The sequence below is a fragment of the Dipteris shenzhenensis genome, chromosome 29 (genome assembly GCF_047967505.1).
Source record: "Dipteris shenzhenensis isolate YYH24624 ecotype China chromosome 29, Dip_SZ_1.0, whole genome shotgun sequence".
NCBI lineage: Eukaryota > Viridiplantae > Streptophyta > Polypodiopsida > Gleicheniales > Dipteridaceae > Dipteris > Dipteris shenzhenensis.
Genome location: NC_141624.1, coordinates 31,041,083 through 31,185,261, shown reverse-complemented (window position 1 = coordinate 31,185,261; position 144,179 = coordinate 31,041,083). Strand labels below are relative to the sequence as shown.

At 40.9% G+C, this 144,179-nt stretch overlaps 3 protein-coding genes and 2 pseudogenes across 6 annotated transcripts; 1 reads left to right on the top strand and 4 right to left on the bottom strand.

Moving 5' to 3' along the window:
* Window positions 1-985: 985 nt before the first annotated feature.
* Window positions 986-1,809, bottom strand: LOC147882703 (indole-3-acetic acid-amido synthetase GH3.2-like; annotated as a pseudogene).
* Window positions 1,810-12,473: 10,664 nt separating this feature from the next.
* Window positions 12,474-15,453, bottom strand: LOC147882702 (beta-glucosidase 25-like). Of its 2 annotated transcripts, XM_087400281.1 has the most exons (11): window positions 15,395-15,453; window positions 15,222-15,297; window positions 15,027-15,098; window positions 14,769-14,862; window positions 14,391-14,652; window positions 14,146-14,261; window positions 13,835-14,052; window positions 13,695-13,732; window positions 13,459-13,582; window positions 13,236-13,341; window positions 12,474-13,028 (listed from the first exon to the last, which is right to left on the bottom strand). In XM_087400281.1, the coding sequence occupies exons 2-11, from the start codon at window positions 15,280-15,282 to the stop codon at window positions 12,629-12,631; spliced, it is 1,491 nt and encodes a 496-aa protein (XP_087256407.1). In that variant the 5' UTR covers window positions 15,283-15,297; window positions 15,395-15,453; the 3' UTR covers window positions 12,474-12,628. The 2 variants fall into 2 exon arrangements, with proteins under 2 accessions (XP_087256407.1, XP_087256406.1); XM_087400280.1 differs by lacking the exon at window positions 13,236-13,341 and having other exon boundaries at window positions 12,626-13,028; window positions 15,395-15,419.
* Window positions 15,454-15,530: 77 nt separating this feature from the next.
* On the bottom strand, window positions 15,531-16,074 carry LOC147882701 (beta-glucosidase 40-like). The gene is made up of 2 exons (XM_087400480.1): window positions 15,834-16,074; window positions 15,531-15,644 (listed from the first exon to the last, which is right to left on the bottom strand). The coding sequence occupies exons 1-2, from the start codon at window positions 15,984-15,986 to the stop codon at window positions 15,531-15,533; spliced, it is 267 nt and encodes an 88-aa protein (XP_087256606.1). The 5' UTR covers window positions 15,987-16,074.
* Window positions 16,075-82,222: 66,148 nt separating this feature from the next.
* On the bottom strand, window positions 82,223-121,967 carry SPY (Tetratricopeptide repeat (TPR)-like superfamily protein). Of its 3 annotated transcripts, XM_087400310.1 has the most exons (19): window positions 121,782-121,967; window positions 121,526-121,569; window positions 120,443-120,960; window positions 111,936-112,097; window positions 111,521-111,696; window positions 111,352-111,427; window positions 110,587-110,715; window positions 109,319-109,438; window positions 108,951-109,019; window positions 108,720-108,801; window positions 86,122-86,216; window positions 85,768-85,832; window positions 85,087-85,285; window positions 84,514-84,708; window positions 84,313-84,407; window positions 84,006-84,141; window positions 83,655-83,872; window positions 83,325-83,452; window positions 82,223-83,227 (listed from the first exon to the last, which is right to left on the bottom strand). In XM_087400310.1, the coding sequence occupies exons 3-19, from the start codon at window positions 120,923-120,925 to the stop codon at window positions 82,782-82,784; spliced, it is 2,874 nt and encodes a 957-aa protein (XP_087256436.1). In that variant the 5' UTR covers window positions 120,926-120,960; window positions 121,526-121,569; window positions 121,782-121,967; the 3' UTR covers window positions 82,223-82,781. The 3 variants fall into 3 exon arrangements, with proteins under 3 accessions (XP_087256436.1, XP_087256437.1, XP_087256435.1); XM_087400311.1 differs by lacking the exon at window positions 121,526-121,569 and having other exon boundaries at window positions 120,443-120,972; XM_087400309.1 differs by lacking the exon at window positions 121,526-121,569.
* A 20,030-nt stretch (window positions 121,968-141,997) lies between these two features.
* On the top strand, window positions 141,998-143,064 carry LOC147882699 (uncharacterized; annotated as a pseudogene).
* The last annotated feature ends 1,115 nt before the right edge of the window (window positions 143,065-144,179 follow it).

The following is a 144,179-nucleotide window of genomic DNA, read 5'->3' as shown; positions in this document are numbered from 1 at the left end:
TCCACAAATTCTTTATATAACCTAATCCTATAATGTCAAACACTACATCACTCATATGTTCGAGAACGCCTAGCACATGAACACAACTTTTTATATAACATAGTCACTTATATGTGCCAATAATTTCTAACACCAAATCACTTATTTGTGTCAAGAATTTCAACACTAGAGCTTCCCTAAAAAGTTGATGCCTTTGATCATACCATTTATAATCACGACAAATAGGGCTATGCAAGTATTGCATGGGTGACATTGTAAAGGTAACATGGTTTTACAATATGGAGGCACATAGTGCATTGTCTTGTCCTATTGTTGGATAATCATGATGTGAGATTAAGCTCTAAGTTGGGGGCAACCTGTGGTTGGCTGGTGATAGTGAGTGGAAATAGTAGTGCCCAATGATGTTAACAGTGAGACATGCTTGGTTAACTTAGAGTCAAGATAGAACATGGGTAGGAGGATGAGAGGGGTGGGGTTGGGGGGTGACAAGTTATGGGGGCATGGGCAGGCTAGTGAAACGATCGAGGGTGCCGGCATGGAGGACAACTAGGAGAGGTAGTGATACCACCATCTTGGGTGTCTTTTACTGTAGAAGGTATGCACCATTGTGCATTGCCTCCTCTACCATCCTTGCAAATGTGCCCTCTCTCACCACACACACCTCCAATGGTCCTATCATCCCCTCCATCTTTCCCTTCCTATAAAAGTACCCTAGCCCCCTATCCATTGTTGTGCAACATCTCTCCAGTAGCCGGCTTGCCCTCTCTGCCTCCACCTCCCCGCCCTTCACTTCCTAGTATATCTCATACTTACCCGCTACCTCCCCTTCTCCACCTTTTGATGCATAGCTGCTGTACTCCACTAGCTCGAGGCCTGCTTCCTTGAGTATCTCCGCCCCTTTCTCCACCACCTCTCACAACTCTTTCTCATCCATCTTGTCATCACACACACTTAGGAGGCTGTTCCTCCTCGCCATGTATGCAAACTATGGAGCCGTGTTGTAGAGCCCCATTACCTTTACAATGTCGCCCACTCAATGCCTACATAGCCCTGTGATCACCGCCGAACACAAATTTAAGTTCAATTTGCACTCTAGATGCTACGATCACACTCATCACCTTGTTATGGAATTAGGCATTCTTGGCACACATATTAAGCCGATTAATACAGTATTAGTTATGTAAAAAATCGTGTATATATGTGCATACATGAGTGATTCATTGTTTGAAATTATGAATTCATGCCTACAAAATAATTTCACAAGTTGTGCAATGTTGAAGCTAGCATGCAGTGTAATAGGAAAAAGTACTACCTGCATACGTCGTCAAAACGATCTCGTACTCTTGTCCCACTTCCACTTGCTCCATTCCAACGAGACTTTTCTATTCAATGCGGTTCCATGTAACAGGCAAAAACTCCACATATGCAAGATGTGGCACCAGTGTGAACGAAACAACCTCTGGTGTGGACGTCGAGTCCATGTTAATGCTAAGCCAAGCACATTCAGAGCACCCGTAGTCTCCACATACTAATGGTAACTATCCACAGTAGTATCTTAGCAAGGGCAAATAGGATGCCATCAGACCACAGTTAGAATGCAGTGCACATACTTCAACATTGGCCACAATCACTCGACGATGCCGGACCAAGATGACTTTTCACATTCCTTTCGAACAAACCTCGCAAGCTATGATTAGGCCAATATAGGACTTCGCGCATGGCTGCTCTTAAAATTGGGCTCGTGATCCTTGTGCTCAAGGTCCCTCTCTCAATATCATCGCAGATATATGGCCAGACTTTCTCGAACATCTTGAAAGCCTAGATGATGCTAAAAGGGAGTAGAGATGAACACAATTCCAACTCTGTAGAGCGCACCAGTACATAAACAAGGTGACAGTGGATAGATTGTTAAGCATCAGGATCGAAGAGCACTTCGTCTGGGCTCACAAAATCGACCATTGGAGGGTGCCTTTGGGTCTTATGTCTAAACGCATCACTCTAAAAGTAGTTGGCAGTCACGCCGCCTACCTTGATCCCACAGTTTGTGTCGAAACGTTTTGGCGCATGGACAAAAGCTAGGCATTTTCCTCCATCTGAGATCGGGTAAATCCTGCCAACACATACAAGTGTTTCAATCTTAAATACTAGGTAGGACGAAGCACATGGATCTCTCATAAAAGTTCGCTTTTGCAGGGTGGCATCCTCTGTGTTGTGTCAAAACTCAGAGTTGCCCAGTTACGAGAAACAAAATTCATCCATTGGTGAGACGAGGTACGTATTTCGAGGAACAGTTAGAGGTGATGCAAACCTGTTTTTGAATGCCGTGCTCAGCCACATGGTGTCGATAGGGTGCTGGGTTGTGAGTTGAGTGGCAGGAAACCTTTTAGGCTTTTTTGAGGATGTTCCAGAGTTGCATTACTTAGTGTACAACCACAACGAATTAGGCACCAATTATATCTCTTGGCTTGCTTTGAAGCTTTAACAATGCCATGCGTCACGTTCGTTCTTAGATCGGATTGCAAATGCAGTGACTTACATACCTCATGTTCAAGTGTAGTTCAAGTGTATCACAGGATCACCGCATAGTAAAGAGGAGTCTTTGCTGTCAGCAATGCCCTTTACATGAGACTCAATATCTTGATATGTCGACAGAGGTGCTGCTGCTCGAAACCTCTCCTCTAGTGCACGATCGTTTGTGGGCCGTTGCAATCCATTCGCCTTCATCTACAAGTTGAGCTGTTGTTGCCAGTACACCATCTTCCCATTGCGCTGCAGGATTTTCTACAAAACTAGGCATTGCACTTGCATGGAATCTCGAGTTAGATTGTCGAATCTGGAGACCAATGCCGCATCGTTTCCACAAGCCTGTTCCGAGGGGGATTGGAGTATCATCTAGGTAGCTTGAATTGCAGCCATATCTGGAGATCCTTGTAGATGGGTTATTCTTGAAGAGGCAAAAGAGAGGACATTGAAGGTACTGGCGGTGAGTTCTTAGAGATTGCAAGAATCATGTACCCCTTTTATATGATTGCCCAAACACTTGACCCTTGTCTTGTTGCCTCTCCTCCTCTTACGTACGCATATGCAAGTCACTTTCGTCGGTTTTTGAAATAGGCTTCAAAACAAATACGCTTGCTTTTGTCTCCAAAGAAATACGCTTGTCTTTTCACACTACATGATCAATCAGATTATGAGGTATGCTTACTATACATTGCCTTATATTCTATTTAATTATGAATGAGTAGCAAAATTTAAATCTTATCTTGGCATGTGAAATAGATGGATCCCTCTTGAAAAGAGATCTCCTCATTGAGCATCGATAAGGCTAGGATGGACTTCATCAAACCTATAATGTGCTTGCTTTGAGAAGAACTTTCCCTCAAGCATTATAATAACACAAGTGCAATTGCTTATACACACATTAAAGGAGGTTGCCATTGCAAGAACCATTTAGTCATTGGATTTTTTTCCTTGAACAATTTATGAAAACTTTGCACAAAATTGTAAGGCAAAAAGCAAGACCAGAGGGAAGCATGGTAGAGGGCTAGAGTATGCAAAAGTCATTGGTATATACCAATGAGTTTCTTGCATCCATGGATCTTAATATGCCACTTCATTGTCATAACAAGGAGATAATCGTATCATATTTGAGGTTGCTTAAGTGAAAGATATTGAAAGAAAGATAAGCGAATTATTGAGGGAGAAAATCATCAAGTTGTATCCTCAATAGCAACAACATGCAAAAGTGGATACAGAGATATGAAGAGGCCTAAACAGAAAGAGCGAATGCAAGGAGAAGTTTTAGAGCAAGGTAGAGGATTGAACCATATCCTACAAACCTTGTGCTTCTCTCTTAACACATGTCATGGCTACAACAAACTCTTCATCATGTCAAAGATGTTAGAGAGATAGTAACTGAGTGAGAGTGGGACTTTGTATGAGGATGTGATCGATACATCATTTTCTTACTTTTTGATTTGCTTAACTTAAGTAAATCATGGTCATAATCACTATAAAATGCATCCTCAGTGCCTTTATGATTTTTCTTTAAAGTCAATAGATTATAGTGCATTACGGTCATATGGATGAGATATTTGTGAGGAATGCATCAATTCCAAGAGAGCCCCATTTAATTTTGGAGTTGTGGCTAACTTTATACAAAGATAGCCAAGCAAGAACATCTAATACCAATCTCCTTTCCTATCAATTATTTTATTGTGGGACCATACGTGATATCTTAGAAGTTGATTTAGAGAATTTAGTATTCTTATTATTGATGTAACAAGGTCTCTATAGCTATCCACAACCATCCCAATGCTACATGAGGAAAGATGGTGGTGGTTTTTTTAAAATAGAATCTACCAAACTCTATACCAATGAAATGATACTTTTGTACTTATTGAACATTGTGAATAGATACATAGCTAATGAGTTATTAATTTAACTCCATAAAAAACCACTTTCAAAATAAAGACTTATTAACATAATTTAATCCAAAAGAATGCACTTAAAATTTGATGTAGAAAAATATAACACTCTTGAAGTCCCAAAAAATTTAAAGGTTAAAGTAGACAAGAGACATGGAAGACTCTTTAAATGTGCTCCAAAAATACTAATAGCTATGCTTGCAATTTTACATTGTCATATGTTTATTACAAGAAATATTGCTCTCCATGAGTCTTTGTACAAAGGAGTCTGACATGCAACCTTTTCAATAACTCAATTCTACCTTGACAAATATGAGTAGAAATGAGAAACTTGCTTGTTTGAATTTCCGATTCATCGTCAATTGTTGCTTGGATGCCATCCTCATTCAATCTCATCATTTGGAGTCTTTATTGATGCTTGAATGGTATTCTCATGGGCATTCTTCATTTTCTCTATCTCCTTCTACTTCCTCCTTAGCGAGCATCTTCAAAAACTCTATAATATGCAAAATAATGGGTATCGGTATTCTTATTTTTTCTTCTACATCATATCCCATGTGCTTCCTTGTTTTCTCATCGATTTCTAGGATACTATGACTATCTTTGTGGAAAGCTCCGAACTGCTTCATGGTTTGGGACCCATTCCTTTTTCAAATAGCCAATATACAGTGTATTGTTATTCAACACTTTTGATGCCTTTGCCTTTCTCAATATGCAAGAATTCATCCACTCGAGAGCAGGCATTGCTTCTAAATTCTTTCTCTTTCTCGGTATCAATGAACTCATCCAGTCCTGATAAGATGTCACTTCTATACTTGAGTCCATTGAAATCATCCATGTCTGAAGGGACAAAGCTTGGCTTGTAGGCATATTCATTAAGTCCTTTGAAATTATAGTATACCTTATCTTTATCATTGAAAACCACATGTCCCTTAAGTCCTTTGAAATTATAGTATACCTTATCTTTATCATTGAAAAGCACATATCCCTTTTTAATCTTTAAAAATTGTATGCTCCATCTCAAATATTTTCCTTCCTCATAATAGGGACCATCCAATGACATTGTGTTATCGTCCATACCATCAATAGTAACTTTCATAATCCTCATCTTCACAAATGAGCATCACTGATCCCAGTGTTCAAACCCCAAAACTTGACCTTGCACTATGTTCTTATTTGCAAATGATATCATTAGCAAAATATCTCCCACTCTGAAATCCAAAGAATTGCACTTTGTATTCCCGAGGATATGTGTTGGATAAGTCTCATCTCTATCCCATGTAATAAATGACTTATTGAAAACGTTATAAGGCATAACATCTCCAAGTACTTCCATATCTCCATGCTTATGCTTTAGCTCAACATGTGCATTAAGAATTTTTAAGAATTTTTGAAAGTGACCAAGAGAATTTGGATCACTATCATGGATTGTAGCAAATGCAACTACTTCTCTTTGGCAGGATAATATCACCTCCATCCCAAGAATGAAATCTGTCGCCATCTTCTTGTGGAACAATTATAAAAAATATTAGTCTCTTTTAAATATTTTTCCTATTAGTTGTAACTTTTTATTAAATTACTCTCTTTTATTTTACTTTTACTTTATTTTATTAAATTTTGATGGTGATACAAGGATATGGGTTTGCAATAATGGATTCATGTTTACCATTTAGCTAATAGAGTCTCTAATTTAAAGTTCTCATTATACGATTTAGAATTATAAATGATAGTATAAATAATTTAGTATTGAGTTGCATGCAATGTGGTATGCCCATCCAATATGTATCTGTTTGAATAACACACCTAGGATCGTATTGTTTGACAGATGTGCATCACACTGAGGCAAAAATGGTGTTTAATGCTTGATCAACCATGCAAAGTGTATCGGATGGGCACAATAGTTTGCACACACCTCAACCTAGGTGGTGTTGAGTTGAACAAAAAGAGGCGCACCCATCCCATACGTATTTGTTCAGATAACACACCTAGGAGCACATTTTTTTATGATTGTGCATAACAATAGGGGGGAAATGGTATAATGCATGATCAACCATGCAAAGAATATTCGATGGTCACAATACTCTACACACACCTCAGCCTAAGTGTTATTGAGTTGCATGCAATGTGGCACACCCATCTGATAAGTACTTGTTCGGATAACACACGTAGGAGCATGTTTTTTTATGGATGTGTATCACACTGAGGCAAAAATGGTATTTAATGCTTGATCGACAATGCAAAGCCTATCCAATGGACATAATACTTTGCACGTGCCTCAAACTAGGTGGTATTGAATTGCATGCAAAGTGGCGCACCCATTCCATAAGTACTTGTTTGCATAACACACCTCGGAGCCCCCTCAGAGCATGTTTATTAATGGTTGTGCATTTAAAACTAGGGGGGGAAATGGTGCATAATGCGTGATCGACCATGCAAAGCATATCCGATGGGCACAATACTATCTCGGTGAATAGCAAACTGAAAAACTGAAGCAAAAAAGATGTACTGACCTCCCATACTAGCCTGAGCTGAAAACAGAATCGCCTTTTTGCCAAGGGACTCCTTCCTTCAAAGAGTGCTTTGATGAAGAAGAGTTAAGATCCTATGGCTCTGATACCATGTTAGAGAATAGGAGGGAATGAATCACTCAAACCTCCACCCAAGATCCCTCCAACTCTTCCTCACACTCAACTCAGATAGATGATCATAGATGCAATAAACACTCACTCAGAGATAACTTAAACGGAGAGAGAGAAAGAGTATATTCATCCACCAGAAGGTGGGCAGAAACTGGCTCCCAGGGAGCAATACAAAACTCAGCAAAGTGCCGGAGAAAAGTGATGGAACTCTCTCTCACAAACTGAACCAGCTCTCAGTGCACAACACAACCTTGGAAGGAGGCTTTCAGTCTTGCACTAGATGCTGGAATGACTGAAGCAGTGGGCCTTTTATAGGCACTACCCAGGCCCTTTGGGTTGACTGACCAGCAGGGTCGGTACCCTGTCTGGTGGCCGACCAGATGGCCCTAGAAATTCAACTAGGGTTGGTCCTGGTCGGTGGCCCTGGTTGGGCTGACTTGGCCTACCAGGCCCCTATTTAAGGGTGCCCTGTGCAGCCAGTCTATGCAGCTGTAGGCGCCTCCAAGTGAGGCCCAAGGCCCCCCTGTTTCCCTGCTATTGTAGGCAGCAATCAGCCTATGTGCTGGTTGCCTATGATGCTAGCCTGAGTCTCTCTCTTTCCCAGCCCTCCTACATCTCACTGCTCCTTGTCCCCTCAAATCGGGGGCTCACAGGTGGGCACAGTGAGTTTCTAACAGGGGGGGGGGGGGGGGGGAAAGGGGGGATGAGGGGAGGGGAAGGGGGGGAAGGGGCAATGGGGAATGGGGAAGGGGGGAAGGGGGGGAAGGGGGGAAGGGGGAGGGAAGTTTGAATTCTAGAGCAAGAAGTTTGAATTCCTTGAGGGAAGTATGTTGACTCTCACCTCTCCCTCTCCCTCTCCCTTTTCAATCACACCCTCCCTCTCATCATGTTCCCCTTCCTTCCTCTCTCCCTCTCCATCTCCCTCTCCCTCTCCCTCTCCCTCTCCCTCTCCCTCTCCTTTCTCCTCCCTTCTCTCCCTTCGTCTTTCTCCCCCCGTCTCTCCCTCCTTCCCTCTCTCTATCTCTCTTCCTCGTCTCCTCTCTCCCTCCCTTTCTTCTATAGTGTGCGGTGGTGACACACACACACACCGAGAGAGAGAGAGAGAGTCACGTTATTGTGACAGCGTAGAGGCAGCGGACTACGACAGCAAATATATATATTTATATATATATATATATTAATTTATATTTAATATATATATATAGAGATTAAATTTTTTGCCATCGCCTCTACGTTGCTGCGACAGCGCGACTCTCTCTCTCTCTCTCTCTCCTTCCCTCGCTTTTCCCTTACCTTCATTCCTTCCCCCTCTTCTTTCCTCTCTTTCCCTTTCCATTCTCTTCCCTTCCTCCTCGTCACCCACCTATCTAATTAAATTTATTTATTTTTAATTATTACTCTCCCCTCTACTCTTCCCTTCCTCTCTCCCTCTCCCTTCCTCTCTCCCTCTTTCTTCTACTCTAGTCCTTCCTTCTACTCTCGCTCCCAACTTTCACTCCCATCGTGGTCTCCTCCTTGAGAGAGAGAGAAAGAGAGAGAGAGAGAGAGAGAGAGAGAGAGAGAGAGAGAGAGAGAGAGAGAGGAGGGGGATACAAAAGTGGAGGATTGAAGGGATGAAGAAGAAGAAGAGGGGAGAGAGAGAAAGAGAGAGAGAGAGAGAGAGAGAGAGAGAGGGAGAGGTGGAGAATTTCATGGGATTCTCACATGCTCCTCGAATCAATGGATGCCAAAAAAAAGTGAACATTAAAAAAACTAAATACTTATTTTTCTCTTTGGAGGCCAAACTATTACTAAGGCCCACCCATTGAGGGCAGGCCAAAAACTCTTAACACGCATGAGAAGAGACTCCTATAAATCAATTCAATAGGGGTCTGACACACTTGTAAATAAATCCTTAAGTCCCAATTTTCTATGGCATCATGAAGCGACATGGTTTTTCACTTTTCAGTGTTAAGCTTTTTTTAAAACATTGGCTTCTTTTTCACCTTTTACAATGGCTTCTATTTTTTGGCTATTTTAATCCATTTTAAAAAGCTACAATCACCAAACACTGTTTGTGTGTTCATGGTAAACAATATCAATAGCACGTCATTGCCAGTAGAAATAGGCGGAGGGAAGGTGTGAATATAGTGGGTGGAGGCAACACTGAGAGAGCAAAAGAGGGGCAAGGCAAAAATAGAGGCAGATGAGACAGGGAAAATGAGTTTAGGCAGAGAGAGGAAGAGAAGGGGAGGAGGAGGAGAAAGGGAAATGTTCGACAAGAGGGGATGGGAGCAAAGAGAAAGAACCACCTGGAGGCTTCAATCTCCTTTAAGATAGAAATGGATTCAATCCTAACCACAGCGTTAGATTGCCATAGCCGGAAGCTTGGGAACTACTTCGCATCACCACAACCACAATGGAGCTTCAGAATATCTTCTCACAATAGAACTCCAATAGCCACGCACGTCGCCTTCACACAGTCATAACCTGAACACAAAAGCTTGGTAATTGCTTCATAAGCCATAGCGCCCAAACTACCACAATAGCAACACCAAAACGCTTGTAGTCGTTTCGAAGGGAGGGAAAAGCTTCAGATCAAAATAGCGAGGAGAGGTAAGCTTGAAATGTCCATAGCCAGAGCCAAAGCGAGATGTGAATCCTGAGGGAGGTCGAAATGGAAACACGGGGAAAAGCCATAGCTAGGAAATTTTGAATGAAGAAGAAGCTGATGTGCCATCATATTGTGAGAAAAGGAAGAATAAAAGGAGATATACTCAAAGAGCATAGGCATGTGTGTGAAGACAAGATGCTCTTAGGGAGATGCACTCGGGCTCATCTTGGTCACCCCGTCTTGGAGCGCTGTTGACACTTATCCCAGGAAAAAAAAAGCTCTTAGGAAAATGTGTATGGAAGCAATTTCTTGAGCCACTCACCATCCATATTTCCTTTTTCCAAGAAACTACGATTGCATTTCCTATGCGTCGACCTGTCGGTGGCAGCTGGAAACCACATCTTGTGTCTTTTGAAAAATTGATGGCGGCTCATCGTGCATGTGTAGATTCAGCCTCTCTTAATTAGAAGAACATCTAATTGAATGGCTAGGATTTGTTTCCAACCCCCCCCAAACCTTAAGAAACACTTATTTCATTAATTTTGGACTTGTCAATGTACAAATTCATTTTAATAGATACTTTTGGACTAGTTTATGGATAAAATTTGAGGAAAAACTCACTCTTTAAAACACAGATAAAAACATTAAAACAAGGAATTTTTAAGAGTGTGTTAAAGGAAATAAAATCAAAATTATAAAAATGTAACAAAGATAAGCTATACCAAAAGCTAAGAAACAGTAGCAAATAAAACTAAATTATGAAAATTAATGTAACTTCTTACATAGACTGGTGCACGGTCCCGATTCATTTTTATACTCAAATTTCTATTAAAAAAATCTACTTTATGAAAATATCTTTCCAAAACCAAAAGATGACACTACCCTTTTGAAATAAAGAGTTTATGGTATTCCTTCTATTGTTACACCTGGAGTAAGGAAGACAAGGGATGTTTTGAGAGCACTTGGTAGTGAGCCTATGCAATTCCTTCTGTTGTTACACCTGGAGTAAGGAAGACAAGGGATGTTTTGAGAGCACTTGGTAGTGAGCCTATTTTGCATAGGTCTACCAGAGTTAAGTATCATGTGGATAGGCTGAAATATAATGGATTTACAGCCATTCACTATGCCTATGTGGTTAAAGTGATACATGAACCAGAACCAGGTTATGTGCATGCTGTTCATCCTAAGTTTGTTTACAGGTTGAAGAAAGCCTTGTATGGCTTGAAGCAAGCACCCAGAGCATGGTCTGACAAGATAAGACAGTATCTTGTCACTATTGATAAGGCAGATTTCTCACTTTATGTGAGAAAAACAGAGAAAGGCATTATGCTACTTGTCATTTATGTTGATGATTTGATCATCATAGGTGATGGTGATGAAGATATCCTTCATGTGAAAATGTTATTGAAGCAGAAGTTTGAGATGAAGGATTTGGGAGAGCTGTGTTACTTCTTGGACATTGAGGTGATTAGATCCACAAGTGGGATATAAGCCTATTTCAGTTCCTTTGGAGCATAATGTGAAGTTGAGCGCAGATGCAGGTGAGCTTCTGGAAGACCCTACTATGTACAGACGCATAGTAGGAAGTTTAATTTATAACAATGTTAATAAACACCTTTCGGAGTTTCGGAACTCTAAACTCTCCAAGATTTAATAACGGTGCCAATAAACACCATTCAAAGTTTCAAAAAGCAAAAATGGTATAATCTCAAAGAACTTTATAATGGTGCCATAAACACCTTGCAATAGTTACAAAAATTTTTCAAACAAACATCTTCAAATGACATATTTTGATGGAGGGGGAAAGAGAGGGAAAGAAGTTTAAATTTATTTATTTATTTATTTATCATCACCTCCGCGCTGCCACGACAACGCGATCTCTTGGAGAAGGGAGGGAGGAAGGAGAGGAGAAGGAAAGAGAGAGGGAGAGAAGGGAGGAGAATGGGAAGAGAGAGGGAGAGGGGGAAGGGAGCGCAACGCGAGGAAGGGGGGGTGAGGGGATGAGGGAGTCGAGGGGAGAAGCAAAGTAATTAGTTTGGGGGGAGAGGGAAAGAGGGGGGGAGGGGGAGTGAATTAACCTATGCAAATTACATTGATTAGTAGCTTCTTCGATAAGCCACCGCCCTTCACGAGTTTAAAAGGTTTAAAAGGAGGAGGGGGGATAGAATGCAGGGAGCGAAGGGGGCTGTGAAAGCCGCCCAAACAAGCACGAAAAGGATGGGAGAGGAGTGGGCGAAGTAAGAGAGGAGGGAAGGGGAGAGAAGGGGAAGGGGCTGATGGTAGATTAATTAGGAGCCATTAGGAGCTCAACATTCACCGCGTCCAGAAGAATTCAATTTAATTTGCCTTCGAAACAACGTGAGTCAGTCGTTCAATTTCCTGTTGGACTTGTGGAGATGAGACCTTCGTTCCCATAAGCTAGCATCTTCGAGGAGCAGAAAGAGTCCAATCAAGGTAGTAACTTTGAGAAGCATACAGACGAATTCTTGCTAGATACATAAAATGATCCATTCGATATATTTTCTTGCATCCAGAGTAAACTCAGTGAAACAACAAGCATACTTACCATTACAACCAGCTCGTTAAGTCATAATTGTAAATCAACGCCTTCACAAATGAGCAGCTCCTTACTGCTATATACATTGGCGGGACTAGTTGAATCAATAATCAGCTTTTCATGCAGCTGGTTGACGGCTCCGATAAATGAATGGCCCCTCTAACTATATGTCTTTGTAACCCCTATTTACATAATGTCACCACTGCTTGAAGGGTGCCTCTTGTGTTCTCTAACTACATAAGATGCATTATGTTCGCGCCTAATTCTGTTGCCTATGGAAAAATATCAATGACGGCTGAATATACAGCGGCAGGTTCATCTTATACGAAGAAAATATGTTAAGAGCGAACTGCCGCATATATTGGGAAACAAATCAATTATTTCAGGAAGCAGGGCTTAAGCTGTGCGGCGCTCATGCGAGTGGCTTCTTCTTTACATCCACATAATGTTGCAAGAGAGCTGCTTGCAAAGGAGAAGGCCTCCTCATGAACGGAATAAGAGTCTCCAATAACGAGTTTATCACGCGCCATGGAGATTCTATTGAACTTAAGCAGCCCCTGGATTTCCTCTTGGATGATGTAGAGGTTTTGGAATGAGGTAGGCTGGGCTTGGAAGGTGCAGGTGCGTATCCCTTAGAGTCGTCTCCTTGGAGAAATTTGGCGTACCAAAGGGCGGAGGTTTTAGGATAGCGTGTCTGATTGTTCTCATAGTCCACGTAGTGCAGGCCGAAGCGGCAGATAAGACCAGAATTCCACTCGAAATTGTCGAGAAGGGACCAGAGAAAGTATCCTTCCACGTTGTAATTATTGTTCCTGCAAATTAACGTAGTCGAAAATGTCAGACCAACGCCTGATTTGAACAGAGCTTCTCATCTGATCTATAAGCTGGAAGCCTCTCAAGAAAGCATGTATTTTTTCGGTATAAACGAGACATGCGGAGCATCTATAAGATTAGAACTTCGTCCACGTGATGTCAAAACGAGTGCCTACTGCATCTGCTACAATTAAGTGAGACGTTACCTTATAGCAGTAGCCAAATGTGAAAGTGTGTCATCCAGATATTGGATGCGCGACGAGTCATTCAACGATTCATCTAAGGCTAAATTAACTTCCATATCCATAGTTCCTGCAACATTAAGATTGCCGATAGACCAAACATTTAGATAGCATCGGGAAGATTGCAAAGCAAAAAAAGAAATTAGATCAGACTCTATGGATCTCTATATTGCTGCAAAGACGTTACCATTTTCCGTTATTATAATGGGGGTCTTTAAGAACTGCTCCCTGCCGTAACGATCTTCCATCCACTGAAGCATCTTAGGGAGTGCCCAGGGGCAGTTGTAGATCCATCTTAGAAACATTGGACCCTGATAAAACCAGTAGAAAACAACTCTTAGATACACTATTTTGCAATTGGCAGCTACAGAGCACTTCAAATAACGTTATTGGAATCATGAGACTCATATTGCTAAGGCTTACATAGGGCTCCCCTATCCAAGTTCCATCCGGCCCGGCATCTGAGTGCAACAACCGAAGGAAGGTGAGGAACAATTAGAGGAGTATTAAGCTCTAGCAATATGATGGCTATAGCATAAGGGCAAGTTAGTGTTGAAGCTTACATTCTTGCACGGCCAGTCGATCTGTGGCTATCCATCTCTTGCTTGGTTCGACCTCAGGGGTGCTTCTGGCATAATTGGCCGTGTAGAAATTATAGCCAAGAAAATCCAAACTCCCCACCAAGTCGATTCTCTCGTCGTCCGAGAATACTGGAAGGCGACTACCTGCGCCCAACCTCATCGACTCCGGGTAGTCCCCAAGAAGGATCGGATCCAGCAGCCTAATATAACCACGAGACTTCAAGCTTCCAATGAATGCAATGTTGAAAATTTTAAAGGAGTATCATTCAAGGCAAAAGCTCAATGTCGCTTACCATCCCAGTTCGAATTCGATGCATCTCTGTGCTGCATCAATGTCCTCTTGGGTATCTGTATATGGCTCGTACCACTTTGAGTTAACAGTTATGCCGATCCTGCCTCTCTGCTCAGCCTGTAGAGAAAAATCGGACAAAATGATTGCACCGTCGTCAACTCCTCGACTCTGAAAAACAGCCCAGGCTTCCTAGCAGGCGTTGCAAAGGTCGATCGAGGTCACGTTACGACCATCCCAAATCAGTACCTGGTATTTACTTTTGTAAATCTTCACAGCGGCTGCATGCGAAAGGAGGGCATGGTGTGTGCATAAGTAAGGCTCAATGCTGGAGTCGCCCACGTAATAGTTCTTTTCTGTTCCGCAAATTGAGGAACATCGCCCAGGTGCTTGCTTTCCCGTTCCGTAACCATCATACGCGAAAGACTGGGTCTCGTTTAACGTAATCCAGTTCTTTACTCTGTCTCCGAAAAGCCTGAAGCAAGTTTCCGCATAGTGTGCAAAATATGGCCTGCACTAAAACGATTCGAGAATATTGCTTCTTACAATCAGAATTCTATATGATAAGAATTGGGTTAGCTTCACAATTTCTACAAGCTACACAGAGACCTGGAAGTAAGAACTCACACAATCTCCTTAGTTCTCCATCCTTTGACATCAGGATCATTTTCCAGGGCTTGAGGCATGTCCCAGTGGTATAACGTTACGTATGGCTCAATACCTGAAAGTTTCCACATGGGAGTTAGTATGCTCTTATATTTTCGCATGCACATCTGATCAAGCAGTATACATGTTTCCGTTCTAAAGAGCAACAGGCTCTGATAAGCATATCAGGAACTTGCGATTCATTTAAATCCATCGGAATTAAGAAAGCTGCCCTTATACCATTCTGGAGTAGAAGGTTGATCAACTTATTGTAGAACGTCACGCCTTCCTGGTTTATTTCACCTATACCAGCTGGGAAGAGAAAAAAAGAAAGTTTGAGGAACTAATGTAAAAAATCATTCCCGCTGTGCGATCGACTGAACAAATTCCCGGAAAAAGGAAGAGAGCAATTTAAATCTGCTAAAACTGACAAACCTGGAAATATACGTGACCAAGATAAGGAGAAACGATAAACATCGATACCAAGATCTACCATCAGCTTCACATCAGTCTGTCCAAAACTCCGCTGCATAAGTACTGCCCGCGTTCGCAGGAGAATGGTTCATTTCTTGGGCTTGAAAGATCAACAGTAGAACAAATTAACGTACCTCGTATTGGTGATAGTGATCACAAGCCACGTCCCCTGTGCTTCCATCGCCAATGTTGCCTGAAGTTTGAACGAATAATTAAATACCAATGCAGTGAGAAAGGGAGAGAAACCAAAGCTTTACGTATTCTGAGATGTTATAGGGAGACGAAGTAAATCATTCGGTAGAGATCAGAACACCAGCCTGAGATATGTGAGAAAGAATCCCAAATGCTCATTCCACGTCCAGCAGACAGAGCAGCGCCCTCGACCTGTAACAAGTCATTCGTAACTCTCAACACAAATCCTCAAGAACAATATAAGGTCCATGGTGGAATGTGCTCGTTATAATGAGGCACTCTAAGGATACTCGGCGTAGAAAAACATAAATTGATTGAGGCATATGTGGGCTTCGTTACACAAAACATTATTGCCGATCGGTCAAAGAAAAAGCCACATACCTGATATGCAGCAGTAGCGACACCGAATTTGAATCCGGCTGGGAAGTGGTTTCGGCTAACATCTGAGGCTGTACAAGCAGAGAAGGAGAGGGGCATCGGATCGGCGCCACGAGCACGAGCGGCACCGGCTGTGGAGGTCGAAAGTGGAGCCATAACGCTCAGATCAAGATAAGGATGAAGGTCAGCAGCTAAATGAAGGAAAAGTTCAAGAAGGGAGATGGAGGATCGGGTGAAGAGGGAGTTAAGGAAACCGAACTGGATTCGGATATGGCGAGGGGTCGGATATATGTAAAGAATTTGGCTGCCGGAGACGGCACGCAACATACGCAGAGTTGTTTTGATCCTTGTCTGATACAACCGTTCTTGTGATTGAATTGATGACAGGGACAAGGCAATGCTACTACATCCGATGATTTGGCTTCGTATGAGTCAGCGAAATTGATCCCATGGAATGCGTGCAAACGTCGGTTGATCGATTGCGACGAGCTGAACACGGATGAATTTAATCCAAAATCACGGGAAGAAGAACCTACCCAATTGGTGTCGCTCTCTGCTGAAGTCATCAGCTCGTTTTGCAGATTCTAATTCAGTGAGCCAAGACTCAAACCTCATTTTGCCTGTAATCACTGACCAACCACAATGTTCCTACTGAGGTTGAACGTTTCCTTATTGTGATTGATGGCGAAGCTTGAGAAAAACCACAGAGGTTAAGGTCATTTTGTCTGCAAAGTTCCTGACACACCCACGAACGTCAATCGTAAGAACTAATAATCGTGGTTGTAATATCGAGAAACGCATGGATGAATTTTCGTGCGAGCTGAAGAAACATGGAGCGTTTTCAATATGGTTTTCATCACAGCTTACGTCAAGGCTCAGACGTGAAAAAAATCGGCATATGTTGAGCGTCGACGAGACATTGAAAACCCAGCAGGCAAAAGTACCACAGAAGCGAAGGTCAGGAACGAGATACGTGGTGATGTTGAATCCGTGAAAATTATCGGCCAGGAATTGAAAGGAACGACGTAGGTGTAGGGGAAAGCCGGACCACGGACCAGTGCTCCAAAGCGGGAGACGTAATTTGAGGTGGGCAGTTGTCTTTTTGGCTTCTGCAAGCTATCTCGGGTTTTGGAATGCGATGTGTTGGGCTAACGTCTCTCTCTCCACCTCCACCATCTTCCTATCTCCACCACCTCTCTAGCGTTGTCCTACTTCACATCGCTTCACCTCTATCACCACCTTCCTCTAGCATCACCTTCCTCGAGTAATATCCTGTACCACCTTCGTCTCCTCCAACTCTCTGCTACTTCGCATCACTTCGCTTCATCTCCAGCGCTCAAACATTTCGAGACGTTTCTCCGCTACACTTCAGGTATGCAATTGATCATCCATTTCCTTTTTTCCACCCTGCGTGCCTCCGATATTGCACACTCTCTGCAATGCAAACGCCTTCCGTCCACCGCTTCACACACTTCCATTTTTACAAAATTTCTAGAACGATGTTGCAACTGCGCGGAATCATCGTTCATCTCATTTCTAATTGTGTGTCATGCACCGAAAGCACTCACCTTCTTCAAATCTTGTGCACCTCGAACGGATATAATGTTTGTGCTGCTGTGACATGTTTCTAAGATCCTTAGAATGTGTATACATCGCTACCAAACTTAATTCTTCCTCATGCGGGGTCATGCACCTCCGTTTATCCATCACTTATGCAAGTGTTTCAACTTGCATGTTTACAATAAGGATAGCTGTCATTTTGTAGTTCCGATTTCTATTGATTATGTGACATCCCTCGCTCAAGCATCCCAATCCTTCTTCGCTGTAGCTTCTCATTGCTTCGTCCCTCCATTTCCCCTCTCCTGTGCACCTTTCTAGCTGCTTCAATAACACAATGACTAGAATTTCTTCCTTCCAACTCTTCTCGCTTGACAGCACTGACGATCCCTTGAAAGTCTGCAATCCAGAATATGACAACTGACCTATGCCTACATCAGAACAGTCACATATGCCTCCAGCATCTCTGCTGATTGTACCTTCCGACATGTAACCATTCGACCCTGGAGGCCCTCCGAAAATGCCTTTCCTACAGCTCGACCAAAACATCTTACAAGAACTCTCCAAGGGATGAGAGAACAGAAGCATAACAAAAGACGACGAAAGACGAATAGGCTAGACGACGCTTCAATGACCGGAGAAAGGCAAACGGAATGGACACAACAACACTGATAGAAAAGCTTGACCACAAGGAGCTCAACGAATTTCTACACACATTATTTCTACAAGTAATCAAGATGAATCGTAAGCTCTACCCAGCAGAATTGCTTATGAACATGTACAAATGCTTTTGCCGGATCCTTAAGGAAAGGGCAAGAAATACGAATAGCCAGAACAGGAATACTGGAGGTTGTCCTCAACATTATAGATAATCCCATCTTCAAGGGAACTAGCAATCTCTAAAGCCACAATGAATTGAGTGGTCAAGAAAGGCTACTCTAGAACACAGACAAAGTCCTCAGTCGTAGGACTCAAACAAGAAAGACAAATCCTGGCAGACATTGACTTCATGGTAGCATCACCTAGAGGACTCCAATGATGCCTAGCATTTTACTACTTATCCTGATTCTGCATCAAAGGCAGCACCGAGCTATACAAATTGGAATGTTCCGCCTTCAACATAGCACAAGACTCCATGGCAACTTACGTCAAGTAAGTACTTTCACAAACTTGAAAGAAATCCGTGAATTTGGCATACAAACATCTGACGCATGGCTCTTTTTCGCATGTACAAGGAGAGTATAAAAAAACTACAAGATCGACTTGCAGCACTACAAAGAGGACCACCTCTGCCAACCACTCATAATCAGAGAAGAAGATGTCATGCTAACATACAGCCAATACGAAAAGCATATGCCACGACAATCAAACAACGACAAAAATCTCAAATACCTCTTCCTCCAACCAATCAACAATCCAAGAGGCTTGGTAAGCAAACACAGCTCAAACACATCTTTTAATCGAAATCGAACACATTCTGAAATTCTACAGCTACACAGGTCTGTTTCAACGAAAAGAGAGTAGGAGCCAAGACACTAACATCAATAGTGTCCGACATGCTCAAAACCTACGGCATCAAAGGAAATAATGTTTCGAACAAAAGCCTCAGGGCTACCGCAATCACTCGCATGATGCTGTGCAACATACCAGCAGAGGTCACAATGCAAATTACTGGCCACAAGACACTCGAAGCACTAAAAAAGTACACCGAGAGCAACCGATATCCAAATCCAAGCTGCGCACATTCTTCTAAGCAAACCATATGACGACAAGGGGCAGATTCACGAATATGGAGATTTGGTGAAAGAAATTGGCTGAGAATATACAAACAAAATAGACACGTTCTAGCTCAAACGAACAATCTCCAATAGGTAAAGTAACCTTCAAACATCAAAAAGGTAAACAACTCAAAGCTTCAAACTTTATCTCTAGCAAACTATGTATTATAAAACTAACAATAGAAATTTTGAAGACAACAAAGTCTGACATGGGAATACACCACAACCAGCACATGTCCAACATGGTATATCTGAAACCACAAATAGTCTAACACAAACAATTGCTAAAATTATTCATTTACAAATTGCAGATATATACATTGTAGAAAACAAAGAAGATTCAAAGATCGACAAATAATGCAATGACAAAAAAGATGAAGAAAACAAACTTCCCCCTGAATCAGTAGTAGCAAACAGAAACATTCACTCACTGGACGTCCCAGACACAAGTGAAGAAGGACTAGCAAAGATGTGGAGCATCTTTGACAAATCACATAACACAAACACCAAATTCATCGAGCAATCCTAGCCTGAAGAAGCCAAAGCACTCCAACTATAGAACTGCACACTCTTGATGGGATTGACTTAGTTCCAATAGCCCGTCTTCGATAACTGTTTCATCAATTTCGTCTCAAGACCCTTCAAGCCAAACAAAAGATAGTAGTAGCATTCGAATACAGAATACTCTTCCGACAACAAAAATTTCCAATCTCTCTCCATAGTTTTGAATAACGTTGAACTTCCATAGTTCTCAAAATGCTACAAATGAATACCATGTTCAAATATCTACATTTTGAAAATTTTGGATGACGATTCCAAATTACTTTGGAATATATATTCATCTCCGCTTTCAAACATCTCCTAAATTCTATTCGTTCTAAATGTTTACTCTACATTGTACTTTCTAACTTGATTTCCAAACAATAGAATGTAGAATGTTCAAACTTTAATCTCCAAACCTTCCACTAACTAATCGAAATGCTTGCACACGCGAAGACATTGAGCGACAATAATTCTCACAGACAAACACACTAACACAAAATGCACTTCTGGGAGAGAACAAATCGCTTGCAAGACGGAACAAACTCCTTGTGGAAGCAAATGGAAGTGTAACAAAAATGATTGCAGGAAGAAATTATGTAGCAACAAAACTACCCTAAACCAATTAACCCACACTTAACCCATGTGGGCCCCCCTTAAACCTTCCATGTGGGGGAATGAACCAAGGTCACACTTTCCCAATTAGAAAGTGCTCCCCTGGCCCATTCCCCTATACATACATGCTTTTTAATGCTTTTCTTTTTGCGGATAAAAAGTGGCAAATTTTGTATTACAAATTGAAAGTACAAAAGGAAAAAAGATCAACCTCCTCTTTCAGAAAGGCAAGTCAACAGAATCTTAATTCTAAACTATAGAAATGTGGCAGAACAAAGGATATGTTTTACCAAAGTACTTGAAAGATCTACTAAATGGCATCAATGATAATCTCGTGAAGCAAAACTATCCCTTTTTTTTTTTTGAAGATTTGCATATTGCAAAATTTCCAAATGTCAAAGATCTTGCAAAATTTCCAAATGTGAAAGATCATCATTGCCCTCACAAATTCAATAGATCATACAAGTGTGTCTGTCAAATTTATGCTTTTTAATGACAATAGAAATGCATGTTCTTTTGAATGGAGGTGCTATATTGACATATTATCTATTAGACCCATTGAAGAAAGGGAATCCGCACCCCAAAGCTATGCCATCGCTCCTCACCATCAAAAGATCTCATGTTCATTTTATTCTTATACTATATCAATCCTAATGGCTCCTTGCACTTCAATTTAGAATTATAGTGGCATATCAGTTGTGTGGCCACCATAGCTCTTCACCATGGAAAGAGCTCCTATTGGTTTTATTCTTATGCTATATCAATCCTAATGGCTCCTTGAATTTCAAAATTTTAGAACAGTATGTGTGATTATCGTATCAGTACAAGGCTCATTGCAAGAGGAAAAAGATGATCACATTTTCTTGAAACATTCATAAAGATTAAATTTGTACTAGAAGTAGGATTTGTTGAGTAGTTCTCCCCTAAAAAAGCATGTATATTCTAAAATCTCTTAATAAGAAATTCTAAGCTAACATTTTCTCAATTAATATTTTCTTAACTAGACTCAAAGATGTCAATTTCATTTGCCCAACCAAAATAAATACTCAACTTGCTCATAATTTGACACAAATGTGAATCAACTTTCCCTTTCTTCTCCTTAATACATGCAAATAGAGAAATCTTAGACTATCATTCATGGATTTTTTCCTTTTTAACTAGGCTTGCTAAATTTTATACACATTTATTTTAGACAATCATGTTTGGAATTTTCCTTTTTAACTAGGCTTGTTAAATTCTCCTATACATTTTATTTCCTTTAATAATAGAATTCAATGTCATCATAGAATTGACATTTTTTATAAGTAATTTGGACCAATGACCTACAATTTGTGAGTGGATTTCGAAATGTGTATGCTTTATTTTGGATAGTGATGGTTTTGTGCAACTATAGATCTCTTCAATCCCAAGATATATACTTTAAAAAAATTGTATTCCTACCACAATTGACTAGATGATAAGGACCTAGATGTGAAGCATGGTTCCTTTCGACCCACCACTAGGGAACACCCCCATAATGATGTAAGGGCAATGACATCAGGCTCCTAAAAAGAAATGCTAGTGGCATTAAGTTTATAACCTTTTAAAAAGGTTCTACGAAAAATATATTCCTAGCACTACTAACCTAGCACACCAAGGAAAAACAACATCTAGATGAATAAAAACTTATCTAAAGTTTTGCATCATCTAATAGAATCCAAGCTTGCATTAATGCTTAGCATGAAGGTGCAAAATATAACTAAGAAAATTAAAAAAAGTATTACTAATCTTTAACTTATGGTGGGGTTTAGGGTCACAAACCAAGCTTACAAAGAAATGGCCACATTAAATATAATAAAGTTCATCCAATTCAAATCGTCACTAAAAAAGGACACGTGATATCTAGGGGACCCATTGAAGAAGGGAAGGTACGCTGCACTTTTTTAAGAGATGTGTGGCCATCACTCATCACCCTAGAAAGATCTCATTTTGGTTTGATTCTTATGCTAATTCAATCCTAATGGCTCCTCAAAGTTTTAAATTTTAGAATACTAACAATTTTCAAAATAGGACAAGCCTCAATAAAATTATATTTAATTGAACCACCATAAAGATTGAATTTGTAGCACTAGTAGGATTACGTCTTATGAGCTCCTAATAAGCACTTCTAGGCTAACATTTTCTCAATGTTGCTAGTGGGATTTAACTACCATTTTCTTAATCAAATTCAAATATATTTATTGCAAATAAATATTTTCCCTATCAAAAGAAACATTAAACTTGCTCATACTATGATATAAATGGGAGTCAACTTTTCCTTGCTTCTCTTTACAAGAAAGAAGGAAAAACGATCAAATTAATTATCCTTTTAACTAGGCTTTTAATTGACCTATACATTTAATTTACTTTAATAATGGATTTCAATGTCATCAAATAGCTAAAAGTCTTTATTGGTAATTTGGATCAATCGCCTACAGCTTGTGACTACATTTTGAAATGCATATGCTTTAGCTTGAATAGTTGTGGCTTTGTGCAATTTGTACCTCTTCCATCCAAGATGTACATTTAAAAACGTTTGTATTACCAAGAAAATTGAGTAGATGGTAAAAACTATGGGATGTGAACGTGAATAGATTTATATCAAATACAAAATTGGATCTTCTTCACAACCTATCACCAATGAAATTCATCATTGAGATAACAATTCATTTGCATATAGACCAGACATAGTAATTTTTTAAAAATATTTTTTATTGAGGTACTTACCCCTCTCTCCTCACATCACAATCCCCTACTATCATGAATTGAGTAATTTTGAAAAGTTTTCAAACTTAGGGCCTCTATTTGCTTGCGAACAATATATACAAGAGGTATTTATTGGACAATTCAATAAGGATCAATTTACCATTGACTTGATTTGCTTCAATAAGTTCTATGTGGACGTACTCAGTCATAGATTTCAAAGCATGGTTCCTTTTGTCTCACCAAGAGGGAAACCCCCATAGTGCTCTAAGGGCAATGACACCTTGTAAAAAGAAATGCTAGTGGCATCAATGTAATTTCTAAAAAACTACTAAGAAAACTATGGTTTAGCACTACTAACCTTAGTGATCTTTAACTCTGTGACACACCAATGTCTAGCACTACTAACCTTAGTTATCTTTAGCTCTATGGCACACCAAGGTAACAAAATAGCAAATGAATTAAACTTATCTAAATTCTGATTAAGTAGTTAAATTTTGCATTGTGAAGTTTACATTAACGTCCAACATCAAGGTGGAAAGTATATTTAAGAAGTCATAAGAAAATAAGTTTAAATTATTATCCTAAGAATCGGAGCTTGTATTGTGTCTTTGAAACCAAGATTGTGTTGACTTTTAACATCAAGAACTAAGAAAGCATACAAAAATAATATACTATTATAAGAAAATATAATAATTTATCCTTATTCTTTAAATGATGGTATAGGAGCAATAGAAATCAATTGCCACATGAAATCTAATAAATTTCATGCGAGTCAAAGTGTCACTAAAAAAACATGACTCATCAATATTTGATGTATACCATAAAGCAATACATACATGCATTTTTAGTTCTATATTCCATTTCAATACTGCATAAGTTTCCACAATCTCGCTATATCAATAATATTTGGGACTCGCTAGCATTGCTAAGTGACATTAAATAGAAATGCTTTCTAGGTATATAGCTAACATCTTTGAGGGACATTTTGTTCTTTCAAATGTCATAAAGCAATGACATTGCCTTGTCTTCTAATAAGCCCATTCCTAAACATTAACAAGAAATTCGTAATGGCATTGAATTTAGATTAAGAGTCTTAGTACATCAGATATCATATTATTTAATCTTATTCTTTATTACATTCGCTCTCTTCTAACTTCAAGTCCTCCTCTTTTGATGGGTCACTTTAGACCCTACTAATATATGAGTAAACTTTTGAATTGTCCACATCATCATGTTTCCTTCTTCTTGCTACATGTCCGCATCATTATTCATATTGCTGAGATTATTTTTAATGATCATTCTATATTTTTAATTGCACACCCATCAAATGTCAATCTTGCATGGGGTCTTGCAATATGATATAGAATTGAAAAAGAGTAAAGGATCATGAATACAAGAGTACTTGTGAAAATCAATTCAAATGAGAGAAATTTTAATTATGTGTTGTTTTCAAGATAGTATTATGAAACATGGATTTTTCAACAAACGAGTAACAATGTAATGTATAATGTGACAGATATATATTGGATATACATTGTTAATTATCTTATATAGTCATATACTTTTGATAGGAAAAATATATCCAATTGGTTTTTGTTGATCTTATTTGAAAAAACCACCATTATTACATCTCATTGTCAGATATGCTCATGTATGGACCATACAAGACCACTTGCATCAAAATTAAAAGTAAGAATTATTTGTCCCACAAGGATTGTTACCAACCCAACCAACATTTTTTCATAGGGTTTTAGGATTTAGGGTCCACTAGTCATGCATCCAAATTTTGTGTTTCTTTGTAGGACCCTAGCTCATGTACTAGTAAATTAATTGGGGTTCCATTTCCAATACTTATTTCCCGACATTTTGCGGGCCTTAGAATGTTTTTTGCATCACAATATTTTTTGCATCACAATTGGTGGATCATCGGTAAAGTTTATGGGCATGAAATCTGTCAATATAGACATTAGCATAGACATCGATATATTCCATGAAATTGGCGTGTTTATAAATGCATTAATGTCACTGAATGACTACAATAATATAGATATTGATGCCTATATCATCATACATACCCATGATGGCATTCTCAATGGATTTCCATCATGCCAAATAAGTCTATCTCTACTTGTATCACTAAATCACATATATCATGAAGGTCTAAGACTTGATCCTCTACATATTCTTCAACTGTATCGAGTGATTCATGATCTCCACCTTCTTCCCCAATGTCATAATCTCTACAAGTTTTGATCTTGTAATGTTGCACGATTTCCACCTTCTTCCTCCATATTGTAATCATCTTCTTTGGCATCAACTACATCCGTTGGCATCTCTGTATCCACATCCCTATATTCAATACCTAGCCTACTTTAAGAAGGATCTTGGACCACATTTCACAATCAACACTTATTTCATTAATTTTGGACTTGTCAATCTACAAATTCATTTTTACATATAGTTATGGACTAGCTTTTGTATAAACTTTAAGAAAAAACCCACTCTTCAAAGCACATATGAAAACATAAAAACAAGCAATTTTTTAGAGATTTTTAAAGGAGATGAAATCAAAATTATAAAATTTAACATGACACAGATAAGTTACACCAAAAGATAAGATTCAACAGTTGTAAACTCTCATAATATTTATAATGGTGTTAACAACCACCTTCAAAAGTTACAATATTAAGCAAACTCTCACAACATTTATAATGGTGTTAACAAACACGAAAAGTTACAATAAGCCTCTCACTGGAAGGCATTCAAATATTTGCCATTGAAATCCTAGATTCAACCTATTCCTTTGCTGAGACCATCTCATCATGATCAACATAGTTAAAACTATAGAAGAGAAGTAAGGAATTATAAATTTCCTCTTGTATAGCACTTTCTTGGTTCCGTATGGCTTGTGCTTCATGGGGTGGAAATATCCCATAACAATCCCTGTGCGGAGTAACCTCACTTAGAAAGTCTGTTAGCTCTCTCCTATATGAAAGTAATCTATCTATTTTGCTACTAGTAGACCTACTTATTTTTTCTCTCTCCTCCTTCTCTAGGTGCTTCTAAAGAGCAAACTCTACCTTTTCGTCCTGGGTTAATGGAGCTCGTTGTCTCTTTCTTTGCTCATTTTTGCCTCATTCTCGGCAATACAATCTTTGTTGGTGCTAATGGCTTCCTCCACGGCATTGATGACTTCAATAAGATCCATGAAGTTTTAAGCTACAAGAATATGGAATGAGGAACAAGAGATAGTGAGGGGGTAAGGTGAGATGGAAGAAGAGTTCAAAGTAAGGTTGTGAGATGAAAGAAGAGTGCAAGAATGGTAATGGGAGTAGACTTCAAGTCAAGATGCAAGAAGAGTTTCAGAGTAAGGCTATGAGATGAGTGCAAGAATGATAATGGGAGTAGACTCAAGTTCAAGAGTAAGGTTGCGGGCAAGACGGAAGGAGTAAGCTTGACGAGAGGAGCAAGATCATGAGAGAAAAGTGAAAGAAATGTTTGCGTGTAAAGCTACAGGCAAGATATAGAAGATGAATGACTAGAGAGGGATTTATAAAACTGCAAACTCATAATGTGAGATGAAATATTTAGAATAAAGAATTGGGAGAGACTGAGATGTTGCTAAGATGATGGTTGGAGAATGCTAGACTACTAGATTGTGTGAAGTAACAGATGCAAGACCGTAATGCGAAACATGTGAGACGATAGATTTTGAGTACATTGAAATCTATAAAATAAATTGATTGAACACAAGAATGATATAATTATTAGATTCTCATCATGAGATATTTATTATATATAATAAATTAGACTTCGAATAAAGTAAAATCGATTAAATAAATTTAGAGAGGTGAGTTGTCGATTGAGTGAAGTAAAATATGCAAGACCATAATGTGACAAACATATGAGAGGATAGATTTTGAATACATTTAAATCTATGAAATAAAGTGAAGACAAGAATAATATAATTATCACATTCCTATCATGAGATATTTATTATATATAATAAGTTAGGCTTTAAATGAAGACAAGAATGGTATAATTATAGATTCCTATCATGAGATGTTTATTATGTATAATAAGTTAGACTTTAAATAAAGTGAAATCGATTAAATAAATTGAGAGATTAGGATTTGTTGATGTGACAAGAACACTTTACTAGATAGTGTGAGGTAACAAAAGCAAGACTATAATGTGAGACGATAAATTTCAAATAAAGTGAGATCTTAGAAATAATTAATATATTCTTGCCATGAGTTTAATGTATATAATAGAGTGGACTAAAAGATGCTTTTTTTTCATCATCACACATTTAATACGTATCTACTATGATAAAAATGTCCCTTATGTATCCATGAGTAAACGCCCCTTATGTATTCACATAATTAATAAAATCAACCAAAATAGCATTGTGAGCCAAGGAAAACAAGTCACACATTTAATATGTATCCATGATAAGTGCACATTATTTATTCACACATTTAATAAAATCAACCAAAATAACATTATTAGCAACAAAATCACAAATACCAAGTTTTGCGACTTTGCACTTGTACATGCATCACTTGCCAATAAAGTTATTCCTACTTTTAAAAAAACTCATATACATGCTAAACCCCATCATAAAGCTTCATAATGAAGTGGATTTTGATGCTTGCTGTGGACTCCTTTGTGATGCTTTGAAAGTAGACTCTTTCTCTCGAGGCTTTGATGCTTTAGGCTTATATGGAATCTTCCTTCAGGCATAGAATTTGTCTACTTCCAAGCGTGGACTCAGTTGTGATGGTTTAGGCATAGAATCCAGTGGAGGTTATGATTCTCTGGGCATATATTTAATGTCTGCTTTTGAATGTGGGGTAGATTGTGATTCCTTGGGCATAGACTCCTCGAGAGGCTGTGATGCTTGCAGCGTAGAATGAGTCTTTGTTGGGACTCCTCTCATGGACTTTGTTGGGATGCTTTGGGCGTAGACTCCCCAAAATAGTGTGATGCTTTGGCCATTGATTGAGTCCCTACTCCTACGAGTGGACTCCCTTCTGATGCTTTGGGTTTATACTCCTTGGGCATATGTTGAATCTCTACTTTTGTGGCAATGGCTGAACTCGATTGTGATGCTTCGGAAGTAGACTCCTTTAAAGGCTTTGATGCAAACTTGGGTGTCTCATTTACTTCAATTGGAGATTGAGCAATTACGTATCGAATAATATGAGCCACAAATGCATATAGTTTTGCATTGGAATATGTAGACATTGAGGATTGTGAGCCCTTCACTTCAAATATTTCATCGAGGAGCAACTTGTAGTTGTAACGCACTCTCCACCCACAACTGTATGCATCATTTTGCTCTACAACCTTGCATCGTTGTAAGTCCATTGCTTCTTGCCAATCACCATCATACTTTGTGACTTGTTCGATTGCACTTATTAACCTTGATGTAGACCTACCCATCATAACATACGAGGGAATGAATAAGTGCATCGCAAAATCACAAAAGTTACAATTCATTAAGAGTAAGTGTACCACGAAAGTTACAATGCATTAAGAGTATAGTTAAACGCTAACACATTGCCACCATGATATCATGGCTTGTAGGTCCAAAGCCACCAAACTCCAATGTTTCTTGCATGTCCAATTAAGAATCCTTATTATTTGACTACAGCTTACCTCTCACAAAAGTAAATATGAGGTTGCGGTGTCACTTACTACTCATTATATGAAAAAATGATAGCTCGTACATTGTTGATATTGAGAGATTGCAGCTAGGTGTAGATATCTTCTATTGACTTTTTATTATTACTGAGCCATGAAGAAAGCATGGAATCTATGACATATACACACTTTCCAAAATTTGGAGAAAACCAAGATATAACTATGCTACATCAAAAAATAAACAAACATTACATCAAAAAATAAACAAACATTAGCTCATTAGATTTAATCAACATATAAATACTAAGGCAAGATAAAGTTTGTATCAAAGCTGAGGGTGGCCATTATAACTTTATCATTAACCTCTTTCCCTCGATATCTTAGGATTTGAATCTCTTCTTCACCAAATGATAGATATTGAGGCTGTTGTCCAATGAGAACCTGAACATCACAAATCTTCATAATTTTTCAGCGTGAGTCATGCCATCATCATATGTTCTGAGTTCCCAGATAAGCAAAATAGTCGACTCTCTATGTTAGGAAAGTCTTTCTGTGATCCTTTTATTATCTTAAATATTTCACTTTCAGTTTTTCCAGCAATCACCATATCGATTAAACTTGAAGGAAATATTGTGGCCTTCTTGACTTCAAATCCATGTGAAATCATTTCTTCTTTCTTCCCCTCTACCGTCTATAAAAAATACAAAAGCTTATGAGATTGATAGGTTATAGTTGAATCTCATGCTTGTAAAAGAAAAGTAAATGGTCATACCATGATATATGTCTGTGATTTCTTTGTGTAATCTTGTGAGCCAAGAAGATCGTCCATTTCATCATCTACAATCATCTATGCATCACCTTCGTCTTTATCCCGGGAGCCATCAAGATCATCCATGTCATCATCTCCAATCCTCTTATGTTCCACCTCTTTCTCATAGCCAATAGCTAGATCAGCTTGCAAGTGAAAGTGTGCCATGCAAGCCTTTCTTTCAATAATATTAGTGGAATATCCTTTTTTGAGAAGATCTTCAAAAAGATATACCATCCGTAATAAGGTGACCTCCCAATTAGGCGGTTGCAAGTATTCCAGCATAGTAATCAAAAGACTTCCACTTTTTGCTGGACATTGGTAGATTTTGGAGTGCACTTGATGATGAGAGGGCCTATGGATTTCTTTCTCCTCTAGCGTGACACAAATTCTTGGAATTCCCCCTTATGTTATGTTGTCGGGAGTGGTCAGGATATGGACTCCACATGCATAAGAGGAATGATTTGAGGTATTGGATCTTTAATCCACATTCTCTCTTGCTTGTCTTGGTTGCATACACACCATTGTAGATCTTGAAATCACAAGCATAAACTTTCTCCAAAGTATTATGAATCTCTTCCTTGTTTTCTTTATTGACAAAAATGACAATATTGCAAATTCCAGCTCTACTAATGGTGGTATATAGTATTCTATCGATGAATTGGCAAATATCATTGGAAGAAACCTCATCATCAATAAAGAATACTTGGGGCTTATCCCAACTTGTTTCATCAAGTAAAAGGTCCTCATCTGAAATGCCCCTGTATGCTACAACACCTGCTGAAAGTTTGACTCTAATCTGTCATCTAAAACTTTGCTCATAGGGTTGTGTTATGAGTGTGAACCGCATGTGAATGTAGAACTGACCCCGATTAGGAACTAGTCTGGAATCTTTTAGCATGGCTTTGATTGGTTGTTTTGGAGTTCTCTCCTCTATGGATAAACTAATCTATGCTAATCTAAGCTATACCAATTGTCGAATCAAAGAAAAAGCAAGAATTAATTTCTTTTTCAAATTCATTTTAATAGGTTACCTACAAGACAAGAGTTATAAACAAATTTTGATTCTTTTCATATATAATTAAAGTACATTTAATTTAGCAAAACATTTTAAACTAAATTAAATATAGTTTAAATATACATTTATACTCTCTTTATACTAAAATGAATTAAAAATTATAAATATAAATACATTATTTAAGATATTTAAATTTAAATTCAAAAATGCAAACCAATTATATATTAAATTCATTAATTTTAATTTAAATAAAAATATATACAAACTAATAAAATGAAGATTATGTAAAAACATAAATTAAAAACTAAGGTAAAATAATTAAAAATAAAATTATAAACTAATAAATAATTAAATTATAAAAATAAATTAATTAATAAGCAAGAAATAATGTAAGAAGTAAAGCCTCGATGGTGAAATGGTAGATATCCAGAAAATCCTTATTTTTGTCTCTCTCTCTCTCTCTCTCTTATACATACATACATACATGCATACATGCATACATACATACATACATATATATATATATATATATATATTAATAGGTTACCTCTAATACAAGAGTTCAAATTTTATTCATTTCATACATATTTAAAGTATATTTAATTTAGCAAAATATTTTAAAATAAATTAAATATATTTTGCTAAGTTAAATATACTTTAAATATGCATTTATATTAAAATGAATGAAAAACTAAAATATAAATTTATTATTTAAAAATATTTAAATTTAAATTCAATAATACATACAACCTAATAAACCAATTTGACTTAAATTTAAAAATACTACAACCTAATAAAAAATAAAATTATAAACTTACAAAAAATAGTTTAAAATTAACTAATAAATAATTACCCCCTCCCTCTCCCCTTTACACTTGATTAACTATAATTAATTAACTAATAATAAACTTACCGTGCTGATTTCGCTCCCCTTACCCCTCGGCGATCACGGCTACCAAGGGGTAAGGGAGGGGCCTACCCCCTTCCCCTTACTCCCTAGTGGCTATGGGGGGTAACAGGAGGGGGTCTCCCCCCTTCCCTTACCCCCTGGTGGCCAACGGCCACCGAGGAGTAAGGCGAGTAGGGGCTCCCCTTTCCCTTAACCCTTGTCGACTGGCAAGACGGGAGTAAGGGGAGAAGGGGAGTAATAGGGGGAGGAGATTTAGGAGAGTAACGGGAGTAACAAGAGGAGATTTAGGGGAGTAAGGGGAGTAACGGGAGGAGAATATCGAGCGGCTGGCGGGAGTAAGTGGAGGAGATTTAGGGAGCGGCTGGCTAGAGTAAGGGGAGGAGATTATGGTGGGGAAGGGTTATGGGGAGGAGAGGAGGAGGGAGGAAAATCTCTACCTCTTAGGGTCGACAACGGTCAAGAGGGATGTCGATTAGGGGAGGAGGAGACGTCGATCAAGACGAAAGTAGATTAGGAGAGGAAAACGTCGATTAGGAGGAGAAGAGGAGAGGAAAGTGAGAATCGGAATGAGAAGGATTCTAATTTCTAAAGAGTTTAGGAGAAAATTTGCTCGAGAGATTGAAATTTAAAGTGCAAGTAAAAAGTGTGGGAGGATTTGAATTTAAAGTACAAACAAAAGAGCCGACATTCTCCTAAACATTCTTCCATCCTTTTTTCTTTCATCCATTCCTCACTGAACATGCATGACATTCTCTTTCCCAAGATCTCTCTTTCTGACAATAGTACAATCGTAAGATCCCTCTTTTCGACACTCTTTCTTTCTTGTATGTTGTAGCAATATGACACTCTTTCCCCTTCTACCTCGCTCACCAATCCCAACTTCTTCCCACCTCCTTCTCTCCCTCCTTTGCCCGCTGCGCTGAATGTCTAACATGCGTCACTCATGTCCGCTGCCCGTCATGCGTTGCCATTCACGTCCATCGCCCGTCATGCACTATCGCTCACGTCCGTCGCCACCACTGCCATCTGTCACAACTACTAGTCCGTCCATCATTCACAACTACTAGTCCGTCGTCCATCATTCGCAGTACGTCGTATGTCATCCGTAGTCTATCATCCATCAGTCCACTCCTAACCTGCCACCACCATCCATCATTCGCTCCCAACCTGCCACCACCGTCTGTCGTTCGCTCTCATTCGTCATTCACTCTCGTCTGATGCCATCGTTCGCTCCAGTCCACCGTCTGTCATTCGCTCCTGTTTGCTCCCCGCCCGCCATTAAGGGCAAGGGTAATCCCCCTCCCCGTATTCCCTCGTGACTGCGACTGCTAGGGAATAAGAGGAGGGGAGTGTTATCTCCCTCCCCTTATTCCCTTGCGGCCGCGGCCACCAAGGAATAAGGGAAGGGGGATGTAATCCCCCTTCTGTCATCCTCTCTCTTCCCCCTTTGTGCCTCTCCATTCCCCTTCCGTCCGAGCTTCCGTCGTCCTCTCCGTTCCCCTTCCGTCCGTACGTCTCTCCCTTACCCTTTCCATCGCCCTTTCTCCTTCCGTTGCCCTCCGTCCTTTGCCCTTCATCGGCCTCTCCCCTTCCCCCTACTCTTCTCTTCCTTTCCCTCCTCTCTTCCATTGCCTCTCTTCTCCTTTCGTACCATCCCTGCTTCTTCCGTCGACCATGGCCTCCCTCTCCTTCCCAAAAAGATTATTTTCCCCTCTCTCTTCTCTCTCAATTTCTCTTTCTTAAATATTTAAGAAAAGGAAACATGAATATAAATTCTTCATACCTGGCTAAGTTGGCTAAAGGTTTTGTAGATAGGATGTAGACTCTCCTTGATTCTTCCTCTTGCTTTTTGCTCCAATTGATTGAGATAAGAGAGAATGAAGGGAAGAATACCTTTTTATACTTTTTTAGGGCAAATTAAGATTTTCCTTTTATACCCTTCCTTTTCCTTTTCGCTCTTTTCACTAGTCTTTTTCCTTTTCCTTTCCTTTCACCCTTCTGTTTCTTTCATACTAAGCGCAATTGTTTTCAGAGTAATTATACTCAATTGTTTTCATAATTATTATACTCAATTGTATTCATAATAAACACGTTTTTTTGAAACTACTAACCTCCCAACACCGTTTTTGCCTCAGTGTGATGCACATAATAAAAAAACACACTCCTAGGTGTGTTATCCGAACAAGTTTTTATCGGATGGGCACACCACATTACATGAAACTCAATACCACCTAGGTCAAGGTGTGTGCAGAGGATTGTGCCCATCAGATATGCTTTGCATGGTCGATCACGCATTATACACCATTTTTCTCCTAGTGTTATGCACAACCGTCAAAAAACGTGGTCCTGCGTGTGTTATTTAACAAGTACTTATCAGATGGGCGCATCACTTTGTATGCAAGTCAATACAATCCAGGTTGAGGCATGTACAAAGTATATTGTCCATCGGATATGATTTGCATGGTCAATGACATAGTATATACCATTTTCCTCCTAGTATTATGCATCACCGTTAAAAAGCACACTCCTAGGTGTGTTATTAGAACCAATACTTATGGGATGAGTGTTCCACAATGCATGTAGGTCAATACCACCTAGATGGAGTCCCTTGTAAATTATTGTGCCCATTAGATATGATTTGCATGGTTGATCAAGCATTAAACTCTGTTGTTGCCTTAGTGTCATGCAGAAGCATAAGAAAACACTGTCCTGGGTGTGTTATTCCAACAAGTACTTATCGAATAGGCATGCCACATTGGATGAAACTCAATAACACCTAGGTTGATGTGAGTTCAAAGTATTGTGCCCATAGTATATGCTTTACATGGTCGGTCACGCATTATGCACCGTTTTCCCCCTAGTGTTATGCACAACTGTCAAAAAATGTGCTCCAAGGTGTCTTATGTGAACAAGTAATTATGGGATGGGCGTGCCACTTTGCACACAATTAAATACCATCTAGGTTGAGGCATGTGCAAAGTATTATTCCCATCTAATAGGCTTTTCATTATCAATCAAGCATTACACACCGTTTTTGCCTCAGTGTGATGCACATCCATAAAAAAACACACTCCTAGGTGTGTTATCCAAAATAGTACTTATCAAATGGCTGTGCCACATTTCATGCAAATCAATACCACCTAGATTGAGGTGCGTGCAAAGTATTGTGCCCATCGGATATGTTTTGCATGGTTGATCACACATTATACACCATTTTTTCCTAGTGTTATGCACAACCATCAAAAAATGTGCTCCCAGGTGTGTTATCTGAACAAGTACTTATGGGATGGGTGCACCTCTTTTTGTGCAAATAAATGCCACCTAGGTTGAGGCATTTGAAATGTATTTTGACCATCCAATAGCATGGTCGATCAAGCATTAAACGCCATTTTTGCCTTAGTGTGATGCACATCCGTAAAAAAACATGCTCCTAGGTGTGTTATTCGAACAAGTACTTATCGGATGGGTGCACCACATTGCATGCAACTAAACACCACCTATGTTGAGGTGCATGCAAAATATTTTATCCATCGGTATGCTTTGTATGGTCGATCAAGAATTAAACATTGTTTTGCCTTAGTGTCATGCACAACCATCAAAAAACATAGTCCTAGGTGTTATTCGAACAAGTACTTATCGGATGGGCACACCACTTTTCATGCAAGTCAATACCACTTAGTTTGAGGTGGTTGCAAAGTATTGTGCCCATCAGATATGATTTGTATGGTGGATCAAGAATTATACACCGTTTCTGCCTTACTGCCATGCACAACCGTAAAAAAAACAGTCCGAGGTGTGTTATTCGAACAAGTACTTATCGGATGGGATCATCATTTTGCATGCAAGTCAAAACCACCTAGGTTGAGGTACATTCAAACTGTTGTGTCCATCGTATATGATTTTCTTGGTCGATCATGCATTATACACTGTTTTCCTCCTAGTCTTCTGCACCACTATCAAAAAACGCGCTCCAGGTGTGTCATCCAAACAAGTACTTATGGGATGGGCATGCCACTTTGCATGCAGGTCAATACCACTTTGGTAGACACCCTTAAAAATTATTGTTCCCATTGGATATGATTTGCATGGTTCATCAAACATTAAACTCCATTTTTGCCTTAGTGTCATGCACAAGCATCAAAAAACACTGTCCTAGGTGTGTTATTCCATTAAGTACTTATCGGCTTTTGTCTCAGTGTGATGCACATCCATAAAAAAACATGCTCCTAGGTGTGTTATCTGAACAAGTACTTGTCGGATGGGCGTGCCACATTGCATACAACTCAATACCACCTAGGTTGAGATGCATGCTATTGTGCCCATCGGCTATGCTTTGCATGGTCAATCAAGAATTAAACATCATTTTTGCCTTAGTGTCATGCACAACCATCAAAAAACACGATCCTAGGTGTGTTATTCAAACAAGTACTTATCGGATGGGGTGTCACTTTGCACCCAATTCCATACCATCTAGGTTGAGGTGCTTGCAAAGTATTGTGTCCATCAAATATGATTTGCATGGTTGGTCACACATTATACACCGTTTTCCTCCTAATGTTATGCACCACTGTCAAAAAAAGCGCTCCCAAGTGTGTTATCCAAACAAGTACTTATGGGATGGGCCTGCCACTTTGCATGCAAATCAATAACACTTGGTTAGAGGCCCGTGCAAAGTATTATGCCCATCGGATATGATTTGCATGGTCGACCAAGCATTAAACTCTGTTTTTGCCTTAGTGTCATGCACAAGCATCAAAAAACATTGTACTAGGTGTGTTATTCCAACAAGTACTTATCGGATTGTCGTGCCACATTTCATGCAACTCAATACCACCTAGGTTGAGATGCATGCAAAGTATTGTGCCCATCAGATATGCTTGCATGGTCGATCATGCATTATGCACTGTTTCCCCCCTAATGTTATGCACAACTATCCAATAAACGCACTCCGAGGTGTGTTATGCGAATAAGTACTTATGGGATGGGTGCGCCACTTTGCACACAATTCAATACCACCTAGGTTGAGGCATGTGCAAAGTACTGTACCCATATGATAGGCTTTGTATTGTCGATCAAGCATTAAACACCGTTTTTGCCTCAGTGTGATGCACATCCATAAAAAAACACTCCTAGGTGTGTTATCCAAACATGTACTTATCAGATGGGCATGCCACATTGCATGCAACTCAATACCACTTATGTTGAGGTGCATGCAGAGTATTGTGCCCATCGGATATTCTTTCCATGGCCGATCATGCATTATAAAGTATACCATTTTTTCCCTATTGTTATGCACAACCGTCAAAAAATGCACTCCCATGTGTGTTGTCTAAACAAGTACTTATGGGATGGGCACGCCTCTTTTTGTTCAACTCAATACCACCTAGGTTGAGGTGCGTGCAAAGTATTGTGCCCATCCGAGATGCTTTGCATGGTCGATCAAGAATTAAACAACGTTTTTGCCTCAATGTGATGTACATCCATCAAAAAACACGCTCCTAGGTGTGTTATCCGAACAAGTACTTATAGGATGGGCACACCACATTGCATGCAACTCAATACTAAATTCTATATACTGTCATTTATAATTCTAAATCATATAATCACAAATTTAAACTAGAGATTCTATTAGCTAAATGGTAAACATGAATCGATTATTGCAAATCCATATCCTTGTATCACCATCAAAATTTAATAAATTAAAGTAAAAGTAAAATAAAAGAGAGTAATTTAATAAAAAGTTATAACGAATAGGAAAAATATTCAAAAGAGACTAGTATTTATTATAATTGTTCCCCAGGAAGATGGCGATAGATTCTATTCTTGGGATGGAGATGATATTATGTTGCCAAAGCGAAGTAGTTGCATTTACTACAATCCATGATAGTGATCCAAATTCTCTTTATCACTTTCAAAGACTTGGCAAAGATAAGGTTGCAGTTATTGTATCAAAAATTCTTAATGCACATGTTGAGCTAAAGCATAAGTGTGGAGATATGGAAGTACTTGGAGATGTTATGCCTTATATGTTTTCAATAATTCATTTATTGCATGGGATAGAGATGAGACTTATCCAACACATATCATCAGGAAGACAAAGTGCAATTCTTTAGATTTCACTGTGGGAGATATTTTGCAAATGATATCATTTGAAAATAAGAACATAGTGGAAGGTTAAGTTTTGGGGTTTGAACACTGGGATCAATGGTGGTCATTTGCGAAGATGAGGATTGTGAAAGTTACTAATGATGGTATGGATGATAACACAACATCATTAGATGGTCCCTATTATGAGTAAGGAAAATATTTGAGATGGAGCATGCAATTTTTGAAGATTAAAAAGGGACATGTGGTTTTCAATGATGAAGATAAGGTATACTACAATTTCAAAGGACTTAAGGGACATGTGGTTTTCAATGATAAAGATAAGGTATACTATAATTTCAAAGGAATTAAAGAATATGCCTACAAGCCAAGCTTTGTCCCTTCAGACATGGATGCTTTCAATGGAGTCAAGTATAGAAGTGACATCTTATCAGGAGTGGATGAGTTCATTGATACCGAGAAAGATAAAGAATTCAGAAGCAATTCCTACTCTGGAGTGGATGAATTCTTGCATATTGAGAAAGGCAAAGGCATCAAAAGTGTTGTCTCTTTAGAATTATATGATTTCAATGCAATCATCTATAGAAGTGACATCTTATTTAGGAGTGGCTGAGTTCAGTGGTATTGTGAAGGCAAAAGACTTCAGAAGCGATGTCTTATCTGGAGTCGATGAATTCATGCACGTCGAGAAAGATAAAGATATCATCGGTGAGTTTAGTGGTACTATGAAGGCAAAAGACTTCAAAAGCGATGTCTTATCTGGAGTCGATCAATTCATGCACGTCAAGAAAGATAGAGATATCATCGGTGTTGTCTCCTCAAACTTGGATGATTTCAATGCACTTAACTATAGAAGTGATATCTTGTCGAGAGTGGATGAGTTCATTGGTACCAATAAAGAAAAAGGTTTCAAAAGGGATGTCTCATCTAGAGCGGATGAATTCATACACATTGTTAAGGAGCGCAAAGAGTTTGAAGTGTTGGCTTATCAAACATGGACGACATGGATGTTGACTCAAATGGTCCAAAGGTTACTTCAAAGACAAGAATGAAATCACAAAGGACTATTTCATATTTGACTTTGATAGTGATAAGATAAACGATGCAACATCCCATGAAAACACGGTGACAAATAAATTCGATGGGGAGAAGTGTACAAATTCCAAAAAGGATGTACAGAAGGAACCAACAAAGGACTATTTGGTATTTGACTTTGATTGTAATAAGATGAAGGATGCAACATCCCATGAAAATAAAGTGACAAATAAATTTGACAGGGAGAAGTGTACAAATATACAGAAGAAATGGACATACATATGCATGAAAAGAAAGTGAGTCCATGCAGATGTAGAAAAGCAACCAAAGAGAATAAGAGTAATGAATGAAGATGTTATGCTAAAAGCAATGCTAGATAAAGCCTCATATAAATGGAAAAAGTATTTACAATAATGCATATCACATTACTACAAGATTATCACATGGCACATACTGGGATTTGGCTAACAAAGCAAAGTATGGAGTAAAGTTTAACATTCATGGAAACACAGGAAGGCCCAAAACAAGAGCCTCAACGATCTTGGCAACAGCAATTTTAAAACACTACATTCATGAAAATGCTTTACCTCAACCCCATCTATCTGAAATGCATCTTTCGATAGGTTTGACAAAAAAAGAAGTGTTTAAGTCTATTGGAGAAACACAGAGGCAAAGAGGGCATGCTCTGACATCTTTTCACAATTTTTATACTCTTTGGAAGAAGAGTTTTGTACATGTTAAAATCCCAAAAAGGCAAAAAATGTCAAAATGCAGTGATTGTGATGATTTAAAGCTAGCACTTAAGAGTGCAACGTCTACTGAGCATAGAGAATCATACCCAAAAAAAAAAGAGAATTTCATCATGGACTTGTTCGGCATTCTATACTTAAATATGCATTTTGGAAGGAGCAAGCTATTTCTCATCCAAATGAGTACATGTGCGTTATTGTAGATGGTATGGATCAGAACACAACATTACCTTGATTCATTAATACTCCACCTAAGCTACAAGGAAAATACTTTTTGAAGGCATATCTATGTGCAGTTTTAGTCCTGGGGTGCCAACTCCCTTTAGTAAGAAAACCTATCAAAATCTTGAGTATGAGATGAATTTATTAATATGCTGAGTAGAAATTATTCAAATTAACATGACAACGTTCTCCACTAAAAGAACTTCAAATATATCTTTACACCTTGAAATTTGGGTAACACATGAAAAAGTTACATTAATTTCAAGGGAGATGGGTTTTCATATTTTAGTGTATTTTTTGTTTAACCCCCCCCTTATCCAAAAGACCCCCCCCCTTGGGCCTCACATATTATGAAAAATATGTATAGATCTTAAAATCTTTCATATTTTCCAAGGTATATACCTTATATTTTGTGGGAGGGGGGACAACAAATTTGCATATTTTTCCCTTGCATATTTGAATTTTTTAAAGGAAATCCATGCATATTATATATGGACCTTATCCCCCCATACCCCGTATTTTGGATGAGGGTATTAACATATTACATTTTGAGTTGGCGCCCCAGGGTGTTAGTGCATGGATTCAAGTTTTTTGTAGACATATGGATTGATTCCTTGCATCTACATGATAGCAATCAAGTTGTAACGTCAGTTATGAAGGCAATTCACAGTGTACATGCAGAAAAAGGTCACCTGCCAACAAATTTGAGAATATAGGCAGACAATTGTAGACGAGAGAATAAGAATGTACTCTTTTTTGCATTTTGCTCAATGCTAATCGCTCATCGAATCTTCAATGAGATTGAAGTTGGGTTTTTGTTGGTTGGATACACACGAGGATATCGATCAAGTTTTAGCACAGTCTCAAGAGAGCTAAAACACAAGGACATGGAGACGATGGATGACTTGATAAGAAAATGTGGGAGGCCAGTTGGTGGCCACAAAGAAGGTATAGTATGCTCCATGGCGGTTGAAAGGATATATGATTAGAAGAGCTTTATTCTACCTTTCATACAAAAAGGTGGTGATGCCCTGATTGGGTCATAGCACTCCACACTGCTTTCGCCTTTTCTTAAAGGATGAAAAACCAATGATGCAGTGGCAACATTATTCTCATGATACAACATGGGAACTCGAAGAACCTTACTATCTCTTAACTTCAATTCCGAGCAAAGAAATTTATCCAATATGGGATCCTATAAAAGAATTCAGCGAGAAATCTAAAGGTGAAATAGAAGGCTTAAAATCTTTTATTACATACAAAGAGGAAATGCCTCGTAGATTTCTTGATTGGAAGCCCTCTTGGAAGGAACACATTGCTGTTGTAATTAAGAAGACCTATCAATTGATAAAGGACCTTGAGAAAATGTGAGCAAATGATGCTAAGGCAAAACGGCCTTTATTTTAACCAAATGTTGGTAACGACTTGTGCCCATCATTTGATGTCTTTAAAAATGAGTTTGATTCGCTACTCCCACGTCCATATTATGGACCGAGGAAGAGAGAGTTTATGCTAGAAGTAGACATAGACATCCATTGTTTTGTTGCAGTTCGACCATCAGACGATGAGCATGAGAATGTTAAGTTTTGGGTTGCAAAAGTGGTGGACATGAGCATGGATGACGAGGGAAAAGTTGCAACATTTATAGCACTATGGTATGAGCCAAGGGGTAGGAAGGAGAACCAGGATAACAATACACTGTATATTGGCTGTTTGAAAAAGGAATGGGTCCCAAACCATGAAGTAGTTTCAGAGCTTTCCACAGAGATAGTCATAGTATGCTGGAAATTAAGGACAAAGAAAACAAGGAAGCACATGGGATATGATGTAGAAGAAAAAATAAGAATACTGCTACCCATTATTTTGCATGTTACAGAGTTTTTGAAGATGCTTACTAAGGAGAAAGTAGAAGGAGATAGAGCAAATGAAGAATGCCCATGACAATACCATTCAAGCATCAATAAAGTCTCTAGATGACTATCTTCAGATGAGATTGAATGAGGATGGCATCCAAGCAACAAGTGCCGATGAACCAGACATTCAAACAAGCAAGTTGCCCATTTGTACTTAACACATTTATCAAGGCAGAATTGAGTTATTGAAAAGGTTGTGTGTCAGACTCCTTTGTACAAAGACTCATGGAGTGCAATATTTCTTGTAAACATATGACAATGTAAAATTGCAAGCATAGCTATTACTATAGATGGAGCACATTTAAAGAGTCTTCCATGTCTCTTGTCTATTTTAACCTTTAAATTTTTTTGTGACTTCAAGAGTGTTATAGTTTTCTACATCAAATTTTAAGTGCATTCTTTTGGATTAAATTATATTAATAAGTCTTTATTTTGAAGTGATTTTTTATGGGTTTAAATTAATAACTCATTATTTTTTTAAAACGTGAACAAGATTGTTAAAAACAAGAAGTACAAAAGTAGGATTTAATTGAAGTTTTTGCATTAGTAGTGCACCATTATAGAGACAGATTGTGAAATTTTGTGGGCCCTTAGAGCAATCTATCACAACTGGTCCTCAGTACTCCTCATTGCAACCTACAAACTTTAAAGGGAGCTGCTGGACTTTCAAAAGGAGCTATGCACAGCTTCCTAGGCTCTCTTCTGTGAGGGGAGGAGAAAGCAAGCAATGGCTTGATGGAGCCTCAAAGTTTGGATGCACGGCAAGCAGGAATTTCATTTAGCCATGCTCGATTGTGCCAAAAATGGGGAGCGGAGGAAGTAGTTTCCAAGAATTTGGTCAGGAAGGGCTGTACGATCATCCAATCGAGCCGAACATCAAGCAAATTGAGAAGGCAAACCTTCAAATCTTATAGATTTGTGTCGCTTCTGAGTTCCTTTTTCTTGCAAGTGAAGTGAAATGGGCTGTGCAATTGGCAGTGAAGGAGTGATGGTAAAGATAGGAAGATCAACTATAGCAATCCATGATCAGCGAGGACGTGCCGTGATAAACATACAAAATGTTGCTTTTGTTGCATCTCGTTGGTTGCGACAATGCATAGCCTGTAATGGGATCAGAATGATTATTTGTGTGAAATAATCCAATAGAAGAATCGATCTGGTGGCAACTGCATGATCTGTAAGAACTGCACACTCCAAATTCTCCACAATTGCTGGGAAGAGCACAAACCAAGTTGCCTGAAAAGATATCTTGCTCTATGCCTCAGCTGTAGTTGGAAATTTGCATCGGAATCAAGCCGGTAAAAAACATCGACGTTGTTGTCATTGAAACTGACGGAGATGATAAAGGAGGGGTTTGATGTCATAAAGAAGTTTAGAGTGTCAGCCTTTCATCCTCATATATCCTTGTAAATGTGGCTGCCCCAAACTTGCTATTTCCTCAAAAGAAACATTTCAGCTTTTGCCAATTCTCATCAATATACATGATGATTATTCAGGTGCGAGCTTTATATTATCGTGGGCAACGCGATAGAAATGGTGGCGTTAGGATTGTTACATCCATTTTTATGTCACATGTGAAAAGTGGAAGAAGAACTCGCAAAGGGGTGGGCACTCCATCCGACTCGAACCTCCTCATTGTCCTCATACTCCATGGTTCACCAAGGGCACCTTAAAAAGGTTGCTCTACAGACATATTCCTCTTTAATTTAATGAAATGCATATATTTTCCATCAAAGGTGCCTGTCTTTCATCTTCTCACTTGCTCCTTAGAAATATAGATGCATTGTTTATATAATAAACAGTAGCCTCTTCACTTGAGACCCTCCATAATTGATAGCCTTTCCAAAATTGGGTTCCTACTGAAAAGTGAGGATTCCTCCATCAAGCTTTAATTCATGGTGTTGCGGTATTGTTCTTGTGGAAAAGAGGATAAAATCCCATCACATGGGAAGGCAGAGCACTAGAGGAAGTGGCGACGTATTGATGAAGCTTGACCATTCGCTCTCTCACACACAAAGGCAAACGTTTACACACACACAACTTGAGAGTTACATCCAAGGATAAGGACAAAGTTTGCAAGCTTATAATAAAGAGCTACAAGGGCAGCCAAAAGAGGGCCACCGTACATGATGAAGGATTTCATGAGCTACAAAAACCCAGTGAAGACTATCTGAGGCAAAAACAAATCCCTCTTTTAATGCTATTGATGCACCATGAAAGATAAGAAATAGCCATTTGTATGACAATTATCAAGGGTTGACGTATGCCATGCAAATGCGAATTCAGATGTGCTAGATCAGTGATGAATGACATGCTAATTCATACAAAGAGAGTGAAAAAGAACATGGATAACAATGAGAGTCCTAAAAAGACCAGATGCATCCCCCTATGTCTTGAAAGTAGAAGATAATCTATATAAGCGCACATTCATGCATAGCCATACTTCTCAAACTAGGCAAACTAGTCCAAGAACAAGGGGGAAGTAGTTCATTTAGTATAGCCCCTCATTGAGAGGAGAGGTATCTATTAAAAGCTCATGGAGCTCCCTCTACAAGCTTTAGAGCTCCTTTACTTGATAATTAAATGCACCTTTGACAAAATAACCATTGGGAAAAATCTATTGCCTACAACTCAAGCTAGAGCTAACTTTTGTTGTGAACGTGATATGTAAAAGCACTTCGGCCATGTGTGACCATGCTCTAAACGGGTGTGTATTTAGTAATTGCTTCTACTCATGTGTCCATGCACTTTGGCTCATGTGTATACGGGTGAAAGTGAGAGAGCTACACTTTCATCACATTTTAATTTAGAGTATTTCGGAGTGAAATAAGTTAACGCCTCACACTTACGTTACTTAATCGTAATATTTCGTGTTCTTCATGGTCAGGAAGAGCAACCCCACGGCTTGTAAATAGCAGTCTTCATTGAGAGAAATTGCTCCGTCAAACTGTAGGCTTCTTGAATCCTACTACTTACCAATATGCCGCCGTTTTCTAAATGGGGGAGACAGCGCGAGTTGCCAAGACGGAATGCAAACGCCCTTGACCCGTAAAAACAGTTCTTATCCCAAGACGGACAACAAGTTGTTTGCGTGAAGCAAGAGACTAAGAGCCATGGAGGAAACAGGAAGGTTCTAGCTGGAAGCAAAGAAAGAGAGCTTATCTCGATCTCAAGTCACTCGGGAGCAGACCTGGATCAGCTTGCTGTTAGATGATGATTCCCACACGGCCGAACGTTTCATAATTGTTGACTTCTTCTACCGCCAAACTTTAATAGCTGTTTGACTTCCACAACTACCACTTGTATGGAATTGTTCTTATCTAGCAGCACTTCGCTTGAGGAGGATAAGGGGTCCCATACTTGACGATAGATAAGCGACATTCGCAATCCTACGCTGAAGACATATCAGTGCTTATCATCCTGGCTGTCACTGCCCACCAAGTTTCTTCCCCGCTTATCATACTGGCTGTCACTGCCCACCAAGTCGGGGGAAGAAACGATTGGAAGTTCAGCTATAGAAAAACGTTTTTCCCGACCAATCAAAATAAGGAGCATCTAGGAAACTCTCTCATCTGAAAAAATACAGGTTGAAGCTTAGATCTGCTGTACTGACAAGTATCTGGATGACCTTTGAACGAACAAAATCTAATTCATACTACGTTTGGACGAACAAGATCTGCACTTCGTTTCAGGAGGATAGCGGGTCCAAGACATTCGAAACCCTACATTGAATAATTAAAGACATAATGCTGATGGGCCGTCATTGCCGACCAAGTCGCTTGGAATTTGGAACTTAGATTTGATGTAGTGACAAGTATATCCATGCCGTTTGGACGAATAAGATCTGTTAATCCTGTAAAATTCTATTAATCCGTCTCGTGAGGTGCAATAGAAACCAGAGCATCATATTGCGATAATGCTGGTAAAATGAAGGGTTGGCCTTCGGAATTGGGTCCGATGTTCACGAAAACCTTGAATCTAAAGAAAATTTGAAAAAAGTCCTTTTAAACTCACATTTTTGCAAAAAAATGTGAACTCAACCTGAACTAGGAGATAGGGAGATGTTCGTATTGCCAGAACTTGGATGAATTCAATTTGAGGGATTCAACTCCTTTGTTCATGAAAGATCATTTGAAGAACCTGATGATTTCCCAGAGATTGAAGATACGGATAAGGAAGTCGAATTCTAATCGAACCTAATTATTTATCGCTTTATTATTTTTCTGCAAAAATGTGAGTTTAAAAGGACTTTTTTCAAATTTTCTTTAGACTCAAGGTTGGCGTGAAATGTGGAGGTTTTCATGACCTCTTACTTTTTCTTCCCACTTTGTTTTAAAGTAAACTCCATAGATCAATTCCTAGTTTTAGGTCTTGAAAGCATAACCTTTGAGGTTTTCATAGTTGTTTATGAGGGGGATCATGTAAGGGATGGTGGGGCAAACTGGTATGCTTGCCTTGTCATGAATGGCCTATGCATAATGTGGATGAGTTACTACCAACAAAATAGTATTCATTTAAACAACTTATCCATATATATTTAACTCATACTTCATACAAAGATAGCTACCTTGGAACTATGGATTTTTTGGCCCAAAACAATCATGGTTCACATATTGCTTTTACGCCTTTGGGAGATTGTTTTCATAGTTTAGGCTCCCATGATATAAATGAAGTAGTCATACGAGTGCCTTGCAAAGAAGGCTTTTAGGACCCACCTTTTTTCTTTATAGGGATATTTATAGAAAAATAGTAAAAATATATTTTCCTTTACATGATGGACTAGGCATATATTTTATCAAGCTTCGATGGCATCCTTAAAAAAAGCAAATAAGACACATGAGGGTATTAACCAAAACTTTAACTCAAGAATGGATATTGAGAGTCCCACTCTCCAAATCTATTGAAACTATTAACAAAAAAAGTTAGGGAGGTTGGAACAAAAATCCACATTCAAACTTTCTAGTTGAAAATTATGGTTTGATGAATTGGCCCCAAGTTAGTATGTGTATGATGTGAAGTTCACAAATATTAACATTGGCCCCAAGTTACTATGTGTATGATGTGATGTTAGGTGATATCCACATGTCTGCCACTTCTGGACTTTCATAGCTAAGTTGCTAACCTCTCATTTTGCAATGTGCTCCATCTTCATTCATGTAGACTTTGGGGGGGGGGGGTTGTTCAAAACTCAATGTCCTCTATATATTTCCAAGCCATATGGATGTTCAGCTTGATGTTAGGTCATGATATCCACATGTCTGTCACTTCTAGACTTATTGGTAACCTCTCATTGTGCAATGTGGTCCATCTTCATTCATGTAGACTTTCTCCTATTATGAAATTTTTTCATAATCATGCATAGGAGAGAATTCGAGAGGGTGGCATTAATTAATTGTAAATTTTAATTATCTTTTATGTTCTTTCCAATACTCAAGTCATTGATGACTTATACCCAAGCTGTACCCATAAGATTGGTTTGACTTTACATATGCCAATCTCATATCACAACAACATAAAGCACCCACAGACGCACACACAGATGCGTTTCCTTAACTTTAAAAATGCTTATGAGCACGTCTATTTGCACGTCTATAGACCTGCATCTATAGGCATGTCTATATAACATACAAACACGCTATAGACGCGCCTATTGACGCACTTTTAGACGTTCTGTAGAAATTGAAAAAAACAAAAAGACGTGTATATAAATGCGCTTATAGACACTCTATAGAATCTTTCTCTTTTATAAAAGCAGAATTTTGTGTGGTTGAACAGGATGCTATGTATGTTGTGTATGCTATGTGGTTACAAGAATCCCATTTCCACATTGTGCAATTCAATTCTTACAGCCACCTGCATTTTAATTAGCAAGCACATCTATAGTCAACGATTACAATTCCGAATAAAACATTACAACTCCAAAACGTTTAGTTCACAAGGCATTCATTGATAGAGCGTTGCACAAAGAAATCGAAAGCCAAAAAAATAAAAGGAGTATATATTAATTCATAGCCCAAAAAGTGCTTGCATGTACATATAGCACGAAGCCAAGCCACATCCTGTGGCTTCAAGTACAAAAAATAAGAGGAGTGTATATGCAAGAGAGGCACAAAGCCAAGCCAATGGCTTCAAGTACAAAAAAGAGTAGCTAGCACTACTTCTATGACTAATCTAAGTTCTCTGCATCCTCGCTCCCTTCTTCCTCATCTTCTTCCTCATGATCAGCCCTAGGGCCCTGTAAATGAGGGACAACATGTATCAATGTATGAAAATTCAAATCTTTATTTACAATATTGACATTATTTAATTACTTTTAAATACCTGGGGGGGTGCTCCAGTAGCCCAGATATACTGCTCCTCAGTAATCGACCCGTCATCATAGAAGTGCCTCCATGTATCTCCTCTACGATGGTGGTAGTGGTAGGCTGTCTCGATAGTAGGGTACCTGCCCACGATATCAAGCTGCAAGATGATACAATCTATGGAGATATTAGTACAAAGAAACAACCTCCTAATAAACAACATAAACACAATATAATTTGAGATCGATACTTACAAATTGGGCCCCCCATGATTCAACCCCCCTGCTCCAAAATGCACAGTTCCATATTGCTCCATTTGGATCCTTCGTGCCTCCAAGTGCTACAGACTGGGGTCCGCCTTCACTGCCTTCATTACTTTCTTTCACTCCCGCTTGTGAGCAATGTGGGGCTGGCCCCTTGGTGGTTGACCTCCCTATCTCCTAGCAATCTCGACTAGTGCCTACCTCTTAAGCGAATATTTTTTATTGGCAAGGATCATAACAATCTTTGACTTGGCCCATTTATCTGTGAACTGAACATTGGGGGGATTAGGATACCTAGAGCGAACAGCAGCGAGGGTCTCATCAACCAACTTTTTTGGCTGGTCTTTGTAGTGAATAAAGCAATCTCTATAGTTGTTAGCAATTATAGAACGCATAAAGGCCATGATGTCCTTCCCCCATGCATCCATCAAGATGCCTCCTGTCTGAGTGATGTCATAGAAGATCGTACCATCACCCTCTGGCATGTCTACATCATCTGAATCATCCCCGCTCCCACCATTACCCCCCCCTAAAGCATTGTGCCATGCATCCCCCACCGCTATCCCTACTACTACGCATGATGCTCTGTCGTGTTGAGCTAGTACGTTGGCCACTCTAGCTAGAGAAGCAACTCTCGCGACTGCACGGGAGTACACTGGCGGCTCTGTGAGGGAGAAGGGCCTCCTGATCATAGGGGGGAGAAGGTGCTCGGCTTTGTAGCCGGCTGGGCTGTCTCGACTCCACTAGGGTAACCTCAGTTGGTGTGGGGTTGGGGTGGTTTGGAGTCTATACTGCCGACTCCTGGGGGGTGTTTAGAGTACCCGTCATGTATGTGTATAACTCCCCAGGAGTGGGAGGGTGCCCCAAAATGTTATATAACTCCCGAAAGATGGCATCCCTAAGATCAGGTGAGGCTGAAGAGCTTCCTGGCCACATAATGAACTGAAGAAAAGAAAAGAAGAAGATTACCATCGATCATGCCCTCTTTCCATCATGCAAAATAAAAAATAGTATGACAGCCTGACATTGAGCAAGCATTTACAGACTCCTACATTCTTTGAATTAGAGTGATAGAAGTCTGTATCTGCTTGCTCAATGTCAGGCTATTGAAGCTTCACATGGGGAAAAAGAGAGGAGAAAAGAGAGGAAAAGAGAGGAGAAAAAAGAGAGAAAAAGAGAGGAAAAAAAGGAGAAAAGAGAGGAGAAACAGAGAGAAAAAGAAAGGAGATAAGAGAGAAAAAGAGAGAAAGTGAAAAGAGAAAAAGTGAGGATAATACAGAGAAAAAGAGAGAAGGAAAGAGAGGAGAAAAGAGAGGAAAATAGAGTAAAAGAGAGGAGAAAAAAGAGAGAAAAAGAGAGGAGATAAGAGAGAAAAAGAGAGGAGAAAAGAGAGGAAAAGAGAGGATAAAAGAGAGAAGGAAAAAGAGAGAAAAAGTGAGGATAAAAGAGAGAAAAAGAGAGGAGAAAAGAGAGGAGAAAAAAGAGAGAAAAAGAGAGGAGATAAGAGAGAAAAAGAGAGGAAAAGAAGTCGCCCCTTGGAATGAAGTCCCCCCACAGTCACTCACTGCAGGAGATTGGATGAGAATTCGGGACGGTTCCACGACTCCATCACTTGGCATGAGCCAGTAAGGGTTTGTAACTATTATGTGCTATATTGAATGGAAATAAAGATTGCACACTAACACTAGCTTTTGTTTAGATACTCCATCTTTTATCGACTACCATATTGGTCCCATCAATCACCTGCTTGATCCCATGCATATCTTCAAGAATGTGGCGTCTACCATTTTGGAACATTTGAATGGGACACGAGATTCCGCAGGCATAAGGGAGGATCTATGCACCACATGGAGGATGCATGAAGCTTGGCCATAAGAGAGGCCAAATGGGCATGTGGAAATTATCAAAGCTAGAGATGGTGGCAATGAAATAAGCTATCACTACAATTCGTACTCCCAATGGATGCATGAGGTGTTTGAAGGGGGCCTTAACAAAGAGCAAGAAAAGAGGTATAGAGCAATTATATGGCTTGAAATCTCATGATTGGCACAAGATGCTCCAAGTAAGTATTTTATGTGCATAATATCTTTTTCCTTCTAAATTTGTGAGTGAATTAGAAGCAACTAATCAACCATTCCTCGTGTGTTCAGTTCATACTACCTACTAGCATTTCTCATAGTGCATTGAAGGACGTGAAGGATTGTATTTACAAGATGGGCGAGCTTATGAGGTACTTTACAGGATACAAAATGTGAAGCGTATCAATGCTCCATGCAAGGTTTTCATATTGCTAATATGGTGTACTTTTTCCTTTCTAGGTATGTGAGCTCAAAGAAAATAGATCCCACCACGCTTGAGAATGCTCGAGTTATGTTAGTGGAGGTGGTTTGTTTAGTGGAGGAGACATTTCCATGTTCTATTCTCATAAGCCAACTACATCTCATAGTGCATTTGGTGCATGAGATTGCTATATGTGGTATTGTACATGCACGATGGTTGTTCTTCCTCAAGTGCTTCATGAAGACCTTGAAGGGTTTCGTGAGACAAAATCCAAGGCCCGAAGGTAGCATGGTGAGGGTTGGTTGGTACAAGAGTCACTTGTATATATTTTTGAGTTTCTTATTGATGTGGATAGCTCCATAGTAGTAAAGTAACATATATAAATAACTGAAAAACCAACCACTCATGGACTAATTATGAATTCGTGGATGTCCACACTAGTTTTTGGTTTATATTGAACTTGCCTAAAGACCTTTGACTTGATTGTTTTTCAAGTTTCACTAGCTTGAATGAGATAAGTGTGTGCACTTGCCATGCAACTTTTCCTTATTATTATTTTGAGGTATTGGTTGATTGATCATTTTAAGTATATCCAATCATTGAACAAAGCCCTTGGGGTATCCTATATGGATAGCAATTAATTTACAAATATGCCTTCTTACATATGCCCTTTCAAATATTTTTTCAATAGAAAATCTTGACACTTTACTTTCTCTTACATAAGAGTTTCACACATGAAGAAATTGTCGGATCATCTTTGGTTACCATGGCTATCAAAAATTTCTTGTAGCCCTTGCTTAGACCATTTAATGCAATTTGAACTAGACTTTTATTCTTTGTTTCTTGTCTAATGGACACCAATTGATTTGTAGTTATTTGTGTTAGACAAGGTAATCTAGACATGTTTCTCTGACATAACTTTTTGGCATTGTTTCATTGATTCTCAAGCATGATAATCCTGGACATGTTCTAAGCATTAAATGGAATATACTAGCATTGAATATCTTCTCTAATTCTTATCTTCAAATCTTATTACTTGATTTTTTAGTGTAAATTTTTTTCATCGATACTTATGCCAAAAAGAGGTAACATCAAAATTTTTATCGACGTTTTCATCGATATTAGCATCGAAATTAGTATGTTTGCTGGAAAAAGTGTCACTATTAGAGTTGAAAATAATCTTGAAAAAACATACAACATCAAAAAAAGCATTGATATTCAAATATGCCTTGGGCAGTGTGGGATTTCACCAAAATTAGCATTTGAGACCCTCATAGGAACTCAAACTATCTCCACATCCAAAACTCTTGTAGAAGCAGTGTTGGAAGTGCTCGCTTCCAACCAATCTATTTCGTGATCTTCCATTTCATTCTCTACTTCCAAATCTTCAAATACATGTCAGTTTCTTGGTGTAACTTGAATCAGAAACCACCACTAGTCCCATCGATTGGGTTGAAAGACTACCTAAAATAAAAATCCATGATATGTTCATGCAAGTTTTGATGAAGTGGAAGGGAAAATGATACCCATATAAGAAAATTCTTACTTGCTCGATGGCCCTCTAATGCATCTTTAGTACTCCTCGCAAACCAATTCAAAGTACATACTATAGAAACAATAATGTGTCAGTTTAATTTGAAACAAGAGTTTAAAAAAGGGTCAAACTCAAGTGGAAATAATGTTACTTGAATCATTTTGTGACAATCATGTGACTTTAGGCCACTTAGTTTTCCATTTGAAGTAAAGGCACTCTTAAGTTATGCATGTACATAGTTGGGGTTTTCATATCAGTAATAACACTCTTCACCTAGGCCCTCTTCTGCTTCTGCTAGCACCCATGGTGCCTTTGGTAAAATTAGCTTGCTAGTACAGTTTTCTTTTAGCCAAAAGACTCTTTTGGTTTTCATCACTTTCAAGTCAGCTTGTGCCTTTAGGTTTTCTCTATCCCCAATCATATGCTTCCACGAACTTTTTGACACATTTTTTAATATATGCATTCAGTCCAATAGATATGTGACTTTACGTTGCCTCCAATAAGAAATGGGATAAAATATAGAAAGACATTGCATGCTAAGTGGAGTTGTTTAGTGGAGTCGTGGATCATGCCAAAGTTGCTCCCAATCACCGGGTCTCATTACCAGAGGAATACAAGGTATTTCTACCTCCCAAAAAGATGGATCCACACAACATGGATGGTCCATAGGAAGAAATGCCTATGCTGCACATATACCATCTTCAAAGATATTTTGAGTATCGACTACACAAACTATCTCCACAATTTGGACATGGAAAGTATCTGAACACTTGGAGACCTATTAAAATGCAAGGACACAAGATACATCCTTGAGAAGTGAAAGAAGAACACAGTCAATCGCAAATCGATTTTTGTGAATCAATAGGAATAGAATTTCCACAACTGAGCAATCATGCAACCTAGGATAATCATGCATGGACCACATCAGAATGCCTTTACTCAAAAATGATGTTGACCAAAAGGTTTTGAAATGACATAAACCTACATGCCATTCCATATAATTTGCAACTCATCCACCAAAGGGGCTAGATACACATCCATGTATTTCACCTTGTGCTTGCCTGGAAAAATGAGTGCCAACATCAAATGCCCCTTCTTTATGGTCAGTGAAGAAGGAATATTGTATATTGTGACTATTATTGGCCACGTAAACCATGATGTGGACTGATGTCCAAAAGGACTAACACTATTCATAGCTATCTCAACACCATTCATAGCTAGCTCAAGACACAAATTACAAGGCTCAAGACCAAACTATAGCCACTTCTTTCTATAATGCCTCTCCAAGCCTTTCCATCTATAAGGATCCTTAATATTCTAGCCATGGAGCGGTTGCAAGGATGCCCATCCATAAGTCCAATTACACAATGAAATAGGTGCAATATGCATGTTAAGATGGACATCTATCATAGCAACTTTCCCAAAATATTTTGTCCTTGTGTGTCTTGTCAGTATGAAGAGGTACCACATTGTCGGGCAGGTTGTAAAGTGCTTGTATTTCCTCTGTAAAGGATGCAATCATTGGGACATGCATGAATTGACTTGTAATCCAATTCTAATTGCAAGCATTTTATGTGTGTCCTTTCTTGAGTCGAGCATTGTGTTTTCTAATTGACTTGTAATCCAATTCTAATGATGCAAGCATTTTATTTGTGTCCTTTCTTGAGTCAAGCACTGTGTTTTCTAATTGACTCGTAATCCAATTCTAATGATGCAAGAATTTTATTTGTGTCCTTTCTTAAGTTGAGCATTGTGTTTTTTGGAGTAACCTAAGACATTGATCCATTCAATGAATTCAAAGCAACACATTAGAAGCACATGCATGAAACTATAATTCAGAGTTCATCAGAACTCTTACCAAAAGAGGGATGAAACACTAGCGTATGACCATCCATAAGTTGCTTGTAGATTTAAGATCAAAAGAATGGTTGCAAGATGAGATTTACTTTCCCCTTCATACAACATGGTGCTTTCTTCATGTTGCAAGCTCTCCTCTTTAGGACTCATGTTGTCCTCCCTACAGCTTCATCTCTTTCATTTTGGGGTGAAGGAGCATCAAAGGAAGTGCTTATCATGTCCTACATTATTTCATCCTCATTTAGTGTACCCTTATTTTCAATTATTTTATTCTATTGCTCTTCTAGCTCTCGATCTTCCCTTAGAGTGCTTTGACATCCTTCGGTCAACATTGATTCATGAGTATGATCATGGAGGGTGTGTGCTCTCAAACTTTTGGGAATAATTACATCTCCCTGCATGAAAATAAATCGACTTGAAAATTTCACATACATGCACGGAATTTTAGTTCAAGAAATGAAATTAGTGAATTGACTCACAAATTAGCCAAAATGAGACTTGTACCTCATCGTTCAACTGTGTCTCAGGTAAATGTTGGAAGTGACCATATCTCTTTATGTGTGTGATTCTCACATGGAATAATGAACACAAATCAATGAATGGAATTATGGTGGGCGGACGTTTTCTCTCATGGAAGAGAAGAATGGAATGAACAACTCTCAATCTCTCGATAGATTTCTCTGGCATGGATCATGAGAACTAGGATGAAAACTATGAGTGAATGAACTGAGCATAGAGATTTTGTTCTCTACCTTAAATTTCATTACATGTCAAAGGACACATAAGGTAAACACCATTTCTTGATTGGTTGATTAGGTGTGTAAGTTGATAGACTATGGGATAATCTAAATCCAAGGGTATTTGATATTGTTGGAACACGTAAGGAAAGAGTAGAGTTGACACAAAATCAGAATACTTGCTTATAGAATGAAGAAGAAAGAGGTCCTTAAGTAGGCACCTCATACAAGGTCACTGACATCACTGATGACCTCAAAGCTCCACAATCATCTCCTCAATCTGCTCCTAGATTCTCTCAATCATCCTATGCGGCTCTCCACCACCTAACTGTGCTTGTGGGCACCTAACTGTGCCTCTAGCACTCACACATAGAAACATAAGGTGTGCCTAAGGCATACACCTTGAGATATCCCAACAAACCCCCCCTCAAGGAAATGCCTCAGGCTATGTCAAGGATACATCTAGTCTCATAGTTTCTCATGCCATCTCATGGTGGTCAAGGATAAATCTATGGCTAGGTTCTCATGCTAGCAAGGGTTTCCTTGGGTGTAAGGTAAACAAAAGGGATACAAAAAGACCTTCCATTGGTTATCTCCCCTGCATGTACATGCACACAATCTCTGCAGGAGGTACCATGGAACAAAACATACACATGGCCTACATCATAAGGTGACCAGAGGTGTTTACAAAACACACACAACACAATAGTTTATTTTCATTCATTTTGGAGGACTATCCAGGCTGAGTACCTTGACATAAAAAGAGAGATCTGGAGCATACATAGAGATGATTTAAAATGCATAATCTACAAAAGATGCCTCTTCTTGTGGAGGCTCATTCACTGTAAGTAGATTTGCATTTTCTGTCTTTGCTTTGGCTCTGCAAAACTTCTCACTATGGTTGTTTTTGCCACAGTGCTTGCATGGATTAACTTTGAAGCAGTCTTTTGAAAGGTGATTTGTCTTTCCACAGTGATTACAAGGAGTATACTTGCCCTTCTAGAATTTCATAACATAAGCAGTGTCATTGCCTTTCCTTAGCTCCATATGTCTTTCTTCTTCTTGGAGAGCTGAGATAATGCCTTCAAGGTTAGGATTGGGAAGATTCTTCAAAGTGCTAACAATGTGATCAAAACTTTCAGGCATACTCTTAAGTAATACTGCCATAGCATCATCAGGGGTGATAGGAGAGTTGATAGAAGCTAATTGAGTCATAAGACTCCGCATATAGTTGACATGAGCAGCTAAAGTAGTATCACTTGCCATCTTTAATTCAAAGAAAGAGATTTTAAGTGATAGTTTAGATATGTGAGAGCTTGCACCAAAAATCAAGTCTAGCTTCTGCCATGCTTCCGAAGGAGACTCCAAGTCAGAGGTATGATGTATGTAATCATCACCCAAAGCTAAAGCAATTATACCATATGCTTTTTCTTCTCTTGCTGGATCCCTTGCCGATCGTGTCGGAGTTGAAGATTGTCCAGCATTGGAGGCCGTAGAAGAAGCGGTAGGAGTAGGTTTGACAAGTCCCCATAAGTTCTCCCGCATCAATGCAAATTTCACCTTCATTTGCCAAGTATGGAAGCCCTTTCCATTGAACTTCTCAAGATTATATAAGGTAGCCATGAGAGGGTCTAACCTGGATATTGGGCAGTGTCTATCTCTCTTACAAGGCAAATATAACTGAAATACTTCCAAAGTATGAGCACTTGATGTAGCAAATAGTAGTGACTAGATTTCAAACAATGATGCTTCCTTTTACATGCTTCATAGAAGTGGATGAAATAAACACTTTCCAATCACAACCAAGTCTAGCAAGTCAAAACAAAACTGAAGCAACACTTGTAGTGAAGTTATTGAAAACTTCAAAAGACCAGAAATGCTAGAGTAGCATTTTATGTAGCATCATTTTCAAAAGCATGTCAAAACTATCAAAACTAGAGAGCTGAACTTGGAGGGCTCATAGCACACTCTTCAAAGCAAAAGAAAGGGGGCTTTCTGAGGCAAAAGAAAGCTGGTATACCACAGTAGATCCTCTGGGAAGAAGAGGCGAAAATATGCGTCAGGTCGCCTTCACCTTCTTGAACAAAGTCGACTTGTTTTTCTCTGTTTTCTCCTTCGATATGCAGCCATTGCTACTCAGATTTCAGCAAAAGGTAGCTCTAGGTATGGAGAAGCTTGCCCTGAAAGGAATTAGACAAAGAAGGATCAGGCGTAGAGAAAACGCAGCAGAGAACTTCGACGATCTTCCTGTAATGGCGACGAGCAGATGCAATGATTTGTCGATTCCTTGCAGCCAGAAGTTTGCCCCAACTAGGTGGGTCTTCAGCTAGAAGGGCGTGGGAAATGGCTGAGAATCGGAGGAGAACAAGCTTAAGCAAATTTTTGGAAGAAGAGGGAGAGATGGTGAAGGAGAAGAAGATGATGATGATGATGATGTGGCAAAAATGGGCTCAAGGGGGATCAAATGGCTCTGATACCATGTTGGAACACTGAAAGGAAAGAGTAGAGTTGACACAAAATCAGAATACTTGCTTATAGAATGAAGAAGAAAGAGGTCCTTAAGTAGGCACCTCATACAAGGTCACTGACATCACTGATGACCTCAAAGCTCCACAATCATCTCCTCAATCTGCTCCTAGATTCTCTCAATCATCCTATGTGGCTCTCCACCACCTAACTGTGCTTGTGGGCACCTAACTGTGCCTCTAGCACTCACACATAGAAACATAAGGTGTGCCTGAGGCATACACCTTGAGATATCCCAACAGATATACAATTTATTAAATCTAATCATATGAGATAAACACTAATATTTTATTGGTTGATAGGAGAGTTACCTAGAATTTGATAGGATAATATACATATGTTTTGTTTGTATTAATATTTAGTGATATTTCATATTTTACATAGCTTGCATGCATCCATGCAAAAAGGGGATTATGTTTCATGTCTTGGGAGCTTTATTACATAACTTTTTATGTGACATATATGTATCCATGCATGAGAGGATAATATAGCATCACATAGCATCCATGCATGGGATGATGAAATGGCACATGTGATTATGATGTGGTAACTTGTGTTGATGATATGGCATGTCACATGCACTACATGCATGGCCATGTGGAAAGATAATTTCACAATTAAGATATAGATTCAACTCATGAAATACAATCAAAGAAGTAAAAAAACATAAGCCAACAATAACAAAAAATAGCAAAATTTAAAAATCAAGAAACTAGATGGAGCATCAAAATAAATAACTAAGAAAAAGCACGCAAGAAATAGGAAAAAAGTAACGATTAACACACATCAAATAAAAGTTCTACATAGATAAAAAGAAGAAAATAAATGTACATCAATAGTAAATCTACATCAAAGAAGCAAAAGAAAGTGACATCAACAAATGAAGAAGATGACAGAATCTTTGTTGGAATACTGAAAAGAAAGAGTAGAGTGGACACAAACTCAGAATACTTGCTTATAGAATGAAGAAGAAAGAGGTCCTTAAGTAGGCACCTCATACAAGGTCACTGACATCACTGATGACCTCAAAGCTCCTCAATCATCTCCTCAATCTGCTCCTAGATTCACTCAATCATCCTATGTGGCTTTTCCACCACCTAACTGTGCTTGTGGGCACCTAACTGTGCCTCTAGCACTCACACATAGAAACATAAGGTGTGCCTGAGGTATACACCTTGAGATATCCCAACAAACCCCCCCTCAAGGAAATGCCTCAGGCTATGTCAAGGATACATCTAGTCTCATAGTTTCTCATGCCATCTCATGGTGGTCAAGGATTAATCTATGGCTAGGTTCTCATGCTGGCAAGGGTTCCCTTGGGTGTAAGGTAAACAGAAAGGGATACAAACAGACCTTCCAATGGTTATCTCTCCTACATGTACATGCACACAATGTCTGTAGGAGGTACCATGGAACAAACCATACACATGGCCTACATCATAAGGTGACCAGAGGTGTTTACAAAACACACAACACACAATAGTTTATTTTCATTCATTTTGGAGGACTATCCAGGCTGAGTACCTTGACATAAAAAGAGTGATCTGGAGCATACATAGAGATGAGTTTAAAATGCATAATCTTCATGGGATGCCTCATCTTGTGGAGGCAAAATATCCATGTCAAGGCAAGGTCTTACCACATGGGCAGTGTCTAGTGCCTTATAAGATGGTACTATGATAGAACAAGTGGATCTGAAAGTCATATCCTTCATGAGAACAATTATCTTGTCATCTCCATAGTTGTGTAGAGAAGCATATCTTAGGTGTCTGACCTTCATCTTTTTCTTGTACTTGGAGTCAAATAAAAATGCCATGAGAGTGTAGATCTCTGTATTTGCTTCCTTTTTGGCAACCATTGTTTTGGCAATCTTCAATAAGGAAGTCAGGTTGGCATTTTCATCCTTTGTAGCATAACAAGACATTGCTTTATGTTTTGGCTTTTCACATATTTGGCATAAGCAAGCCATGAGAGGCTCTAACCCAAGTATTGGGTAGTGTCTTCTCTCTTACAAGGCAAAAAGAACTGAAATACTTCCAAAGTATAGCCACTTGTTGTAGCAAATAGTAGTGACTAGTTTTCAAACAATGATGCTTCTTCTTACATGCTTCATAGAAGTGGATGAAATAAACATTTTCCAATCAAAACCAGGTCTAGCAAGTCAAAACAAAACTGAATCCACACTTGTACTGAAGTTATTGAAAGCTTCAAAAAACCAGAAATGCTAGAGTAGCATTTTATGTAGCATCATCTTCAAAAACTTGTCCAAAACTGTCAAAACTGAAAAGCTGAACTTGGAGGGCTTGTAGCTCACTCTTCAAAGCAAGGAAAAGAGGGCTTTCTGAAGCAAAAGAAAGCTCATATACCAGAGAAGGTCCAGCACAGAGGTTGGACGAAATGGTGCGCACTTTTGCCCGGGAGAGTTGCTACAGGCTGAAACTGAGTTTTGACGATTTCTCCCTCGTTACTGAACCAAATGACTTGAAAAATGGCTCAAAATCTTCGTCTTGAGGTCGCCCATCTACTCCTAAGAGGGCTCAGGCAATGGCGGAGTATGCAGGGAGTATTGAGCAACAGAAGAAATTCGCTCTTTGGAGAATGGCAGCCACCACAGACGTTTTTTCTTCAATTGCTTGCAGGTGGAAGTTCGCCCATACTAGAGGAGTTTCCAGCTCAGAGGGTTTGGGCAATGGCTGTTTGTAGATGGAGAACCAAGCTCTCAAAGATTTTGGGAAGAAAGAGGAAAATGGAGAAGAAGAAGATGAAGAAGAAGATGATGATGTGGCAGAAATGGGCTCAAGGGGGATCAAAGGGCTCTGATACCATGTTGGAATACTGAAAAGAAAGAGTAGAGTGGACACAAACTCAGAATACTTGCTTATAGAATGAAGAAGAAAGAGGTCCTTACGTAGGCACCTCATACAAGGTCACTGACATCACTGATGACCTCAAAGCTCCTCAATCATCTCCTCAATCTGCTCCTAGATTCACTCAATCATCCTATGTGGCTTTTCCACCACCTAACTGTGCTTGTGGGCACCTAACTGTGCCTCTAGCACTCACACATAGAAACATAAGGTGTGCCTGAGGCATACACCTTGAGATATCCCAACAATCTTCACCCACAAACAAAATGTTCAACCATCATGAAGTTTTCCTTGAGGAGAAATTTATATGAAAATGGTTAAGAAAATCTCAAAGTGAACAATGAGTGACCACGTAGTGAGGAATTTGCAATAAGAGTGAAATATTAAAGGAATCTACCAGTAAATAGAAAGTTCAAAAAAGTTATGGAAGAATGATGATGCATGGAAAAATAAAGGAAATAATACCTGGAAAAACGCACCAACCAAGTAGAACTACATTAAGAAAAGGTATGGTGCATGGAAAAAGACAAAAAAAGTAAGGATGAGAGTAAAATAAAGAAAAAGGGAATGTATCCTCTACTTTGAGAAAAGGTCCATACTTTGCAAAAAAATCCTAGAAAGTTCACTAGGTAAAAGCCCCATGCACCATGTACATTCAAGGGGTGCTTAAGAATCATTTATCTATAGAGTTTTATAACCTATACACAACCTTTCTATAAATTTTTAGAGCGCTTTGAGTTGATAAAAGTACCCCTTTTGTATGGAAATTTTATATTTTTGATTTAAAAAACTTCTTATGTATGTATAGTTCATGTAACTCCCAAAGAAAATAAATGCCTTTGATCGTACACGTGTGTTATTTACACATATTTCTTGGTGACCTCCTTGCAGGAAAAGGGAATTGCCCATGAGTCTTGTAAATAATTCATCTCAAAAGAATTTGTCCATTATTTTCAACACTGCAAAAATATATGTGGTTAGCCATGTGTTTTCTGGCTTGCAAAGATGGATGTACTAGAATTAACTCTTTCTAGAGTCTTGCAAAATTCCCAATGTTGGGCTTCTAAAAGTCACTTGCTACCCCTCCTCATAGATCTTGAAGTCCATAGCCTCATTGAAATTGCTTTTAAATGTGCTTCATGAAACTCTAGTGCCTCATGAAGAAACTCATGGGCTAGCATAATTGCCAAGTGCAAAAACATTATATTAATTTTTGGAAAAAGAGTAGATCTTTGCTACTAAGACATTGATTCATGTGGAGAAAACCCACATCACCAAATGTGACAAATTTGCAATTAATATGTTTTAAACCTAAACCCGTTTCAAGTATCTCAAGTAAAGGTTAACCCAACCCTATGTTGTGCACAATTAATTTGTATCCCTAGATATTTATCTCACCTTGAAAGCCAAAATTTGACCTTATTTTGAGTGGAATTCTGAGACCATTTGGAATCCATGAAATTTGACCAAATTACAAAAGAACACTTTGGACATTAAGGACAATTTTTCGGAGGGTTCTTGGGCACTAATGAATATGTAAGATACTTATGTAATCATGAGATGGGATTTAGAAATGGAATTAGAGAGAAAATTTTAGCCTTCATGAGGATTAGAATTTAGGATAAAATATCATGTAAGATATGGGTATTTATATATTGGTACCTTGAATACACCTACTATATAGGGTTCTTACATAGTGAATCCCCAAACCATTTTGAGGCTAAATTGAAATGGTACCAAGTCCATTGAAGGAGGAGATTTGACTAATGATCCATCAGATTGAAATGGTATCAAGTCCATTGAAGGAGGATTTTTGAGTGTAATGATCCATCAACTATTATTTATTTATAAATATAAGCATATGTGGCCAATGCATATACAAAATCCAAATCCAATGTTTATTTGATGCTTATTGGTCCAAATTCTAAGGGGAAGCCTAAGGGAAAGATGATATTGGCTAAATCTATCATGTCTACAATGAGTGAAAGTATGATCGATCATCCAAACTAGAAGGGGATTCTAACTATCATGCATGGAGATTCAAGATGATTAACATATATGAGGACAAGTAATTTTGGAAATTACATAGATGTGATCCCACTAGAAAAGAATATTAGAATTGAAGTGAAAAGTAAGGTGTACCATGTAAAACAAAAGGATCCAAAAGACACTCACCATCATGAAATCATTAGTGAAGCATAACATATAACATTATGTGATATCTAGGAGAAGCTTGGTCTACAAATGAAGGTTGGAAGATATTATAGAAGGCGTTTAGATACTAAGCACACCTAGGACCTTAGAACTCAAGTCTCGTTTGTTAGTAGTTGAAGGGAGCCCTAATGAAAAACAAAAAAAATTAGCTTATTAAGAAAATCAATGATAGAGACATAACAAAAATTAATATCTTTAAGAGTCTTTTAAATTCTTTTGGAAATTTGTGATAACGTTATCTACATGAGAATATTTACAATTCACACTATGTATACAACTTTAGAGCTAGAATCATAGTAGAGCTTCTCTAGTATGTTTCCCTTGCTCCAAGAGTGAAGAGTGTGGAAGAAAAAATCTTAAAAGCACATGGAGGGGCCATTTTCAAGGAGCTAGAGCATGGGAGAAGGTGGAGGAACCAAAGGTGTAGGAGGACTAGGAGCATGTAGAGTAGCCAAACATTTCGAGGGGCAAAGAAAATGTAGAGGATCATCTATTTGGTGATCATTTTAAAGGATCATCGCAATGCATCAGATGCTTATCCAATAGTGCAGAAGTGCCTTTGACTGAGGACCAGTCTCTCTAATGAGCTAAACATTAGTAGTGTAGATATAGATGTACTTTTTATTTTGATGGTGGTTGTTGCTCATCCTCTCACATCTGTATTGTTGAGATATTATACATGTATAAATTCATGAGGCTTGGGTAATAGAAACTGTCTCTCTAGGGATGATTTTGCATTGAATTATGTTTACTTTCTTGTGCAATAGTTGTTGCAATGCTTTGTTAGTCATGAATGCCACAAATAAAGACAATGGATCTTGCATATCACAAATAAAGGAAATGAACTATTAGCTTAAAATTCTTGTAGCAATGCTTGGCCATAAAGATCATTGAACTTCTCCAAACAGCTTGGCACTATATGTCTGTGTCCCACTACCATAAGGCACTGACCAACCTATAGTATTCAATGATGGAAGATCTTTTTTCTTTAACACACTGTGAGTTTTTCCTTTGTCCAAAAATTCCCAAAATGGCTATAGACAAAGATACCAATTCCAAATCTACCTTGATATTGTAGTTCTCCTATTGCTCCATGCAACACATTTAAGAAGCCCAAAATGCACTGCACTAGCTGCCATTCTTCATATGATGATGGATCTAGATTTGAAACCAAAACGCCTTTTAGTGGACCCAAAAAGTAGAAATGTTTCAAACTACCATTTGAGGTTGAAAGGAGGACCTCACAATTGGGCATGTGCCACGGAAGATAATCTAGATAATCCTATAGCACAAGCTCTTCGTGCATATATACATGTTCGATTAGTATTTCCTTATAATAACCTTCTTACCTTTATTGTTCTAAAACCTTTGACCCTTCCCTTCCAAGAGTCAAAAAATATATTATTTGATCAAGGTTTTTGTCTCCTTGTTGGTTGCATCCAAACCTAGCTACCTTTAATACAACCAACTTTTGCCTAGTGACCAGCTGCATTCACCGAGTTGGAAACCTATATAGATGATATGCAAGTTGTGGTTGATGAGAAATAGGTCTCAATACAACCATGTTTTTTTAGTGACCATATGCATTCACTGAGTTGGAAACCTCTATAGATGATATGCAAGTTGTAAGTCGATAAGAAATAGCTCTCACCTCTATGTCAAGGTCTTCTACATTATATGTTACACAAAGGTTCACATTAGAACACCCTAGGGTGCCTGTTGCCATGGATGATTCATGGAACAGAAATGACCATGAAAGAGAACTGAACTTGCAAATGGGTAAGATGCACATAAGAGAACTAACTTAGGAGAGAAATTCATTGGTTCATGAAAGAGCTTTGAATATGCTAATAAGTGAAATGCAAGCAGGAAAACTAGTTTAGGAGAAAAATCAAAAGCCCAGCTTAAAAGAGAAAGAAAATTTGAATCCCTGATTGGTGAAAGAGAATTGAACATGCCAATGGTTGAAAATCAAGTGGGAAATTTATTTTAGGAGGGAAACCACATTTGAGTCCTTGGTATCTTTCAAAGATGACATTGTCAAGTTTAGAATCTTCTAAGATCATTTCATTTATTATTTATAACTATATATGCTAAACTATCGTATGCTTGCGGAATTATGCTAATTTTCCTTAATTTCTCCAATGTCACATTGGCCCTCTTGTGATTGGGCCCCAAAATGAGTTCTCTGTGTCCACACCGACATGGGCTTTCTAATTATGGCTTTAATTTTTAAAAGTATGCGGGGGTTTTGACACTTTTTTGTTTTTTGGATTCTCGTTATATTCTTGGATAGAGGCTTTTATAACCCTCTAAATTCTTTTGGGAGAGGGGTTCCTTTTTGTTTTTTTTAAGGTGAAATTTTTTTGGTGTGGAGACAATGTCAAAGGATATTAGATCATGCTAAACCTAGTGTAACTAGATGAGCATAAGAACTATGAAGGCTCAAAGCATAGAAGAAACTCCATGAAAGAGATGATGAGCAACTATGAATATGCTTTTGCAATACAAGAGATAGGCTTCTTATAGAGAGAGCCTTTTGAATAGTCAACACTCTTGGGATCCTCTGATCCACATCTCTCCTTGTGGATATTCTCGATCCACATCTCCACATCATGTAGTCCACATCCTAGGGTGGCTACTTGAATTCATTCCTACACCATACCTTAGCCTTTAATCTATGTGCTCATGGCACCATATCTCAACACCTCCCCTTAGTGCCATGATCCATTGGCTACTGCAAGCTGGTCAGATGTGAGTTTACATTCCATCACCTCCCCTTAGTGCATACATTGCTACTTAAGGTGGTCAAGTGTGGCTTTTACATGTCAATACCTCCCCTGGGTGCTTTCATATCTACTCTCAGGTGGTCAGGCTTGATTTACAAACGTATGGGCTGAAGGTGGCAAGGCTTTTTCTTCTCAATGCTTAATGTTGATGGTGTTCGCTTCTTTGCTTGATGTAGCATGATGCATGATACTTTGTTCTTCCATGTGCCTTAACTTTTTACGTTTGTATACCATGTTCTATGCTATGGTCATCTCATACACTTGTGCTTTTGGCATGCTTATGACAATGATGTGTGCATTCATGCTTTGCTTTGTCATTTGTTGCAAAGGTCTTACCAATTGATTTCTTTCAATATTGGTAGTGTCTAATTACATGCAATGATTTTGATCTTCTAGGCGCATAGAGCTCGAAAAGACGATCACCTTTCCTTTTTGGAGCGTGTGCAAATTCTTCCTGGATTGCAAGTTACGCCTTGTCGAAGTTTTTGTGAAGAAGAGGCTTTTGATGATGTGGCACAGGGGGCATTCACATGCTGCAGATACACTGTGCTTAGCAAGGGCTATGTGCCTAGGTGGCACTATGCCACATGGCAACTAACTAAACCAAACTTACAATGACTTAACGATAGTAAGGTTAGTCTAACCATAACCTTAACCACAGTTAATTGACCAAAACCTAACCATGATAAATCTTTACCACAGTTACTTGACCAATCCTATCTACCATGTGTCACTCAATGGTGACCTTGGTGGCTTTCGATTTCTGCTATGGATTTAGAGGCTGGGAGCTATGGCGCGTCGCAAAGCACCCTTGGCCTGGAGGAGCGGATCGTTTGGAGAAGGCTGTGTAGAGATGGAGCGTCGTATCACCACTATGGAAGATGCCTTGAGGTCGCCCTTGAGCAGATGGTCGCTACATATTGGACTTGCTGGAGTCGGACGTCGACTGGAGAGTCAGGTAGACTGAAGGTTATCAGACGTGCTTGAGGGTTGGCCCGTGAGCCTGTTGTTGAGGTCGCCCGTGAGTTGCTCACACGTAGCGAGATAGATGGAGGTAGTTGTGCACTACGTAGGAAGTTTGCTGCAAGGCTAGAGCTTTGGGCTTAGAACCTTAGAGATCAAGTTGATGAAGGGTCGGCTGAAGGCCTTAGAGCTACAGACCGTGGCTGAGACCGTGGCTGAAGCTTTGATGGTCCGCTTGGAGATTCAGGACACTATTTGAGAACGACGAGGGTGTCATCCCATCTTTTGATCACTTTCTGATGCAAAAACAAATCACATCATCTACATAAATTTCCTCAGCTGTATGCTTCTATCATCTCCAGGAACTCGGCTACGCATGTTTGAAGCCTGCAAGCAGATACTCGATCCATAGCAGAAGCTTGCCACCAATTCAAAGCTTTCTCCTCCTCCAAGCCAAACAAAAACACTCGATCTTGAAGAATCCGAGGACGTTGCAATGCTGCTGCTTTTGTCATATCCAATGAACAGATCCATGTAAGTTGACACCCTGCAACAAGAATCATCAGTTGAAGTTTCATGACACACCTATTTGAAGTCCTCATAGATTGTATCCAATACACCAAGCTCCTCTATGGGCTCGATTTCAATATAGTGTTGATCTCGCCGTGGGAAGAGATGATTGAAACGTCCACCATTGGATCAACAGTCAATCTTTAGAATACCTGGGCTTGGCTACAAGGTCTCTCTTTTACTTTGCAAAGAAGAAACAAATCTCTCTCTTTCACACTATCAAACTCTCTAAGAAGAAGAGTGGGCAGAAACAGATATCTCTAATGAATGGAAATGCATGACAGAGATTTCTCTAGGACTCTCAATCTAAGCTATTCTAGGCTTAGCTAACTAGCTCTGATACCATGTCAAAGGATGTAAGATCATGCTAAACCCAGTGTAACTAGATGAGCATAAGAACTACAGAGGCTCAAAGCATAATAGAAACTCCATGAAAGAGATGATGGTGAGCAACTATGAATCAATCTATTTCAAATCTATGCTTTTGAAATACAAGAGATGGGCTTCTTATAGAGAGAGCCTTTTGAATAGTCAACACTTGTGGAATCCTCTCATCCACATCTCTCCTTGTGGATATCCTCGATCCACATCTCCACATCCTAGGGTGGCTATTTAATTCATTCATATACCATACCTTAGCCTTTAATCTATGTGCTCATGGCACCATATCTCAACAAACAACACATGTTATAGCGCAAGGGGGGAGGGGAGGGCCAGGGGGGGATGCTTTTTGCTAGGTTTGGGGGAGGAATTTTGCCAAGTTTTTGTTCTTTTTGGGGAAGTGGGGGGGATAGAATAAAATATTGGGTGAAGGGGGGAGGGACTTCATGTCCTAACCCTAATCTTTCCAATAATCAAGGTTATAAATAGTACTAATCAATATTTTGGGTCATTTTATGAGAAAACTTATGAATTTCTACCTTGCCTCTCCTTGTTTGTCCCTCCCTCACCTCTCTATGTGTGTCCCTCACTCACCTCTCTGTGCATGTCCCTCCCTCACCTCTCCTCCCTCTCCTCTCCTCTCTTGGTAGTTGCTCTCCCTCTCTTTGCTTGGTGCTACTTGTCTCTCCTTCACTCCCTTCTCTTTTTTGTATTACTTGTCACCCCTTCTCTCCCTCTTCTCTCTTTGGTAGCTACTTGTCTCTCCCTCCCTCCCTCTCCTCGCTTTGGTAGTTAATTGTCCCTTGTCCCTTTCTCTTCTCTCCTCTTCTCCCCTCTCATCTCCTTGGTAGTTTCTTGTCGCTTATCCCTCTTTCTTCTCTCCTCTTCTCTCTCTCCTCCCTTTCTCTTCTCTCCTTTCATGTCCTCTCCTCTTCTCTCTTGCCTTGTTTGCCTCTCTTCATCTTCATTGTTAGGTATCCCTCCCTCCCTTCCTCTCCTACTCTCTCTTGGTAGTTTCTCTCTTCCACTCTCTTAGGACTTTTCTCTTGGTACTTTCTCTCCTATCTCATCTCATGGTAGTTTCTCTCCTACACTCTCTCATCTCCTCTCCTAGTTTTTGCTCTCCTCCACTATCTGTATTTGCATAAGCATTGCCATGATAATGTTGTGTTCCTAAACTAGATCCTCTTTCTTTGTCTCTCTAGAAAATGGGGAAGCCATCAGTACAAATTCATGCATGCAAAAATTATCAGTACCAAAATAAAACTTAAATCAATTGGAGGTTTTATAAGGCAATGGGAAGAATTGATGCATGGTGGAACTAATACCATACTATAATGGAAGGTAGGGATATTTACGTTCTTGATAAGAGTTTTTCCTATAATACAAGGCGATTTCCATGCAAATTGGAGAATGATACAAAAAATTCAAGCACATTCACCATGTTCATTGTTCTTTATTCTCCCTTTCTTGTCAAGTGGTTCATTTCAATGCTTTAATATGGTGCATCAATGCATCCATTGTGACCGTGCCTCAAATTGTCCCTTGTACACAATGCATGCCATTGTGCAATTAAGAGGATGCATATGGGAGTGCACATGAGTCCCTAATAAGAATTGATCATGGGACCTTGTATCCAAAATAGAAAGCATGTGATTCAAGGAAGATCCCACTTTCAAGGCTTCTTGCAATAGCAGATTCTTAATTCTTTTATAGATCTTGTCTCGGCAACATTTCAAGTGTAGATGATGTTATGCAATTGATGTCCATGGAGAGGATGCAAGGGTCATTGGAAACATTCCTTTTAGCACACAAGGATGTGATTTGCATCTACCAGCACCAATGATATGGGTGTATTTCATTTCCACTTGTATTTCATGCTAGTGGCAAGCAAGGAATAAAGTACATCAATTCATAACCCTCAAAGAAAAAACCTATAGGGATGCCCATGGAGCCAATAACCCTTAATAGCCCTAATCATGGTCTAATGTAGAGTTTGCAATGAGCCTACTAAGTAGTTTGTTGTGGAGAGGGTCATCAAACATGTTTACAAGGCTTTTGTAAGAACCACATCAAACATGTTAGCAAGTCTCTTGTTGGGGAGCAAGCAATCAAACATTGTGACAAGTCTCTTGTAACAATCACATCAAACAAAAAGGGTGGTGAAACTCTAAGAATATAGAATGGGAACATAATGTTTGAGTTTCCATGAATCTTTAGAAAGATGCCCCCCATGGATGCCATGGAGCCCAAGTTTGATGGGCACCTTTGGATAAAATCACACATGAGAAATTTCAAATTTGGAGGGGTTGCACATATAAGCTACTGTGCAAGTGTTATTCAAAGCCAAAAAAGTTAAGGCATCAATGAGGCATAACAAGACATGTTTCAATGGTACCATGAAGAACACATGCCAACTTGGATTTCCAATTGAGCACTAAAGGAATGATTGCTTTCCATCACTACAAATGCCATGAAAAAGTCCAAGGATATGTGTAGTGACATGTGAGGTGCAAGGAGTATTATGTCATGTATTTCCTTTTCATGTAGGTGAGATTGTGTCATGCATAATGATGTATGGGTGCTACGTACATGAAAAGCAAGGTGGTACCATAGGTTTGGTATGTATGGCATAAGTACTAAGACATTGTTCCATATGAGAGATATTTTGAGGTACATCAGGTACGTTGTCTTTGTAAGTATTAAAATTTTTCCCAAAAAAAAGAGATAGACGAGAGAGAGAGAGAGAGAGAGAGAGATATATATATATTAACATCCATGGGAGGCCTCACGGGCCTATGGGACAAAGTGCAAAATCAAGTAACTCATACAGACCACTGTGGGCCGGGGCAAAGGGCTTGCTAAGGCCCTTGCTGAGTACTAAAATGCTGTACTAATACAAAATAGCAAAAAGGTAGCAAAATAGCATGAGGGTGGAAAGAGAATATCAAGTGCTCAGAGCTAGAGTCCCAAGTGCTCAGAGCTATCTCCCGTGGTGGTGGAGGGCATGGTCTCCTCAATCTCTGGATCCAATGAGCTATGTCAAGGGTGATGCCTTGTCAGATCTCCGTCGAGGAGAGCATCGGCTAGCTCCTTGGGGGTGTACACAACCTGTTGCATATATCATCAAATTTTCTTGATTTATGCAATAGGTTATTTGTACCCCCAACTCGTTGCACATGCAACAGGTTGGGGGTACACCAACCTGTTACACATGCAACAGGGTACAATAGGTTGTGTGCACCCCAACATGTTGTACATGCAATAGGTTGGGGGTACATCAACCTGTTGCACATGCAACAGGTTGGGGGTACAATCAACTTATTGCACATGCAACAGGTTGGAGGTGCAGATAACCTATTGCACAAATCATCATTTTTTATTGATTTGTGCAAAAGGCTAGATGCACCCCCAACCTATTGCACATGCAACAGGTTGGGAGTACACTCAACATGTTGCGTGTGCAACAGGTTGGGGGTACACTCAACCTATTGCGTGTGCAACAAGTTGGGGGTGCACGCAACCTATTGCACAAATCAATATGTTTTATAAATTATTGATTAGAATTCAAGGTTAAGCTAGTGTTTAGGATCTATGGTCTAGGGTTTACATTTAGAGCCCAAGGCCTAGGGTCTAAGATCTACATTTTAGGGTCTAGGATGTAAGGGCAAGCGTCCAAGGTCATGAGCCTAGGGTTTAAAGTTAGGGATTTGTAATTTAGGGCTTATAGGTTAGTATATAAGGTTAAGATTCTAGAGTCTAGAATGTAGGGTCTAGGGTCTAAGGTCTAGGGTTTAGGGTTTAGTGTTTAGGGTTTGGGGTCTAGGGTTTAGTGTTTTGAGTTTCGAGTTTAGGATTTAGGGTTTATGGTTTAGGGTGTATTAGTTAGTGTATAAGATTAAGACTATAGAGTCTAAAATCTAGTTTTAGGGAGTAGGGCTTAGGGCCTAGGGTCTAGGGTTTAGAGTTTAGTGCATAAGGTCAAGGGTTTAGGACCTAGGGTCTAGGTTTTAGGGTTTAGGGCTTAGGGCCTATTGGTTAGTGTATAAAGTTAAGAGTTTAGATTATGGAATCTAGGTCTAGGGTCTAGAGTTTAGGGTCTAAGGTCTAGGATTTAGGGTTTAGGGTTTAGGGCCTAGCGTTTAGGGTTTAGGATTTAGGATTCAAGATTTAGTATAAAATATGTAAAATGCATTTCACACTATGAAATTAATATCGAGGCACGATTCTTTACATAGGCCTTAAAATAAGTAAGTTTAAGATCTGTGCAAAGTATCATACCTATCAAGGACAAGCACATGGCCAAAAGCACACCGAAGCATATTGTTCAACACTCATGCAAGATGCATGATAAGAAACAACGAATATGCATTTCAAACCATGCAAATGGTATACTATTGGCATGATACTTTACATAGGCCTTAAACTAAGTGAGTTTAAAGCTTATGCAACATATCATACCCATTGGAGCCAAGCATATACCCTAGAAGTACAATGAAGCATATTTTTCAACACCCAAGTATGATGCATGGTAAGAAACAAGGATTTAATAATATCCATTCCAAACCATTAAAAAGATATTCAATGGTATGGTACTTTGTAAAGCATTTAAATATATTTAATTTAAGGCCTAAAACAAAGTATTATAACCATTGGATACAAGCATATAGGCTAGAAGCACATCGATGCAAATGTTTCTACACTCATGCATGATGCATTTATGGAACAAGGAAATACTATGCAAATCAAATCTAATGGGTATGATACTTTGTAGAGACCTTAAACTAAGAAACTTGTAGGCCTCTTCAAAGTGTCATACCCATCAGAGATACACACATGGGATAAAAGCACACCGATGCATATTTTCTAACACCAAGCTTACAAATTCATTCACTAATTTTTAAATTAGTTTTGGAATTCTACTTAGTTTATGATTCAATAATACTCTTCAATGCTTTTAAGGAAAAAAATTACTCTTTTTTTTTATATTTTAATAAAAATAAATATTATACTAATAACTATAAAATATATTTTATAGTTACTAGTATAAAATATTTTCAAAAAATAAATATTATACTAATAACTTAAGACATAATTTATTGTAATTTATATTTTTTGAAACATTGAATATCTTGAAAAGTTTTAAAAAGTGCAAATCAAATCAAGGTTCTTGACGTTGTTGTGACTTTAATAAAATAATAATAATTTTTTCAACAAAAATAAAACTAAATTATAATATTTTAAAAGAAAAACTCAATTTTATTCAATTTATATTTTCTAAAAAATAAATTTAATAGTTTATGAAATATAATTCAAACTAACATATTTTAAATTACATTTTTAAAAAATAAAAGTAAATCTAAATATACTTATTTTTTAAATAATAAACATTTATTTTTTTTTGGATGGGACGGAAGAGACCGAGGTTGGGGCGAGCAGACATCAAGGCACATGAGGATGGGAGGTGGGAGGAGGCCACGGCGGGTGGAAGGGGGAGGTGGGCGAAGCCACATTGGGTGGAGGAGGCTAGCGTGGGCAAAGACCCGACGCAAGAGAGGCTGAGAGGAGGCCAGGGCGAGGGGAGGAGGCTAGGCGAGTGAAGGAGGCTAGGGGCAAGCATGGTTCGAGGAGGCGACTAAGGGGGCACGCCCTCAACTTTACCCGCCCTGCCCCCCCCAAAATATGTTGTGCTAGCAACCTTTAAATTTAATGTTTCACCTTTTTCTTTACAATTCATATTTAATAGCCTATTGGTAAAGAAGGATTTTGCCAATAAAGAGGTCATGGGTTCCATTCCTCATTTTGCATTATTGTTGCCCCCCCTCTCCCCCCCCCCCCCACAAACCTATTGCACTTGCAACATGTTTGGGGGTAACTTGTTCGAGGGGACAGGGAGAGTGGTGGGGAGGTTTTCTCTCTCTCTCTCTCTCTCTCTCTCTCTCTCTCTCTCTCTCTCTCTCTCCCCCCAACCTATTGTGCACCCCCAACCTATTGTGTATGCAATAGGTTGAGGGCAAGGGGGGGAGGTATATTCTCTCTCTCTCTCTCTCTCTCTCTCTCTCTCTCTCTCTCTCTCTCTCTCTCTCCAACCTATTGCATGCACAATAGATCGGGGGAAGGTGGGGGGACACCTCCTAACCTCAACCTCCTCCCCCCCCCTCCTCCTTCTATCCACTTCTTCTCCCCTCCACCTCCTAGCCTCTACCTCCTCCCCTTCCCTTGCTCCCCCCCTCCTCCCGCCTTTCCCCTCCTCCCCCCCTCCATCGTCTCCACCTCCATGTCCACCTCCTAACTTTTACCTCCTCCTTTTATCCTCCTCTCCCTCTCCACCACCTTGGACCCTCCATCTCCTAATCTCTACCTCCCCACAAACGGAAACACCAAAGAGAGAGAGAGGCGAGGAGGAGAGAAAGTCTTAGAGTCAAAGAGAAGAGAGAGAGGCAAGAGAGACAGACAGACAGACAGAGAGAGACACGGGAGGGAGAGAGAGTAGGAGAGAGGAGATGAGGGAGGGAGAGGAACAACATACACATGTGTGTGTGTTTAGATTTAAAAGTCCCATCAATAATTGAGCCATAAAATTAATTCCAGATAAAAAGTTAAAAAAATGGTTACATATAAGGAAAAAATGTTTGAGACATCTAAGTTGAAAAATGCAACTAGAGTTTGCAAAAATTTTGATCAAAATTAAGAATTTTTTAATAAATTGAGTTTGACAAACATAATATTAAAAAAAGATGTCGAATCCTCAGGTAGTCCAGGTTCTGAGGTCAGGGTCCACTTAACTGCCACCATCCAAACAAACTAGGTGTTAGAACATCATAGTTACATTTAGGTAGACAAGTAATGCCTATTTTCCCCAGCTTTTTATCATTTTACCTAGGAATATAGACAACCATATGGATTCTTAAGTGAAGTTTAAGTCACAAGTGGAGTAAGGAGTGAATGAGTGCATGGGTTAAGAAGGGATTATAGAACGTATGGGATGATTAGTGGGCTTGTTATATGGTTAAAAGAAAAGTGTAAAGGGAAGATTTCATGGGGGTACATAAAAGAATAATTCATAGTTAGGGAAGTATTCATGTGTGTGTGTGTGTGTGTGTGTGTGTGTGTGTGTGTGTGTGAGAGAGAGAGAGAAAGAGAGAGAAGAGGAGAGATGAATGTGAGAGAGAGAGGAGAGTCAAAAGGGAGATGGAAAAGGTGGAGGGATATGAGGGAAAGGAGAGGAGGAGGAGGAGGAGGAGGTCGAGTGATGGAGGAGGAGGAAGATTTGAACATGAGGAGGGAGTAGGGATTTTATGGGAGGAGGGAAAAAATTAGGTTTAGGGTAGCTTTTTAGTTCCAATAAGTGTAAGTAGCATAACCTTCAGTCCCTCCTTGATTCTTCAATCTCTCCTCATCTCAACCTCTTGTGCAAATTGGAAAATGTTACAATAGGCTAAATGCCTTCCAACCTATTGCATACGCAACAACATCCAACTATTAATTTTTTGCTTTTTTTAATATTTCCAATGAAGTTCTCTCTCTCTCTCTCTCTCTCTCTCTCTCTCTCTCTCTCTCTCTCTCTCTCTCTCTCTCTCTCTTTGGTGTTGTCGATTGTGAGGAGGTGGAGGGAGAGAGGGGGGGGCGAGGTAGGGGACGAGGGATGGAGGAGGGGAAAGGGGGGTGGGGAGCGAGGAGGGGGTATTGCCACCCCCCCTCTCCCCAACCTATTGCATACGCAATAGGTTTTTGGGGGGGGGGGAGGGGGAATTGCTACCTCCCCCCCCTCCAACCTATTGCATACACAATAGGTTTGCAGGGGGAATGGAGAGGGGGATTTCTGCCACCCCACCCCCCTCCACTAATCCCCACATCCAACCTATTACGTACGCAACAGGTTGGGAGGGGATCGAGCCATCGCCATATCCAGGTCACGGAGGCCCAGGCCCCTAAGACCCCGCGCCCGACACCCATATCTTCATCGGATCCGTGCCATCATTGCCAAACATAGAAAACGTGTGGCACTGAGTTATGAGATCCTAGAGCTGCCCATGATTGGGATTTTTGACATGAGAAGAGTGCAACCTTTCTATTGATTAGCTTTCTGCCTATGCTAATTAGCTGGTACTTTTTAGTAATACTTGCTTGGTATTTCATTAGTTTTGGGTCATTTGCAGTCCCTCTGACTGTAAGAACCTTTAGTAGCTCTCAGCTTTTAGCTTATTTATTTTGTTGTTCTCTTTGATGAGACAACACTAGCATATGTATCAACTGTTTTAGTCTTGTAGTCCGTTTGCCCTTTTAGAAACATTAATATATATCTATCTATCTATCTATCTCTCTCTCCTAAGAAGGTGTATTTTTACACTCAGAAGGTGTATATGTACACCACCTTTCTAAGAGAATTGGTCATCTATTGATGTTCTAGGTTTTAAAACAAGATTACGAGTGTATTCATTATTTTTGAAGTTTTATTTAGTCCATTTTAAAATTGGACTTTACACAAGTCCAATTTCTTTGAATAGTGTGTTAGATATGTAAGCATAGCACATGGGTTCAATAGAAGGTATAATTTAAATCCCTTTTTTTACATGTTTTTCCCATACGAAAGGGTATCATATAAAGGGGGTATTCACAGAGTGAAAAGAAAAAGGGTATCTCTTATTCATGATATATTTATAGGTAAGGGGTTTTACAAAATAGGCTTTGAATGCATGTGATATATAGGGTTTACACATAATGGCTCCCCCAAGAAAACTTCATAGGTACATTGAGTGGCAAGGGCATGTCCTTAAATATACAATATCAACATGATAAGCAACGAGTTGCTTTACACCTTCTCAAGGGGACCTCCACGCCTTTATTCGACATCATATGTATTTTGAGGTTTAGAAGCAGAGAACAAATAGGTTAAGGGAGAGCATTTATCTCTTGCCCAACCTAGAGCTTTTCCCTTGTCAAGTTGATAGTGCAAATCATTTGTTTGGAATGAAGCATGTACTTGGTTCAATTATGTCACATGGAGCTAGTGATGACATAAGATATATGGATTCAAGAGCATCAAACCACCACATGACTTGCCATGGTGAGTGGTTTGAACATATGAAACCAATGGATGTCAAAGGATTGCACATTTTATAAATTACAATGCATTGAAAATAGCATTTTTTGCGTGTTTTCAAAAGAGAGAACCCCAAATGATGTCCGTAAGAAGTTGAGAGAGTTGAGGTAGAAAAATTTGATGGTAAAGGACTATGCACAGAAATTCTAGAACCTAAATGCACTGTTGGATCCAACAGAAAGACCAACAATCAAAACACTAGCAGAATATTTTTGCAAAGGGCTTTGACACGAAATCCATAGTGCAACTAGATTTGTGACAGGCAATCTTTCCATCGTGGAGCAAGTAACTACTAAGTCGAAATTGAAGCTGAATCCTACTATTTTATCAATTGTTTAAGGGAAAAAGAGAATGAGTAAAATAGTGGACATGAGACGCGACACAAGGTCCGTTAGAACCTGATCCTCCCTACAAATGTCAGGGGTGGTGATTTATTATTGATTTTGTGATGTCCATATTTTGAAAGCTGAAGTCCAACAAATACATGAATAAGGCAATACAATAACTGATCCTCATTGTAGTTTTTACAATATTATCACATGGACTACAACCATATGAATAAAGGTGTAGCCATCCTTCAATGTTGCATCCATCTTAGATTTCCTTACTCCCTCGTATCGATAATATGCATTTAACGAGAGGAATGTTGTAAGAATTCAAATTGAAAACAAGAAATTTTGAATGGACCAGTAATTGAAAATATTTATATTATAATATTTATTATTTAATTATTATAACCACACAGTGTGTGGGCGGGGAGGCAACGCACTTCCTTCCCCAAAAAGTTATAATTCGAGCGAACGGGCCCTTCCTTGGGTACCGAGATAATGCTAAGAATATAAACGTCGAGAATATTAGCGTCGAGGATAAGTCTCGCGAATGGATAAGAAACTGGCATATTACCTGAATGTCAATAGTCGTAATCGTAGTCGAACACCGAGAGACTATCCGAAAAAGTTGCCAATGTGACCCTAAGAGGATTTGTGTGTGTCCTTGAGCGGGATGATTCCAACATTCTCAGATCGTTCAGACAGCACAAAAAGACAACTATCATTAGAGGAAGTCCAAAGTAGAGCACGTAACATTCTCACTCTCCACTTAGTGAATGTTACATGCCTCTCCAACCTCAGGAAAATGGGAGTTTGATCACTCTAGTAAGTCGAGCTTTTAGGCTTGTGAGAGTAGAGCATAAGGTCATCGTGAGGCTCTCCAAAGCTTCACATGCCAATAAGCCCAAATTTGCAAATCAAGTACACCATCTCTTCAAATCAAATAGGTTTGAAACATTTATATAGTCTTTTTATTGTGAAAAGCACCTATATGCTTTTAGTGCTTTAGTCAAAAGCTTAGCTTTTACATCAAACAAAATCAAGCGCATAAGATGAAGGGCTTAGATTCACAACAAGTGGCTCAAGGAGGTGTGAGAAAACCTAGACATCTCCCTAGGCTGCCTACTGTAATAAGTAGATTGGAATCCCGACTAGAGCAACTAGCTTTAATGACTAGATGACTCTACAAAACGAGCCAAAAGAAGATGCCGATCATTTAAAAGAAAGTCAAGAAAGGGAGATTTTGATTTCAAAACTAGCTCAAATTTCAATATTATGGACTCGGGTTCTAAATCTGAGGAAGATTCAAATTCAAACAGCAAAACATCCGACAATGATGAAAGATGAAAAAGAGAATGAAAAGCATTAGGGGAGATTTCGGGTCTCAAAAGGGCCTCATATTGAAGAATGGATTAAGTTAATTAGAAATGAACCTACTATGGTAACCCATGGGCTAAGGGCCCTATAGGATTAACTCAAGTGACATTTCAAGTCCAAGATCAATGGCTGAGATGGAGGCACCTAATGGAGGGTGGAGATTGAAGCACATTGTGGAGGGCTAGGATTAAAGCGCCTATTTAATGGCTTGGATTGAAGCGCCATTGTCCACTTGCAAATCAAGGGCCCGGATTGAAGCGCCTTTTTACCTCATCTCATCCCTTGATCTACTTGCAAATCGAGGACCCAGATTGAAGCGCCATTTGTACTCATTTCCTCCCTTGGATCTACTAGCAAATCTATGGCCCATATTGAAGCACATTTTCCTCTCATCTCATCCATTAGATCTTTGTGTTAATCAAGGGTAGATATTTGATCCTTCTATCCTTTGATGGTATCCCTTGCTCCACCTCAAATTTGAATGTATCCCTTGGATTGGAGATTAGATCAAGGGTTGGCAGTGAAGATCATGGGTCCAAAGTCTAGGTTAGAGGTTTCCATACCCTTAAATGCTTTTGTCAACTTTAACATGGAATTGCCTCACACCTCAGAGCACTCTCATTGGTATACCTCAAATTGCTCTCTAATCGCTTGAAATTAGGAAACACTAATTGGAGGCCCTTTTGAGACCCCAAATCTCCCCTAATGGAAGAAGAAATAGAAGCAGAAGAAGGAACTAAACAAATACAAGAAGGGAAAACAAAAATCTAAGAAAAACATATCTACAGAAGTAGAAAAACTAATAGAGGAAAAACTGAAGAGTTTTGGAGTCACCAAAGCAGTGTTGAAAATGGGGTTTCTCAAATCTATCAAAAAAATCACTCATTTGAAGTTTATCCCAAATGCTCGTATGAATTCATCTCCATAAGCTCACATACATAGGTAACTAATGCAAACCAGGTTGCGCTAGTACCTGTTACAACCCCAGAAGTGGTAAAGAAACAACTGGAACTAATGGAGAAACTATTGGAATTAAAGGTTGAATGCGTGGGGACAAAAAATTTTCAATGTTGATAAAGATTGCAATTATTGTCTTGAAAATGGCAATCATGTTGGCCAGACGTGGTGCAAACACATGCAGAAATAAGGTACCTCAATTTTCAGGTTTGCGAATAATGCTCCAAGAGAACGGCAACCAAATATAGCAACCTCCACAAGTGAATATTGTCATCATTAAAGAAATGTCAAAGGCATTCGGTAAAAAGCATGCAAACAATTTAATCGATGTGCATGAGCATTGTGACTATTCAACATGCATATAGATTGAGGAAGTGCTAGACAACCTAGGTGGAAGGTTGGGGCCCTCGCAATCCCATTGCTCCAAAGGGCCAGTTCGAATTCCAAAGGTGATAAAATCAATCAAGAAATTAAAACACATCAAGTGGAAGGACCAAGAGGTAAGTCCGAACTACAGCTTTTCAAAAAAATCAGAAGTTACAAGAGCGAGTGCCAACCAAAGGACTGTGGCGACCAATAACGGTGATACAAGGCGAGAAACAATCTGCCAATGAAAATCAATCAATACTAGAAAGTCAATCAAAAGAGATACAGAGGTGCAACATGAAGGCATGAGTTGCATAACAAATAATCTATCCACAAACGTGTTTAAAGGCCTAAAACAGGTACAGGTTCAAACCATAGTAGATCAACTACTGTGCATGGTGCCAAAAGTCCGAAAGAAGTTAGTAAAGGAACTACTGATAGAAAATGATCCGGCGACCATCAATGTTCCCATGGAGGAAATGACCGTGTGTATAGACAAACCATTGCATACCACACTAAGCTTGAAGATGTTATTTACAGAGTGCCCACACAAAAGGTATTATGTTAAGTTTAGTTGGGGATTATTTTCATTGTATTGTAGCATTTCTTAATCAATTTAGTTTGATCTTCACTATGTTAAGTGTGCTCTTACACATGGAGTGTATCTCTTATCATTATTGTATTGAGGGTGTATATTGCACATAGGAGTGACTACTTCATGAATGTGTAGCTCATGTTTTGTATTTTCTTTGATCACTTTAAGAATTCGAGGATAATTCTTCTTAGATACTTACAATCCAATTAGTTTGTAATATTGTAAGATCCATAAAGGTCGGTAAGAGTCCTTTCAATTCATATTGTTTGTACTTGCATAGGCTCATCTAGTTCCTATTGTGAGTTCTTATAGGGCCACTAGTCCTTAAAGTTCATAGGATTGTGGATCCTTGTAAATCCTTACAATTTGCGAGTCCTTACAATTAAAGTATAGAGCGAACGAATTATCTTGTTTCACAATTACAACGTAATTGAAGTATTTAAATTGAAAGCATTATGTAGAACCATATGCTCTTTCTAGGAACCATAATTAAAATATATTGAATAAAAGAATGATCTTACCACTAAACATTGATCAAAAGAATGAAAGCATTACATGTAATGGAAATATTTAAATTGAAAGCATTACCCGAATATTGAACAACATGAGATGTGAGTAGAAACAAGAATTTATATATATTAAATTAAGGAATGACATTGTTGAAAAGAATTACACATAATTAAAATATTTCAACAAAAAGATCTTGTTACAAACAAAAACCCTAAAATGAATCTCTTCGATCATGCTATAAGGTGCACAAGGCCACTATAGTCAAATCTCATTTCTCAAATGGTTGTGTGGAAATGAATGGGTTGGAAGGCCATTTTGAAATGCCCTTTGGCACACATCACATTGCTTTGGCCACTTTCTTGAACAATGTTCACCACCAAAGCCTTGTTTGTAAGCCCAAGGCTTGAGAATAGTCCTTTCCAATGCTTTCCTGAATTTAAGTAGAAATTCAACGACTATGTCGATGAACCACAATCTAGTCTACACAATCTTCGAAATACAAAGTTGCAAGATGGAGAATCCATCATACTTGCGAAGGAGGAAAGGAGAAGATCAAAGATAGCGTAATTGAAGAGCTTGAACTGAACTAAGAAAGTATCAAATATCACGAGTCTAATGAAAGTTTAGCACTTAAGTTGTATATGATCAAAGAATGTATCCTACACATGCACATTTCAAAGAAATATAAGACACTATAGATGAATGCGCAAAACTAGAATTCACCATAACTGAGCACTTTATGGTGGTACAAGATTGCATTCAATTAAGCATACAACATTGTATGGACAATATTTGCCAACCTAAGAGCACGTCTTCAGAAAATAAAGATACTACTTCACATGGCAAAGAGAGAGATCAACCTACACTATGCCTTACAGGTATGTGTAAAGCTGCAGCTTTCACCAAAAGGGCTAAACAGACACTTTTTGCTCCGAGAGTTTCTATCACTGTTTATGGGCTGATTGCGGCTACATGGACTGTCCTCTTTTATCCTCTTAGGGGTCTTAGGAATGGTGGAGATTGTTGGAAATTCTGTGTTGGTATTAGAAATGTATGGGTCTTAGGGATGGCAGGGACCTATTGGCATACTTCCATTTAATGTAAACTTGCTACACCTCCCCACCATCCTAATTAATCGGCCTTTTGTTTTTGGGGGGGGGGCGCGCACAGGAGGTTTGCTTTGATTTTCACCTCTGCATATAAAGAAAGTCCCCAGTCCAATAAGAAAACCTGTACAAGGCCATATTTCACAAGGCCTCTACTGCATACAATCATCGTGAAATAATCACTAGTGATACACAGAATACAATCGAAACTAAGCAACAATGTGACAGTTCTAGACTCCCTACTTCAGCTTTCCATGACAACATTGAAACATAGTTACGTTGGTCATGGGCGTTGGCTGATTGTCGGAGACAAAAAGCACCACATTTCCGCAAGATCCAAGCTTTCACCATAAACCGGAAGGCAAGTGACCTTTAACAAGGCTGTGAGTATGCACCGGTAAAACCTTTCCAGGAGGTAAAATAATATTCAGTAGAGCCCTAATACATTTTCCCAGTACGGAAGAGTAGCTGCGAGGTTTTTTTTGCGTGTCACCTTACCTTTCCACAATAAACAGAACACAGATTATTTAGCTGCAGGAGAAGGTTGAGGCTGTACCAGTGAGTCTAGGGACAATCCACTAGTTTGTGCAAGACTCCTACATTAAATATCTACAATCAGGCATGCAATGCTGAATAGGCCGAAACATGTTTCTCCCAGAAGCAACCCATACAGGCCATATTGCACAAGTCTACTGCATACAATCATCGAGAACGTGTTAGTCAAGACACCCAGATACTAAGCAACACGTTACACAACCGCCTGCTTTGGCTTTCCACAACGTCGTCCAAAATTTTTGATGTGCCAGCATCGCATGACCTTGAGCAAGAGGATGTACTAGTGAAACCCAAGAAATGCTGAAGAGACAGAACTATCTATCTGTGTTGCCAGACAATCCTTCCTACGTACACCATTCCATTGGTGCTAGCCAAAAAGGTCTAGTGCACTTCTAAAACATGTTTCGAGATATACACCCACACCAGTTTGCATGACATATATCGCTGCACAGTCTGCACACACTCAGTCATTCAAATCTTCAAGCGGGAAAAGGGGAGGGGGAAGGGGTGGAAAGGGGGGTCCCACTTTGGGACCTCTACTAAACTATGTGAATTGGATCAAACCTCCAGAAAAACTTCTTATAAAGATCCATACAGGCCTCACTGACCACTTGCAGAGAGTCTCAGAGACCCCAAATAATGTCAGGTCAGAACTGCAGAGGGGATCTTCCGTTACAACCCCCCAGAGCCTCCACATGGGATATCAAGGTGAAACACGGGAAGTAAATTAGCACACAAGCTGTACCTCCCTGTAGTCTGTAAATAATATACATCACAAGAGGTAGGCAATCTGCCAGTATAAGGTGTCTCCAAATAGGTTCATGAAGCTGCAAAATCCATATACGTGGGTGTCTCATGGACCTTTCTACTCTGGTGAGCATTCTCACAATGACAATAATCTCAATCAGTAATGCCATGACCCGCAGTTGGACAACAAATCACATTGCCCCTGGGCTCCAAGGAGCCAACATGCCCCAATTTTACAAGAGGCTACTTTACTTCATTGGATGACAACAACATTTGAAGCAAATTCTGCATTTGAGCATCAAGCTTCCACCTGTCACCTCCAATTAAAAGTGCAGTAAACCGAACATCTGAAAGGCTTATCATTTCAATTGATGGAAGACAGAATCACATGCTCAAGTACCTAGCTCGGTTGTCGTGGATTAAGCTTTAAGGCTTTTGCTCTGGCATCATCAGGGTTATTCCCTTCAGTCGTAAGCATACTTGATGTGAGTGGATTAACAGAATTCAAACCATTTGAGAGGCCGGAGGTGTTGAAGGGGATGTCTTTCATGCTCATCTCATTCTTGGGCTCTTCGAGTGGACTCCTAGTGCCAAGCATCTCATCTGAAGCATCAAATTCCTTGTGCCTCAATTCAGAAGGTATATTGCCTTCACAATATCTCTGCCATAACTTCTGGTAAGTTGCCTCGAGATTTCGAACAAAGTTACTCCCATTGCAAAGGTGAGACTTGAGCATGCGTTCCCGAAGGCTCATCCTCAAGTTAGCCAGCATAGATATGTCTGAAGCAAGATCTAATGCTTTGCTCACATACTCGTCTTCGGTTTTGGCAATCAATTTCTCCAACCCTGTGAAGTCACTCAACAATTCAGTATTTTGTAGGTCATGAGAGTCCATAGATTAGACACACATTACTTAACAATACCCATGCACTTCAATTCTTACCAACTTGATGCAGAAGTGTCACTCCAACATTGTTGGCATGAACCAATCCTGCCATTGTGACACAAGGTACTCCCATGTACAAAGACTCACATGTGGTGGTGGTGCCAGCATACGGGAAAGTGTCCAAGCTGCACAGAGATTTCACAGAATCCAATGGTGCTTATACATCTAGACTGTGGAAGCTTGCTACAATCCATGTTTGATAGTGCAAAATTATAATCTCCAGAGACAATGGTTTACCTTTTAAACCCTTCAAGAACCACAAACAAAATTTTAAAAGTCGTAAAATCATAAATGAAAGGGCCTGTTTGAGCCACTCAGATCTCATACCTGATATCCATCAGAGAGTATGCCTGCATGTGGTCATGATTCAGGAGAATCAATGGCAAAAGGTCAACACGAAGTGATTCCACCCCAAGATCCTCTAGCTTTGCAAGGAACGTCTCCCTAACACTTTCACAGCAAAAGGGTTTGCATTTGACGATCAACCTTGAGGTTGGAATGGCACAAAGTATTCTTGCCCAGACGTGAAGAACTGGGGATGTGATCTGCCAGAAAATTTAACCCTCAGAACATCCACATTTTTTTGGGAAAACGACTGTCTACTCCTAAAGTGAACCATTCACAAGAACCAGTTAGAGTGCCTGCAACTCCTTATATCAGCTTCAAAAGGTCAAATACCTTAGCAAGATTGTTAAAGCTTCCAAAGGTGATAAACCCATTTGTAAGAGCTGGTGCCTGCACAACTGGTCCTGCTTCTGGAGATGGTGTGTAGCAAAGGAAGCAGCCTGGTAGCCTCACAAGCTCTTCGACATGTCTATAAAGATATTTTCATTGAAAAAACTGAGGGTATGTTTCTACCACCATGGAAGATGGTACAAAACTTCGAAAGCACATTTAAAATGTCGAAGAACAAACGCATCTGTAGCAGGTTCTACAAGCAGACATTTTAATCTTACTAAATCAACACCCCTGGAAAGCACCTCACCTTTGTCTCGTTGTTGGAGGATCAGCCAATGCATCAGTGAAACGATAGTCTATGGCTGGGAGTCCAGTTGTATTTGGATAGCCAATCCAAGTAGCCTGCCAAAAGTGACACATAAAAAAATAGTTAAAACTGTATACATCCTCATGTAAACATCAAAATCTCTGCCCCTGAGGTGATAAGATGATAATTGTCATAACAAACCTGGACAGGAGCAGGCCTGCATGCCATTACACCAAGTTTGTTATTTGCTGTGTGACCTGTAAGTTCAACCAAGATATCAATTTGATCTTCCCTGACGACACTGGCCACCACCTTTTCATCAATTCCATAAATGTCTCTCCAAACGCCACCTTTCTTGATCACTGTATCCTTCAGTCGAAGTGTTTTTGCATCAGCCTGGCATAAGTAAAATTGTAAGCATACTGGAGGGATCGATGTCTCAAGGAAACATAAACTAGAATAGCATTGTCAATGGCTACACTAGGCCTTGAAGTTTCCCAAGAAAATGTTTGTAAAGAAAATTAAGCCGATGGTTTCACTGTCATAAATTTTATCTGACACAAATTCCAAGGGAAGCTACAATTTCACGCCTTTGAAATTGTTGCGCAATAGATGCAGAGCACCCATGGGCCTAGACAACTATATCCCTCTGTAAATGGTGCTTAGAAAAACATGCACTTTTGAAGCGAATAATATCCATATCCTGGAAATTGACCTACATTATACATAAAGGCAGTCAACTATGCATCATTATTAAAACTTAATACATCATACCTTTACAACTGCAGAATATACCACTACTTTGTAATTGGAGTAGTTATGATATACAAGCGGGGCCTCCACAAAGTATGAGACAGAGTGTGTGAAGTAGTCTGGTGAGATATATCCAATTATTAGTGGACGATCAGGCTCTTTTGAATTATCCCATGTTTGGAACTCAGGGTAAAGACGACTAAACCGTTTCCCCCATTCTCTGCAAAATGTAACAAAAGAATGTATTTTGGTTTAGTATGACAATTAATCCCGCTGCAAGTTTCTGTCATAGTTATTCCAGATATAGAAACAAGATGCATCTACACAATTTGCATATAGGCAAAAGTATTATGAGACATCTGCACAGGTTGAGACTGATGCAAATAGATAATTAATTCAGTCTACCAAATTAGTATTCAAAAGCATGGCCTAGAAATTTTAGTGTCAATAGTAGCATGTGTAGTTGATTAGTCAAATTTCAACCCACCAAAAATTTATTTAATGGTATGGCCTAAGAGGTCGTTGCAACTTAACCTCAATGAATTTGAAGTTAGACTCATTCTATCTTGAAATTTATCACGCAGCAGTTATGCTAACTAACAGTCCATTATATTGCAGCCTGCCTTCATGACAAGTGTGACACATACATCAAGGTTATGCATGCCACATGGTCAGAAAGTGAAAGGAGGAAAAAGTGAGAACCTGTGAGCACTAAACAGCTTGTCATCATCACCTTCGTATATGTAGTTCATAGCCAGGAGACGATTCTGCATTATAAAATTGACAATGCTTCAAAAATATTCAGTCCTAAACAAATTCCCAACCAAAAGTACTATCAAAGCTACTTTTTTTATTGATCTAATTAAATCTCAAAGAGCATAAGCTTATGTTGAAACAAAACAAACTTCTTCCGTGATACACAAGGGCTATGATGGTAATTTATTGGCAGCATACAGCCACTTTTTAAATTGCACCAGCGATGAAAGTTTCGACAACATTTTCTACCTAGCAGCTACAGCATAAGGCGTAACCCGCAAAACAAAAAAGATATCAGACCTGACCGGCATTGCGTGAATCAGGATCAATTTGTAAGCATCGCTCATAGGCTTCAATTGCAAGAGAAATGTTGCCTGCATCTCTATGCAAAACCCCTGTCCATCAAGAAATGGCACACCACAACAAAGGATGACAATAATGATCAGATAGAATTATATGCACAATAATGATCAGATAGAATTATACCCATGAAGAACTACTCTGGATTATCCAGGACTTTGCAGTATAAGGATACGAAACTGTAAAGAGATCATTCTTGCAGAACGCACAAAAGGGAAAGGAGAAACTTTGTTTATTTTGTAATAATAACATTTATAATGGTCACAAATTTACTCATCAGAGATCAAAATCATTGTTCAAACCCCAAGAAAGGCCATATATCTAAATGAATCCAGGAACATGCCCAAACTCATCCTCTTAAATCAGCACATTTGCAGTTTCAATCTCATGACAGTTGCAATTGAAAACCATATACTTCATCACACATAGTAGGGACTAGCCACATATTCTTCTTCATGCCTTGGAGGCATGAAAGTGGCCTTAAGCTGCTCTACAAATTTGGACCATTGAAGAATAGGCTCTTTCCCCGTTTGTAATAAGGGCCACCACATCAAAGCATCCTTCTGTAGATGCAGTGTGGCAAGAGCAAGCTTCTCGTGGCCGGTCTTATCTTGATGGGCAAAATATAGCTCAAAATGGCGAATCCAATTGAGGATTTTATCCGCCTCTCTTGCTCCATCATACTTTAGGAATTCTATTCTCTCTCGACGTTGAAATTTGGCTCTCTTCGAGGGGGTACCTAAACCTTCATTACCAAAACTTTCCTACATGTGGGATCTCTCCTAAGATGTTTAGGGCCTGATCACAGGCCCAACGTGTTTCATGAGTGTCGTTTTCACTGGGATGTACTGGGGCTACTTGCACTGTTGAACTCAGTAAATTAGTATATGCATAGCCCAATTTTTTGCGCTCTAATCTGCATGGACAAAATAGAATTTACTGCAGGATGATTCACTCTACAACAACCTTGTCAGTTGGATGCTTTTAAATACTAGCACCAACACGAGTCATGGACGTGCCACATAGGCAATGAACTGCAACATTGCTGCCCCACAGATGGTGCAAAGCAAAAAGTGCCAAACAAGCATGTCACAAACACAGTACCACACATGCAAGGACAACTCACCCCGGGACCTTGCACGCCGTCAGTTGTATTGACTCCCACTAGAAAATCAGTAGTGTACCACATGTCAAGCCGAAATCCTTTTGTTTTCAGGTCTGCATTTCCATCTCAAAATCTTGTGCAGAAGGATTGCTTGAGGAGATATTTTCCTTGCAAACACATTGCACTGCCTAGCTTGAGCAGCCCGCTTAAGCCACGAGAGAACAGACCATGCAACATTCACACACACACACACACACATATATGCACCCATACTCATATTTTGAAAACATAACACATGCAGTTGCAATCTCGTGACAGTCACAAGGTTGAAAACCACAAACTGCATCACGCATAGCTACTATGATGGACTATGGATTAGTTCATTAATTCACCCTTGGGGTATTTAGATGGTTTATTACAATGGTACATTAGACCATTCTAGGTACGTTGGGTCTAAAGGGCCACCTACATCCCACATAAATCCATTGTGGATACACGGACTGGTGTCTAATGGCACCATTCTATTACTCTATGTAAGTGGCCTTGCCGCACCTCATACAAGCATGCACCCACCACTCCACTAACTCTAGGGCAACCATCAGGTGAGAGTATTCACCACATGTGATTAGATGGGTTTCCATTGTGCACACTTACGCCTGAAGCCATAAGGTGGCTTCTCCCCCATCCTTCGACTTCCTTCCTCTTGAGTGTTTTTCCTAAATGCCAAAGAGCACACTTGTAAGCCAAACCACGTGGTGTCTTTTGTGCTATGGCAAGATCTGTGAATGATAGGGTCACAGGGCAAGCACAACACAATAGGTGTGAAGATTGCCATCCCTCACCGGTGGTTGAGGATTACATTAAATAATGAATCTGTGAATGACAGGGTCACAGGGTGAGCACAACACAATAGGTGTGAAGATTGCAATCCCTCACTGGTACTTGCAAGTGTATACTTTGTCTAGATTCTGTTTGTTGTTGTGCAGATGGCTCAATCTTGGTACATGTGCTTGATGAAGCAGAGCCCTTTCTTCTTCGTTGTAGTAGATAAGGCAATTTGATCTGCAGTTGCAGATCTTACCACAACTGAGACGTAAAGGCTAAATATATACCTAGATGAGTCCAGAAACATTCCCAAACTCGTCCTCTAAAAACACAACATAGTGCAGTTTCAATCTCATGATAGTCACTCACAAGGTTGAAAACCATAAACTCCATCATGCATAGCAGGGACTAGCTACTATGACATCCCCACTCACGTCATCAGTGCCCAACAATGGGTGTAGACCATAGTATAAAAATATGCTCTCACACATACAAATCCACACACCCACACATACTTGAGCATCCATTTATATAAGTCTTCGTACTGAGTTTCTGTTGGCACTCTGGAGAAAGGGCAGACTCGAAGGCTAGCACTAAAGGAGAAGGCTAATCAAAAGGTAGTCCAAAATCTCTTCATTCAAGCTACACCTGCTTGTGAAGTCTAAACGTTTTCATTTTAGTCTCTTCCAAACGAGCATCTAAATCTAGCTGATAGGACAACGCACCATTTAAGATAGAAAGAATTATCGCAATACCAACAGGCCGCAACTTGGACGAAAACTTCACAAGGTGAAATTTGTGTGTCGGCTAATACGGCAGAAGCATATACCTCGATGAATCCAAGAACATTCCCAAACTCATCCTCTAAAAACACAACATAGTGCAGTTTCAATCTCATGATAGTCACTCACAAGGTTGAAAACCATAAACTCCATCACGCATAGCAACTTAGTTGCAGGAGGCACACGAAGAAATGAAGATGGACTATGGCAACCTGAAATGGGAGGCAACACTATATTAGGGAATTTGGAAATTTTCAAATAGTTTGAGACTTCCCAATATGGTTAAGATTTGGCCACATGGTCAAATATGAACTCATTACTTGACACTTGAATTCATCCTAAACACCATATTAGAAAATCCGACCAAGTCCCACTTGCAAATAAGGGTCTCAGGTCGATCACCTGAAGGATCTCGCAAGCAAGGCCCATGCAAACATTATTACTATTGCAAAAAAAATGTGAAACTACAACATGCCCTGCAATGCCTGCAGAAACAGGTCTCGAAAAATTGGCAGGAGCAGGTACCTTCAGCTCAACTCAAGGCTCTTGAGCAAGAGAATGCTCGCCTAAGGGAGGCTGCCGTAGAGGGACAGACATTAAGGGAGGAAAATACAAGACTGCAGGCTTCTCTTTCACCACAGTACAGCTCGCTCAATCTCGTGACACACACCACACACACACGCGCGCACACAAAATTTCTGTTACAATTGTGCTTTGAAGAAATTTAATCATTTGCATAAACATACCCTCTCATTCAATTGAAATACCCTTGTGCAAGCACACTCTTAGTCTATGTGACACATCCCGCGGTCAATATGGCTCAATCCAATAAATGTCTCCTACCAAAAAACACCAAAAATAAAAACCATGACATTTGCAAGTTCAATCTTGAGAATATTCTCTCTGGGAAATAATAAAATGCAAAGAAAATAGACCAAAGAAAAGCAAGTTATGAATGTAGGCCATTCTATAGGCTATCCATAGATGCCACTTATTCCTTGGTATGAGCCTAGTTATAGTCAGTTAGGACTATTGGTACACTTAGTACATGTACCACCTAGGTCAGTTAGGACACTTAGTCCAATTAGGGCATTTAGCCCTAGGGTTTTGTCATACTGGCTCCCCCTTGAGCCTCCACTTGTTGTTGCAGCATTTCCAATAAAGCATTTCGTTTTTGCTCTTCCATCACTCATTCTGGGCTCCCTTTGTCCAACAGTGGTATCAGAGCAGGTCAGAGATCTTCCCCTCAACCATTTCCAGCCACCCCGAGCTCTCCCTTGCTCATTGACGGCTGTTTGGCGGCCTTTTCTTGCTGCTTTTTCTGCTGGTCTGCATGCATTCCAAGGTGCGACCACACGTGTGACCATGCGGAGTCTTTCCAAGCTTTTTAGAAACTCCCTCATGAAGGGAAGAAGAAACCCCCTCACTTCATGATGCTAATCTTGAGAGAAGGTGTTGAGATATCTGTTCAACATCATGTGATCATATGTGCATAGCACTAAACCTCCATCATGAAAGGAAGAAGAGGCCTAATCTTGAGCTACTTGAGGAGTCCAAGACCATCGTATCAACTTGTGAAGATGACGAAGATGAAAGGTCATCAAAGTAAAAAGGAAGCTTATAGACTTGACGGTTTTATATCACTTCCCGAGATATACATGTTTCGTTATAATGAAAACATTATGCTAGAGTTCTTATATGTTTAGCAATGAGAACATAGTTTTCTTTCATACAAGATGTTTTAGGATAAGCTGCAACCATTGCAGGTGGTTGTAAAATATAAGAGGTTTAGATTGATTGAAACCAGCATGGTTGTTGTACAAGTTGATTAACTATGACTCGTGTGCTGGTTTTAGGATATAAGAGGATTGAAAAGCCTCTCTCTCTCTCTCTCTCTCTCTCTCTCTCTCTCTCTCTCTCTCTCTGTGTACCAGAGAGCCATCACTGTACCAGGCTTCGATTTCGTCCCAGCGCCTGGATAGATTGATTGATATGGCCCATTCTGCAGTTATAGTTGAGTTTTTTTTCTACGATTATGATTCTGTTAGCATAGATTAGTACTCAGCAAGGGTCCTAGCATACCCTTTGCTTCAACCCACTGAGGCTTGTATGAGTTCGCTTTTCTGTGTACTCTGTCCTATAGGCCTCCTGTGGATGTTAATATATCTTTCTTTCTTTCTTTCTCTCTGGTGAAAGTGAGCCATCACCCTACCCCAAACAGCAAACACCAAAAACTTACCTAAAATTGGAAAATTAGTGATGTGATGATAATTGCAGTAGTGGGGAATAGCAACTTATGTTGTAAATAGCTTGAAGGGAAATTTTTATAGATCCAATCTGCATACATCACATGGAATATCAATTATAGAGTGGTATTTGCATCATCTTACACCAAACACATGTTTGAAAAACTGCCACATGGAAGAAACATGACACACATGCACTTGTGAATATACCACGCACTGTACAAAAATACAATGCAATATATTGCATGATGTATTAGTCTACCATGTGGCTGGTATTTCTAGTGCAGAAGATCGACATGAGTCCGCTAATTTTGCACAAGACCAACATTGGGCTTTCTTGGTTACATGTCAGTATAATCCTAATGTTCAAGATGCTTGCATAGCAGTTTCAGATGTTCATGATGCATGGTTCTTTGATAGTGGTGCTAGCAAGCACATCACTTCCTGCCGGAAGTTATTTAGCTCATTAGAGCATACATCTCAGGGGGGCAGTGTCACATGTGCCAATAATGCATCATATACCGTGAAAGATATTGGGCAAGTTGCTCTTACTTCTGTCTCTGGAGGTATTGTTACTCTAGAGAATGTGCTTTATGTTCCAGCCATTCGCAAGAACCTCATTTCTATTTCAACCATAGCTACATGTGGCTTTCAGGTTATTTTTTATGGTGTTAGGTGTGCAATGTATGATGCTACACATGCCTTTACCATGGTCTTGACTGACACATTGACTAGAGGTCTTTATAGACTTCATGCTTATGACAGATGTCTGGATGATGATGCTGCACTTGCAGATGCACATGCCTTTGCTCTTCATTCTACCACAGCACATACCCATTTGTGGCATGAGAGGATTGGACACCTCAATTTTGGAGCTTTGATGACATTATATAAGGATGCTATGGTTGTTGATCTTTCTAAAATGCATATGCCTTCAAAGCATGTTTGTGAACCATGCTTGCTTGGTAAGATGCACCGTGTTGCGTTTCCCAAGGATGGGAGAGTTGGTGCTTCACGCAAGCTTTATCTGGTTCATAGTGATGTTTCTGGACCCATGAGGGTTGCAGCTCTTGGGGGCTTCTATCATTTTGTCACTTTTATTGATGACTTGAAATCCAAATCTGAAGTTGCATCATGCTTCAAGCATTTTATTACCTTGGCTGAGAATGAGAGTGGGCTGCACATTGCTCACCTTAATACAGATAGGGGGGGTGAATACGTGTCAAAGGAGCTTGTTGTTTTTTTGGCTTCACGTGGCATACATCATCGATGCACGGTGCCTTATACTCCTCAACAGAATCCCGTGGCCGAGCGGAAGAATAGGTCAATGATGGAGATGGAGGGTGCATGTTGAAAGTCAAACATTTGCCTAACAAGTTGTGGTTGGATGCTGTCATGTGTGCTAATTACATTTTGAACAGATGTCCCACAAAGGCATTGCAGACTATCACACCTTATGAGGCTTAAACAGGTCGTAAGCCTCGCACTTCTCACATGAGGACTTTTGGATGCTTGGCCTATGCTCATGTGCCTTCACAGACATGCACCAAGTTGGATGACAAAGCTGTGGATGACAAAGCTATCAAGTGCATTTTTATTGGGTATAGCTCAGAGAGCAAGGACTATAAGCTCTACCAGCCCCGCACGGGCAAGTGTATTGTCAGTCGGGATGTTGTGTTTGATTAATCTTCCACTAGGCCTTTGTTGGACTGTCAAAAACAGCCCGTTGTTGATGCCCCAGATTTTTTTGACAGCTTGATGCCTTTGTTTCCATCCGATGCTTAGGATGATGTTCCATCTGAGGTTGTACCCCCTCCATCTGTTGGTCATTTGCAGCCAGATATTGAGCCTAATATGCCTCTTATTGATCAAAAACATTTACACAAGGCTCTTGACCACGAAAGAGCTGAAATTCAAGAGCCCAAAAAGGTACCCCGTTGGCTCCTTGACACATTAAAAGACAGCAAACAAGATACTCCTCTGCCAGCCTGTACTAGAGCAGCTGTCCGGAAAGAGCATGCTAGTTTTGTTGCTTACGCATTGGTTGCTACAGCATGCAATCAAGAGCCATTATGTCATCAAGATGCCTTTCAGAATGATTGTTGGTTGAAGGCTATGCAAGCTGAATTGGATTCTATACATCAAAATAACACTTGGGAGTTGTGTGATTTGCCTCCTGGTAAGCATACCATTGGAACTAAGTGGGTTTATAAAATTAACGGAAAGCTGATGGTTCAATGGACCGTTACAAAGCCCGTCTTGTTGCTAAGGGCTATGCTCAGCAGCAAGGCATTGACTTTGAGGAGACCTTTGCTCCCACTTCCAACATCACTACTATTTGTATTGTTATTGCCTTTGCTGCCCACTTTCATTGGGAGGTATATCAGCTTGATATCAAGACAGCTTTCCTTCATGGGCATTTGCAGGAAGAGGTCTATGTTTCCCAACCTCCTGGCTTTGAGATTGAAGGTTCTGAAAGCAAGGTATGCTACTTAAAGAAAGCCCTTTATGGATTGAAGCACACACCTCGGGCTTGGTATTCCAAAATTCATACACATTTGCTCACACCTGGCTTTCAGAACAGCCCTACAGAGGCTACTCTTTACATCTGCAAGCGTGGGACAGATTTGCTGATTTTAGTCCTTTATGTGGATGACATGCTTGTGACTAGGACACATGCTCAACAAATTGCAGATTTTAAGCTTGATTTGCAGAAGACATTTGCTATGTCTAATCTTGGTTTTTTGCACTACTATCTGGGAATCCAATTTGCTAGTAGTGAGGGAGGCATTTTGATGTCACAATCCAAGTACATTGGACAGCTTTTGCAGCGTTTTCAGTTTGAGGATTGCAAGCCAATATCCACACCATTAGAACCTGTTTTCACTTCTCTTTTGAGAATGGCAGCGGTACATGTGATGTCACTCTCTATCAGCAGGCAGTTGGTTGTTTGATTTACTTATGCCATACGAGACCTAATCTATAGTATGCCATACGAGACCTGTTTTCACTTCTCTTTTGAGAATGGCAGCGGTACATGTGATGTCACTCTCTATCAGCAGGCAGTTGGTTGTTTGATTTACTTATGCCATACGAGACCTGATCTATAGTATGCCGTCTCACAGTTGAGCAGATATATGCACAGCCCATCTATGCACCATTGGCATGCCGTGAAGCGTGTTTTCAGATATCTCAAAGGCACTCAGCATTTAGGCCTTCTTTATGGGACTGATACTTCACTTGTCATGCATGGACTCACTCATAGTGATTAGGCTGGTTGTTCAGACACTCGTGTGTGACATAGTGGCAACTGTTTCATGCTTGGTAATTCATGTGTCTCTTGGTTTAGCAAGAAGCAGAGTACAGTTGCTACTTCTAGTTGTGAAGCTAAGTACAGAGAAGCCTTTACAGCTACAGTGAAGTGTGTTTGGCTTTGGAAGCTATTTGCATATATTTCTACATGTCAACTTGCTCCTACCGTTGTGTGGATAAAAATGTAAATATGTATTTTACTCGTTACATGTTGATGAGTTGGTGGTGGAAATGAGCCATGGACACTCTCATAAAAGATTATACACTCATGTAGATATTTTTTGAGATGGTAGATACTTCTACGGGGATGCACTCCAGAGCAATGTACCCATGTGTGACAGGGTCGGTGGTTGAATACCAAATGTAAAGTTTTTTGTGTTTTTTTACGTGTGGTAAATGTGTGGGCATGCATCAAAATACCTTGTTGAAGGATGGTTGTGTGTTAGTGAAATGTGACCCCAATTGTGTGAGCAATGGTCTTGGTGCAATGTTTTTGAGGCAAGGTGGAAGAGGGGTAAAAAAGGAAGCATGACGTGGCTAATTTACAAGGAAGGAGGCCATGCATGCTACGTAAAAAGAAGGGAAACTTCTCGTTGGAGAGCTAGTAGGTATGCGAGATGACAGCAACCAAGAGAGTGAGGGGAGCTCTTGGTTGTTGTCAACTCACGCCTACCAGCTCATCCACGAGGAACTTCACTTTTTTTGAAGTAGTGTCCAGCCGTCCAGCAAGCATTCCTTCTTGCACGACCCTTCTCGCAGCAGCCACTCCCACCGAGCTTCCCCCGCTCTTCCTTCGCTCTCTCTGGTCTTTTAGTTTCCTCCCATCCTCGAGCTCACGCGCAGCTCCCTTCTTGCTCTCTTATCCACCATCTTCCCCACTCCCGTGTTCCTTTTGGAAATCTTCACCCACCAAGCTCCTCGACCTCTGTCCCTCCTCGAGCCCTCCCAGTGCAGCGTAGCTCTTCAGCAAGCACCGTCGCGATCGCCTCTCGTAGTCTTCCTGTTCCGAATCCCTCTCTCCCAAGACCTTCCCGTTGCTACGATCCTCCCTCTTGTGCTGTTCCTACTGTCCCTTCTTTAGATCCCCCCCTCCCAAACACCCCTAGTTGCTCTTTTATGCTCCCAATATGCTAGAGGTGGGCGATTGCGGAGGAGAGAAGCTCGGTGAGCAAGGAAGAAGCATTGTGAGCTCGTAAGAGGGCCACGTGAAGAGGAGAACCGTGAGCAGGGGAGGGCAATTGTTGCTCTGTGGGAAGTTTAGTTGGAGAGACGTGTATGCGATAAGAAGCAGATGAGATCACGACTGCAGGTTACTGACGGGGGTACCTAGTTCTGAAAAGAGCGAATGGATTGATGCTCTCGTGTAATTGGGTTCAGTTAAAAGGTTGGACCTTTAGGCTTTGCTCAATGGAGCACAAGGAGCGTCAACATGCACAGAAACTACTTGAGAAGTATTTGAAGAAGCCATTTTTGATGCGGTGTTGTGCTTGGTGATCCTTTGAAGGAAGTCTCATTGATAAGCATGTGTTAGTATTGGCTAGGTCCCATATACTCACGGTGTTCTAGTGTGGGCTCTCTCACAAGATATCGACTGTTCATGTTGAGAAGACAGATGGTGTCTTGCTCTTACATTGAGCTTGGGATAATTCTCGAAGGCAATGGTTTGCTGACAGTAGATGTCTAAGTTCCTATGAACAGTCTTGTGTGAAACCAGAAGAGCTGGAAAGATTTATAATCTCGACGTAACTAGGAAGATGTTTCTGGTGTTTGAAATGAACCACAAGGTGGAGGCAATTATTGTATCACGACATGTGCAATATGAAGTAATATACAATGAAGTTACAGAGGAGCGGTGGATTCTTATTCTACAGATAACGGATGAGATAGCTGTAGGATTGGAGTTTCCCAAGAGCCGGTGGCCGAGAGATCTGTTTTATGAGAAAGATATGATACCAGAATATGAATCTTTCTAAGACTAGAGTGTAGATATCATATCAGAGTGATTTGAATGTGGGGTTTGATTCTGTAGATATTTTTTGTGGAAGGAGATAGAGAGACACCAGTAGAGGAGTTACTGGAGGAAATATAAAAAATAAAAAATGTATTTTTGTTTAGAGGTAGAATCACAATATGATACAGTTAGCTTCAGTTGGAACTTTCAGTTTAAAGAAATCCTCAACTTTGAAGTACAAGGTATGTGGCACCTACTGTTGTATGTAAATGATGAAGAGTAGCAGGGTGTTGTGTTACCAGCAATGGAAGACCTCCCAGAAGAAATTCTCTGGATGAGTCTTTGTACTGATGTTGAGTTTGATGAGTGGATATAAATACAAAAAACAAGAAACTATATATTCATGTACTTGATCTTGGAATTGGGCCCGTCTATGCAAAGCATTGAATCTGGTAATGATGTACATATAGAAATCTTATACTCTGAAGTACATGATTGTATTTGGACAATTTTAACATATGCAAGAGAAGAAGAGTGAATTAATCTGCCATTGCCACCAGCAGGACCTCTTTTGGATGATGTGTTTTGCTTGAACTTGTCTGGGATGAAGACTTACAGGGTTGAGGGAGTCTATGGTGTCTAGTGTTTGGAGTAGGGGTGAGTATATGGAAGAGATTGTAGTAGTAATAAAGGCAGTATAGCGCTCTATCTTTTTTGCAATCACCGTCATCTTCACTGATAGTCAGAGTGCTTTGGCTATTACACGGACTCCTATTTTCGATACTCGCACAAAGCATATTGAGGTTCACTATCACTATGTCAGAGAGCGATTATCAGCAAGTGATATACAACTGTCTTATGTTCCCACTGAAGACAACTTGGCAAATCTATTTGCGAAGGCTCTACCTCAACCTAAGTTTGAGGCTTTTCGGCAAGCTTTAAACTTTGTACCTTTTGTAACTTGATCAGTTGTACTTTGTACAGTCATAGGTTGCTATATCCCTACAGGATGCACATGTGCAATCATGACATTAGATATTCAGGTATCCTGAGCCATGTCCAGGATACTTCAGCCCATACCATGGAGAGGGGTTTGTAGGCCATTCTATGGGCTATCCATAGATGCCACCTATTCCTTGGTATGAGCCATGTAGGCCTAGTTATAGTCAGTTAGGACTATTGGTACAGTTAGTACATGTACCACCTAGGTCAGTTAAAACACTTAGTCTAGTTAGGGCATTTAGTCCTAGGGTTTTGTCATATTGGCTCCCCCTTGAGCCTCCACTTGTTGCAGCACTTTCAATACAGCATCTCGTTTTTGCTCTTCCATCACTCATTCTGGGCTCCCTTTGTCCAACAATGAAAGCTAGCATTAAAGACAATATCACCCCTGTAGTCGAAATTTCCGCAACTCCAACTGCAGTTTGAAATATAATACAAACTGATCATGGAAGAAACCAGGAGAAGAAAAACTGGCTGTCAAAACCAACCTGTTTTCAAAGAACAAAGCTCACCGCCTAGGAATCTCTAAAACAGGCGCCAACAACTAGGATGGACTATATATCCAGCGAATGCCCTGCTCAGAGAATACATAGAAGACCCCTATAGGCCAAGCCTTGCAAAAATGTACCCGCCTCTCAACGATTGCCCGAGATCTTGACGTCTTGCGCTCCCATATGGCACGCAAGCTGTAGATAATATCTTGCCAGACGGCGACAAGGGTGGCTGTCGGGGTGACCTAATGAACTAGTGACCCGGATGTTCCAAGCACTGATGCTGGACACCATCTCCCATAAATAATGCTCTAGCAAAGACACAGGACAATGCCAAGAAGGAGTCGCATTCTGCACCTCAATTCAAAAGATCCTCTAATGTAAGCTGGGTCAATGACCCCCCTCCAGCAGCCATGATGCCATACCCCATGTGAAGTCCCACTGCATCCTCTGTGTCTTGGCTACGATCCCCCTCCAAATCCTCTGTGCTAAGAGGAAGCTCCATAGACATTGTGAAATTGTCTCCACATCACTATCCACGGAGAGGTGGCACCACCCATTGACACGCGTCTGCTCCAACCATGGACCGATGGACATAGTTACCAATGATGGGCATAGTTACCAAGAACATCCTGTGAAGGAAGGGGAACCCAAAACGCGCTCCGCATTCCCAGATTGTGGTCAAGGTCAAGAATGCCGAGAAAACACATTCCCCCGTTCCCAGACAACGTTCCCAGGCAACGAGCACGGTAAAACAGTCGGAAACTACACGTTGATGGGCTTTTTTGGTGCGGCCGATATCTTTTTGTAAAGAATCAAAATGCTATATAGGTTATGTATAAGAGCATTAATGTATAGGTGAAACTAGCACTGATAGGCACACATGTAGCTAGCATGGATAGAGGGAATGGCCTGACAGTGGCCTTTTCTATTTTTTGAGATGATGTTTTGTATTTAAGTATATATTTCATAAATAAATGTGCTTGTATGGAGAACCCTGATTGCAGGAAATGATTACAAGACTTTGACGCCAATGAGATGATTGGATAGCCATTGGAAGCTTGGATATGGACCTTGGAATCTCGACATCAATGGATTCAGAATGTATATTAGAGGAGCACTAGATGTGAAGGGCAGTGAAGGGAGTGGTCACTAAGGCGCTAAAAGAAGAACCCATGCTTTTCTTGAAGAGCCTATAGGTAAGAAGTATTTTGCATCTACGAAAAGGAGAGGACCATAAAGAGGGATAGAAAAGGAATTAAAGGGATGGCTCTTATTGGTGGTGGGAAAGATCCAATCAATGGCCAAAGATTTGCATGAAAAAGGAGGGACGTGAATTAGTGGAACTACCAGTTGGGCATCCATAAGAGGGGTGGACTAATCTAGTTCATGACCATCTTCTTGCTCGTCTCGTAAGGTAGAGGGCAATTGATCAAGGATTTCATCATTTTCAGTTCTTGTTGAGGGCGCCATCAATTGTGTGGATGGTTTCATGACCTTATGCTCATTGTAGAGGAGTTCTAGCTTAATTCAGGTAAACACGTGGCTGCGCCATCAGATCTATAAGGTGGCCAAGTCGATAAGGGGAGCTTGCGTGCTCCAGTGGTTTGTGGGTGATCATAGGAGGTCGATTCTGTTTCAATAGTTATTTATTTGTTTCGGTTGGTAATAATCTGATGTTTTGAAATCAGATTTGGTGGCTCGGAGGCTAGTAATCATGAGATGCTCACGGGTTGATTGCTCGCTGGTCATGTGAAGTTTTGGGCTTCGCATGGCGCGAAGGAGGGTTGCTGGGTCGTCCATTCTTTCATGAGCTTACCTGTGGAAGCTGGAGGTTGTCACACGCGGAAGCAAGGAAGGGCATCTAGTGATCCAGAGAAGAAGTCAAAAGGCGAAATGCACACTTGCCTGAACGTCTCAATGCCTGGCTTTAGTGTAACATAAAAGAAACGGTTTGTTATTACAGGAACTCATAGCTACGATTGTAGTTAAACTAAAGCGGGACTCGATCTCTCGCAAAGAGCTGGAGCAGAGGCAAAATATGCAGCAGGTGCAGCAGTCGGTTGTGGAAGAATCTCCAGGCCCATCTAAGATTCAAGGCAACTCGGGTGATTGCTGCGAGGCAACTCGGGTGATAGCGCAGCAAAGGAGTTGAAATAGATTTCTACGTTTCAGGCTAATCTTGCTTCATTAGGCTCGTCGTGCTCTCAACAGATTTGCTTGTGGACAATCCCTCGTGGATAGAAGCAGCACACGGGACCATCCAATGGAACGGATTCTTCTGGAGGTGGTAGTTCAATACGTGAGGGTGGCGCTACCCTAAAAGTAAGGGAGGGTTCCTTTGTTTGTCTCTAGAGGAAAAAGGCAGGTTGAATATTGGAAGCAAGGTCCAAGGTTCCGTTCAAAGCTCTTTGGCATCCAACCGGTCTTTGGCGACAAATTCTATCTGATGCTGCAAGGGTTCTTCTTACGAGTTTATGATTCCTAGGAGGTTATGATTGCTATATGCTTCAGTGATCTTTGTATTTTTGACAGCTATTGATAGTTATTGGTACATGGTTTTTCTCGGTGTTTTCCAGTTATGGTGATCTGAGTTTATGTTGGGATTGTGTTTCTTATCCGTGTGTTTGCAAACGTGATTGTGGTGTCAGCTCTAAAGGCATTTCCAGGTTGCTCTGCCAGTCTCATCAACGTTCTGGTCCATCTCTGGTCTCACTGCCTCCCAACCCTCACTCCACTCTATACTACCCTCTCAGCCCTCACTACACTCTCTACTAGCCTCTTAGCCGTCACACCTCAGCCCAACCCAAGCCCCTTCTCTCCCCCCCTCAGCCTCGTCCTCTGAGCCCTCACATCTAGCCTTTCCACTCTCAGCCACACCTCCATCCTCTCCACTCTCAACCCTCTCTCAGCCCACCCTCAGCCCCCTTCAAGCCCGACTGAGAAATGGCCTCCTTTTCTTGAATTTTGCAGATTTATATGCTCCCCAAATCTTCAATATTTTGGCATCTGCACTTATATGGGATTATGCACCTTGAAACATCTTCATCAATGTACATTTCAGTGTTTTTTTAATGTTTAAAAGCTGAAATGGAAGGCTTAGAGCTGTTTGAAGTGATTTTTCTTTCATAATTTGGTATATTTTCATGTGATCTGATGACATGTCATATGACGTGGCATTTTCGTTTCCCCAACCAATTTCCTTCAACCTGACGTTTGACATTCCCGGGACGTTCTCATTCCCCAGTAACTATGCCAATGGGCAATCCTCCATGGCCAACCATCCATGTAACATGCAGAGGCTTCTGACCGTAGTTAAACAACCCTAGAGTAACTATAACTAAAGACTAGAAGGCAGAGAGAGAGAGAGAGAGAGAGAGAGAGAGAGAGAGAAGACAATTCAAATTTGACATAGGCAATGCATTGTGCAATTACTAATATGAATGCTGTGAATGTCTGAATACAAAACGACCCCCTTTAGTGTTGGAAAGGTCACCTCCCCATCTGTAAGCCCATAAATAAGGAGAGTGAGGGGGAGGGAGATCTAGAAAACATGTGCCCAAAACATGGAAAGGCACGTGGGCAGGTTGTGGGCCTGCAACAAGGCCTTGATCAGGGTGCAATGGATGGCAGGTGGACAGCAGAGGAGAAGCCTGGTTGGAGGGCTGGACCAAGGCTGGAACCTGCACAAAGAAAAGGGCCTGCCAGCAGCAAAGGGAGGGGCTGCAAAAGGGTAGCACCCTGCCCTTACATAGGGCCATGGAGCTGGCTGGTTGGCCAGATTGGTCGCCCATATGGCCCAACCCACAGCCCCATACATAGGGGGGAGTGGAGGGGGCCAGCGAGTCAGCTGGCACACAAAGCAAGGGAGCTGGGGCCCCACCTATATGGAGCTGCTGAGTCAGCTATGGGACAGACTGAGTCAGCCATAATGAGGCAGGCCAGTCGGCTGTTTTGAGGGTCCTAGAGGCCTATATAAGGAGCCCAATGCAGGGCATTCAAAATCATCCAGTAGTCCAGCAAATCAAGGAGCAGCAGGAGCAGCAGTTCACACACCCTCAGGCCTACATTCAGAAGGCAGAGGAATCCAATAGAGGCTGCAGACTGGCTCACATAGGACTGGTGCCTTGGCTGTCTTCTAGGGCAGCAAGGAGCTGAAGTCTTTGGACGGAGAGTCTACATACGCTTGAGGTGGAGCACGCAGGCTCAGAGATACCCAGCAAATAGTAGAAGTACCTTGAAAGGACCATGATCTAGTGGAACTTTGGATCTATCTCTTTTGTATTGTCTCCATAGCGTTGGACGGAAATATATTATTTTGGTGGTTTCTATATCTCGCTGAATCATTGTCTATTTACTAGTCTACACATATATTTGAAGCACATAAGTTAAGAAGTTTCTGATTCCACTCCCCACACACACTATGTGAGCTCCTGGGCTATTCTATCAGTCTTCCGTTGTGTGTGCCCTCTATTGGTTGATTTCTAACATGGTATTAGAGCCCAAGTAGGAGGCTTGCTGAAGGACGACCCTGATTCACAGGCTCTTTGGAATCGACTTCCACGACTGGAAGACAGTACCTATCACCACAATGTAAATATCCTAAGTCAAAGTATGGTTGACCATTTATTTGATAAGGGGGACTTGGTTTATTACCAAGAGGGTTAACTGCGGTTAACCAGAGAACCACAGAGCTGACTACGGTCAGAGAGTGTTCACTTCAGTCAAGGAGACTTAGCATGCGCCAAGAGGGTTAACTACCGTTAACCAAGATGTGCGAACTTCGGTTGGAGAGTTGTGCCAACTTCGGTTGGAGAGACTTGACTATAATTAAGGCGCCTCGACCCTTGGTCAAAGCCCCTTAATTATGATCAAGGGCGTTGACTTCGGTCAACCAGAGAAAAAATATATTTTATATATTTGTTATGTGCACATGTGTTCAGTGGGGAAACCCACCGTGACTAGAATTAGTCCACAGTGTGTTATTTGCATGCGCCTTCTGTAGTAGCTGAACTGGCACCTTCCACGACCTGCTCCAAACTGAGGCAGGACTGCAACCGTATGTTGAACTGATGCTAAAACTAGTATGCTGGACTGCTGCGCAATGGATTATCACATCCAATCTGGAGATGATAAAGCTATTCTTCTCAGTGATTCGTCTAATTCAAGTAGTGGGTATCGCTTCAAAGGAAGTTTGGAATCAAAACATTTACCACACATGCTAAATGGAGAAGTATCAGCTCAAAATCTTCCAAGTAAATTCAAAAATTGATTCTGTATTTACCACTCAATTCTCAACAGAGATTTGAGAATCCTGCATTCAACATACAGTTAATTGTATAGATTCTGATTTATTTCAGAATCCATTAGAGTGCTGTCAATATGCTAACAGATACTCAAAACTTCAGAAAAGTTTTGAGTAAATTACAGTCAACATTCAATTGAATGTTCAGATTCTGAAGCAGCCCTGTATCAGAATTAATATTGAAATCATATATTGTTATGCTCAGGTAAGCCAATTCATCTTTCAATTTTAAATTCTATAGAGTATTCGTAAGGTAGTATCTGAACTTTATCCTCCTGAATCCATCTGAATTCCCACAGGAACCTTAGAAGAATTGAGTGCACTTCTTTAACAGAAAGTTGGCTGTGACTTAAGAAAACAATCTCTTAGTAAGTTACTAGTCACCTTACCCAATATCCTTTGGGTAACAATGGTCCATTACTTTTCAGTCATACTCTCCCTGCGAACAGGCTGACCGACACATCCAATACTGCTGCATAGATCTTAGACATCACATGTCCAATCATGATAATCCTGTAGTTACTCGGGTCCATGGGATCCCCTGCCTTGTGGATGGGGGTGATGGTGTTGAGTGTCCAAGTGCAGGGGAAGCCAAGGCAAACAGCGTCATTGAATAGCTTTGCTAGGATCGGGGCTAACGTGTCGATCCCATATGCGATAAACTCAATGCATAGCCCCTCGTGATCCTTAGCTCGGCCATTGTCTAGTTTCAAAGTCGCGTCCTTGACTCCCCCTCTAGTAAACAACGTGCAAGTGGTGGGGCGAGGTGTGTGTATGAGATCTAGAGTAGGCTGATGTGGGACATCATAAAGATGGCGTGCATGTGTGCCAAACTCTCGTGTCGGTGAGGGATGATGGAGACCTACGCTCAAGGAATCTCTGCCAAAAATCCTTAGAGTTGTTGCTGTACAAGATGTTCAGCAGCTCCTCCTCATTTCAACGAAAAAATGCCTGCTTCTTCCGACGTACAAGACGTCGATACTTGCGTACCGTGTCTGGTGTGTTCGAGAGGTGACATCTGGTTTCAAGTCGGAGTTGTCGGCGATAAGCCTTGCACTCCGCATCGTACTAGTTGTTGCAGGGTACAGAACCAAGAGGTGGTGATCTAGTGGACCATGTGGTGTGGGGAAAGATTTGGAGGGCAGCCTCGTGGAGTGTGCGACTAATCAGGGCAGCACGGTCCTCTATGAGTGGTATGTGATCAATGTAGGTTAGGAGTAAATTTAGGCGTCCTGGAACAGCCACCTGTTTTAGGTGAGCAGCAAGTTGGACAGCAAGACCAATGGGTCCGAAGGTCTACTCGACAAATGAAACCGCCAGACAGATTTGTTCCAGGAGCAGATTTTATTATGCTTACAGACTGTGGAGAACCTTCCTGTTACAAGGAAGCCGTGCAAATGCATGATAAAAGGCTATGGGAACTAGCCATGAAGTTTGAAATGGACAGTCTCCATAAAAATGGTACTTGGGAATTGGTGCAGTTGCCTAAGGGCATGAAATTACTGCCATGCAAGTGGGTGTATAGATTGAAAGTCACACTTGGAGCTAAGCCAAGGTATAAAGCCAGGTTGGTTGCCAAGGGCTTTAAGCAGGAGTATGGTGTCGATTTTGATGAGATCTTTTCTCCAGTGGTTAAGATGACCACACTCAGGATTGTACTTGCTTTGGTTGCATGTGAGAATTTGGAATTATGCCAAATGGATGTGAAGACAGCCTTTCTTCACGGTGATCTTCATGAGGAGATCTACACGCAGCAGCCAGAAGGATTTGCAGTCAAGGGCAAGGAGTCACTTGTATGCAAGCTTAAAAAGAGCCTTTACGGGCTGAAACAGGCACCAAGGGAATGGTATAAGAAATTTGATACCTTCATGAAGTCCCAAGGTTTCAGGAGAAGTGATGACGATCACTGCTTATATACCAAAAGGGCTGCAAATGGCAGCTTAATCATTCTCATTTTATATGTGGATGACATGCTTATTGCTGGTAAAGCTCGTAAGGAACTTGATGACCTTAAGAAAAGATTGCATGAGGCCTTTGATATGAAGGACCTTGCTGATGCAAATCACATACTGGGAATGCGGATACGGAGAGACAGGGGACAGCGTTTGTTGTATTTGTCTCAGACCGAATATATTGGCAAAGTATTGCACAGGGTTCATATGGAGGGGGGGAAGACCCTTAGTTCTCCATTGCCTCCATATGTGAAACTCAGTGCAATGGACAGCCCACACTCAGATGCTGATAGGGCTGAAATGGCCAAGATTCCGTATGCTTCAGCTTGTGGCAGTCTCATGTATGCCATGGTTGCTACCAGACCTGATATTGCGTTTGCAGTGGGAGTGGTTAGCAGATATATGGCAAATCCAGGCAAGAAGCATTGGAATGCAGTGAAAGGTATCATGAGATACCTGAAGGGCACACAGGATTTGTGCATATGTGAAACTCAGTGCAATGGACAGCCCACACTCAGATGCTGATAGGGATGAAATGGCCAAGATTCCGTATGCTTCAGCTTGTGGCAGTCTCATGTATGCCATAATTGCTACCAGACCTGATATTGCGTTTGCAGTGGGAGTGGTTAGCAGATATATGGCAAATCCAGGCAAGAAGCATTGGAATGTAGTGAAAGGTATCATGAGATACCTGAAGGGCACACAGGATTTGTGCATATGCTTTGGCAAGCGAGATGCAAAGGTGCATGGTTATGTGGATTCAGATTTTGCTGGTCATCCAGATAACCGGAAGTCTACTACCGGTTATGTTTATACATTCACTGGAGGTGCAGTGTCATGGATGTCAAGGATGCAGCAGTGCATAGCCTTGTCTACCACGGAAGCTGAATATATTGCAGCCACAAAGGCATGCAAGGAGGCCTTATGGTTATCTCGGCTAGTGGGAGACTTGGGCATTACAGGTGATATTCCATTGTTGCATTGTGACAGTCAGAGTGCTATTCAGTTGGCACACAATCCTGTCTTTCATGCAAAGACAAAGCACATTGATGTGAAGTATCACTTCATCAGGGAGGTAATAGATGATAAGCTGATTCAGCTTGTCAAGATTCACACAGATGATAATCCAGCAGATTTGTTGACAAAAGGCTTGCCTACAGAGCGTTTTGCACATTGCCGACAGTTGATGGGTATAGGTTGAGCCTCATTTATTTTTACTTGAGGGCATATTGCCTTTAAGTGGGAGGTTGTTGGGGTAAAGGCACTATGGCCACCCAAGTACAGTTAGTACTTTTATTTGTTAAGTACACTAAGTACGGTGTACTTAGTGTTGTAACCTTATCCTTTCATATAAAAGGTTGACTGTGCGCTAGGGGAGGTACACACATATTTTTATCCCCACACTCTTGTGTTCATCCTGCTTGTGTGTCGGTGTGCTCTCTCTCCCTCGCCACACATTTGATTATCATCTGGAGCAGCCCTCTGACAGCAAACAGGAGCAGCAAGCAGGCTAGCCTTGGGCCTATCCATAGGAGGTGAAGGTGACCCTCAAGGAGCTGCAAACTGAGCTTGAGTGGCAGCCCACCTAGGCTGGTTTCCAGACAGCAAGGTGGAGAAGTTCTTTGGACGAAAAGTCTACTTACGCTCAAGGTGGAGCACGTGGGCTCGAGTCTAGAGATAGCCAGCACATAGGAGTACCTTGTGGTAAGATCAGAGGACCACACCATTGGTGGGACTCTGAATCTCTCTCTTTTGTATTGTGTCCATAGCTTTGGACGGAAATATATTATTTTGGTGGTTTCTCTATCTGGCTAGTTCATTGTCTATTGATGAGTCTGCACATCTATTTTATGCACATAAGTTAAGAAGTTCGTGATTCCACACCCCACACGCACACTGTGTGAGCTCCTGGGCCTATCAGTCTTCTGCTGTGCGTACCCTCTATTGGGTCATTTCTAACATCAGTATATGCCAACATTCCCCAGATTTCTCTTTAAAGCTCTTCGTTACGCTATGTGTAATCAAGGAAATGCTTGGCACGATCCCATGGTTTTCAATCCAACAAAGCTTTTCATATGCACTATTCTCTTGTGGCACTAGTCAACATAGAAACAGAGATAGTATTCCGTCCCTTCCCCAATAAGATTTAACTGCGTGATCCAGAGTTTCTCTAACAAAAGGCTTGAATATGATGCTTACACCGCATGTAGGGGAGCTAGAAGTGTCTAAGTACACCCCTATGAACATCTTAATAATGGATAGTGTGGGATATTCAAAGCTGGGCCCTTTGACTCCCTAGTGTTTGCACCCTCGAGTCTACTTTTCAAGTCTCGCCTATGGATGTTGTGGGACTTTTTTATCATGAGGCATCCGAACGGGTGGTTGGGCTCTGTCCAAGATTAATCATGATGAGTAATGTCTCTAGAGCATGCCCTTGGCATGCTCATCTCGAGGCGTCGCAAGGCTGCCTGATGCTGTGAAGCGGCAATAACAGATTCCCAAATGGGACATACGCTCGTTGGCCCTATTTTTGTCTTCATGCTTGTGTTGTGCGTCTAGAGGTTAGACTCATGGGCATGTGTCCGACGTTACCCACTATGTGGCCTCCTATGTGAAGCAGAATGTGTAATCTGCTGATGTATGTACTCATGGTCCGGTGATGGTTCATAACTAAGACCTGTACCTCCAAAAGAACACATTTCCGATCCGAATAGTCAAATGACTTTACTCCTTCCTAAAATCCTTGCTCGAAGAGGCAGTAAAATCTCCCACAGATCTCATCATATCGAGGGCCTCTCATGATCCACCTCATGCATGTTAAAAAGGGTGCAGAGTTTGGCTCACAATGATGGCGGATAGCGTCAACCTCTCACTTAGTCTCAAATGTATTGTAGATTCATTGTGTGGGCAGCTGAGTTAATGCATTTTTATGAATTGTAGCTAGTAAAGGGATTTCTCTATCTGCACCAATTTGAAGGGCACTACCTGCCTAGTAGGCCTCTCATTTTCTTTGGCCTTTATATACCTAGATGAATCCAGGAACATTCCCAAACTCATCCTCTAAAAACACAACATAGTGCAGTTTCAATCTCACGAGAGTCACTCATAAGATTGAAAACCATAAACTCCATCACGCATAGCAGGGACTAGCTACTATGACATCCCCACTAACGTCATCAGCGCCCAACAGTGGATGTAGACCATAGTATAAAAGTATGCTCTCACACATACAAATCCACACACCCACACATACTTGAGCATCCATTTATACGAAGTCTTCGTACTGAGTTTCTATCGGCACTCCGGAGGTGAAGGGCAAACTCAGCCATGATGAAGGCTAGCACTAAAGGAGAAGGCTGAAGAAAGTTAACAGAAGAAGAAAAGCAGTTGAAGGTTTAAAAGGGGCATGGAAAAAGGAGAGCATATCAGATTAGATCCAAAAAAGGAGAGCATATCAGATTAGATCTACACAAGACACATCTCTCGTCCAAGAATAATCAACAGTGGTAACATGTTGATCACATCAGGGTAAACTAATGCTACAGTGCCAAATGATGCAAGACTTGCCTAAATTGTTGTAAGCCTCAGCATAGGAAGGATTTGACATTATAGCCTTCTCAATCATGCTTGCTGCTGCATCCATCTTACCCTGCATGAGAATTTGAAAGAACACAACTTCAGAAGGAAGTCTTAATCTATATCAAACATATTGCAAATCAGAGGAAACACTTAATCTATATCAAACATACTGCTATCTACTCTACCATTACTAAAATAGGGTTTGTAAAAAGAGCTCACCTGGACCGTATAAACCACCCCGAGATTGTTGAGAGACTGAGAAAAGTTTGGCTTGATTGAAAGAGCCATCTGCACAGCAACAACGAAATTTAAATTCTTGAGCCCCTACACAATGAGTGGCTAAATCAACCATCACTGCTCAAAAAGCACTTCACATGTCTTGCAAACCAATAGACAGCATCTACAACCCAATACAATTCATGTCCAAATGGAAAACACAACCTCATGCAGAATGCACACATCCAAAGCTGGACTCCATGAGAGAACCCTTGCTTTTGCTATTAGGTTCCATTTGCTATTAGGGACAATGTGAAGTAGATCTTCCAAAAATTCAACACTTCTCAAGCAAAAGGAAGACGTGGTAAGACCTGGTAGCATTCAACCGCCTTGTCAAGGTTGTCTCTATCCTTGTAAATTACTCCAAGGTTGTTGCATGCCTCCGCACAGTGTGGATTGAAATGCAGTGCAAGCTCATACATAACAATTGCCTGCAGTCAAAGTTTTTCTATCAGAAAATGGAAATCAAGTTCCAAAATTATGTCTTCATACTTGATGCCCGAACAACGAGAACAACCAAAAACCTGCAATTTGCAAAACCAAGTAAGTTGAATTTAACAAAATAAGAAAAAAGAGCAGAAGGGGGCAGGGGAAAACACGGGAGGAGAGGGGAGGAAACCCTAGTTGCTCAAACCATCTCACTGTATGCGCAAACCAGCATCTCTCGTCCCCTGCCTCTGATAACGCCATGGAGGAAGACAGTGCTATCCACGGTAGACTGCTACGCGCAGAGGTGTCATCTCCATACATCCGGTTCCACCCTCAGCTACCTTGGTCGCCATCTGGCAGGACATCATCTACACCCTGCGCTCCACTTGGGAGCGTGGGACCTCGGGCTCTAGGGCAACTATCGTGAGGCGCGCACGTTTTTGCAAGGCTTGGCCTGCAGGAATTTTCTTCATGTTCACTCCGCGAGGGATTCACTGGTTGTACAGCCCCCCCACCTAGCTGTTAGCCCCTGTACCAGAGATTCCCTAGGCAGTGAGCTGGGTTTCTCTAGAATAGGCTGGTTTTATTCTTTCAGCCTTTATCCAGTTTTTTCTATACTAAGCACCTTCGGGGCTGCTGTTCTGTATGAAGTTTTCAAGCATTAATAGAAGGTTCCTTTCTTTGCCAAAAAAGGTACGATTCGTGACGTCATGAGTATAAAGTCAGAATGCTTCAAGCCATAGACTTCATGCATAGTGTGGATCACATCTTAAAACAATAATCGAGCATTAATAGAAGGTTCCTTTCTTTGCAAAAAAAGGTACGATTCGTGACGTCATGAGTATAAAGTCAGAATGCTTCAAGCCATAGACTTCATGCATAGTGTGGATCACATCTTAAAACAATAATCAAAATACGTGTATGTCATGAGAATGCATGTGTCATGTGCGCTCACGCGGGCGCATGTGTGCTTTTCACTTCTCCAAAGACAGATGACAGACCCCGTGACAATAAGCTACCATACATACTGACACAGACAATAAGACTTGCACTCCTCCTTGCCCCAGCTCTTGCAGTCTCAATCAGACCTTAAAAGTTTGTACTAGCAAAACCCTTAGAAAGATGGACATAGAAACAGCCAACAACTTACCATGTCGAACTTCAGCATTTCTCCATATGCTACTCCCAGATTATATAAGGCATCTGCATAATGCCAGTTGTACAAAAGGGCTTTCTTGTAATATGCAACCCCTTGATGTATATCTCCTTCGAGCTTTACCTGCAAAGAAAACAGCACAGACTGTAAACCAAATATAACAAATAAGGATGCAATACAAGTCATGTACACCTGGATGAATCCAGTAAGATGGCCAAACCCATCCTTGTAAAACAATACAAGCAGTGCCATTTTTGGCTCATGATAGTCACGACTAGCTACTATGGCATTCAACATCAATGCCATCAGCACCCAACAGTTGGAGCAGACCATAGTACAAATGCTCTCAACATACGTATCCAAACACCTACACAAAATTCAGCATCTACTTATAGAAAAGTCTTTTGTACTAGAATTCTCGAGGTGAGGGGCAGACTCAGCCATAACAAAGGCCAGCACTAAAGGAGAAGGCTAGCATTAAAAGTCAGTTTAAACTAATGAAGCATATAAATTTTTACTCAAGACGCATCTCCAAGATTAAAGGAAGCATAGCAATTTTTCTTTAGATGCATCTCCAAGATTAAAGGAAGCATATAAATTTCTCTTTACATGCATTCTCTAAGATTGGCCTGCAATTAGCAATTATTATTTACCTATGCCTGGTAAGTTGAGCAAGATGGTTACCTTAGCTAAGACTGAACATTGTAGATATTCTAGCAACTCTTCATCAAACGCTCAGAAAAAACTCTCACGACATACCTTGGTTCCCAAGTCTGTTAGAGCTATGGCCATGTTGTTCTTAGCAATTTCAAAGTTTGGAGAGACAGCCAAGCACCTGTCAGATCATTTGATTCATACGTCTATCAGACAATTCATTAAAGTATAAGAACAAACGATCAGTCAAGCAGCTTTTAAAAACAGAACATGCCTCTCGTAGCAAGCAATGGCTGCTTCCAAGTCTCCACGATTCTTGTAAATAACCCCCATATTGCAATATGCTTCTGCATACATGGGCCTATGATGGGCTGCTTTTTCATAGCACTGCAGAGCTAGATCATACTGCACCATCTCTGAATAGACCACCCCTAAGTTGTAATAAGCAGGCTGCACCAACAACAGTTTGCCACAAGGTACCAGCACGTTTGAAGGCTAGGGTCATGACTTTCCAAAGTTTCAAGGACGCTCAGAAAACAACAACAATTATCTTCTACTCTAAAAAGCTAACTTTTGAGACATTTCAATCGCATTAGGCTTTCAAAAACACATCACTTTTTAACACACAAGTTGTTACCAAATGCCAACAAAAGGTGCACTTTGAAGTTTGAACACTTTGCTATACTCACTGCATAGCTGCCATCTGCTTTCAAGGCCTCATAGTATTTTTGAAGCCCATCTTGAACATTTCCTGACAGTTTTAGGCTTGTCCCAAGATCCGTCAAAGCCATTGCAAGGTTCTCAGAGGCAGGTTTGTAACTTGGATCAGCAACTAAGGCTTTCTGACAAGTCTACATACGAAGCCACACCCAAAATAAAAAAGGGAAACAAACGATCAGTACTTGATGTGAGAACTGTGAAAACATGTCATAGCTCCAAGGCAAACAAAACCTCAACCATAGACAATATATTAACATGAATCTAGCATGGTGCAGCAAAATGTTTTCTCCTTTGAGAACAGCTCCTGGAGGATGATCTCCTTCATGCCAATGTGACATTCTTACTCTTCATTGATCCATACATTTGTGAAGCAAATGTTCGATTCATAAGAAAGTAATTGGAACACATAATGTGAAACTGGCCTACCTGTTTCTGTCTCAAAGGTAGAACAACAGCTCACTACCTTCGTCAATACTTAGAAAAACATAATGTCCAAAATGGTTTACCATGTTTCTGTTAGAAAATACCCAACAGAGGGTACGCACAGCGGAAGACTTATAGTAATGCCCAATTAGCTCACACAGTGTGCGGTGGGTGTGGAATCACAAACTTCTTTACTTATGTGCATCACATAGATGTGCAGACTCATCAATAGACAATGAACCAACCAGATAGAGAAACCACCAAAATATATATTTCCGTCCACAAATATGGACACAATACAAAAGAGAGAGATCCAGAGTCCCACCAATGATGTGGTCCTCTGATCTTACCACAAGGTCCTTCTCCTATCTGCTGGCTATCTCTAGACTCGAGTCCGCGTGCTCCACCTGGAGCTTCTGTAGACTTTCCGTCCTTTGACCTCAGCTCCTTTCTGCCCTAGAAGACAGCCAAGGTCTCAGCCTCACACTGAGCTAAGTCTGCAGCAACACTGGTACTCCTTCAGCTTCTGGATGTAGGCCCCAAGGGTTGTGCTCTGCTGCTCCTTTCTGCTCTGCTGGAAGCTGCACTGCTGGATGCTGAAATGAGGCAAGAGCCTCTCCTTTTATAGGCCTAGGGCCTTGCTGAAAAAACCGACCAGCCTGCAGCAGACTGGCCGACCAGTCTGTGGCTGGTCCAGCCCTATAAGGGCTCACAACCCAGGGCTTTTATGGCCCAAACTTCCAGGGCCTTTGGCCCTCCATTCAAGGCAGGGGTCCAGCCTATATAAGGCATGCCTTCTGCCCACAGACAGTCACATTTGCTGCTCCGCATCTGCGCCTGCACATCCTGCCATAACTGCGCCTCTGCCAGGCCCTCTCCCAGTTCTGTACAGCCCTCTCCCAGTTCTGTACAGAGCCGTACACCCTGTAGATGTCAGCGCCATGTGATCGCTATTTATTCCGGGTTCCTTGTGCTGGCTATTGCTTCGCCTTTTGCTGCTGCAGATCCATCCTAGCTCCAGGTATCCTCCATCTCTTTGATTCTTGCCCACATGGCATCCAATCAGATGCCCATGTGACAGACACTCAAACCCTAGGTTCACCCCTCCCATGCTCTCCTCATATGGGGGCTTACAGATGCGGAGGTGACCTTTCCAACACCCCCTCTCACCGACACATCTCGGCCCAATGTCAACGCGTCGATGACGATGCTCCAGTAACTCCCTGGTCGTAGTCCTCTGGAACTTTTCGGCGTCAAAATCTTTTCCTGGCTTCACCCAGTGGCTCCTACTTCACCACGTTCGGTTCCGCTTCCGCACACCATCCTGGTACACAGGTCCATCTTTGGTACCACCTCCTTCAGTCACGTTCCCGCCTCTGAACTCGAGCAATCCAACCGTCCTGATCTTCCAGTCGTCCCCCTCATAATGAGTGAACAACCTGGAGTCTTCCAAGCACCATGCTCTGAGAGTCTGTTTCAACCCGTCCTTCCAGTGGCAAGGTCTGCAACCAATTAATATTTCCAGATAACCTGGACCATGAACTCTCGCTGAGTTCTCAAGCAGGTACTCTTCTGGCTTCAGTACTCTTTGACCATCACCTTCTAGCAATCTGTGTCCAAGATTTATAGAAGCACCAATACTTCCCCTTCTGCCTTCGAAGAAGGCCAATTCCTTCCAATCTCTTATCACCTGAGACAAATGACGAGCAGAGTCTCTCCACAGCATGCTATAAAGGCTCAAATGCAGAATATCAAATACATACCAGACTGTTGTACTGCCTGAATGTTCGCTCTGAAAGCAAACTCTCATTGAGGCACCCACCAAGCGCTTGTGTAATCCTGTACTCTCCCCTTCTGAACTCCAGCATCCATCTAACCATGAGACCCCAGGGCCTTCCATGGAATCCACCGTCGTGTCAGTGTCAACGGCCACACACCTGGAAGGTACCAAGCGCTCCATGCTATCCTTCACCTTCACAAAGGCATCAAACTCCTCGTCGACCCACATCTCTATGTCAGACATCCTCACTGTGATTTCTGGATCAACATATCTGACCTCGGTAACACTCGGTGATGTCACCAGGAACAACTCTTTGATTACCACATTTGCTTTGGCCTCTCCCTATGAATCTGAGTCAAACTCCTTTTTGTTTTTCAAATCCGCCTTTTTCTTTCTACAGTCCTTTGCAAAATGTCCTGGCGTATCACAGTAGAAACACTTCTTCTTATGCTTCCTCTTCGAAGTCCCCTCGTCGTCAAAGTCGTCTTTCTTGGACTTGCCACCGTTAGGCTTGCCCTTTCCTTTGCCAGCGGAATCCTTCGCCAACATCGCCTTGTCGTCTTTGTCCTCGTTGTAGAGTTTCTCCTGAGCTTCCTCCTGTAGCAGTAACGGACCCAACTCCTCAAACGTCAGAGGTTTGGTCCTCTGTCCTGCTGTCACAGCCGTAACAAAGCTCTTGAAACTCCGAGGCAGTCTCCTCAGTACCATCAAGGCCAAATGGCATGAGTCTATCTTCTGACCAATTGCTACCAGCTGATCCCTCACCACCTTGACCTTCGTCAAATGGCTATGTATTGTATCTCCTTCTTCCATATCAAGATTGTAGAGTTGATGCTGAAGAAGCACAATCCGGGAGGTATTGTCTGTCTCGTACAGATCCTTCAGGGTGGCCCACGCCTCTACTGACGTCTCGACCAGCTGGATATGCGGAAGAACGGAGTCCGCCGTAGTCCCTATGATTATTGCCAGGGCATGGGCATCTCTGTCTTCCCAAGCTTCAAGCTCCTCTCTGTCTACTGCCATGAGTATCTCCCCTTTTCTATCCACTATGTCCTCCGGCTTCAACTCCACTCCCGTGGTCAGCTTCCACAACTTCCGAGCCACTAAATGACTCCGGATCTTCACTTTCCAGATCGGGTAATTAGTCCCGTCCAGGTTCCCAGACTCTCCAAAGTTAGGGATAGTGAAAGAGAGAGAACTGGGGGAGGAGGAAGAGAAAGCAGGGGCTGAAGAGGCTATAGAGGTCGACATCTCTGCTGTTTATACCACACAGCAAAGTCAACCAAACTCAATTTCAGTAAACCAGAACTCTGAAAGCACCTGACTGAACCTGAGTCACCCTCCTTCTCGCAAGGGCACAATCCTCCAGTCATGGAAGTCGATTCCCTAGAGCTTCTGAATCAAGGTCGTCCTTCAGCAAGGTCCCTGCCCTTAGGCTACCACACCTGTGAGCCTCCTACTTGGGCTCTGATACCATGTTAGAAAATACCCAACAGAGGGTACGCACAGCGGAAGACTTATAGTAAATGCCCAAGAGCTCACACAGTGTGCGGTGGGTGTGGAATCACAAACTTCTTTACTTATGTGCGTCACATAGATGTGCGTCCACAAATATGGACACAATACAAAAGAGACAGATCCAGAGTCCCACCAATGATGTACCACAAGGTCCTTCTACTATATCTGCTGGCTATCTCTAGACTCGAGTCCGCGTGCTCCACCTGGAGCTTCTGTAGACTTTCCGTCCTTTGACCTCAGCTCCTTGCTGCCCTAGAAGACAGCCAAGGCCTCAGCCTTACACTGAGCTAAGTCTGCAGCAACACTGGTACTCCTTCAGCTTCTGGATGTAGGCCCCAAGGGTTGTGCTCTGCTGCTCCTTTCTGCTCTGCTGGAAGCTGCACTGCTGGATGCTGAAATGAGGCAAGAGCCTCTCCTTTTATAGGCCTAGGGCCTTGCTGAAAAAACCGACCAGCCTGCAGCAGACTGGCCGACCAGTCTGTGGCTGGTCCAGCCCTATAAGGGCTCACAACCCGGGGCTTTTATGGCCCAAACTTCCAGGGCCTTTGGCCCTCCATTCAAGGCAGGGGTCCAGCCTATATAAGGCATGCCTTCTGCCCACAGACAGTCACATTTGCTGCTCCACATCTGCGCCTGCACATCCTGCCATAACTGCGCCTCTGCCAGGCCCTCTCCCAGTTCCGTACAGAGCTGTACACCCTGTAGATGTCAGCGCCATGTGATCGCTATTTATTCCGGGTTCCTTGTGCTGGCTACTGCTTCGCCTTTTGCTGCTGCAGATCCATCCTAGCTCCAGGTACCCTCCATCTCTTTGATTCTTGCCCACATGGCATCCAATCAAATGCCCATGTGACAGACACTCAAACCCTAGGTTCACCCCCCCCCCCATGCTCTCCTCATATGGGGGCTTACAGATGGGGAGGTGACCTTTCCAACAGTTTCTCTCTGTCTCAAGGGTAGAACAAAATGCTCACTGTCTTCACTCAAACCCAAGGTCTTTCGACTACAAGTCTCTTTCCAATAGTTTTTATGATTGACTCAGATGAAGTTTACTTGCTTCGCAAATCCCAGGTAGAAAATGGACAAATAACTGGCTGATGCTCTAGAAAGACATCAGCCCTTTGGAGAACTCCAATTTTTAAGCCGATACAATCAGAATTACCCGTTGTTTGAATGGGGCTTTATCACCAAAACAACAAAGTAGTGACTCTTTCTGCTGCTCCTATGCCCATTCACACTGAACCCTGCCCCCATTTCTCTTCCTGATCGAAAGAGCATCATCATTAAACCATGTAACAAAGTCACAAAAGACTAATAAGGCCATCTACTTGATGCATTATTTCAAATATTCTAACTGGAAGCCTACAAGATTCTAAACAAATGTAAGCCAAGCTTATCACTATACATTCAAACAGAGTGCTTGGTGTCAGAGATATCAGTGCTTGCTGTAGCACCTGACGCAGCGACAGATGGCGAACCCTCTTCGAATTTCATAGCTCTCCAAATTTCATAGCAGAAGCAGCTCTGGATGAGCACAAGTCTTCCAGCAAATGCTGGGCAAAATACAGCCAGGAGAGGCTGTCAGATGACTGAGAAAGGAAGGGCAGATTGATGCTGAAGTGCTGTTCCTACATGCCTCAAAGAGGGCTTCAGTGGGATAGAGGATGCCCTAGCATATGTGCCCTTTTATAAGGCTGGAGTGGCCAGGGTTCAGGACGACCTGAACGCCTATATAAGGGGGTCGGGTCAAATCCAACCAGACCTATAGCCCGACTGGGTCTGTAACAGAACCTAAAACCCTGTACCACACCCAACCTGATCAGAACTTCAACCCGACCTAACAGGTCTGCAACCTGTTAATGGTCAGGTTAACTAGACCTGCTGGTCGGTTGACCTAACAGGTCTGCTAACCTGTTCCCAGTAGATCAGAGCAGCTTGGCTGGCCTGTCGGGTGCAATACCTCCCCACCTATGAGCCCTCATACGAGAAGGACATTAGGGGAGATGTATTTAGGGCCCTGGAAGACGGCTACCGTTACGGCCCTTTTATAGGACTGGAGTGGCCAGGGTTTAGGTCAACCTGAACCCTATTTAAGGCAGTCAACCAAGGCGGATACGACCAGACCTATTGTCCCGACTGGGTCTGTAACAGAACCTACCACCCTGTACCACACCCAACCTGGTCAGAACTTAAACCCGAACTGGTCAGGCTAACACAACCTGCTGGTCGGTTGACCTAACAGGTCTGCCAACCTGTTTCCAGCAGATCAGAGCAGCATGGCTGGCCTGTCAGGTTGCAGTACCTCTCCACCTATGAGCCCTCATATGAGGAGGACATTAGGGGAGGTGTACCAGCAGCTTAGGGCCCTGGAAGAGGGCTACCGTTCAGACAGCAGCAGGCCCTTTTATAGGGCTGGAGTGGCCAGGGTTCAGGACGACCTGAACCCTATTTAAGGCAGTCGACAAGAATCAGATCTGACCAGACCTATAGCCCCAACTCGATCTATAACAGATATACCTAGATGGATCCAGGAACATTCCCAAGCTCATCCTCTAAAAACACAACATAGTGCAGTTTCAATCTCATGATAGTCACTCATAAGGTTGAAAACCATAAACTCCATCACGCATAGCAGGGACTAGCTACTATGACATCCCCACTGATGTCATCAGCGCCCAACAGTGGGGTATAAAAATATGCTCTCACACATACAAATCCACACACCCACACATACTTGAGCATCGATCTATAACAAAACCTACCACCCTGTACCACACACAACCTCGTCCACTTCGTGCATATGTGTCTTTCAAGCACTTTGTAAACATGAGGACTTTTCACATCATTTCGGCAATCCATTTAAGTGTGGAAGTTCACAACTATGATGCCACTTTTTGAAGGCATGTAGGTTCTTGCCAATATTTCCTAGTCACACATGGTAAGTGAGCTCTTTTTCATCAAACTTCCTGTTTTCAAGAGCTATCACCTAATTACTTGTACCACTGGCGACAGAGATGTACGACAATTGCAAATAGCAAGGTGAGCAACAAGATGGGCAAAGTTGCTTCTGTTGGCAAAGTGTTGAGCAGCTTGATATGACCAGCCTCCTAATTGTTTCGCCCTACACTATTGCATCTAAAATACACCGTACATGTCTGTTGCGTTGACATTCGCCACATCTCACTAGTTGGTTTATGCTTATGCTAATTATTTGCCACATTCTGATTGAGATGTAGAGGAAAAGCTTGGCTAGCGATTGGCTTGCTTGCACTGATGGCAAGGTTGACAACCCGGTTCCTTGCACATATACTTGGCGATGGCTTGGGCAACTGTTTGTGCCTTTGTCATTGTTTTGCCTTGTTTGCACTGTAGATTGCCATAAATGCCTAGGAAGAAGTGGTGAAGCGAGCTGAAGGTAGGGAATGAAGAAAGAGGTAAAAAGAACCAACTCAGGCTCTACAAATAGTCCTAGAAGCCAAGTCTCAATGAGAAACGGCAAAGTCCGTAAAAGGATGGGGCATTGTCGCAGTCCGGAACATCTTACACAAGTACCCTGACCTGTTATAGCATTGATTGATGGTGTCATCAGGGTTAGGCCTATCCCAAAAGTAATTTAGGATCATATTCACTTATGGCTCTTTACATTCTTGTAGCCTCGAAAGATTACTACCAATTCTGCATTGTAAGTCTGGTGTGCCATCAGCTATCCTTGCATTGTGAGACATTCTGGCCCTAAAGGCAGCAACTCTCACTCTGCATGCAGGAACAACAGGTGTGCATTTGCGGTGCGCACACCGATGCCACATGTGCAAGTCCATGTCCGCATGTATGTGTGAGAGGTAACTTTGTTGCTGCCTGGACTGCTGATCGCTGCTGGCTGACTACCAGTCTTCCCCATCATCCTACGCATGTAGCAGCTGTTTCTCTAATGCATGTCTCACAGGCTGTGGCCTGCACTTGGTGGCTGGTTAGCCACCATACTGATCGCCCTATTGCTGCTCCTCGCCCTTCATAGTCCACAAGTCCTGTGGCAGCCCTAAAGAGTAGTGCATGTTGGACGGCACGGACAAAACTAACCAATGTTGAAGCACTGTATTCTTCAATTCCCAAGACATTCAAAACATACGAATATCATAGCAAAAATACCCTTCCTATAGTCTGCAGTGGTTGCCTTTGTGCATTTATTTCAGATAATGACTACAACTTCACTTCTACAACAACAATGATCGATACACAATACGCAAACATGAAACAACTCCCATAGATTTTTAGCTTTTATGTTATTTAAAGAAAATAGGTGAACAGAAAATGACAATACAGATATATTCTCAAAACTCCTAACTACCTTGACGAAAACCCTGAGAGAGACTATCACATGGTTAATCCACCCATCTAAACCTTCTGCAGATTAAATACTGCTTTGTTGTCCACCAAATAAGAATATAAAGTATGTACAGAGCCCCATTTCCCACTTTATGATGTGAGAAGGCTATCTGCAGAGCCCATCAAAATAAGAAAATATAAAATCACCAGACCCCCATCAAAATAAGAAAGAGTAAATTATGCTGTTCACGATGCAAAAAATGTATCATCCACCAATCAAAATAATATTATGATGGCAAAACTCATATCATCACTACATAGATACTCGTGAAAAGATGAAGACCCTTGACACATTATTCAAACATTGTGGAGAAAAAGCATTGCATCTATTATTAAATCCATAAAAACAGCAGGTTCAAGCTGCATAAATACCTCCGCTGCTTCCAGCAAATGTCCTTCTTCTCTGTATAGTATCCCACAGTGAGTGAGTGCACAAGCATTTTTGGGGTCGAGTTTCAAAGCGTCTTTGAAGCATTCAAACGCCTGCCTAGAAAATCCTTGCATTTGGAGACAAATGCCCCGCCCTACATGTGCTTCTACACTCCGGGGTTCAGCCTCTAGTATATTCTCGTATAGAGCAAGTGCCTCAGCAAATTTGTTGCGTGATCGCAAGATTTCTGCATAGGAGAGACCATCTTTTCCACCAATCCGGTGAGATGTTGAAGGGTTGGTTGCAGGAGTTGCGTTTGTCACAGAAAAGCTTGTATTGCCATTTGAAACCAAGGCAGGAGAGCTACGCCGTTTTATTCTCTGACTTTCGTTACTGCTTTCTCTCTCCCTCACTCCATTTGCCACCTGAGATTGACCAATTTGTGACTCTGGCCATGCCATGACAGGCCCAACGCTGCTCTTCATTTCTTCTTGCAGGCCATCACATATCAGCTCCGTTCCTGCACAGAGTACTTCAACCATGTATGATTAGATCCAGCATTGTTTGCGGAAGACTTCAGACCATAGATTAATTAAAATTAATCCCAAAATACGAAAGCCACAAAATTTTCATATCTTTCTTTCCCAGAACTGCGTTCCTAATTGATAATGCGCAGGTTGAAAAGTTGTTCATGTAGGTCTGTAAAGTTAATTGTCCAGCGCAAGGCTAGGAAGGTAGACCGTATTGAGGGATTAGCGACTCTGACAAGGGCAACTACTGTTCAGACCTTAGAATACCACGAAGAATCCTGGAAGTACAAAACACAAAACCTAGTTTCAGTTCCGATATCGTACTTTAGATACCTGGCAAATTTAAAGGTTATAAATACTTGCAGGAGAAGCGCACCGAGATCGCTGATAAACGATCCCGTAATCCCAGTTTCCTGTGTGCCGCTTTTAGCTGAAATGGTAGGGAAATGGAAAGGGGACAAGAGGAAGCCTTTCAAAGCCACAACACCAAAAGTAAAGAAAGGGTACCACATTGTCTTAACTAAAGGGGGCAAAGAGCAAACAAGAACTATGCACCTCTAGCATATTTCTTCAGCGTCGATCACCCAAGCCAACACCATCTGGCGTAGCAACATAAATTTCAACGGTAAAGCCTTAGTGTGCAATGCTGCAGCCTTTGGACGTCACAATTCAGGCTCGGGGACAGCAGAACTAGCGAGCAGAGAAGCGGTAGAGGGGAAGGAGCAAGCAAAAGCGAGCGGGAAGTCGTAAAGGGGGGAAAGGGAGGAAGGAAAGGGCAGGAGAGGAGGGAAGGGAAGGGAAGAGGACTTACCAGCAAAGCGTCTCTGCCTGTGCGACCCCGACTCCGGTGAAAACGATGAAGACGATGATGATGATGCTGAAGGTACTGCGAATGCTGCTGCTGCTTCGAGTTTGCTCCGGGGATGAAGAGGAAGAGAAAAATGTCGATTGAAGACGAAGAAGACGAAGCAGCAGCAGCAGGAGCAGCAGAGCAGGAGTTTGTGAAGAGATTGCTTGTTTTCCCGGGAAGAGGGTGCCCTTTCCCTCCTGGAATAGCGTCCGCCCCTCCCATTCCCTCTTTACCGGCCCCTCCCGGTCATCCCGGTCCCCTCGTTTCCCACTCCCTGTCGTCGGTTGCATTGGCTTTTATTACTCCTCTTCATTCCCACTTTCTCGCTCCCCCTAGGGAAGGAGGATTTTCGGTGACCTGCCGGAGCCGGAACCCGACCGGATTCCAACCGGGAAAGGGCTACACGTGGCCCTTCTCGAGCATCAAGGTGAACTTGAAGGCGGAGTTTTTGATTTTCTGGTTAGGTTTTGCTGGAGTTTTGTGTATTTGGATTCCTTAAGTTTTGATGAAGGACACGGATGCCCTATGGATCCAAAACTTTGACGCTAAAGGAAACAGCCTTCAAGGCCATTTTTCAGCTATGTCTAGGCCAAATCTGATGATCTACTAAGCTAGTCATTGAATTCCACCTTCCTATTCGTACCTTGAACATGCAACGACTTGTGATAGTAATGGTCAATCAAATGGTGGGGATGCACCACTAACAAATTTGGAGACTAAAGGAGACATCCTCCAAGGCAACTTATTTTTGTTTTTGAGAGAAAAAGTGTATTTTAAATTAGAAATAAAAAGGAAAGATATAGCTACAAGAGCTTAAAACGGGTTACAATACATGACCCAACATCTTGGTTGCCATAAGCAGAGTTTCATCTTTTCTCCCAAAGGAAAAAAGAACGTTGATGGGGCTTTTTTGTGCGATAGATATCTTTTTGTATCGGATGAAAATGCTATGTAGATCATAGATAAGAGCACTCATGTGTAAGAGGAAGTAGCACTGATAGGCACATGTGTAGCTAGCATGGATAGGGTAGGAGATGATAGCTATTGTATAGCATGACAATAGTCTCTTTTATTTTTTGAGACAATGTTTTGTATTGACTATATACATATATAGTCAATACATTTATCAATGTATGGGGAGACATACTACTTCATAAATAAATCTTTGTTTGTATAAGAACCCTGATTGGAGGAAGTGATGACAAAGACTTAGAGCACCAACATTCACTACCATAGCTAATTTAAGAACTAGAAATATTATAATACTAACAAGTAGTGGCCCTATTAGAGGACTTACAAGTACTAGAACTCTAACAAGTTCTAGCACATCTCTAACCAACACTACTAGAACACTAACAAGCATAAGCAGAGCACTACTAAAGCACCAGCAACAAGCACTAAGCACTATTAGAGCACTACCAAGCACTAGTAACAATAAAGCAGTACCACTATTAGAGCACTAACAAGCAGTAGTAATAGCATAGCTTTGATCAGCACTATTAGAGCTACACTAACAAGCATAAGTACAACACTAAGTAGAGCTACCTTGCACTAGCACACACTACCTAGCACTAGCACTAACATGCACTAGCTTTACTACTAGCACTAACAAGTAGTAGCACCAGTAGAGCACTAACAAGTAGTAGCATAACTCTGACTAGCTCTATTAGAGTTACACTAACAAGCATAAGTACATTACTAAGTAGCACTACTTTGCACTAGCACACACTACCTAGCACTAGCACTAACGCCAATGAGACGATTGGATAGCCATTGGAGCTTGGATGTGGACTTTGGATCTTGCATTTAGCACAAGGAATGGATGGTGAAGTGTGTGACGACTATGTGCTCTCAAAGGGATTCTAGTAGTGGAGGGGCAGTGAAATGGGGAAAGATGTGGTCACCAAGGAAGCTGAAGGAGAACCCATGCTTTTTCGGAAGGACCAACGATAAGAAGTACTTCGCATGGCCACAACAGAGGGTAGAGGACCACAAAAAGAGTGGAAAAGTGAAGTAAAAAGAGAGGCTCCCATTGGTGGAAAAAAGGAGCCAATCAATGGGCAAGGAGTTGCATGGAAAAGTAACGGATGAGAAGTGAAGGAGTTGAAAATCAAACTACCAATTGGCCATCCATAAGAAGGGCAACCATTGCTTGTCTCGTAAGGTAGAGGGCAGTTGATCGTGTGTAGTGACAAGTTAGTGTTCTTTCAATTACGGTGGGAGATGCCCATCTTGTTTTGTTGTTTTGGTCTAGAGGTCAGGAGGCTGGCTGATTCTTGTGCAAAATTTTGCTCGCTAAACGAAGATAAGAGGTTGTTTGGTTGGCAACCCTACATGTGGGCTCTTATTAATTGCTTGTGGAGGTTTTGTGAGTTTACAAAGTGAGAGGGAAGGCAGCCATGCAGGGTTCTACACTTGAGATTTTAGCGACCTAGGTGACCAAATTTCAAGACGTATCAGGCAGTGAGGAGCTTGCTGTGGGGGAAGTGCTATTGTTCTTGGTGTCTGGTTCAAGAGGTGCTCTAAGTACACGACAAGCATAGGAGACGGGGCCACAATCTTGATCGAAGCGAAGATCGCATGTTGACTGATGTGGTTGTAACAAGCCAAGGAGGTATTTCAGTTGTGTCGACCGTGTGTGGATTGGAGGTTGCTTCGGCAAGATTGCTTGTTAAGTGCATGATAATATCTGCCAGCAACAAGTTGAACGCTGTTCTACGTACAGCAAGAAGTTTGCTTATGCTTTTCAAGCGAGCTTTCAGACATGTCTATTTCATGTGTAAGCGAGAGCAGGACTGAAGGGGAATTGAGTGGAAAACAGGGAGATGCAAGGTGTACAACAGAATGGAAGGCATAGGCGGAATATCGAAGGGCGAGCAACAGAGGCGAATTCAAGGTGGATGATGGTGAACTACGAACAACAAGCGGATTGAAGGCAAAGCAAGAGGCAAATTGAAGACAAACTGACGTCAGAGACAGATTGAAACCATCAAGCGAGCAATTGTTATGTGGGCTAGTAGAGGTAGTTGACTCACTTGCAAGAAATAATCGAGTCTTTTGATGGGCTTGTGTGAGTGACAAGGCACACCTTTGCCTCTAAGCAACTATCTTTTGGTTTGTTTGGAGAAAAGGGAAGCTTATGGCATGATTCTCATGTGCTTGGTGACTAGTTTAGTTGCTTGTGGACTTTCACTTGGTCAAATGGCAAGGCTTTGGGAAGCATGTTGAACTAGCCTTTTGTCAATAATAGTAAGTGGTGAATTTTTTGAAGAGGGTTGCTTTGGTTGTCCCTAGTGGAAAAAGGTAGGTTGAACATTGGAAGCAAGGTCCAAGGTTCCATCCGAGCTTCTTGGCATCTAGTTGATCATTTCAACAACAAGTTCTATTTGATCTTACAAGGGTTCTTCTTATGAGTTTATGATTCCTAGGAGTTGTGATTTATATATGCTTCAGTGATCTTTGTATTTTCAGTGATTATTGGTACATGGTATTCTCTCGGTGATTTCTGGTTATGGTGATTTGATGTTATGATGGGATCGTGTTTCTTCTCAGTCTATGAGTGTTGTCCCAACTATAAAGGCATTTTTGAGTTGCTCTGCTAGACTCATCACATTTTTTGGTGCCTCCCCTCCACCGAGGAATGACAGTCTCCAGACCTTTAGTTTACAAGACCAGAATCATTGGTGGTTGATCATAGAAATCATGGCTCAGGACTTTCGTTGTTTCATGGGGCGCCAGGCAAGGATGCCAAAAATTTCATGGAGCAATTGGAAATTACTTGTTTAATCAAGAATCGGCAAGATCCATCCTTCTTTACGTATTGTGTGCAAGATGAAGCCAAGCAATGGTTTCATGCCTATGAAGCCACCTAGGCAGCAAATAACCCACCGATAGAGGTAACATTTGAATTAGCAAGGGATGCTTTTCTATAGCACTATAGGAGGGTAAAAGATCCGAATAAGTTGTGGCATGAAATACAAAATTTTGTGTAAAAAATTGGGGACTCTGAATAAGTTGAATGTGAGAGTTTTTGGTTGATGTTAAAATTGACTATCATGTTCTACCAGTTGGGTTGGGAGCCTTTCCACTCATTCTGGTGGGTATAGGCCATGGTTAAGAGTGGTGAAGGTAGTATAGGACTAGGGACAGGGAACAGTCACTCTGCTAGATAAAGGAACGTTGAGGAAAAAGTTTAGTATGGTGGACGGGAAGCTACTTGAGAAAGAAGAGGAAGAAAAAGAAGAAAGTGAAGGAAGCTCTAGTAATAGTGAAGAGGAAAGTGAAAGCGAGAGTGAAATCATAGATACAAGTGGGGATGAAGTAGGGATGCTATTACCAGAAAGTGGCGATGAAGTTGAGGATTATGTGGGACGATTGGAGGCTAAGGGGGATTCATAGTTTGACTTCATGCAGCTAGTAGAGGAAGAGAATATGCAAGTTGTTCAAAAGAACAATGGTCTTTCGAAAGGATGCCATCAAGGAAGCCAATGTAGCAGATGAAGAGAAATACTTTGATGTGGTTGGAATTAAGGGAAAGGAAGATACAAATGTTTACCCAGGGCAGACAAATATTGAAGATGAGGTAAAGCATGACAAGATATGGTTCTCTTATGAAGGTAAGAGTTGGAAACAGAAAGAAAGTAGGTTTTTGATATTGGAGGGTCTACTCCCTCAATCAAGCTCAAGCAATGGTCGAGTTCATCTTTCCCTTGCGACAGATATCTTTTTGTATCGGATGAAAATGCCATAAGAGAACTCATGTGTAAGAGAGGAAGTACATTGATAGGTACATGTGTAGCTAGCACGGATAGGGTAGGAGATGATAGCTAGTGTATAGCATGACAATAGCCTCTTTTGTTTTTTGAGACAATGTTTTGTATTGACTATATACTTCATAAATAAATGTTTGCTTGTATGAGAGCCCTGATTGCAGGCAGTGATGATAAAGACTTTGTCGTTGACAATGAGATGATTGGATAGCCATTGGATCTTGGATGTGGACCTTGGATCTTGCGTTTGGCACATGGAATGGATGGTGAAGTGAGTAAAGACTATGTGCTCACAAAGGGGTTCTAATAGTGGAGGGGCAATGAAATGGGGAAAGATGTGGTCACCAAGGGAGCTGAAGGAGAGCCCATGCTTTTTCAGAAGGATTGATGATAAGAAGTACTTTGCATGGCCACAACAGAGGGTAGAGGACCACAAAAAGAGTGGAAAGTGAAGTAAAAAGAGAGGCTCTCATTGGTTGAAAAAAAGGAGCCAATTGATGGCCAAGGGTTTGCATGGAAAAGCAAGGGATGAGAAGTCAAGGAGTTGAAAATCAAACTACCAGTTGGCCATCCATAACAAGGGTAGCCATATCAATTCATGGGCATCTTCTTGCTCGTCTCGTAAGGTAGAGGGCAATTGATCATGTGCATTTCTTTCAATTACGGTGGGAGATGCCCATCTTGTTTTGTTGTTTTGGTTTGGAGGCCAAAAGGCAGGGCGATTCTTGTTGAAAATTCTGCTAGTTGAAGGAAGATCAGAGGTTGTTTGGTTGACAGCCCTACGTGTGGGCTCTTATCAATTCCTTGTGGAGTTTTCGTGAGTTTACAGATTGAGAGGGAAGGCAGCCAAGTAGGGTTCTACACTTGAGATTTCGGCAACCTAGGTAAACAAATTGCAGGACGTATTAGTGAGGAGCTTGCTGTGGGGGAAGCGCTTTTGTTCTTAGTGTCTGACTGAAGAGGCGTTCTAAGTATACAACAAGCATAAGAGATTTGGCCATGGCCTTGATCCAAGAGGAGATTGCATGTTGACTGGTTGTAGCAAGGTTGTGTCAGCTGTGTGTAGATTAGAGGTTGCTTCAGCAAGATTGAAGTGTCTCGCCGCTTAGTCAACCGGTCCCTAGTCGAAAATTTGCAGACAAGTAACCTCCAAAGCGTAAAATTAAACCTATGTGAGAGAGCACACTCCTTAGTTAGTGTGACCATATGAGCCATGCATCATGAGGAGCATATTGTGCCAAGCGAGCATAGTCACATAAGGAATGTCAGAGAGCATTGGTAAAGCAAAATCTTTGAACAACAAATGAGCCAAATCATTACCAACCGAGTTGACCCATTCTCTTATATCAATCGCCCATTGCAAAAGAGAACTAGTAGGCCAGTCCTGGCATATTCTTTCAAGTATGCTCCTGATGAAACTATTAGATATCAATGCTCTACTCTCGTGTAACTACGTGGGAGCCAGCTAACTCTACTTGTAAGCCCCCCATATGAGGAGAAAGCATTTGAGTAGCTCGGTTATCCAGTAGGTCCTGGTTTGGACACCAGATGGGAGCCATGTGTGGCCTGATGACTGGACGACTTCAGATAGAGTTGGCACACTACCAACTAGGCTATATGCAAGTGTGGGAAGGCATCCCATGACTGACCGCACTGAGGGTAGATGGAGCATTTCTCGGGGTAGCCCACTCTTAGGTTACGGGGCTCGTTTAGAGCCCTAGATGATCTCGGATGGCTCTAGGCCAAACGATAACCGTAGGTTAGTTGCTCTATTCTACGCCATGGTTCTATCGTGTGGTTGGTGGCCTACCGACCTCTAGTCGGCCATTTTGGGTGCACTGGGTTGGTCACCCAATTGGGTCTAACCGACTTCGACTGGTGGCTATATAAGAGCAAGCCCGTGAAGCCCATTATCATCACTGACTATAGCAACCCTGATTCCTTAGCACCCAACCTCCGTCCTCTACTGTTTCTAGCACGCCATCGAAGCTTCTCACACAGGAGCGCATGGTTGGGAGGCAGAGCCCTCTATTGTATCAATTTTACAGTAATCAAATTTTTGATTCTCCATACTATCTGCTTTTCTCTCTTGCATACGAGATCCTGTTATCTGTTGAGCACAGACGTTGTATTGTTTTCTTACATGGTATCAGAGCTTGGGCTCTAGCAAGAAGATTTAGTAGTGTGTTTCTATTTGCGAGCAGATTGTGAGAGATGGCTCAGCCCGCAAGACTGCGAATCCCACCATTCGGCAAAAGCGGAAAGTTGGACGGCACTAACTATCCACTCTAGAAGTTTAAGATGAAGACCATCCTAAGCGCATACGAGCTTTGGGATACTGCTATTGGGGTGGACGTGAAGTTAGTTTCGAGACTGAATCCAGCCAATGCAGGACAACAGATAGTACCAACTGCGGATGAGATTCTCACGTGGACAAGAAGAAATGCAGATGCGCTGTGTTCTATTGTCTGCACTGTAAGTGATTCTGTCATGGCATTAATTCAACATGTCACCACAACAGAGGAGGCATGGAAGGTCTTGAAAAATCAGTACGAGACCATGAATCAGATGCGAATTCAAAATCTGGAGACTCAACTTGCGAACGAGAAACTATCTGAGTCTAAAATGGTAGAGAAGTTCATCACCAGGGTGAAGAATCTGCGCGATCAGATGATTGCGATTGGCATCACCATCACCATCACCAACGAGAATCTAGCACAAAGGTGCACCTGGATTCTCCCACCAAAGTACGACAGTCTTGTTACGGCGCTAAATACATAGAACAAAAATCCACACCTCAACTTTGAGGATTTCAGCGCAATGCTTTTGGAGGAGGAGATGCGTCAGAAGATGAGGACTGGAGAAGATTCAGCTTTCTCGGCTGGATCAAAGAAAGGTAAGGGTAAGAAATCTGGTAACCCATCTTCTTCTGATGATAAAAAGAGAAAGAAGAAGATCAAGTGCTTCTATCACAACAAGGCAGGATGAGTGCCGGAAGAAGATTACAGATAAGAAGAACGGAGTAAAGAAAGAGTCCAACAACAGCGCACAGGCAGTACTAGTAGAGATGTTCGTAGCAATTGAGGAGATTTGCATGGAGGGAATTCATGTACCTATAGATGGACCTTGGATTATTGACAGTGGTGCATCGTGCCACATGACCAGTTGGAAGGATTGGTATACCTCTCTACATCCGGTAGGGAATGACATCCTGGTAGTAGTCGGCAATGATGCAAAATGTCCACAAAAGGAAAAGGTACGATTGCTCTCAAGTCAGATGGAGTTGTAAAACAATTGTCCGATGTTCTTTATGTGCCAAATATCAAGAGGAACTTGTTGTCCGTTTCTGCGATCATGGATTGGGACCTCAAAGTTCACTCCGATAAGAATGGCGCACAGATTTTGGATCTTCAAGGGAAGGTCGTTGGTAAAGGCACACGGCGCAACAACATCTATGAACTCTCAGCTTTTAGTGCTCGAGCCGATGTGAGCAAAACTAAGCTGTGGCATGAGAGGTTTGGTCATCTAAACCTTAGTTCTTTAAAGGAGATGCATAAAAGTGGAATGATTGCAGACCTACCAGAAATTACATATTTGCCCGATGTATGTGAAGCTTCCATGATGGGCAAGTAGCATCGACAGCCCTTTCCTAAAGAGGCCAACAGGGCAAAGGCTCCTTTAGAGCTCGTTCACACGGACCTCTGCGGAAAGATGGAGACAAAAGCTTTGGGTGGTTCCTACTACTTCATGATGCCGATCGACGACTACAGTAGAAGGATATGGATATACTTCCTGAAGACTAAAGATGAGGCTTTTAGTAAGTTCAAAGAATGGCATGTAATGGTCGAGAAAGAAATGGGGAGGAAGGTGAAGAAGTTGAGATCAGACAAAGGTGGTGAGCTCACATCAAGTGAATTCGAAAGTTACTGCAAAAGTCACGTGATCAAGAGACAGAAACCCCCGCCACATACATCATAGCAAAATGGAGTAGCAGAGCAGAAGATGCGCGTCATCTATGAAATGGGTAGGAGTTTGATGAAAGGGAAAGATTTGCCAAAGAATTTCTGGGCTGAAGCATGTAACACAGTAGTTTACATTCTAAATCGTAGCTACACGAAGGCTGTGAACGAGATGACTCCACGGTAGGCCTTTTCTAGTAAGAAACCTTCAACTGCACATTTCAGAGTTTTTGGATGTGACTGTTTTGTGCATGTCCATGATGCTAACAGAGCCAAATGGGAACCGAAGAGCCAGAAATGGCTACAGTGAAGAGGTGAAGGGTTAACGTCTCTATAATCCTGTTACCAAGAAGGTAATAGTAAGTCGCGATGTGGTCTTCTCAGAACAACCGCATCAATTGGAGGAGGATGCTTCCTTCCCAGACAACCAGGACCAGAATATCCATCCAGTACAACCACCAACAATAGACCGAACTCCCCCAACGGTGCTTGGGAGAATTCAAGATAAAGAAGAGGAAGAAGAGCCTACAGAACCACAATGGCAACGGCCATTCCTAAGGTGGGTAAAGCAGCTTTTAGATGGTAGAGAACCTCCAGCCATTGAGGAGGAACCATCCGAACACCGCTGGTCCAAGAGATTAGAGGAGTAAAGAAGAGCGCAGATACACTTGGTCAACTACGCTTTGATGATAGAGGTGATCCGTGCTGAAGAAACCAAGTGTCTTGAAGAGGCACAGGGTGATGATAGGTGGATGGAGGCTATGCAGTCAGAGTATGGCTCCATAATGAAGAACAACACTTGGGACCTTGTGGATCGACCACCAAAACACAAGGTAATTGGCACCAAGTGGGTGTAGTACAAGTCCGACAGCACGTTGGATAAGTATAAGGCTCGGCTCGTGGCAAAAGGATTCACACAGGTACATGGTTTTGATTATCAGGATACTTTTGCTCCCACAACTCGACTAACCACAATTTGCAGTGTTTTGACTTTAGCAGCACAGGGAAGTTGGCCCGTGTTTCAGATGGGTGTAAAATCTACCTTTTTGAATGGAGATCTCAAGGAGGAGGTATACGTGGAACAACCACCAAGTTTTGTGATCCTCGGTTCAGGAGGTAAAGTCTGTAAGCTGAAGAAGTCACTTTACGGGCTGAAACAGGCCCCACGAGCATGGTACCAATGGATTGATGCCTACTTTCTACAAAACGAGTTCAGGAGGAGCCCATCTAATGCAAATTTGTATATCTATAGAGGAGGCATGTGTATGATCGTGGTCCTTTATGTGGACGACCTTGTCATAACAGGGAACCATGAAGAGAAGATCTCACAGATAAAGCATTTGCTAGGAAGAGAGTTTGAAATGACAGTCCTCGAACTAATGCATTTCTATTTGGGAATTGAAGTTTGGCAAGAGCCAAAATAGATCATCGATATTTCTAGCAATGGAATAAATTAAGCCCACCTTTGGTCCCAAAGAGTGCTCCTTGTGGTGATGCCTCTATTATGTAAACTTAATGAAATTCTCAATTTAATTTGAACAGGCGCAATCCCATTGTAGGATGGCCAACTATTAATCCAAACATTTAGCCCAAGAGATCTATCCCCATACAATCATGAATTTGAGTGCTAAGCAGAATCTCTGATTGCCATATAGGCAAATGTTTTTTTAATATATCTGAATTCTTTATATCAACCCTGAATGGAGAAAGAATGATCTCCTTCCAACTAAGCACATCATTAGAAAACCCAATCACTCTAGCTTATTGAATCCAAGATCTATAGATTATAGCCCAGGGATGACTAAGGCCAAGGCTTCTTGTTGGTTCCCATTAACATGCAGCTCCTTTGATAGCTACGGTAGATCAAATGGTGGGGATGCTCCATCGATCCAAAACTTCTAGGCTCAAGGAAAAAGCCTATGAGGCAATTTTTTAGTTAAATCTAGCCCAAATTTAATGCTCTTGTGAGCTAGTCATTGTATTCCACCATACCATTACTAAAACACATCAACCTGAGGCTTCTCGATCCTCAATGGCACTTGAAATATGGGCACCACCTAACTCCATATTTTTAGGTGACACTAGCCTTAACATTCTTCTTTGACCATCTTTTTGTTTCTAGTCATAGCTAGCCTTCCGTATTAGCCTCTAAAATGTCTTGAGCTCTCTCTATCTCTAGCATCTCTTTCATCTCTCTCCCTCCCTACATCATCTCTCAGCTTCCCTTACACATTGTGACTAACTTTATGTGGACAAATTGTGTATCCCTCTAATCTTGGCACATACCTTATTGTCCATTGATTGCCCTACTTGTATGAGCCACATTGCATTTCATGCAACCCCAAAAAGTCGTCGCTCTTTTTTCTTAAGTTTGTTAAGTTCTAAATATTTTTGTCTTCTCACAATGCATTCAATTAATAAATTCATGATTTGCAACACAATGTGAACACTAATATTAACATAAGAAAATGCAAGAAACCAGAGGTTGAGAACTACCTACCGCCATATAATATCAAGAATAGCATTGAGGTGGGTTACCTGAGGGGGCACCAAAATACATAAGTTGGTGGGAAACAGTTATCCATTAGAAGTCTAGTGGTGTAAGTGCCCAGAGAAAAGTTGGCTCTCAAAACAAAACAAAAATAAAGTTCCAAATATATAAAATCAAGCTTTTAAATACAAATTAGAATTTAAGTATTAAAAATTGTAAACCATCATTAGGTTGATAATAAAATGGTTGAAACTTGCTATAGCATGATAAAAAAATACAAGTAGGTGACTTAACAAATACAAGTCCTCAATCAAGAGATCAAGTGACATGAAATAACAAAAAGATAACCTAAAGTGAACTCTATGTGTGGTGTTGCTTGTCTCCTCTATTTTGAAAGTGGGTCCACTCACATTGGGTTCACATGCCACTATACTACCAAGACCAAAGCTAGAACTTTAAATCCTTGAATTGAATAGACTTGTAATTTTTCTGTGGGGAGAACATAAAAGTAGATTTCTACTGCCTAGTGAACAATTATTAGACTCAAGTTCACAAAACCCAAGGTACTTAAGTGTTGGCCATTGATAGCCCATACCAAAGCGACGGTGAGGTTTAGGGGCACCTGTAGCTTTTCTTATAGCTCGTAGGAGATGAAGTTGTGGCTTGCTCCAAAAAAACAGCAGCAGATGGTCTCTAAGGAGTCGCCAAATGAGAAGGAGCCCAAGAGAACGGATATCTAGCAAATTGGGAAGGACCTAGTGTTACGCCGTGAACTATCAAATCGACTGGTGGGCCAAAATAGCTTCCCTCACGAATGGTGGTAGAACTGCGGTAATTTCGCTTTGTGAACCATGTCGTGCTCCTTTTGTTGCACCCTCACTGACCTGAAGCTCCATCCACCTCCAACCCTCCAAACACCAACCCTCCAAAGATAGTCCGGCCCCAAAAGGAGTAGAGGACCAACTACTACGACAATAAGGTGCAATTGCCCATTACTCTGCCATTGTTGTTCCCTCATGAACAACAAGTACAAAAGGCTATTCTCTGTGCTCAATGCTACTTCAACAACAACCAACGACCAAAAAAGATCCAAGTAGGGCATCACTCCCTAATCACTTAAGGGATGTCTCTATTGAAGGCAACCCCACCTAGGAGAAGGACATGACACCATCCAGCACCTTAGCTTCCATGCCCTAATCCATCCCCTCAACCATAGCATTGCCCCAAGCGCTGGGTCACCACCAAGCTTTTAGAAGACTGAGATAGTTACAATGGCAAAAGTAGGTTGCCTAGGTATCGAAGTTCAAGTCTAGGTGTGACTCTTGGTGACTCCTAGCGACGAGGTTCGACCAATGAAGTACAACACTCCTTCACCTTCTTTTCGAAGAAAAATGCTTGTGACGGTTTGCAGTATCGTCGGCATTGAATCTTCTTTCCATCCTTCCACTTTTTAAAAGATGAAATGGAATTATCCATGTATTCATCTTTGTTAATGTTTTTGTCCTTGTTTTCTGTGATCTTTTTTAAACAATAAGGCCACCATATTTTCAAATTTGGTTATGCAACTTGAAGAACTTCCAGGAAGACGGAAATTGTGTTACATTTTTCCTACTCTTGATTAGGACTATTGCCTTTTCCTCATCATAAAGCTCAGTTTTAAGACTTGCGAGTATATGATCTCATCATCATTTGACATTTTCAGCTCATTAAATCTAAGCTTTAAAACATTAGAGTTGGTAATTTTGTTTCCATCTAGCTTGCTCCATACTTTTCTTTCTGTTAAAAGTATGAACAAAATCCACGAGAGCAAGCTCAAGGCAGAGATACCAAAAACCCCCTACTAGAAGAGACCACTAAAAAGCTCCTCAAAGCAAACAAGAAATAAACCAAGGTTGAGGCTGAAAGTGCCATCTTAACCCTACCTGCAGGGGTTCCGAAGGTAGCAACACAAGAACCTGTGTCAACCTTGGATGTGGTACCACAGAACCTACTGTCGAATCAGCTGCAACAAACAAGTCCCAGAGTCTCAAAGAGTCTCAAAAATGTCCTAGTACCATGAATCGTACAACTCAACATCAGGATCGCCCAAGACAGCGAGGGTGCAACACAAGAATTGACCCCTATGATGAGGGGAGTTACACAAGAACCTTCCTCCAAACCCAAAGGCAAATCATCAATGGTAGTTTCGATCATACCATCACTAACGGCGTCGCTCGACTCATGAGAGCAAGTGTCTATGCCGAGGGTGGTTACACAAGAACCTACTTATCCCATGACAAAGGATCATCTCGCAAGGAATTGTCACCATGCTAGTGTACCCCTAGTATCTAGGGTGAGACACAAGCTAGACACATGCTCTAAATGGCTGTTAACATGCTATGCGCCAACGCAACATTCATCAACATCGCATTCCCACATGATCATTGAGTCTAGGTCTAGGTGAGTCAGCATGGTAGGCATGTCACCCCAATGCACCCGCAGCCCACAAGTCACTTCCTTGCATATACACCCACACATATGCACGATTAGTACTAGGTGATTAGGGCCAGTATGCCCCATCAACATTTTCTGTATTTTTGCATGATGAGACCTCACAATCCACCCCACACCTCACGTACACGACTGCCACTTCCTAACCCTTTCCCCCCTCTCTCTCTCTCACCTTCCCACTTTCCCCCTTCTTTCCCTTTCCTTATTTTCCTTAGGAAATATCCTACCGATCGTTGCCATAGCACTATCCCATCGACTGTCGCCATTTGACTATCTTGTCGATTATCACCATCTAACTATCTTGTCGACTCTCGCCATCTAACTTTTCCACCGACCATCGCCATCTAACTATCCCACCGGTCATTGCCATAGCTCTATCCCATGGACCATCCCCATCTGGCTATCTCGCCGATTGTCTCCATCCGATAGATAATACACCAAATCTAGTTCAAGGGACAGACATTATCCCTATGAACAATTTCACTCATATGAGGATTCGTGAAAGATGTACTCTACGTTACGAAGCTCAACAAGAACCTCTTGTCAGTAGGTCAAATGATGGAACACAACTACCGAGTCATCTTTGATGGAGATGAATGCACTATCAGAGACAAATCCAGAAGATTTCAGCTAGTAGCAAAAGGTGTCAAGGAAGGATGCTTGTACAGAATACTAGCTACAGTACCAAATATGCATGCCATGTCAGCTCAACTGCAATAGATGCCACTATCTGCAAAATGGCATAAGAGATATGGCCATGTTAATTTCAAGAGCTTACTTGATCTCACGAATCAGAATATGGCAATCAGGATTCCTAAGCTACAGTTTCTTGGAAAAGTTTGCAAAGCATGCTGCTTCGGCAAACAACTTCGGCAGAATTACCTTTCGAGCATGAGGTATTCTTGATTAGATACATACAAATATATGGGGTTATGCCCAGACCCGCAGCATCAATGGTTCACTTTACTACTTGACTTGACAACTATAGCAGATATTGTTGGGTCTACTTTCTGAAAGAGAAATTTGAAGTGTTTTCCAGATTTCAAGAAGATTTCAAGAATTCAAAGCCATGGTAGAAAACCAGACAGGCAGAAAGATCAAAGTCATGAGATCAAATAGAGGAGATGGATTCATTTCTTTAGCATTCATGACTTTTTATAGTGCTAGAGCAATGCTTAGTGAGAAGCATCTTCCAAATCAGTATTGGGCATAAGCAATAGCCACTGCAAACTATTTGCTTAATCAGCTTCCTACCGCATCAATTCAGGGTATGACACCTTATGAAGCATTCACTGGACACAAGTCACGCATTGGGCATCTCTGCATATTTGGTTGCATAGCATATACCCACATACATGATGATCATTGCAGGAATCTCCCCTCATTTTCTTTCCTCTTCGCTCTCTCTTTTTGCTCTCTCTCCTCTCTTGTTTTCTTTCTCTCCTCTCTTTTCCTCTCTTTCTCTCTTTTTTCTCTCTTTATCTCCTCTCTTTTCTCTCTCTCTTTGCTCGCTTATTTCCCTCCTCTTCTTTCTCTCTTTCTCTCCTACTCTCCTTTCTGTTCTTTCTCCCTCCTTTCTTTTCTCTCCTATTTTATTTCTCTCCTCTCTTTTCCTCTCTTCCTGGCTCTCTCTTTCCTCTTCCTCGCTCTCTCTTTCTCTCCTCTGTTTTCCTCTCTTTCTCTCTTTTTTTTCTCTCTTTCTCTCCTCTCTTTTCTCTCTTTCTTTCCTCTTTTATTTCCTCCTCTTTTTCCTCTCTTACTCTCTTTTTCTCTCTCTTTTTGTCCTCTCTTTTCCTCTCTTTCTCGCTCTCTCTTTCCTCTTCCTTGCTTTCTCTTCCATGATTAACATCTTCATCTGCTTCTTCCCATCTTATTCTCTTCTTCTTTCTCTCCTCTCCTTCCCTCCTCTCTTTCTTGCTCTTTCTTTCCTCTTCCTTGCTCTCTCTTTTCCCTCTTTCTCTCCTCTCTTATTTTCTTTATCTCCTCTCTTTTCCTCTTTTCGTCTCTTTTCGTCTCTTTCTCTCTTTCTCTTCTTTTATCTCTTTCTTTCCTCTCTTATTTCCCTCCTCTTCTTCCTCTCTTTCTCTCTTTATTACTCTCTTTCTCTCCTCTCTTTTTCTCTCTTTCTCTCTTTTTTTCTTTCTTTTTCTCCTCTCTTTTCCTCTCTCTCCCACTCTCTCGTGGCTCTCTCTTTACTCTTCCTTGCTCTCTCTTCCATTGTCAACATCTTCTTCTACTTATTCTCATCTTATTCTCTTCTTCTTTATGTCCTCTCTCTCTCTCTCTCTCTGCTTCCTCTTCCTTGCTCTCTCTTTTCCCTCTTTCTCTCCTCTCTTATTTTCTTTCTCTCCTTTCTTATTTTCTCTCTCCTCTCTTTTCTCTCTTTTTTCCTCTCTTTCTCTCCTCTTCTCTCATTCCTTTTCTTGCTCTTATCTCTTTCTATCTCTCCTCTCTTTTCCTCTCTCTTCTTTCTCTTCTTCTTTCTCTCCTCCTTCCTTTTCTTTCTCTTTTTCTCCCTCTTCTCTTTTGCTCTCTTTTCCTCCCTTTTCTCTTTTCTCTCTTTCTTTCCTCATATTCCCTCTTCTCTTATCTCTCTTTCTTTCCTCTTCCTCCCTCTCTCTTTTCTTTTTTTCCCCCTCTTTCTGCATTTTTGTCTCTCCGCATTTCCATCTTTCCTCATTTTTTGTCTTATCGCATTTTCGTCTTTCCGCCAAGGTCTTTCACAGCAGTTAATAAAGTTATAAATCTTTCTTTAGCACACTTTCACAGTAGACAATGGCACGACACAGTGGTGAAATGAGATTACATTTTATTGTTTGTGTTTGTCCAATCCCATTGAATTAGACATGTCGTCATGTCACTCGTTCGGATAGTAGACTCTCGATGATCATGGGAGTCAGGACTCCTCGTAGGAGGAGAGCTCATGGGCTCTACTCTCCTAATGACTTCAATTTTACTCAGTTGACTCCTCAAGGGACTACTCCTGGGGGACTCCTCAGGGGCCAACTCCTCAGGGGACTACCCCTCAGGAGACTCCTTTGTTGGCAGCCCATGGCTTCGTTGGGAGTCTTGATGAGTTTGTCTCGTAGCCATGAGCGATGCGGAGGAAGAGAGATTATTTTCTCTTCTGTCCCAGAGGACCTCCACCGTTCCCTCTTCTGCACCCCTTGGGGGTAGATCAAGGACATTGATAACTTTTCCTAATCAACAGCCATCCCCTCTTGCCCCTTCTGAGAAATCATCATCTGGGCGTCATCGTGATAGGTCCAGAAAAAGTAGTAAGGGTCGACACTGCTATGGTGGCACAGGAGATGTAGACAAGTCTGCACACTCCCAACGCTCTAAGTCTCCCAGCGCTCTAAGTCTCCCCTTGTTCATGAGACATAGTTCTAGTCTAGTCCCTTGCCCTCCCCTCTCATAGGCTGTAGGATAGGACATTTGGTCATTTTGTATTTCGACACTTTTGACATTTTGTAGTGCATTATTTCGGTAGGTTTACCATTTTGGAGTTTGGCACTTTCACCATTTTGTAGCACATTACTTTGGCAAATTTGCCATTCTCAACTTTGGCACTACTTTTGGCATTTTGTAGACCTTTTTTGCAACATTATAACATGATTTTGTACACCTCTTTTGTAACATTTACTCATGATTCTAAAAAAAACATTGTGGGGCAAGATGGGACTGATATCCTGTCCCATAAATTCTTTTTTTTTTTGCATCTATTAAAATGTCTATATTTACCGATGCCCATACCGACAGTGGAGTGTTGGTATATACCGATGGTATACCGATGCCCATACTGACAATGATAGCTATCACTTAATTACTAATGCCCATACCAATGCCCACATCGACACTTTCTTTACGACGTACGCACGGATGGACATTTCAAACCTTTTCACTTGTTTTTTAAAAAAAAAAGTGTATTTAGAATCGGTATCCGTGTTGGAAAGCAGCCCATGTCTTGTAGTGTAGTACACATTTCAATCTTGAACATGAAACCAAAAAACTATCGAATAAACGTCTGAAACGTGACCCTAAAAGCATTACAAGTGCAATGTTGCGTATGAAGCATGTATCCCAAAATTTAGTTATGCACATACATACAACCAATTAATCATCCCAAACTATACTACGTGAGATTCTCCTCAACCTAAGGGCACACCTAGTTGAGAACCTTCGGTATGATTTAAGGGGCCTCCAATGTTGTGCTTAAATTTGCAACACCCATTCAAGGGCACGCTCCATGAATTTTTATTGATTTGTTGAAAACCAAAATGAGCTAAAAATTTGGAATCCAAACTAGTCGGACTACTGTGTGGTGGTCTTAAAACATTGATAGTTGGTAATATTGGCATATAGATTCACCCTCGAATGGAACAATTTGAAAATTTGCAATTTGTGCCTATACAAATATGTTTAAATAAATCCAACATTATTTACAATTTGGTATTGGTTCTTTTGCCATGCACTTTCTTGCTATATGTCTCATAAGCATGTCAAAGGTCATTGCATTTCATAATATATAGCATCAAACCCAATAGCATGCCCTTTGGCCTATTTTTATTTCGAAGCAATTTGGGCCACATTGCACTTGCTTAAGGGAAATTGGTATATCAAATCTTATTGACGTGTATTGCTCTAGGGGGGAAATCGGCATTGGCTAAAATTTTTGATATCCCTACACACTTTAAAAAAATTTCACCTCCTGCCCTGCAAATCTTTGAATATTAAAGTGCATCCTCTTCCTTCCACACTGTAACCTGCCCTATGTAGAGTCAACTCAATGTGACCTCCTTTTGGTTTGACATTATCTTCTTTACTCAAGTAAGTTCTTTACTTGTATCATAAGCTAGCTGTCTCTATTTTGGTGGCGGTTCACTGATTGGCTCCATGGCATCAATGGCAAGATGTAGCTCATCATGGCTTGCAAGAGAGTCGGACAGAGGCTATGACATAGGAAAGCTAAAAAGCTTGGTCAAGACACAAGGAAAAGATTATGGGGCGAGTAAAGAAATGGAACATTATCAAAATGGTAACAAAAGACACTTTTGCACATTTGTTGAGGAAGAAACAATGAGAAGAAAGAATAATCCTTACAAAGTAGCAGGAGGAGGCTATTGCAGATGCACACATTTGATCATTACCATTCAGACAAAGAACACGAGCTGTGGTCTCACCATTTGGTGGGAGCATTTGAGGCAGTAACATTTGGCCATTTAGGTGAATACCAGCCTTGAGTCTTCACAAGCTTTAGCTTGCATCCTAAAATTCATAGAGTGACACCCCTCTCAATACCTCAAGAGATGCACACCCAAGAGATGATGCTCTCTAACCTAAGAAATGGCCTACAAAAAGTGAAAGGGGTGCACAGGTTAGATCAGCTACTACTAGTAGCTGCAAAGAGGGTGACGTTGCCTATGTTGGTATCCTCTAAAAAAAAGGAGAAGTGGCTTGGGCACACAATGTTGAAGATGTTGTCAATCAAAAGGACCAACATGGCTCCAACGGTTGGATGCAGAGCAAAAGCAATGCAGGATCATCCCTATCCAAGAAGTATTTGGGCTTCAACCAGAATGCAAGAAAAGGAGAGACAAAAGTTAATGATTGAGTGACAACTTTTTGGCATGACAATACAAGAGTTTCTCCAAATAAGAAGAACATCTATGAAAAGCAAATGGGACCCAAGGAGTGGGACAAGTACATCATACACATGCCTGATACAATGTAGGTCAATGGTTTCCTAAACCATCCCGATGATTGTCTGTGAATGAGTTTAATAATTTAATTTCTAGTGATACAACTAGAGAATAATCATGTAGGTTTTTCCAATAGCATGAATGAACTGGTAGAGTAGCCAAAGTGTAGTATAAGAATAAATTATAGAAAATTCTACACAGAGGAGGCATGTTGCCATGCAAAGCTAGCAAGAAGAACGTAAGATTGTCAAAAGGAGGACCTGAGAGCATCAGCTTATAAAAAAGTTTGAGTCAACCTAATGGCTTATAGGAGCACACTAGGAAAAAAGAAGGAAGTAGCTAAGACAACCAATCTGAAGCAGATGGCGATCAACCAAGGACAAGAAGGAGCAAGCAAGTTGACAAGAAGATAAGATGTGAGATTCCAAAGAAGAAGAAATGAAGAAGCCACACCTAAAGTGACAAGGAGGGCTAGAGCAATCAAAACAAAGTCGAGGCGGTCAAGGAGAGAACTATAAACTATAAGGTCAGCATGAAGGCTTAAGGCAAGCTGAAAAAGAGCTACGAAGGCTTAGGAGGAGCTAAGTACAAGTAGAAGGGCAAAAAATATGAAGTTGCAGGTGACCAATATGTTTTTTCATGTTCCAAGTGTAGAGCAAAGGTCAAGCAAAGAAGGTTATGATTCAGGTGATGAATCTTTAAACTATTAAAAAAAACAGTCTATATGTCTCATCATACAAGTGTTTTGCTATTAATATTCCAAATTATGATATTTGAGGGAGATCCTAGAAACCTAGCCATAATATGTCATTGGGATGGTTTTCAAGCTGCAACAACTACTCAAAAAGAGAGTGCAACTGTCTCTGTTGTGTTCTTGAATGGAGGCAAACAATCATGCATCGGTGCATTACCTGTTTTGTTTTTGCCCTTTTCTCAAATTGAAATCGAGAAGAAGTATGGAGATGTCCTTGGATCTTTTTTGACACCTCTTGCACTAGAGCTAGAGTCATCATTTATAGATGGTTTTGAGGTGAATTATGCTGTTCCTTTTGATCATATCTGTGAAGGATTACCGGTTAGTAATAATGGCAAAGTTTTGCTACGAACAATGCTCATGCTGTGGACTAGAGATCATCCAGCTCAATGTAAAATAGGATGTGTAATGAATGGAGGTCAAAGTTTTTGTAGACGTGACAAACCTATGCATCTTACTCAGAAGGACCTAGAAGAGTAGGCCGATACATGTATGACATGAATAGATTACAAGGGCGATATCCACCACAAAAGAGAAGTGTTGATGATATGTATAAAAGCATAAGAATTTCTAGAAGGGCAACCACAAAGGAGGATGCAAAGGTTATCCTAAGGAATGCTAGCTTGTCGGGTGAATCCATACTCTCGCAGTTTTATCACATGTATGGATTTGACTTGTCAAGAGATCTTGTTTTTGATGTTATGCATGTACTTCCATTAAATGTTTTCAAAAAGTATATCAAGGGATTTTTCAGCAGGGCATCGAATCGAATGTTAAAGGGCATTGATGCAGCTGCCTTGGAGGTGAAAATAGCTATTCCAAAGAGTTTATTACATGAAGGACGGTGGCCAAGTCAACCAAGCAAATACTATAGCTCTTTCAAAGCTGAAGAATATCAAAAGCTAGTGCAATGGTGTCTTCCACACATCATCATGAATGTGGTGGAAGAAATCCCTAGGGAAGATATTGATATTGGGATGTTGGTCGTGGATATAGCACACATCTTCTATAATTACAGCAGAGAAAAAGGTTGGTCTATTGAGGACATGGAGGTAGTCCGAAACATTTTATTGGCATGACGCATTTTAACAGAGGAACACTATGGCCCTAATTCTTCCCCTTTAGAATATGTGGCAGGTATGATTCATGTTCAACATGTTTCTAATTGTAATGTTGTCATGTAGTCAAAGTGGAGACTAATTTGATCAATGGATTTATGTTCATAGGTTTTGCAGAAATATTAAATAATATTTGGCTTGCAGCGGAAATCATGATATTTCTAATTGTAATGTTGCCATGTAGTTAAAGTGGAGACTAATTTGATCAATGGATTTATGCTCATAGGTTTTGCAAAAATGTTAGATGATATTATGCGTCACGGAAATCATGATGTTTTTTGGTGCTACGTATTTGAGAGAAGCGTCTCAGGTTTTTTGAGCATACCTACAAATAATAGATTCAATGAAATGACCCACGCACAATATCAATGTAGATTGTTGTTGACACGTGTCTTGCTTCAACTAGAGATTGATAAGGATGGATTGATGCCGCCTCAACGATGCTTCTCTCTTATTCATGGTCTATTGGTCTTATCGGAAGGATGTATGAACATAGCAAGGAATCCCTTTGATTGTGCACATTGGCACAAGGCATGCATTCTGGTAACATCATCTCTAGAATCTGCAAGGGAGTACTGGTCAAGTCGTGACAAACTACCGTCTTGTCCTTGTAAGAGCTTGGCAAATGAGAAAGGAATTTCGATAAGAGATAAAAAATCCAAGACTCGCATGTTGAATGATGAGGAAGCAAGGATTGTAATGCAATGTTATCAGGAAAGTGGCAGATGTATGGAGAGTGATGAAATGCATTTTCCCAGACCTGTAGTACCCTATACTAAAATATTTTACAAAGGAGAGAAGTACAGCGTTGGGGAATATGTCATTTGTTGATGTACGCAAATGATGCTGTGGAAAGGCAGAATAAAAACAATTTTTGCACATGAGTTTAAGCATGAGATGTCTATTTTTTTCTCTGCAAGTTTCTTTGAGCAAAATGGAGACAATGTGCATATAGATGCAATCACGGGAATGAGTGTCCTAGAAGGGTCAAATGTCTTTAGTGGTATTAGACATATCGGTACCATCACACATAAGTTCTTCTTATTGTGCAACAAAGGAGAAGGTGGGTTTATAGC

What these genes read in the sequence shown, in the direction of transcription:
- SPY (XM_087400310.1), bottom strand. Translation starts at nt 120,925, where the DNA reads ATGAAGAGCAGCGTTGGGCCTGTCATGGCATGGCCAGAGTCACAAATT. An exon ending in ATTCACGCAATGCCGGTCAG is followed by an intron (nt 85,833 to 86,121) that starts GTCTGATATCTT and finishes TTTATAATGCAG; the next exon opens with AATCGTCTCCTGGCTATGAA. An exon ending in TACTCTCTGATGGATATCAG is followed by an intron (nt 83,453 to 83,654) that starts GTATGAGATCTG and finishes ATCTCTGTGCAG; the next exon opens with CTTGGACACTTTCCCGTATG.
- LOC147882702 (XM_087400281.1), bottom strand. Translation starts at nt 15,282, where the DNA reads ATGGTAGATCTTGGTATCGATGTTTATCGTTTCTCCTTATCTTGGTCA. An exon ending in TTGGTCACGTATATTTCCAG is followed by an intron (nt 15,099 to 15,221) that starts GTTTGTCAGTTT and finishes TTCTCTTCCCAG; the next exon opens with CTGGTATAGGTGAAATAAAC. An exon ending in TTTACAAAAGTAAATACCAG is followed by an intron (nt 14,262 to 14,390) that starts GTACTGATTTGG and finishes TTTTCTCTACAG; the next exon opens with GCTGAGCAGAGAGGCAGGAT.
- LOC147882701 (XM_087400480.1), bottom strand. Translation starts at nt 15,986, where the DNA reads ATGGCTCCACTTTCGACCTCCACAGCCGGTGCCGCTCGTGCTCGTGGC. An exon ending in TCGCTACTGCTGCATATCAG is followed by an intron (nt 15,645 to 15,833) that starts GTATGTGGCTTT and finishes GACTTGTTACAG; the next exon opens with GTCGAGGGCGCTGCTCTGTC.